Below are 144,179 nucleotides of genomic sequence, written 5' to 3'. Positions count from 1 at the left end.
CACTAAATTCACTATAACACCTCAAGATTGAGAATGCTTTTAGAAAGGAAATTAGAAAACATCAAATAATAACAATTAAACGCAAACCAATGTCCTTTGATTTGATTGTTCTCTAATCGGACGTGTGCTCCATGATATAGCATGTGCTCAATTGTGCTCCATGATGCGGGATTATGTGAATTGTATTCAAGATATGAGTATGAAATTCGGCATGATAATGGTATGGTTGCTAAAAAACATGGATGAAATGTTGCATTACGAGGTTACAGATAATGAGAGTGGATGAATTACTTGAAAAAGAGGGGGGCTTAAATAGAAATTGGAAGGAGAGGGAGAGATTGTGAAAATGCAACACTTGTGCTTAAAGAGTACAAGTGGCAATCCTAAGGGTGCAATGTGGAATGAGATTCCACACTTTTCCTCAAAGATCAACAAGGGAGGACATGTGTCCCCAAGAGGGACAAATGTCAAGAAGGGGCTTGACATGTGTCCTCAAGGACACATGTCCATTTTGGGAGGAGGCCACCCAAAATTGGTTTCAATTTCCTAATATTAAGGAAATTAGGGAGTTACGAGTGTGCACACACATGTGAGGGGAGGTTAGGATAGGATAGGATAGGGTAGGGTTGTTTAGAACCCATGGGTTAGGCTAGGGGTTGGGTTAGAAGGGTAGTTTAGGTTAGGAGACATGTGACCAAAATGAAATATTTTAATTAATTAAATTCAAATAATTTGGAAAAGGAGAATTAATTAATTCAAGGATTAGAAGAAAAGGGGTGGGTTAATTAATTAAGAAATTAATTAATCGATTTGGCTATGGGGCATGGCTTCATTGAATTAATTTAGCCAAAAGGAATGCCTGATTTTAATTGAATAATATGAATTATTTAACTAATACAAGCGACTTAGGAGATTTGATCTGATTGAAATAATTAGTCAAATTTAAGTGTCTACAACAGGCCAAAACTAGTTTTGAAAGATGAGGGATATGGATTTTTGGACTAAGATGTAAGGATTTTGGGTCGATTGGAAGGAGTACTGGCATATTATGCACAAGTTGTATAGCCAAATCCATGTAATGATGGATTTTATTTGATTTGAATGGGTTCTAGGATGTCTTTCTTATGAAGGCCTAACCCTTTGTCTTGATAGTGTATTTTTTGACAATCCTATTGTAGACACTGAAAAATGTCTTTTTCATCATGTAGTAATTATTCGTCGTAATTAATTAAGTAATTATTTGATTATTTAATTAAGCTAGTTATTCATCCAAAACTGACTCATTCATCATTCTTCATCTTATTAATTATTCAATTTCTATTTCTTAATCATTTCATCATTTAACCCTTTCTCAAATATTAATTATTTTATTAATTACGATTAATTCCTTCATTAAATGATCTTTATTATTTTAATAATTCTATTTCTAATGTTTAATAATTTCATTTGAATTATTTAAATTAATTAACTTATTCCTCCAAATTCCCCAAATTTAAATTTCAATTAATTTCATCTAATTCCAAATCATCAAATTCTTATTTCACCAAATCTGAATTTCAGTTAATTTCATGTGCATTTCAGCATTCAAAAGTCCAAATTCAAATCCAAATTCAAATGAAAATCAAATTCAATTCCAAAATCCTACAGCACATGTTGAAATCATAACTGATTGATCAAATCAGTTGACTAACCAGTTAACTCTTCAATCACCCCTTTCACTCCAAATCACCTTTTTCTAACTAATCAATCAATTCACTTATCAAATCCAAATTGAAAATGAAAATCAAATTCAATTCCAAAATTCTACAGCACATGTTGAAATCATAACTGATTGATCAAATCAGTTGACTAACCAGTTAACTTAGTTAACTCTTCAATCACCCCTTTTCACTCAAAATCACCTTTTTCTGACTAATCAATCAATTAAGTCTTCTAATCAATCTATTCAATCAACTAGCTAGTCTATTCAGTCTACTGGTTAATCAATTGAGTTCACTCTTCAATCAACCATGTTAACAGACCAATCTATTGAGTTAACAAATCAATCAAGATGGGTTCATTGATCAATATAAATCAATTGACAATCAATTGACTATCAATTAGGAGTTGAGTTCAAATTCTCAACCCTTTGTGTTGAAAATCTATATAAACAACATCATTTTCTCAATTCAGTCTAGAATCACAGTCTTCAAAAGAATTGTCTATCTTATGCAGGAATTTCAGTGCAATACCTAAGAGCCAATCAACCAATTATGCAGAAGAGCAATGGAAGCCTTGTTACATCAATTGAGGGAGTTTAATTACATTTCATTCGTTATTCAATTGATTTAGCATTATTTCATTTTCATTTAGGAGTTAATTTTAGTTAGATTTAGAGTTGTGTTTCACTCTTTGACATCTGCTTATCTTTTATGCTTAATTTTCCCCTAAGAAACATTGGTGAACCCAACGTGAACTAGGTTTCTGATATGTTTTTCACATAATTTGCAGGTTTGTATGGAACAGGAAAATATGATGCGCGATTGTATTGATAGAAATTCGCATTTGTTCATTTTGATGCGCAGTTGTCATCATATTAGTTCGCAATTGTAGTCATTCTAATTCGCAATTGTTAATTCTCATTCGCAATTGTAGGGATAGGTCAAAATTTAATTTTTATTTGTCGTTTCTGCTTTTCTGATATTTGTGCTGCTAACCCAAAAAAATCTTGCAATTCTGGAAAATATTTTTTTATGTATGAAATGTTCCTAACCCAATGGCAGGAAGGGGACATTCAAAATTTCAGGTGCCAGAAGAAGAAAAGAGAATAGAAGACAACAAAAATCATATCAGAGTCTTGTGAAGGCAAAAAGGAAGATCCAATAAATCGAAGAAGAAGAAGCCATAACCCGATACCACAAGAATATACATATATTCCTTGCTAAATTCGATTTCTTTAACGATATTGAAGTAATGGCCTGAGTCATCTGGAGTGATCTACTTGCAAACTGATTTACCTCTTCTATCTTTTGTATTTTTCATTATGTGTTTAAGTAATTTGCAATTGTTTAGATTTATGTTCGCACTTGTGCAGACATAAATTCGCAATTGTGTTATCATAAATTCGCATTTGTCTTGACAAGAGTTTGCATTTGTAGTTAAATTAGTTCGCAATTGTGTAGTAGGTGATGCACAATTGTTAGGATTCAAAAAACCATTACTGTTATGGTTTTTCATAATTCTTTGTCATAAATATGTTCTGTATTCACAAGACAGAGAAGTCAAAATTGTAATCAAAGAAAAGATTAGGTTGGAAAGCCCACCATGTGCTAACCATTCTCATGTTTTCTTTTAGGGGGCTGGACTTAGATTAGCCAAATCTTTCCTTTTGGTGATTTTAAAAAGAACAAGCAAACAATTTGTTTTCTTATTTTTTCTCATCATTACAATATTGGATAAAAAGAACATCATGTTTTCATGGAGGAACATCTCCATCTAGCTTAGACAATTTTACAATGAAGGTTTAAACAGAATCCTTGTCTTTTGTGTTTGTGAGGTGATAATTATATGCTATCCCCTTCAATGGGTGATCAAAAAGCCAAAACCATCTCTTCTATGCTTTATGTCAATTCTACATTAGGATAACACCTTTAGTAGGCCTGCCCTCCCGAGAAGCCCATAAGGCCGGTGAGAGGGGAACGACCTAAAGTGGTAATAGCTAATGCCAAGTATTGCGAACCACTATAAAATAAACGTGTTTACAATGAAAATTGTAAGCAACGGGTGTTGGAATGGCATAGCAACAATTAAATTCACCGGATCTATGCCCACCTAAATGGAAGCTTGATTAAACACCTTAGAACTTAGAAGCCCAACTGAGTCAGTAACCAGACACTTTATTATTACAGTGCAAGGGTGGGGAAGAATCCACCCCCAAGACACTCACCATATATCTCCTAGGATAACGATTCAATAGAGGAGTGATCCTCTTTAGTTTATATTCTAGACAAAGGCAAAAAAATGAGCGCACCTTAGGGTGTGACAGGGCCGTTTGAGCTGATGGAGTATCAAGATGTGGGTTGTGGTAATATTTGTGACCTTTTGACCTTAGGATAATTTGCTTGTTGTGCAATCGATTGACCAAATTACAACGAAAACAAAATGGGGTTTTTGAAAATAACTCCAACATTCATGGGGATTTGAAAAAAGTTCCTTAAACAAGTATTCTTTCTATATTATTATTCTTTTTTTACGTGTATGTTGTGTCTTTGCTACATGATCAAATATTTCAAAGTGGAACATCAACCAAGTTTTTCATACCAACATCAACCAAAAGTTTCTCAACGCGACAACCAAGAGTAAAAAATTCAAAAGAACAACCAAGTGTTTTCATCCAACAAGTTCAACAAATTTTGCCAACATTCAAGAATATGGAAAGAAATGGTGCTTCATGTGATCATAGGTCCTCACACACATAGGGAATGCATAGTTTAAGTTTTTCATCCATATCTTGCATAAGTCTTCACAATTAGGAGAGTAAAAGTCCTTCTTTCACACCCCTCTTAGGATAGAGTTCTTACATTGTACGTCTTAGTACCCAAATCAGTTTGCATACTCTTCATTCGTCATAGTCCTTTTTTTCGTAGAAGTCTTAAGAACATATCCTTTGCATGGGTCTAAAAGGAGATGATGATTTTCCATTCGAACAACCCAATCTTGGACCAAACAATGATCAATTAGAGATAATTGATGGTTTGGACAACCTTGATTGGGAAGTAAGAATTGATCTCCCACAATATGAAGAAGTAGAAGCCATCATAGACAACAAAATCTGGAAATTTGTCTGCCTTGATCCAAAGCTAGCAAAATAAATCAAGGAACAAAGAGAACAAGAAGAATTTTGACAATTTATCAAAAAACTTATGGCAGATGTTCCTCACCAGTAATCTTTGTAGGGTATCAACATTCATAGATTGCATACATATTTAAGTCATAAGTCTTGCATCCATATCAATCTACCATTTTCATTTAGAAGATCATAGTAAGTCATAGAGTGTCAAGATCACATGACAATAACAAGATTAAAAAAGGCAAAAAAATTAGATGGATCCGAACAATGACCCATACTATAACCCAACTTGGAACATGAACACACCTAGAAGCTCAAGTTCTCAATCGATAAATAGGGCTTTGATACCGACAGATTCCAATAGATTGCCAACAATAGAGGAACTGAAAACAAGGTTAACACAAGAGGAAATAGAGGCAACTCAACAAGACCCTCAAGTCTTAATGTCAATTAATGACATTATCAACAACAATAGAGACAAGTATCTATCTCTCTTAATTCAAAATGGATCAAAGTTGCCTCCTAATTTTGACATCTCCATAATAATTCCTCCAGGAGTGATATTGAACCTAAATGCAACACAGATGTCCAATACATATACAACAACAACTTCTACACAAAGTATTGCTCCAAGCATGCAAATGGCTCCAACTCAATTAAAAACAACACAACCAGCTATAAGTTCTACACCAATATCAGAGGTTTCTTCAACAAGGTTCCAATCAATGCCCATGTTGAATTCACAAGTCATTGGTACTCCACAAGCAACTACATCAATATCAATAAGATTTGCAACTAGTAACCAAGGGATGCAACATGGACATACCAATCCCTTTAGGTCTACTCAAGCTAACGCATCGCCTCAGTTTACCTACTTCACAACACCTAGTAGTGGTTTCCATACAGTGCAAAGTCAAGCATCTTCAACAAAATTGGTATACACCACCTCTTAACCATATGTTACAAACATATGTGCATCAGGCATACCCTTGACACAAACATAAATTTTGGCTCAACAAGTACAAAACTTACAAAACCAAATGGTGAGCATGCAAGCAAGCAAGGACAAGAAAAACTACACATTGGAAGATCTCGGGTCGTAGCCCTATGATAGATCTCTATATATGTCACCCTTTCCTCCACACTTTGAGACACCTAAATTTGATAAATACAAAGGAAAGGGTGATCTAAGAGATCATATAAGAGAATTTTTCACATCTTGCATACAAGTGGCACATGAAGACACATATCTACTAAGACTATTTCCTAAGAGTCTTGGAGGGGCCGCATTAGAATGGTTCTCACATCTACCCCCTAAAATTACTTCATGGGGAGAGCTAGCAGAGTTGTTTATCTCAAACTTCTCTCATAATATAGACAATCCAATGAGCCTGATAGATTTGTGCACCACAAAGCAAAAAGAAACAAAGACTTTTGCTATGTTCTTACAAAGATGGAGGGAATTGTAGAGAAGGTATCCAAGCAATATACCAAAGGCTGAACAAGTGGATATATTCAGTGAGAATCTCCTTCCACCAAGCAAATATCCTTTACAAATGCAATGTTTTGATACATTCAAGGATATCACAGAAAAAGGTCTCAAATGTGAGAAGGGATTGTTGGAACAAGGTATCATAAAAAATGGTAAAGATGCAGGAGCACCCAACAATGCAAGTGTAGATAAACCCAAATTTTGGTAAAGGAACAAGAACATTACAAATGATGGTGTGGTTGATGCAAGAGTGGTCAGTAGAGCTCAACCCACACTATCATTACAGGACCAAACCAAAACGTGAATTAGTCACAAGCAAATAATGCAACTACAACCACTACCAATTAAGTCCAATCTAATGTAATTAGACCTTCGAGAAATATGGCACCAAAGAGAAATTTCACACCTTTGGGGGAACCTATTGAGTCCGCTCTAAAGAATTTGATACAAACAAACATGATCACCTTGCCAGAAGCAAGACCATATCAACCAGGCCCATTCAAACCAACCTGGTGGAATGAAAATGATTTCTGTTATTATCATCATTCTAAGGGACACAAAACATCTAGTTGTTACAAGCTCCAGAATCTCATCCAGGACCTGATAGATTAAGGTGATGTAATAGTAGATATAGATAAAGGATCATCAAACCAGGCACATATCATATACAAAGATCCTTTTATGAAGCATAATCAAGGACAAGCATCTACATCAAAAGGACAAGATAATACAACCAACTACATCAAGGTTGCATACGATTATACAATCGATGCAATTAGTGAAGGTGAGGCAATGGTAGAAGCCATCTCCATCGACCCTAAAAATAAAGACGTTCAAAACAATGAGGTTTGCATGGTGTCAGACAATTCTCCATCAGACAGAAGAAAAGACATCAAATTGACTAGGAACAAGAGGACTCACCAAATCTATACTGGTTCAAGAATGACGAAGCTATTGCAGAATTCCTTCGTGTTAGAGAAGGGTTTCCCTATGGGGATCATAAGGTAGGATTTGCAATTGACTTGGACATAACAACATAATTTGGTGAGGCTAGCTCATCCTCAAATTCAGATGAATTCGATGAGACAAAAATAATGACTAGAGGAAGACTGGATGATCTTCTCATTGATAGAGAACAATCAACACTTCTTATGGAGGAAACTAAAGAATTCAACATTGGACAGTCTGAAAATATAAAAAAGATTCATCTAGCAAAATCTCTAAACCCTGTGAAGAAAGAAAACTTCATCAGCTTCTTCAAGCAAAGACTTATCAACTTTGCATGGTCTTATGCAGATATGCTAGGATTGGACCCCGGGTTGGTCCTGCATCACTTACCTCTCTTACCAGGAGTAAAGCCATACAAGCAAAAATTGAGAAAAATGCATCCTCATATAGCCTTACTAGTCAAGATCAAATTGCAAAAACTATTAGATGTGGGATTCATCGGACCTATCAATTATTTAGAGTGGATTCCCAATTTAGTCCCAATGACTAAACACTCTGGGGGCATCCGGATCTGCATAGATTTCAGAGATCTTAACAAGGCCTATCCTAAAGATGATTTCCCACTCCCAAATATTGATATGATTGTATAATTACAACAGGGAATGAAATTCTATCACTTATGGACGGTTTTTCTGGTTATAATCATGTCAGAATAACACCAGAGGACCAAGCTAAAACAACATTCACTTATCCTTGGGGTACCTACTGCTGGAATGTAATGCCCTTTGGTCTCAAAAATGCAGGATCAACATATCAAAGAGCTATGACCACATTATTTCATGATATGATACATGATTTCATGGAAGACTATGTCAATGATATCCTAGCAAAATCACAAATCAGAGCAAAACATTTAGAGGTCTTGGAAAAAATATTCGACAGATTGGAACAATACAAGGTAAGGTTAAATCCAAAGAAGTGTGTGTTTGGTGTAACAGCTGGAAAGTTGTTAGGGTTCATAGTATCAAATAGAGGGATAGAGGTAGACCCTGCAAAGGTGAAAGCCATCCTATAAATGCCAACACCAACAACACTTAAAAAACTTAGAAGTCTACAAGGTCGGCTTCAATACATTTGATGCTTCATAGCACAGTTGGCATATAAGAGCCATCCATTTCAATACCTTTTAAAGAAAGGTGTTACATTCAAATGGTCAGAACAATGCCAAGAGGCATTTCATGCTTTGAAAGACTATCTATTGACAACACTAGTTTTCATACCACCAGTCCATGGAAGACTATTACTCTTGTATATATCAACTACCAACTCAACTTTGGATGCCCTTTTAGCACAACACGATGATCAAGGGAAGGAACAAGCAGTATACTACATTAGTAGAACCCTTGTAGGTTATGAATTGAATTACACTACTATTGAGTGTGCATGCCTAGATGTGGTCTTTGCCTCCCAAAAGTTAAGATATTACATGATCAGTCACAAGATTCAGCTCATTGCAAAATTTGATCCACTCAGGTACCTTTTAAGCAGACCTACACTGACCGGAAGGTTGGCCAAACGAGTAATGATCCTCAGTGAATTTGACATAGAATATGTTGATAGGAAAATCATCAAAGGGAAAATTATTGGAGACCAATTGGCATAAGCACCAATGATAGACCACCACCCTATGTTGATAGACTTTCCAGATGTGTCTGTCTTTACAGTCACAGTATCTAATAAATGGAAATTATTCTTTGATGGATCACATACAAACCATGAACCAAGGGCGAGAATTATTTTTATCATACCTCAAGGTGATTCCATTCCTAAGTCATTCAGAGTAAGCTTTACATGCACAAACAACATAGCCGATTATGAAGCCTTGGTCATAAGACTTCAGACAACAATGCAATGGAAAATAAAGGACCTACAAGTATATGGTGACTCTCAACTCATTATAAGTCAAGTCAATAATGATTATGAAACCAAAGATGACAAGATAACACCTTATAAGCAGTTGGTAGATGAATTAAAGCCATATTTCACCAACATCACATTTGAGCAAATCCCTAGGGTACAAAACCAAGCTGCGGATGCAATGGCAACTATGGGATCTCTCCTAGACATGCCAAACAATGGAACTCAATTTAAGTTCATAGTGGAACAACTATTGGTACCTTCATATGAGATACCAACTTCAGAATATGTTTATGCAATAGTAGGACCTGAATCTCCTTGGTATCAAGAGATATATGCATATTTACATGATCAATATATACCACCTAACCTTTCATCAAATCAAAGGAAGACTTTCATAAGATAGACCTCTAGGTACACACTCATTGCAGATACACTATACAAAAGAGGTTTGGATACAACTCTACTTAGATGTCTCAATGCCAATGAAGCACAAGTAGCTCTACAACAAGTTCATGATGACATTTGCGGCGCCCATGTCAGTGGCCCAACTCTAGCTAAAAAACTATTGAGAACAGGTTATTACTGGCCGACAATGGAGAAAGATTCATACAAATATGTGCAAAGATGCAAACAATGTCATATCCATGGAGACCTAATCCATGCACCAGCACAAGATCTTCAACCAATAACATCACCATGGCCATTCTCACAATGGGGACTTGATTTAGTAGGGAAGATCAACCCTACTTCATCTAATGGGCATAAGTTCATTCTCACTGCCACGGAATATTTCACTAAATGGGTTGAAGTAATCCCAATGACCTATACTACAAGCAAGCAAATAGCTAAGTTTATTTTGAACTATATTATCTGTTGATATGGAATACCAATGAGCATTGTGACGGATAATGGTAGACCTTTCAAAAATTATGAAGTGGAAAAACTTTGAGAATAGTTCCACATTCAACACCATTTTGCAACACCATATTATCCTCAAAGGAATGGTCAGGCAAAAGCAACGAACAAAACAATCCTAAAAATTCTGAAAAAAGTTGTCAATGAAGCAAGTCGAGATTGGCACATACAACTCAATCCTTCTCTATGGGCTTACAAAATATGTGTATGCACAACAATAGGTGCCACAATGTACTCCTTGGTATATGTAACATAAGTCATTTTTCCTGTTGAAGTAGACTTACCATCACTGAGGATCTCTTTAAAGAATATCATATCTAATGAAGATCACAGAGTTGCAAGGTTGCAAGAGTTGGAACTCTTGGATGAAAAGAGACAGACTACCCTGAATCACTTACAAGGATACCAGAATAGAATGGGCAGAAGCTACAATAAAAGAGTGCGACCACATCACTTTGAAGTAGGAGACATCGTCTTGAAGGAAAACCAGAGAAACTTAGTGGAGTGAGAAAAGCTAGGAAAATTTGAAGCAAACTGGCAAGGCCCTTTTATCATAACGCGAGTAGTTGGAAATGATGCTTATCATTTAACAACAATGGAGGGAGATCCACTCCCCAAACACATGAACAACATAAACCTAAAAAGATATTACATCTAAGGGATGGGTTCATTTAAATTTTCAAGTACTGCATTTGCCTATTTCTTTACTACATTGCATCACATATCTCTATTTCATAATGCATCATAGTTGCATTTCATATTACACAAACATCTAGCTACGTATCATTATTTTTTTCACATATAGCCACATCGATAAACAAAGTGAGTGTCTGAGTCATTCACATGTCTGCACTCATAGGAGCAAAGGTGGTCTCATTTCCTAGATACTGGTACATGAAGTTTTTAGGAGGTATTTGGTCATTCATCTTCAATGTCGCCTTGTGATTGAACTTTATCCATGGTTGAGTAGAGGTTTCACTGTTGAGCCTTGTTAACCGAAATCTACCGATTGCTATATATCACACATTAATCAATACTCTAAGTCATTACAGATACCTATTTGGTCACGTGGCTAGTGAAAAATCAAATATTTTGCTTCAGTGTCACTGTAATTGTCATACCCAAGTAAGTTTCATTACTTACAAGTCAAGGCAAGAAAATAAAACAGAAAAAATATTATGCCAAAATCAATATCAAAATATCATGCAAAAATGTGCAATAGAATCTTGACTAAGGGAACATGCGAGTAACTCCATCAGGGTTATGGATGCCTACTGTCAATGGAGAAATATTGAGAGGTTACAATGTATAACCTCGTCAGAGCCCTAAAATCTTGTTGGCAGCAAGGCTCTATCCGAGATGATTTTGAAGTCAAAATAACTCATGTAGCTAGCCACATAGGATTCTAATGGTCTTTGATGGTTATAAGAGTTGGGATGAACTCAAGTGCACACACATGGGCAAAAGGGGATCAAAGTTTCAAGAATTGATGGAGAATTTTTTCGCGCCTCCATTCATAACTCTTGATTATATAGTGTTTTAAGTCGAATAATCTAAATTCTTCTGAGAACGGGTTGATCTCCTATCTCTGAAATGTTTCACACCTTTAATTTAATCAGTGCATTTCAGAATGACAGACGCATATACTCACCCTTGTTTGAATAGGAACTGCATCTTGCACTAGCATAACTCATATCAAAAATTTGTTGTGTCCATATACATCATCATGATATCATTATAGGTCTGCATACTTAAGGGCATAACTGAAAAAATCCTAAAAATCAAATAAAGTCTTGAAAAAATCCTAAAAAATCAGAAAAAGTCTTGGGAAAACCATAAAAACCATAAAAACATCAAAAAATCAAAATCCAAACAAATCAAAAAACCAAAAATACAAAAACATTTGCAAAACATTAAAAAAAAAAAAGAATAAAAAAAATCGAAAAATGTCCTGAAAAAATCAAAAATCACAAAATCTCTTGAAAAATGCCATAAAAATAAAATAAAAAATCAAACCAAGAAAACATAGACCATCCATCAAACCAAATCAACAATAGACAAACTCTCAAAGTCTGCAATCAAACTGATCTCATGTCTTGTTAATCAATCTATCGATCAAACTCTATCAAACATCAACATGTCTTATACAAGGAAGGGTACACTCGAAACCAGACAGATCGGTCTTATACAGGGTACACACTCTTTGAAACCAAACATTCCTATCAATGATCACACAAATAAAAACAATGACATAGATCAGTATGGCTATTGGATTTTGTCCTATTTAGCCTTATCTTTATCAATTGATGTCAATTGATGTTTCATCTTAACAAAACTTATAAATCAGAAAACATAAAAAATCAAATAAAACATTCAAAAATCAATCCAAAAACCCTAAACATCGAAAAATCAAAAAAGAAACAAAAATTGAAAAATCAACCCGAAACTTGCAATAAAATGTCTCGCAAGAATCAAATACCCTAGTAGATATCTAGCAAACACTTCGCGTGAAGTTCAACAAAGGATATAACTATCTTATCAAACATCTGCGGCCAACCTGATCAAGTCTTATCAATAGTTGTTATCCACATCAACGTGATCATTGTCTTGTCTTAAATAGAATCAGATACACTCGAAACCAGACAGGTTAGTCTTAAACGGGGTCCAAAACTTTTGAGACTAGACATTATCAACCATCACATTAAACAAATCAAAGCAAAGGCACAATCAGTTTAGCTATTGAATTTTATCTAATTTGGTTTTTATCTTTTATCAATTAGCGAAGATCATGTTTCTATGCTACTCAAGGATGTCCAAAAAGTGACTAGAGGAGACATGATGGGCACGATCCTTTACTTTGTTTGTTGTTTTGCGGTGAGAACCAATGAATTTATGAGGAAATTGCTCTAGTGGATGTCTGTGATAGGAGCATTCATCTGGTGAATGCCACACATACCTCGACCCCTAGTGAAATCCCCAGAATGGAGGGTTCATTCCTTGTCTGCTACGTGTTTGTTTCTTGCAATGAGATATCTATACATCCTAGTTCCTTATACCTTGGTGTACTAAGCTTCATTGTTACATAATAAGGCTCAATGATGATAATGTATTGCACTACAAATAAAGGAAAAGAAGACTACTCATCACTATCATTCCTATCACATCATATTGATTTTGATATCATGTTAACACAATTGATTCATCATTTTCTCTTATCTCTTCATCATTTAATCCAAGTCTATCTTTCTTACTAACACTTCTTCTAACTCAAGAGACACAATCAACAATGTATTTTGTCACAACAAAAACATTCATATAGGTTGCAAATCATTTTAAGTTCATTTACCATTAGTTAGGTTGCACTTAAATTCACTTACATTATTGCTCAAAGTTAATTGCATTAGATACATTTAGATAAATACCATATCATTTTAGACTAATTATCATATAAAAGCATTAGTTACACAACCATATCATCACATTGCATAAAATAGAATGCACTAGAATCATAAAAGGCATCACAAACACATCACACATCACATATACACATCATATAGAACCATACATCATAGAAATAACACAAGGCATGTAGAACGTCGCCAAAATGCATATCATATATATCTCAAAAGTGTCAAAATACATCATAACAAATGCAAGATAAAATGTCTCAATTGACACTGCCCATATCTCCAGGTGGATCATGTCTGCTCGATCCTGCCCCAGGATGATCTAATGATGCCCTAGGAGGACCCGTTATGCCTCTGCTACTAGTCTGTCAACTAGTGTCCCTGCTAGACCCACTCTGAGATCTAAAAGCTCGATAACTAGGCTCCCTCTGATCCTCAGGAATGGACCTCTCATATGTCAGTCTATAATAAATAGCCTCCTGAGCAGCACTAAAAAATCTATCTGACTATCTCCGCTCCTTGGTCTCCGAGCCAAACAATTATATGCATCCATAACCACTTGTGCTCTCCGCAGTGCATCATCTCGCTGAAGATGATCTCTATCTGCAATAGCCCTATCCCTCTCTCCCGCAATTTGATCTCTCTCCACCTCTAAATCACCATATGCTCTGCGAAAGTGCTCCCTATCATCCATCCAACGCTGTCGTAATGTGACAACTAGATCCTCTAAGCTCCCAATCCGAGCTCTCGAAACCTGCTCATCCTCATGCTCCTCCTCGTCACCTCCCTCTGCACCTAACACATCTCCAACCTGGAGCATCTCAATTTCCTTCCAACCACCATCCCCACCATCACTCCCCCCACTGATAGATGATCCTGTCTTAGAATCATCACTCTCACTCCCATCTCGGTCAAAGCTACCCAAACACTCGGTGTCTTCGTCGATGTCTACATCACCCTCACTATCCTCTGGCTCTGCCTATGCTACAATCAAGCCAATCTGACCTCCACCTCATCCTCCCCCCTTATCTTGGCCTCCACCATCTCTCCCTCCCCCTCCCTTGACCTCTCCCTCCCTGTGCCCTCCTGTGTCGAATCTGCTCAAGAGAGATAAGAATCGTAGGATATGTCAAAGGTATTGGTAGATGATGTACCCACCAAGCATCATACTGCGGTGTGGCACCAAGATCTGCAACTCCGAAGGACCAACCCCATTGTATCGGCCGAAGAGAATCAAACTCTGCAATAGCAACATGAGGTTGTATACAAGCCCCCCAATCTTTGATCTCTCGACAGATACAAGCAAAATAAGCAGTAACATCAGGAACCCCCTGTACCTCCCAGAATTGTCGAAGTACGCAGCCAAGAAGATGAATATCAATAACCCTGTGAGTGCCAACATCTCTCCTAATCAAATATCTCTACTGTTGGCAATATGGCAAATGCTACACATCATCAACCCAACCGGAGCAATCAAGATATGGTCTCCAAGTGAAATACTATAAAATATCAATCTGGTGTCTCTAGTAAAGGGTGTTCCTTGATGCCCTATGTCTAATACCAGTTATGTATCTATAAGCATAAGGCTCCTCAGCACCAAGATCAACATGAATAACAGGTCAAAAGATAGCTATGTACTCCCAAGCCCATACCTAGAGCAATGTGATCTTGCATCCAATGGACTTCTGTCCAAGATAAACAACTCCATGCATCTAATGGTATAAAGTTGCTAATAAACACGAACCCCAAGCAAATACTCATTTGTGTATGATCATATCATGGATGAGTCTACCCCAACCAACTGGGAATCCATGTGTCCTCCTATCAGGAATAAGAGGACCAACTACAATATTGCATAACATGACAGTCAAATCATCGTAATCCAAAGCATCCCATGGGATATCATATCTACCATGTATCTGCAGATCCTGCTCAGTGCACTCAAATAGATCACATAAACTACAAATACCATCTCCGTGACCAAATGTAACTCTAGCACCAAATATCAAAAGGTGAAGAATACGCCACACATCCTCCAAGGTAACTGATGCCTCTCTTATGGGCAAATGAAAAGAACAAGTCTTTGAGTGTCATCACTCAACCAAAGCAATGATCATGGTCATATTGGTCGTAACCTCTGGAAGATGAAGGATGTGATATAATCCCGAATACCTAATCAAGGTAACATCCTCCTGCAACAACTCATCTCGCTGATCAAGACCATCAGGCCTCATATGTCTACCTATCAACACACGGAAGTTCTCTTACAAGTGAAACATGAGAAAATATCAAATAATTTATTCACATGACAAAAACCATATCAAGTACTTTGGAAAAAATTCATATTCAACATATGCGAACTGATATTTACAATTTTGCATCAACAACATTCAATTATGAACCAATTACATCAATTGTGCATTAAAATTCACAATTGTGGATCCCTTAAAGCAATTGCGCATCAAAATTTACAAATGTGAATTATTAAAAGCAATTGCGCATTCAATAATCAATTGTGCATCATTTAATACAATTGCGCATGAATATGAACAATTGCGCATAAATCTAAATACAATTGTACATAAGATGAAATATTTCTCTCTAACATCGAAAGGAAAATATTGGAAAAAAAAGGCAAAAATAAGCAAAATATTTGAAAGATGTACCATGCCTCAAGTGTCAGGCGGTCTCTGGTATGAACGCACTCGATCGAACAAGTGAAATCTTGCTCTATGGCCCGCCATTACGCTCCAAATTCGACAGAAATCACTGAAATCAAGAAGAGCTCCACAAATTAAATGAATGCAGATGATCAAATTAAAAGGGCTAATTCACTATGTATAGCCAAAATTAGGGTTTTTACCTCTTCAACGACCGCGATCCGACTAAACTTCAACGAACTTGTAGCACGGTCAAACGAACTCGAAATCACATGAAACTTCACACGATTGCTCACTACCATGGTATCAAAAAAATGGTCTCAATTTCATAATTTTGTTACCACTATTTTTCTGAGGGGGCATATTTACGCTATAAAGCGTCACCAGGGAATACTGGGGCAAAAAATTTTGTTTTCTTTGAAACAACATCATCTCGACATTGTGTCAAAGAGGGGCAAATGTAGACACTGAAAAATATCTTTTTCATCATGTACTAATTATTCATCCTAATTAATTAAGTAATTATTTGATTATTTAATGAAGTCAATTATTCTTCTAAAACTGACTCATTCATCATTCTTCACCTTATTAATTATTCAATTTCTATTTCTTAATCATTTCATCATTTAACCCTTTCTCAAATATTAATTAAATATTAATAATTACGATTAATTCCTTGATTAAATAATCTTTATTATTTAATTAATTCTATTTCCACTGTTTAAATAATTTCATTTGAATTATTTAAATTTATTAACTTATTCCTCCAAATTCCCCAAATTCAAATTTCATCTAATTCCAAATCATCAAATTCACATTTTACCATTTTTGAATTTCACTTAATTTCATGTGCATTTTAGCATTCGAAAGTGCAAATTCAAATCCAAATAGAGATTGAAAATCAAATTCAATTCCAAAATGCTACAACACATGTTGAAATCATAACTGATTGATCAAATCAGTTGACTAACAAGTTAACTCTTCAATCACATTTTTCTGACTAATCAATCAATTCACTTATCTCTCCAATCAATTCAATCTTCTAATCCATCTATTCGGTCAACTAGCTAGACTATTCAGTCTACTAGTTAATCAATTGGGTTCACTCTTCAATCAACCTTGTTAACAAACCAATCTATTGAGTTAACAAATCAATCAAGATGAGTTCACTGATCAATCTAAATTAGTTGACTATCAATAAGGACTTGAGTTAAAATCCTCACCCCTTCTATGTTGAAAATATATATAAGCAACATCATTTTCTCAATTCAGTCTAGAATCATAGTCTTCAAAATAATTGTCTATCTTATGCAGGAATTTCAGTGCAATGCCTGAGAGCCAATCAACCAATTAAGGATAAGAGCAATGGAAGCCTTGTTACATCGATTGAGGGAGTTTAATTAGATTTCATTCATTATTCAATTGATTTAGCATTATTTCATTGTCATTTAGGAGTTAATTTTAATTAGATTTAGAGTTGTGATTCACTCTTTGGCATCTGATTATCTTTTATGCTTAATTTACCCCTAAGAAACACCTATTACTAATGGGATACTTGTTATTTATAAACAATATACAAGTCCATTTTGAGGGGGTTATGGCATCATAGGAATTGTTGTTTCTTCGAGGAGACAAGATAAAAAGGATGGAGGAACCAAGGGGATAGAGTTGTCGTAGAAGAGGAGTTGGATAGGGGTGGTGGGAGCTTGGGAGGGATTCGAAGTGATGTTTTGAGCTTGAGATGGAAAGGGAACTTTTTATATTTATTTAGAGGAGGTTTTATGTGGCCATGATTTAGAACAAAGGATTGACATAGTTGGATTAGTTTGGAAGTATAGTGTTGAGAACAAGGATCCACTAGTTTAGCCATGTAAACAAAGAATCAACCCACTTCCAATTACCGTTACATTAAATGGGAATGAAATCAATAGATCCAACCCTAATTATTTTATGGAGGGAAGAATATTGATTGAATTATATTCCTCTTGATTGAGTTGGAAATGAGCTATGAAAATGATGCAAACTGAATGCAAGATCTAGCGTAAAAGATGTAGAATTGACAATAATCAACATGTACAGACGAGCTCATATTATATATACAAACACAATGTACATATATGGAAATGGGAAGAAAAGAGGAACCTACGTCTAGAATCTATCTTGAAAGTAGGTGACAATGTTGCATGGATGCCCTTGTCTAAGAGCTCGAATGTGGACAATAGACGTATTTTCAGGATCAAGATGCTGCTCAAAATATTTCCCTAAAGTTTCATCAAAAAAGTGTTGGATAATGGTGCTTGAGTAACCTTGAAATTCACTTTTTACCTTTGTAAAAGCTACTTCTATGCACCTTTGTCTTCTCTTTGCAAATCTATATATCTTGTCTCCAGATCCTACCACCTGCACGACAAAGGAGGAATGGTGTTGTTTTATAGGGGTTTGCCTGCCTAGTTCAAACCCTAGGTTGGAATTAATCCTTGAATGAAATTAAAAGGAAAGTGATGTAGCCATAACTGGTGAAACCCTCAAGAGAGTCAACTGGCTTATGCAACAAGAGCAACACAACGAAAGCAACAAGAAAACATAACCAGATTACATAAACAGATCATATTAATACCTTAGAACTTCCATCAATCATCCAACAATCATCCAACAATCATCAAAGAACATCTGATAGTTAACCAATTACATGCAGGCTATCAACCAGATACAATCCAATCCGGGACTCTAAGAATCAACTAGATCATAAAATGCAAATCTCGATCCTTATTCTCAATTCTACTTCCTTTGCCCCTACAAATGATTACATGATATCATATGTATACCCACCGGAACATATCTGGGTTGGCCTCATAAGATTACATTTACCAATGCAGGAAAATAAAACGTGTAAATAAGTCAACCCTAAGAATTAAAGAAATCTTTTTGGAAAATAACAACCATGAAGTGCGGTTCAACAGGAAGGTTGGCCACACGCCAAAGGACATCGGACAAGACCCAAGATAGATCCACATGTCAAAGGACATCGAACAAGACCCAAGATAGATCCACATGCCAAAGGACATCAGACAAGACCCAAGATAGATCCAAATGCCAAGAATCGCGTCGATAATGAAGGAAAACCAATTGGTAAGCACAAGAACTGTCCCGAAACCTAGAAATAGTCAACTGAAAGCGATAATTGATTTAAAAAGAACCCAAATGAACTAAAAATATGGAATTAAGCACACAAACCAGCCTAGAAACTGAAAATAAGATCTGCCATGAAAAGAAAGCAACTACTGATGCCAACCGATAAGAACATAAAAAACTACATAAAGAACTAGACAAGAACAAAATTGAAATGAAATATTTTTGGTTGATGCAAGATTTCTCATCGCCCAGGGATGCTCTTGCATCAGACAACCCAGGTAGAAAAAGAAGTTCCATTAGAGGCAACTCACAAACATCTAAAAGGATTTGGAATAAAGACCCCATGCTCATTTCTGATCCAAACATCTTCTTTATCTGCCAACCTCTGCTTTAGCTCCTCCAATGCCTCAACCGGCTTCTCTAACCTCTGATTCTCTTTGTTTCTCTTCCTTTGCTTTAGATTTGCATATTGTCTCTGTTTACTACTCTCTCTCTTTTGCAACTCTTATTTTCTTCTACCACAAGACTTCATCTGGTTTGTCACCATAAGCTCTTTGTCCTCCAATTCCATTTGTCCATCGGGCTTAATTGTCAGATCCTTCTACAAACTCATGTCACCCTCCGGTATAACCTCTATAACTGGTTCTATCAAATCTTTCTTCAAATCACCTTCTAGTATAACCTCTACCACCGGTTTCTTTGTACTGCAACTTTTCTCAGGACTCAGATTCTTCACCTCCTTCTCTTTCTCCTTCAAAGAAATCAATGTGAACTTCTACCCATCCTTCTCAATAGTAACTAGGTTTCTTCTATAGTCATAAATAGCTCCTCTATCATACTGCCAAGGTTTTCCCAACAAGACATGACAAGCACTCATAGACACAACATCACACAAAACTTCATCCCTGAAAGGCCCAATATTAAAATTCACCAAACGCTGCTCCTTTATCTCTATCTTTTGATCATCTTGGAACCAACTTACCTCATAAGGACAAGGATTCTCAAGCCTCTTCAATCCAAGCTTCACAACCGTCTCCTCAGATACCATTTTTCAGTACTTCCACTATCTACAATAACCTTACAACACTTACCACTTGATTTACACATAGTCCGAAAAAGACTCTTCCTCTAAGTAGATCCAGTATCCTTTCTTCTGAACATAAGGGATTCTCCTTGCTCTGGTGCACAGTCAAATCTTTAACCTTCACCTTCCGGTTCCTCATTTGCCACACAACTTCTTGCCATTTCTTGTTTACATTCATAGAATCTATGTCCGATTTGTCCACACTTGTAACATTGGCCAAGAAACTCTCTACCGGTACTGCTACTACCTTTCCTTTGTGTTTTTCACTTTGGTTCTTTACTCCACTTAGGTTTTGACTCATCTTCCTCAACCAATTTCTTTACATTGTCACTCATACAACCTTTGAATTTCTCCTTCCCCCTATTCAGTTATCTTCTTCTCATCTTCTCCTCAGCCTTCAAAGCATACTGGTAAGCTTCTTCAACTGTGGAAACCCTCAACATACTCATCTCATCCTGAATGCTAAATACAAGTCCATTTATATACCTTGCCACCTTTTCTTGTCCATCTCTCTATGTCCAAATCTAATCAACACCTTGTAGCATTCCTCGGTATATTCCTTCACAACCATGTTTCTCTATTTCAGGTTCTGCATCTTCTTGAACAACTCCAATTCATAGTCTCCCAGTATGAACTTGGCCTTCAATCTTGCAACCATCTGTCTCCACTAGGTGATCTTCAATTCACCATTCTCCACTTTGTCTTTTTGCAATCCTTTCCACCATAAGGTAGCATGCCCTTTCAACTTAGTTTGTGCCAACCAGACTCTTTGCGGCTCCTTGACATCCTCAAACTCGAAGTAATCCTCCAACTCTCCGATGCAATCGATCAGATCCTCTAGGTTCACCGTTCCGAAAAAGTTGGAAACTTCAACTTTATGAACTTTATGAACTTGTGCCACTGCTCTCGGGAATCTTTCCTCTCTTTCATCTTCTGGTCCTTCAGCTTCCTCAAGCTCTTCACCAACTTCCTCATATTCATCCTCAGAATCAGGGTTTCTCCACAAACCAGCCAAAGCGTTTTGGATTTTGTTCCTCGCTTCATTTTTTAAGGCTTCCATCATCTACTCTACCCTCCGGGGGTTTGTCCTCCTAGGTGACATCTCCTCTTCCACTCTGATGAACTGCCTCAACTCGCCGATTTGACTGTCAGTTTCAATTGCCTCCCCTCGGCAATCTATTGAGCACACGCGTAACCTGCCTCCAATCAGCAATCTGTCCACCCAAAGTAATGCCTCAATGTTTGCAAACAATTCTTCCACCATCCAGTCCACAACCAACTCTGATACCACTTGATACAACCATAATCGATGAAACCCTCAAGAGAGTCAACCATCTTATGCAGCAAGAGCAACACAACGAAATCAGGAAGAAAACATAACCAGACTACATAAACAAATCATATTAATACCTTAGAACTTCTGGAAATCATCATACAATCATCAAAGAACATCTAGTAGTTAACTAATTACATGTAGGCTATCAGCCAAATACAAGCCAATCTGGAACTCTAAGAATCAACCAAATCACAAAACGTGAATCTCGATCCTTATTCTCAATTCTACTTCCTCTACCCCTACAAATGATTACATAATACCATATTTATACCCATTGGAACATATCCGGGTCAGCCTCATAAGATTATATTTACCAATATAGGAAAATGAAATGTGTAAATAGGTCAGCACTAAGAATTAAAGAAATCTTTCTAGAAAATAACAACCACAAAGTGCGGTTCAATAGGAAGGTCGACCAGACGCTAAAGGACATCGAACAAGACCCAAGATAGATCCACATGCCAAGAATCACACTGGTAATGAAGGAAAACCAACCGGTAAGCACAAGAACTATCCCGGAACCCATAAACAGTCAACCAGAAGCGATAACTGACCAAAAAAGAACCCAAATGAACTGAAAATCTAGAATTAAACACACGAACTAGCCTGGAAACCGAAAATAAGATCTGCCATGAAAAGAAAGCAACTACTAGTGCACACCGATAATAACATATAAAAACTGCATAAAGAACTAGACAAGAACAAAACTGAAAGGAAATATTTTTGGTTGATGCAAGATTGCTCATCGACTGGGGATGCTCCTGCATCAGAATACCATGAAGTATAATATTGAATGTTATACCTCAAGCTTGTTGTGATTGATGATGCAATTCTCTTTGAATGTGATCATGGTGCAAGTGCTTATGAAATAACACAACATGACACGACAAGACATAAATGAATCGATCATAAACACATATTTGGATGAAGATTGTTGCAATCTATTGCCCCATGATGCTTATATTTGAAAAATTCTTGAAGGATATGATGGGATTTAATTTTTCCTTGATGCTTGTAGATGTGAGTGGATGGTAGAATGAATGGATGATGATGATTATGGATATGAAAATGAATTGAAAGGTTGCTCTTATATAGGGTTCTCAAGGTATCTCATAAATTAGGCCAACCTCTAATGGTCATATTGATGTATTAGGATCAAGAATCAATTGGCGAGAACCAAGAACAAACCTATGCAAAATTGAGCCCAAATTAGGGGGATAAGGATGCCCAAACACCCTTGTCCAAGACAAGGACACCCAAATGCCCTTTTCCACCCAAAATAAGGTGAATCAATTGTAAAAATAGGAGCATTTAGTTACAGGATAGGGCTTTAGATCACAATATAGTAAGATGAGCTTAGTTTTATAGTACAAAGGCTATAAATACACATGTAAGAGATCTAGGAGGAAACATAGTAAGTCAAGGGTGCACAAAGTAGTGTACAATTGTAAAGAGTTACAATTTACAATGTTATAGGAGGATGTAAGGGAGGGCAAAGGTTTGTTGTTTCTAACAGGGAGTTCATGGAGAGATTCTTCAAGTTGTGCACATGGATGGAAGAAGGGTTTTTGTCACTTATGACTAAATAATTTGATGGATTTGAGAAATTTGGTAGATTTAAGGGATTAGATGATTGTGGTAACTTTGTATTAGTGACATGACACAATTACACAACTACATTTGTGCATGGGGGATTAGGGTCCTCTACTAATAGTCCTTGGAAGAAGTCATCAAATAATTGTGATGAGGAGGAGTTGTCGGATTAGGAGGGTGTGGATTGAAGGATTTTGGGGATGAGAAATCATAATGAGATGTGGAGGCTTTAAATGATTATTGGCTGGAGAATGAGGATATAGATATTAGAGAGGAAGTGGAGATGATGATGTGTATTATGAATTATGGTAGAGAATGGATTTGGATGGGTGGATGAGTTCACCTTGTCAAAGTTAAGAAAAGAATGAGAACTAAAGGATTGAATGAGGGGAGAGGATGGGGAAATATTGGGTCTAGTGCTAAGAAGGCACCAAATCATTGTAGCCATGTCTTGGATTAAAAGATATATTTGAGGATGGTATTTTCAATAAAGGATCAATGGATGATCATTTATTATTAGTGGTTGAGCTTGTGATATAATTCAAGGTTTTGAGGGAGGGGGATAAGGGCTTTTTATAATATTACAAAAGGAAATATTGTCCAAGGATTGGGGGAGAGTGTCTTTGTACATGAGACTCATTATCATCATAAGAATTATATTCAAGTTGTTCCTCAATGCTAGCCTCATCATAATCACTAGTCAATGGAGATATTGTAGTTTGGATTGGGTTGAGATATGAAAGGAAGATATAAAAATATGATACCTCACATGAGAGATGAAAATGGGTAGAATTTAAAAAGAAGAATTAGGAAAATGGATGGAATGATCATGCCTGGGTGAGGAGTTAGAGATGGCATGGGAGATTGCAAACATATTAAACAACAAAGGCACCAAATTATGTAGGTGTTTAATGATGAAGGTGTTAAATTGGTATGCGAGCTAAATGACAAAGCACATGCAATGAAGTAGAATCTCACAAAAAACTTAAGAAAAAATATGGGATAAATAATCAATACTTTTCTTTTCAATTCCATGTGTGCTGAATAGAAGAGGAAGCAATGTTTGTTGAGAGATTGATCTTAACCTTATTTATTCACTCTTTAAAAGTAGATCAGTGTTGGAGGAATCGAGGAATGCAGGTTTATTGTCAAAATGGTCACATGAATTTAGGATGAAAGTGAAAAATAAATATACAACATGAGGATATGATAAAAAGAGACAATTAAATGGTTTGGAAAGCCTTTGATTTATATATGTGAGTAAGGATTGATCAAGGGATATGATTTATTTTTAATATCAATGGTGGAGGTCACAAGATGTTGAGATTGATGAGAGGATGTCAAATGGAATCACCAGATTGGTGGATTTGGAAGAGGAGAGAATTAAGGAATGACCAAAGGCTAGGATTTTTTTGACCAAATCTAAAATTAAAGAATGAGTCATCTCACACATGTGAGAGGATGCATAGGGAAGAGGGACTGAGGACATGTGTCCCCTTGCAAATATGTGAGGGCATTTTGGAAGGAGAATTTTATACATTTTCCCTTTCATACATGTGTGAGGAAAATTTGGAAATAGAAAAGGGGATACATGTACTCTCATACATGTATGAGGACACCTTGGGAAGAGAAAAATGGGATAGTGACCTCTCACACATGTGATGACACCTTAGAAAGAGTAACGGTGATGTGCAAATATTCTCTCACATATGTGAGAGATCTCATTAGGAAGGGAGATTGAGACATGTGGTGCAGGGGCACTTAGCAATTTTTGTTGAGTTTGTTTCCAGGATGTTAGAATTATGTTTTTAGTTTTTTAATAAGTCCAATAGGCCATTGAGTGTGTGCTCGAATTATTGTAAGGGCCTTAAGAGTCTTTGTTTGGCCAATGTTGGCATATGAGCTCTTAAGGGTGCCAGGTAGAGCACTTAATAGGATAAGTTATTTTTGGGTTAATGTAGGTTGGTTGATTTTTCTTTGAGGTTGTTAAGGTCATATGAATCATTTGAAAGTGACCAAGTTTGGGTTTGATCAAAGTTTCTCACCTATGCAACAATTTGCAAAAGTTGCTCATAGCAACTTTGCAACATTTCATACTCCAACGGTTAGTTGGTTGACACAATTAGTTGTGAGCATTTGTAACTACTCCAAGGCCAATATAAGGCTTGGAAAGACCGATGATAAATAGTTGTTGAAAGTTGTTGAAGATCTGAAGGCAAATAAACAAGTTCTGGTCTCCCATTTGGTGTGTTCTTCTGAGTTTTTGTTGTTCTTTGCAAGTTCGTATGACCTGTACGGATTGAGAATCCCAAAACGGGGTCATGGATTGTTAGACTGGATTCTTACCTTCATTTTTTTTATTTGGAGTCTTGAAGTGTTATAGGTTGTAAATAATCTTCATTTTGTTGCAGGCGGGTTCAAGAGCCCTAAAAACCAGGGGTTTGAGAGTAAAATGGCTTCAACCTAACATTCCATGGTGGATTACCGCTCTAAAACCTTTTGGAATGTTAGGTTTCAATGTATTTTTGGTTTTGAGCAAGGGAAGCCAAATAAGAGATTTGCCACCATACCCTTAGCTTGGCACATTGAGTTGGCAAGCGTTAGGAATCATGGGTAACAGGCCCTAATTGGGTGAGTCTGGTGGGGAAGGAGAAGTATGATAGGTTTGGAATTCTATATGTAAGCACAAACCCCAAACTATCATCTATTCACTCAAGCAATCAAACCGGTGAAGGAGTTTTGATCAATCCCTATTTTTAAGGCCTAGAAAGGGGCAATTAGGCCTAGTTAACCGATGAGGGATAGATATGCTAGTGACAAAACCCACCTCTAGTTTTGAGATATTGTATGTAAACCCCAAAAGGGTGTCTGGAATGTCCAAGAGTTCATAGGGTTGTTCAAGAATTTTAACCAGCGAATGCAAAATACCTCGCTGATTGGGCTACTAGAATCGGTTAAGCGTAAAAGTGCAGACTGTTTGTAAAATATCAAACCGGTAAGTGTCAAAAGTTCTTGAGAAAGGAGTAGGGTTGGGAATCCATCCAAAATCATCCATCCTAATGTGTGTAGTGCGAGGAATGAAGATCCTATGGTAGAGGGGTTGAACTCTTCGGTTTAGTGTGAAAGAGAGTGGGAAAACAAGGTCTCCGAAGCAAGAAAATGGAACACACAAAACAACAAGAGCTTATCCTAGCCTAAGGACCTTGGAAAGGTCAGAGAGGGTAAGTCTTGAAGACCCTTGGAGGGTGTGAGGTGTAGAATCATTGGATGGTTCTTGTGTGGCTTGGAGGAGATACCTAGACAAGGTAGCACAAACTGGTGAGAGACAATCCACTCTACATCAACATGACTTATCACACATGTGTGAGAGGTCACATGAGCTAAATGGAGGGCGAGAATTCAAATGGATGGTCAATATTTCATTATAGTTTTTTATGATAAGTAAAATTAAGATGTGATTAATTGAATTAATACATTTAGGTGTGCAAAAGGGATTCACTTAGCTAATTAATACATTTAAAATGGAAAAGAGAGACTTAAATAAATGGTTTTCACTTACTTGATTCTTATGGTTATGACTATGAAATTGAATTTATTTAGACAAACATAAATTCATTTATTTAAATATAAACAACAAATATTGGATGAATTAATTAAATTAATATTTATTTAATTAATGCTTGAGATAAGGTAAAGTTTGGCATAGCTAGTATGGACAACTTTAGGTGTTTATACTTGCAAGTGCTCTCGCGCTCTATTGGCTCTTACCACGCAAGCAAGAGTGATCTGCCACTACATCAAATGTACATTGACAAAACATGTGATTCGTCATCTTTGACTTGCACATAGTAATGGTGAATTAGATTTGGTGATTATAATATCAAACATACCATATCACTTTTTCTATGTTAGGGTTGCATTACACGTCCATATTGAATATGTAAAATTTAATAGCTACCTCAAGAAAAGTATTATAAGTCACATTTTATAGAGGCAAAATCTCTAACCTTTCTCTCCATCTCTAATTCTTGTTTTTCATAAATTGAATTAACTCGCACTTTGTGCCCATTTTAGTTGTGTGACATAAGCAATCCATTATAGGTGTTTATTTTTATTTTGTAAGTTTTTATATAATACTCACACCAAGTAGCATACATGAAGAATCTAATAATGTTTTGTTACTTTATAATATATCATACATCATTTTTACGAGTGTCTCAATATTTACTTATCACGTTGTTTAAGAATGTCCATATACTTTATGGATTCTCATGATGAATTCACACATATTAAAGTGGGGGTAAAATATGATGGTGAAATTTGCATATTTGTGTAATCTTCCATTTTGTTTATGCCTAAAATATCCTAAATAAATTACATATTAACAAGCGATACACTCTTGTGCTAGGTTTAGTGTGTATCTTGATGCCCATCCATCTCTAATTCTTCCTACTTAAAAATACCCCTCCACAAATTCACCATATATTCCTCTTTTACTACACTCCATTTGCACTCAACACAATACATTCCATCCCTGTCTCAAAATTTACGATTTCATTGCCAAGGTTTATTTTTGTACTACTTGGATTGATACTAGTGGAAATAAACCTCAAATTTAAATTTCAAATTTGAATTCTAATTTTATTTTCTCTTGGAAATGTCTATTGTGAGTTAACTTGACACATGTTTGTGCAACATGTTGTTATGTCTTGATATTTAAATATATTCAACGTGTTGTTAATTCATAGGTTAGGCTTTAGGGAAATAAAAAGAACATCTCTTTAACATATATCAAATTAATGTAGTTATTTTTTGGATTAGATCGTGTAAAGAAATTTTTGCATCAACATTTTAGATCACACTCCATGATCCATCAAGATGATAAAGAGAGCACAAGGAGATAAAAATGTAAGATGCAGACCCAAAATCAGCCTAAATATGAGAGGGGAGGAAAGAGAAGAGGAGAGAGGTTGCATGAAAACCAAAGCACCAAGAAGAAGAAAAAAACAAGACAAATTCAAAGGTGTCCCCGAAAGATAACAAAAGAGAAACTAAAATGATAAAAGAGAAATAATAAAGAATAGAGAAAAATAAGACAAGATACAAATGCTAAACATGATAAAAAAAAAAAATTTAAAATATGAAAATAACCTCCTTATAATATAAGAGGTCAAGAAATCAAGAAAATAAAGTAAAACCAAAATAACAAAATAAAAAGAAAAAACTTAAAAACTGACAAAAAATGAAACATAGAAAGAAGAATAAACTACTAAAAAATGAGCGAGTTCAAAAAATTCTTTACACAATCTAATCTAGAAACAACTACATTAATTCGCTATGGAATGTGGAAACTTGATATCATTAATATATCAAAATTTTAAGGGACTAAAAATACAAATTTATATCATATGTATATGGGCCACCTACATACTATTGTATGTTACATTTAAATCTTCATTTGTAGTTGTAAATATAGTTGATTTATAGGCCCGACCCAGGTGAACTTGAGTCTATGTGTTTGTGTGTGTGTGTGTGTACATACATACATACATGCATACATGCATACATACATACATATACATACATACATACATACATACATACATGTACACATGAGATTGAATAGTTGCATTAATCAATTATACATATCATTATTATCGTATTATAGATACAAAAAGTAAAAATAAAAATCCTCTTATTAATTATCATTTTTTTTTTGAGACAGGGGCAACACCAAACTAAATAGACGAGTAATAAGGCAATCTCATAAGGAATTGAGGAATACTCGGATATGGATGAAGTTTCTACAAATAGGATAGAGTAAGTATAAACTAATAATTGAACTTTGGTGTGCAATGGGTAGGTTGAAGAGGTGTGAAAGGTCAATTAGGGAAAATTTTGGTCTAGTTTTTGCATATATTTGTGTAGTACATGGGGCGTAGTACCCCTGCCCTAATCAATTTCTTATCTTGGTTTATTCTTGGTTAGTGTATCTTAATATTATGATTATAGTCAGATGTTTGATTTAACACATAGCTGTTGATGTGGGTCCCACACTAGTTGTATGCAAGTTGTTTAGTGTTCCTATTTCGTGGTATTAATATCAGACTAACGCTTTCATTAAATTTTATATATGTATGCATGTATGACTCTTGGTTGCAGGAGATTTCAGGTACAACGCCGCATGAGTGCGAGGTTCATCTTCACCTGAATTTGCAGGTTTGAGTGTACCTCTTTAATCCTTAGAGTTGGATTAGGTGGTCGTAAGACCCTAGTTGACCCTAGTCGTGCTCAAGTGAGCATCGTCAGTCGTCGTCGGTAATCCCTTTTTGTTTGGGTTTGCGAGTCGTCTGTTTGGTTGACCTTCTCGATTTGCGTGCTTGGTGTGTATGGTTAAATTGATTAATTAGTCCTTAGTAATTATTTTGATTAAATATGTGTTTGTGCATTGAAGATTAATGGACTTGATTAATCGGGATTTCATTATGCGATTTTCGTTGATATTGGATTGCTCGTTTTAAATTGGGAGTAAGTTCAATTAAATAGCTGATTTTGAATATTAAATGCATTTTGTATATGCTGTCGAAAAAGAAAGTTTTGTATTTAATTGCCATAGATTTAATTGCATTCTGTTGGCTTTTGAAATTAGAAAGGGTAAATTGAATTAAATGAGAAAAAAATCGATTTTTAATTGGAAAGCAATTTAATTGTTGATATAGTTAGAAAAGAATTAATTTTGAGAATTATTTTTAAATAAAAATTTTAATTCCAAAAAATGGAATTTTGGTCAACTCTTCCATATAACCTAAATTTTGGGAAATTTTGGAGGATGGACATTTTTGGAAAATATTTTTGTTGGAGAAAGTTTTTGGTTGGAATTTGGGGGTTTTGGAAGGAAGGAGTTCTTCTAGATCTTGCAGGATTGGGCTCTCCTTCAAGTTCTTCCAGGAATGCATATGGAGGTAGGAATTACCTTCTTTGCCTCCCTTGTTGTTATGGAAATGGTCTGTTGGGTGAATGAAATTGCTTGTTGTCAAAATCCAATCTTTTTACAATTGTTATCAGATTGAAATTTGGAATTGTGGGTTTAGAACCATGCTTTTAGCTTGTGTTCTTCAAGAAAATTACATAGTTAAATCATTGTGTTAAATGGTTCTTTTTGCCATGTCTGGTTTTTTTTTAAATAAAAATAAATAAATTTACTGGGAGCTTTGATATTCCTCAATCTATTTTGGGTGTTGAAACCTATTTGTGTATGAAGAAATGAATACCCATAAAAAATGAGATAATACCAAGGCATATTTCTTTTTAACCTGAACTTGTATTAAATCGAAATTTACAATAACTCGATTTGGCGTTTTTTTCTTAGGAGTTTCGGACTGTGCATTAATTTTAAAAAAATAATAATAAAGAGTTTCATTGGTTGGGGTTTGGAGGGCGGGGAGCGGAGCTCCACCCGCCTCCTCCACCCCTCCCCTGCACCTTGTTCCGCTCGCAGTGGCTGCGGCTCACTGCAATGGCCGCGGCGGCCGCAAGGCACCGTGGAACCTGCGTGCATCGCAGTGGCGCCGCCGCCAAGGTTCTTTGCGGCTGGGGTTTCGCTCGCCCAACCCCCGCGTTGGGAGGTGGGCCCGGCCTTCCCCCCCCCCCCCCCCTCCTCCAATATTAAATGGTTTTTGTTAAATTAGTTTTTAAAAATGTGTTTTTTTTATGTATTTTTTTTAATTCAAAAATAAAATATATAATATTTTTTAATATTATTTAATGGAAATTTTTAATTAAGTTTTTAATTATGAGTAATGTGGCATAAATATATATATGCTGATGATTTTTTTTAATTAGATTATTATCCAAGATTTAATATTAATTGTGTATATTTTGGGTAGATGAAATATTGTTATATTGGAAAATCTTTTGAGTTAAAACATACTTTATTCACGAATATATATTGTTTGAAGATTTCAATGTTATAAGCCATCTGGAGATGTTAGAAATGAATATTTAAACCTTGGACATTATGAATTTAAATGATGTGCTTTTGGAAATTTAATTAAGTACCATTTAGGAAAATTGTTAGTTACTGATATTCTCATTTAGTAAAATGAATGATTAATTTATATTTTTCCTCTGTTTGAGAAATAGACAACGGTACTATTGCAATTTGTGGTATTGTACTCACCTGGTAACGGTGATTTTCCGTCATGCTTTTTGAGAACTTAGATCAATCAGAAGAATTGGATCAACTGTTATGCTTAAATCAATTTGAGAAAATATCGTCTTCTCCGATTATTGCCTATGCGAGTTTAATTTCTGTTTTCGCTTTTGATTATGAAATGGCAAGTCGTGCTTTGTTTGATAGGTCCCTGTCATATGGATTGACTTGGGGTACCTGTTTTCATCCTCGGTTATGAGTTGATTGTTGATTTGTGGTAGTGTCGTATTTGGTCATATCCTTTGTGTGGGTGTCGAATGATGATTCGTGTTTGACCAGTTGGTTGTTCCCTCTTTCTTGAACTCCGTTCGTCTGACCATGTGTATTCCCTGGTTTTGAGTTCGTCTGAGTATAGTTTAGTGTCGTAGGGGAAAGTGGCTTTCGATTGGGGGCCGCGCCCAAAGTGGCTGCTGGGTAACCCGTCGAAAGTAAGTCTAATAAGTGATAACCTAATAGTAGATTTGAATGTAATCTCTAAGTAAGATAATTGTGCCTCACACATGGGACGAGTGCTAACACAGACTCGACATGCTGTGAGAAGGCCTGAAATGGCAAACCATCATCCTTATCTTCACGAGAGGATGTGTGGGTCCACATGAGGCTTGGATGGGCCGGAGGCTCGGATTAGGTTGCCAGGGTAACCCAGTGTAGGGGGCCGGGACCTATGAAGACCTGCCATGGTAACCATACCAAGTTGTGTGATGACACTTGTCCCTACGTTCGCTAGTGTGTTGTCGTTTGTCCTGTTAGGAGTACCTTTGTGGGTCATCCTTTTGTCTCTGCCCTTGTGAGTATCGGTTTCATGTTAGACCTTGGGTGGTGATGGCTCAGTCTTGTGGATGCTCTTCTGGACCTTTGTATTAGCTTTGATTATGTTCAACTGGATCCTTTCTTTTTCAAGGATCGTTTATGTATTGATTGACCGATGTGGTCATGTGTATATTGTTTATTTTCGCCTTGATGGCCGGATTGTAATGGTGTAACCTCTTGTACTCTTAACTTTATTTTTATCAGAGGGGTCTTGCAGTTGAGCAGACCCGGAGATGTAGCCCTTTTAGGGGTGAACTCCGAGATCATTATGGTGTTATGTGATGTTATTCTCTTATGTTTCCTTTATTCAGCTTTATCATGTATGATTAGCTTATGTTAGAATGGATAAGTGGATAAATGGAATTAACTTTAAATGCTTATATGCAGTCCTATCTTGAATGCCATTTTGATCGAATGCTTAAGTGGTTTAGATGAGATTTATTGTAGATGCATGTATGCAATCATCTTTTAAAATGTATTAAATTGGAATATGAAAGAATGTAACTTAGAGTAATGGAATATATTCAGTTGTTGTTAAAGAAATTAAGTATGCTTGAAAAGATCTCATATGTGTATGATGAAATTCTAGTGTGTTAGAATAATAGATGTTTGGCTTGTATTTTTAATGAAAAGCTTGAATGAAGATTATGAATAGATCTTAATGGATGAATCTTTGCTTGTGATTTATATTTCCATCTTTTGAAAGAAATTATCCTGATTAAGAATTATCTCGTTATTAAGGTAATCGGCTTATTGGATTAATTGTGTGAGTTAGTGAATTGTGAGAATTTAAGTAATCTCATTGGGAAACTTCTTAGGTGTTAGTTGTGGTCTTCCGCTATGTAATCTGAATCTTTGATATCTTGTTGTATCTTATGTGGTGTAACTTAAAAAAAAAAATTATTGCACTCTAATCTTGTATTTTGGCTTATCCCTTTGGGGTTTCCTGGCGGGGCATTACATGGGGTCAATTAGTAGGCCATTTATTAAATGATGTTTGTGCAACAAAGGTCTCAATGGAGAAGAGAAAGCTTCAAATTAACTATGCATCTGCTTACAAGGATCCAAACAAAATTTAAATAAAACATTTGGAATAGGAAGATAATAAGACTCCATCACCAGTAGGCTCATGTTATGTTTGCAATAAGGAGAAAGGGAGATATATATATATATATATGAAAATAGAGGGAGAGAAAATGATAGAGAGAGAGATAAGGAAATATATGAAAGTAGAGGGAGAGAAAAATATAGAGAGATAAGGATATAGATTTAGAGAGATAAAGAGACATAGATGGTGATTGGTGATCCGACAACACTGTGTCTCACTTTTTGGTCAAAGTGGGATATTGAAATCAACATTTTTAACTAAATCTTCACTTTCAGACATCTATAGTAGCTAAACCATTAAGAATTTGAAGATGATATGAACTAGTGATTTGTGAGATTTTGTGTGGAGATTATAAATATATATTTACAAAAAATTAGAAATAAATTATGATTTTTTTTACGTAACTTCGAATAATTTATTTTTTATAGTAAACATCATTTTAAAAAAGTGATGTTTATGTTTTAACACATAAATTTTTATAGAAGGAATAAAATTCTAATTTTCAAAATATAGATTTGTATCACCAATATCTAGTGCATGGATGTTTTTCATAATTTTTTGTTGCATATATTTTTAAAATTTGAAGATAGAGTAACTATAGTCTGGTTAAGGCTTATGTCATATCATATAGTTTTTTGTATGTGTTTGAATTAACTTCCTTTTTTGTTGAAATATGGACATCAATGACTAGGGAATAGATATATTTTAGAATTTTTTTTCTCTATTTTCCCACTTTTACATGCATGAAATAAAGATCTTGATGTTCAGTAAAATTCTACATTCACAAGAAATGAAAAATAAATATAGCATTCAAATCAAATATACTCAAGATTCGTCTTCTTGGAAAGCTCATAATAAGGGACACATAATTATAAAACATAAATTTTTGCTAATGTTTTTGTTGAAATGTGGCGACTGATCAGCAAAGTACTGTACACTCAGCACGTATCCTCGTCGGGGTCCGGGGCCGGGTCGGGCCCTGGGCAAGGGTTCGAGGGCGGCAGCCCCCGAGAAAAGCGGGGGTTTGGGGGCGGGAGCCCCCGAGAATTTTTTTTGGGGGATGAAAACCGACTTTGTTTTTGCCCTAAAAATGCATGTTATAAGCGGCTGGGATGCTTAAGGCATTGTAAGGTTGATGTGCTATTTTTGCTGGATAATAAGAAAGATTGGACGGCTGTGTATGGTGGACGTAACCCATTCTGGGTGAACCACGTTAAATCTCTGTGTTATCTGTGTCCTATTTTATTTCTTTATCTTTTGTATTTAAATCTGCATATAATTGTTAGTTCATATTTGCTTCGGATCTGCTTGAAACCCTAACAATTGGTATCAGAGCGAGGTTTTCTGTAAATTGGCAGGACTTTTAGATTTGAGTGGGAGCAATGGAGGATTCCAAATTTAAGGTCGAAAAGTTTAACGGCCAGAATTATCAGCTATGGAAAATGCAGATGGAGGATTACCTGTATCAAAAGGATTTGTGGCAGCCATTGGAAGGAAAGGCAAAGAAAGCGACCACAATGTCAGATGAAGAGTGGGACATTTTAGATAGAAAGGCACTGGGATCCATTCGATTGTGCATTGCGCCGTCTATAGCATTCAATATAACAGAAGCAAAAACGGCTGTAGATTTGATGGCGACATTGGCTAAGCTGTATGAGAAACCCTTGGCTTCGAATAAGGTATTTCTTATGAAGCATTTGTTTAATTTGAAAATGACTGAGGGAGGATCTATAGCAGAGCACTTAAATGAATTTAATACAATTGCCAGTCAATTGTCTTTGGTAAAAATTACCTTTGCAGAAGAGGTTAGGGCTCTCTTGATTTTATGTTCTTTGCCAGAAAGCTGGAATAGCTTGGTTATGGCTGTAAGTAACTCTATCTCTGGTAAAAATACTTTGGTATTTGATGATATTGTTGGTATTATCCTAAGTGAGGAAATGCGAAGGAAAAGCACAGGTGAGTCTCCAACATCATCGGGTAGTGTTTTGAATGTGGAGAATAGAGGAAGATCAAAGGAAAGAGGAAAAGGCCCTTGGAATGAGAAGTCACGAGGGAAGTCAAAGAAATGACGCTCTCAATCTAGAGGAAAGAAAGATTGTTGGTACCACGGAAAGCCTGGTCATCTAAAGAAAGACTGTTGGTCTCAGAAAACAAAGAAGGAGATAAAAATGAAAATGACAGTAAGGAAGCTAATATTGCAAGTAATACTTTACAAGATGCTTTAATCTTATGTTTGGATAATGTTAATGATTCCTGGGTAATAGATTTTGGGGCTTCATTTCATGCTACACCCCATGGAAAATATTTTCTAGATTATGTTCAAGGTGATTTTGGATAGGTATATTTGGGTGATGATGAACCCTGTCAAATTGTTGGAAAATGAAAGATAAAGATCAAGCTGCAGAATGGAAATGACTGGTTTCTGCAGGAGGTAAGACATGTTCCTAATTTAAGAAGAAATTTAATTTCTGCAGGGCAACTAGGTAGTGAAGGTTGCATAGTTACCCTCTCAAATAGTATGTGGAAGGTCGCTAAAGGATCATTAGTAATAGCTAAAGGTGCGAAGGTAGGCACATTATATCTGTGTACAGGTAACACTTACTCTACCCTAGCTGCTACAGATAAAGTTACTGCAGGGACAACAACAATAAATGTTGCAAGAACATATTCGATAATGTGGCACCATAGGCTTGGGCACATGACTAAGAAAGGGATGAAAACCCTTCACTCCAAAAATCTATTGCCAGGACTAAAGAAGATTGATTTAGAGTTATGTGAAAACTGTGTTTATGGTAAACATAAAAGAGTCAGATTTCTCAAGGTTGGGAAAGAGAAGAAGAGTGAGAAGTTAGAGCTTGTGCATTCAGATGTATGGGGACCGGCTCAGGTATCATCTCTTGTTGGCTCTTGTTATTATGTTATTTTTATTGATGACTCAACCAGAAAAACATGGGTATATTTCCTAAAACAAAAATCAGATGTTTTTGAAACTTTTAAGAAATGGAAAGCTTTGGTTGAGAATGAGACAGGAAAAAAGTTGAAGTGTCTCAGATCGAATAATGGAGGTGAGTATTGCAGCAAAGCATTTGGAGATTACTGCTCCTTAATGGGATTTGAAACCAGAAGACAGTTCCAGGAACTCCACAGGAAAATGGTGTGTCAGAGAGAATGAATAGGACTATCATGGAACGCGTGAGGAGCATGAGATTGCATGTTGGATTGCCCTTACATTTTTGGGCAAATGTTATACATACTATTGTCTATTTGATAAATAGAGGACCTTCAACCCCTTTGGATGGTGGTATTCCAGAGGAGGCATGGACTGGTAAAAAGGTAAATTATTCTTTTTCTAAAAACTTTTGGTTGCGAAGCTTTTGTCCATGTTGATAAAGAAAACAGAACCAAGCTTGATGCTAAATCTTAGAAATGTACCTTCATTGGATATGGGATAGATGAATATGGCTATCGGTTATGGGATTTTGAAAATAAGAAAATAATTAGAAGTAGAGATGTTATATTCAATGAGAAGGTTATGTATAAAGAATAGATGCAGGAAAAGAAGCATGAACAGGACAAGCAAGAATATGTGGTGTTGGACGAGATTCCTGAAAATTAAATGCCACGGGTACCTGATGCTCAGCAACAACAGAATGTCCCACAAACTCCTGCAAGTGTTAGACATTCTATGAGGTCAAGTAGACCCCCTGAAATATTTTCTCCTTCTTTGTATTCTATATTATTAACTGATTTTGGTGAACCAGAAGAATATGAAGAAGCAATGCAAGTGGATGCCAAACAACAGTGGAAGCTAGGCATGAAAGAGGAGATGGACTCCTTGATGAAAAATAAGACTTAGGACTTAGTCCCTTTACTTGCAGAAAAAAGAGCCTTGCCTAACAAATGGGTTTATCGACTGAAGGAGGAGGAAGGAGGTCAGAAACGATATAAGGTCAAACTTGTGGTAAAAGGTTTTGCACAGAAAAACGGTATAGATTATGATGAAATATTTTCTCCAGTTGTAAAAATAACTTCAATTAGAACTGTACTTAGTCTTGTGGCTGCAGATGATTTACATCTTGAACAATTAGATGTCAAAACAACTTTTCTCCATGGAGATTTGGAGGAGGAAATTTACATGTTGCAACCACAGGGAAAGGTAAGGAGAACTTGGTGTGTAGGTTGAAGAAAAGTCTATATGGCCTAAAGCAAGACCCCGACAATGGTATTTAAAATTTGATAGTTTCATGGCTGAACACGGTTATCATAGATGTCATTCTGATCATTGTGTATATTTTAAGAGATTTGATAATGGCAGTTATATTATCCTATTGCTTTATGTTGATGACATGCTTGTTGTTGGGTCTAACATGCAACATATAAATGATCTTAAACAAAAATTAGCCAGGTCATTTGCTATGAAGGATTTGGGTGCAGCTAAGCAAATTCTGGGTATGAGGATCACACGGAATAGGAAAAATAGAACCTTGAATTTGTCCCAAAGTGAGTATATAAAGAAGGTGTTGAAAATATTTAACATGCATGATGCAAAAGCAGTTAGTACACCTTTGGCTAGTCATTTCAAATTGACTAAGGAGAGGTGCCCAAAGGCATAGGAAGAGGTTAATAAAATGTCTAACATCCCATATTCATCAGTTGTTGGCAGTCTGATGTATGCAATGGTATGCACAAGGCCAGATATTGCACATGCAGTGGGAGTTGTGAGCAGGTTTATGAGTAATCCGGGTATGGAACATTGGAATGCTATGAAATGGATTCTTCGGTATTTGAAAGGAACTACTACGAAGGCATTATGTTTCAAAGGATCTAATGCTGCTCTGAGTGGATTTGTTGACTCTGATCTGGTGGGTGATATTGATTCACAGAGGAGTACTACAGGGTATGTTTTTACTATAGGGGGAATTGCAGTCAGTTGGATTTCTAGGCTGCAAAAGGTTGTTGCACTTTCAACCACTGAAGCTGAGTATGTTGTTGCTACAGAAGCCAGCAAGGAGATGATTTGATTGCAATGTTTTCTGAAGGAATTGGGTCAGACACAAGAGGATAGCCCATTGTATACTGATAGCCAGAGTGCCATTCATCTTGCGAAGAACTCTGCTTTTCATTCAAGGACAAAGCACATTCAACTCAGGTACCACTTCATCCGGACTATTTTGGAGGAGGGTCAGTTACGGCTTGAGAAGATTCACACAAGTGAGAATCTTGCCGATATGTTCACGAAGGCAGTTCCACAGGAGAAGCTGATTTCTTCATTAGTTTTTGTTGGTCTTCTTGATTGATAATTGTGGAATTTATACCAGTCGAGTCCTAGTGTTTTATCCAGCAGATGTTGCATGTATAGTGGTGTCATGTAGTTGTAGCGTCGTAAATTGTATGCACTTGCTAGGGTGGTACAATTTCACACCTAGTTTAGCACCCGCCTTGGCGCATTTTGCATTTTGCATTGCATTTCCCCTTTAGCACTTAATTAGTCAAATTAATTAGGTCTAAGGTTCTATTTCATCATCTCCCACATCATAAAGTTGGGCCCTTTCATTAAAGTGTGCCCCTTTCATTTTATTCTTCCAATACATCATTTAATCAAAAACCCTAATTAGGTCCTATTTTGAACTTGGGGGTTTGATTTCGGGGGTCAAAACATCTCGAAATCAGCTGTAACTTCGGGATTCTCTCTAAAATCATCATATCCGACGGCCCTGAAAATTTGGTGAAAAGTTGTCGGGACCATGGCGCCCGGAGTGCACATGGTCCCAGACATTTTTCCCGAAATTTTAGGAGCGCAATCCAATCATAAAATAAAGCTTAACCCCAAGAAATTGGCGGGATATTCAATCTCTAGGTCGGCCAAAAGTTGAAATTAAGACCTAGGGTTTCATATATAAGAGCTCTCTTTCTTCATTTGAAAGGATCCGAATTTTGTTTTCAAGGACCTTCTAGGCAGCAAAAGAGCAGATCTTTGAAGACTTCAACAACATTCAACATCCTTCTATCAAGCATTTATCAAATTTCATTCATCCATTTAGGGCTTGGAAGACATTGAAGAACAATAGGAGATTACCGACTGAAGATTAGCTTGTACTCCTCCCTTGAGGGTTGGGTATGATTTCATGTTGTTTTCATGTCTTTGCATAAGCTTCAACATATCCTTTATTCATGCTTTAGATCACTTTGCATCTTGATTTAGAGCATTTACATTATCATTTATGAGCAATTAGGGTTTACTTTCTAGGTTGCTCTAGTTTGCTTACTTGCATCTTAGGACCTTGCACACACACTCGGTCTGCACACACAATACATTTTACAATACAACTTGGCTATTCGTGGAGGTGGAAATCACCGAAGCGGGGGTTTGACTAAGGCAAAACCCTATATAGCCGCCCAAACACCTTTTCAGATATAAGTGCAGGTTTCGGAATTTGGACGACGCCACAAGTTACAGATCCGGAAGAAGCAGACGGAGACCGAACTTCACACCAAATCTCAGAGCAAAAGACCAGGACAGGGGCGTGGGATGCCTTGGTCCTGCCAGGACAGGGGCGCTAGGCGCCCTGGTCCCTAGGACAGGGGCGTTGGGCGCCCTGGTCCTTATGACAGCAGTTTTCAGCATTTTTGACAACTTTGCAAAATAGCAGTTTCCGGAGCAGTTTCAAGGGCAGAATCAGGACAGTGGCGCCCGCGCCCCCGTCCCGAACATTTTCAGTCAGATTTTAACTCCGGGTACGCATTTGCATTCTTGTCTTGTCCTTGTGTTTACAACTTTCCATTGTTTAAGTTCAATTCTGCAATCTTGTTATTAGTTCATACTTGCACTTTGGGGTTAGGAATTGAACTTGCATCATTTTATCTTTCAATTACAACAAAGGAATAGAAATCCTAATAGGTAGCCCGTGGCTCTCTCTTCCACAAAAAGAAGTAGCCAATTGTGTGATACCTCTAGGCTCTTTCGTATTCCACAAATGTGTGATTGAAAGTGAGATTAGGGCATGTTTGCTTAGTGTCACTTTTTCCCCCACACATTTTGGTGAACCCGACGTGAATCTATCATTGCTTCCTCTTGCATTGCATTTGTTAGATCTAGATCTAGATTTAGTGTGTTTTCATTTCATCTTCATTAAAAAGAAAAAAGAAAAAAAAAAAAAAAAAGTGTGTTTCTTTGCATTGTGTGTTTAAAATTTTATGCAATTTCAAAATGTCAGATTTTTATTTGCAAGATGTTCATATTTGTGATGATTATGAGTTAGATGAAGCTTTAGATGAATTTTTGAAACCTAAATATACCAAACCTTCATTTTACCAAAAACTCATAAACATTGTTACTATGCCATTTCGTTGTGATGAGAAAGATAAGTTGAATGATTCCTCTCAAGGGTACATTCCTATCAGCTCTTCCACTAAATCTAGTGACATGGTTGTTTTCAATGATCCCCTCTATGAAGAGATATATCCTTTTGAATCAAAAGATAAACCTTTTAATAGATATGATCATGTTTTGTTGGATGATGCCCTTAATGACCTTGTGGCTCCTAAAAAATGCTCCCTTCATGAGGATCCTTTTGTGCAAGAAGATGACATTATCCCTACATTTCCTAGTGATGGCCTTTCCTTTTCCAACAAAATTCCCACTAGAGATGATGAATTAATGGTAAATGCTTACCCTTCTCCTAAAGTTGGTCTTACCCATAAGCATCCCTTAGAGAAAGAAGATGAAATAATAAGCAATTTCCTTAATTCTCTCTCCCCTATTGAAAATATTTTGAGGAAAGAGGATGAGTTTAACACATCTATTGATGCTCTCCCTCCTAAGGAAGAGGAATTAATAAACAATGTTATCTCCTCTCCCAAAATTGACAATACTTCAAACATTCCTTTCAACAACCTCACTATTTGGGATGAACCATTAGAAGAAGGTATAGATTATTCTCTACCCCTAGCCAAAGGGGATGAAATCAAGATTGGAAACTCCCTTGATAGTTTCTCCCCTTCCTTGAATCTCAATTATTCTCCCTCTAAAAATAAAGCATCTCCCTCTCCTCAACTTGGTTCTACTCATAAGGAAACCCTAGTTCAAAGCAAAATGGTTAACATCTCTTTCAAAGATCTCCCTCTCAAAAGTGAGACTTTAGAGAGTAATGTTGATCCTTCTCCTAGATAGTTTATTCCCCATGTAGATCCTTTGATGATAGAGGATGATATGACCTTTCCTAGTATTACTCTTCCTACTAGAACATCAATGCCTACCCCTTGTCTCTCTCCTAAAATTGATTTAATCTATGATAAGATTTTAGTGCAAGAGAAGACTATCAATAATTCTTCCAACACTTTTGTTCATTCCTCTAAACCATCCTCAATCAATTTGATACATGTGAATAAAACACCTAACAAACCTCTCTTCACTGTCCAAGGTGCTTGTCCTTCTCAAAATTCTCAACCTTTAAATAAGCCTATCTTAGTGGTTCAAGGTGGTTATGCTAATGATTCTTTTTGCACTCCTAAGAAACCGGTTATTACTGTGCAAGGAGGTTATTCCTCTAAGAGCCCTTATGAGTATGCTAAGCAATTGACTAGAGAGAGTTATCATGCGGTTGCCCATACTTATAATACTAGAAACAATAGGCAACCTAATCCTCCTCCAGTTATCCCAACTTCATTTCCTCCTTCCCAACCTATTCTTCCCCAAGCTCCACGTATTTCACAAGTTCTTGGTAAGGAATATGATCTCATAGAACAACTTAAAGCTACCCCTGCTAAGATATCCCTTTAGGATTTGATCCAAACTTCTTCCGCTCATCATGGAATGTTACAAGATGCCTTGAAAGATTTGAATGTTCCTCCACCTAATACATCTAGTAATATAGTGTCTTTGGTTAACTCTATGATGAATCCTAAAGCTCAAATTGTGTTTACTCAAGATGAGTTGCCTACTAGTGAAATTCAACATCAATATGATCCCTTGATGATTGTGGTTATCATAAATGACACTGCTATAAGACGAACACTGGTAGATAATGGCTCTGGCCTTAATGTGTGTAGCATTAATCTATTGCATAAGATGAATGTGGATACATCCCTTATTGAGCCTGACTCTCATCCCATTCGAGGCTTTGATAATGTGGCTAAGTCTTCATTAGGTATTATCACCTTACCCGTCACAGTGGGACCTGTTACTTTGCTTACTCCTATCCATGTTATGTCAGGAAATCTAACATGCAACTTGTTATTAGGGAGGCCTTGGATTCACAATATGCAAGCTGTCCCCTCTACATTGCATAGACAAGTTAAATTCATTTATAACAATAAGACATATACCTTGATAGGTGACACTAATCTCCAAGCTTGTTTGCAAACATCTAAGCCTTCCTCTTCTAGTAATGACTCTTTGAACAAGATACCTATGGATGAATCCTTACCCTCTGATAATCAAAATTCTTTGGATGAGTCTGAAGCCCCTGAAGAAGATCCTTCTCGACTTGAATATACGCATGAAAAGGCTTTTGATCCTGAGAAGGTTCTCGCAGAAGACGATTGGGGATCTCTTGATTTCAATCCCACCTTTGTAGGTGAGTATAGGGTTCCTCCTAGAGAGCTTAAAGTTAAAGAGAAGGAAGACACTAAAAATCAATCAATCTTACCTGAACCTATGAGCAATAATTTTGTGGCCGCTTCTCAAACTTCTTCTCCTCACACCTCTAATTATGAAGAGTTTGATTCTTTGTCTTATGAAAAACCACCTTCTCTTCCTGAAATGGCTGATCGTTATGGTCGTGGTTTTCGCATTTTTGCTAAGCATGGGTATCATGGAAATGGTTGTGGCGCTCATGAACAAGCGATAAAAGTTCCTCTAGAGACTAATTTTCACAATTATGCCTTTGGACTCCGCTATAATCCCTGCAAACGTACCAAAGCATCTAAAAGACCATCTCTCAATGTGAATGCTATATTTAGTAGCGATGATGATCTCACATCAACTAAATCATCTTCTACTTCTGTCAACTCTCATGCCCCTTATAAGGAAATCTTGGCGATGAACAAATCTCTTTATGACTCCCCTCAAATTTCTAAATCCACTTATGAATCTTTATCTCCTATTCATCATCAAGTCCTTTCCTCCAGGGATAAGGCTCTAATAAATTACACTCATTCTTCTTCTAAGATTTCTTGTGACTTGTCTTCTTCAATTTTTATCATTTTATACATGTTTTTGATCTCACTTATAGTTGAGTATTTAGCATGTCATGATCAAATACCTCATTCAGTCTATCATGTCTTTAAATAACATTAATGGCTATTATGTTGCTCATCATTATGTGACATTGGTAGCTCATTTACTGGGGGCTCATTGTCATTCATGATGGTACAATTTCAAGTGCAATCATATTTTTGAAGCAACATAATAGCCTAATTCTCTTGTTCCTATGGGGACAAGAGTGATTTCATACATCTCTTCTTTTTATGGTTAAAATTTCCCTTTGGGGTAATAGTGTGGAAATATTGATCATCTTTTCTTTAGAATCCTCGTTTCCTAGATATGGGAGAAGATGTGTATTCTCTTTCTTATCCTACCCACTTCTTGTGAGGAGAATTTTACATACACTAATGTCTTGCTTGCATGAACTCATGTGAGTATGTAGTACATTTTGTTTATGTCTAAATCTCTCCCTGGAAGATTGTGTAAGTCCTTCTCATTGACCTTATCCTTGGGAGGCAATGATCTTTTCTTATTTTTATCTAAGGATCCACTTTTTCCTATTTTGTGGATGGTGTGAACTTTATTACTTGATGTTATTCCTTGTATGCATTTGTTGTTGTTTGTTCAAGGATTCTCTCTTACAAGAGGTGTAAGTCCTTGACTACAACCTCTTTTGCACTTGGTAAAATACATCCATAACAAATTCACTCTCCCGATTGGGTTAAAGAGAGCGTCATCCTTCATTAAGGATCACTTTCACCTTGCAAAAGAAGGAAGTATTGCATTCTTATTCTCTTCTTTGTCTTATTCTAGAAGATGTTATATTTGTCTAAGACAATTTCTCTCAGGGATAGGTGTCTTTTGTACAAATATCTCTTCTCCTCTAAGGATCTCCTTTACACATACTACAAGATATCCCTCTTCAACTATCTTATCATGGCTTAAAGAGTGCAAAACTCTCTTGCTTGGATCTATGACATTGTTGCATTCTTGGGGTATCTTCTTTTGTGATGAAGGTAGGTATCCTTGTTCTACTTTGTTATGACATAAACATTACACCTTTTGAGCAATGGGTCATTCTCGGAACCAGAGCACAGACTCTTAGAGCGAGATGTCTCCATTTTTCTTTTATGCAAGGTGATTATTCTCGGAACCAGAGCACAAACTCTTAGAGCGAGATGTCACGCTTTTGTACTATACATATACAGGTTGTAGCATACTCGGGCATAGACTCCTATGAGATGCTTCTAACCTCACTTACACACACATGCACGAGGTTGAGTGGAACTAGCGGCATAAGGCTAGACTTTCTCACTCTCCTCCCTTACATGGATCACCTAGACAGACTCTAGGGGCTAGTTTTCCATGTCCTTTTTCCCATGGATCACCTAGATAAGATCTAGGGGCAAGAAGTCCATGTTTTTCTCTCTCATTATTCTTCTCATGGATCACCAATGTGTGTATTCATGCTTTTTCCTTTCTTTTCTTCTCTTTGCATTTTGTTTCTATTTACATCCTTCATCTTGTGTTAGAGAGCTCTCAAAACCTCACACTCTTTGTTGTGTTGGAATTGAGATTTAGTCCTCTTTCTTACCAAATGATTCTCCATTAGTTTTTGATCTCATATCAAATCTTCTTGTGAGCATTTGTCATCAATATTCTTTAACAATTCGAAGTGGTAAACATGATACCCTGTTTCAACTCACTAAAATTAGCAAGCCGAAACAGGGGGGGCATATAGCTACCCTCGAATTTTCATCACCTTCCTTAGTAAGCATTAGGTGATTTTGTGATCTAACATGTGGTTTTGTAGGGTGTGGTTCCTAACTGTGTACTGCAGATACCGCTGGGGGCTTCGTTCGACAGACTTATGGATATATCCTTTTTCAAATAATGTTTACTTTTCTGTACTTTAGCTTGCATATGCACGTAGTGTTCATATGACCGCTAAAGTGGGGGCTAAATGTAGCGTCGTAAATTGTACGCACTTGCTAGGGTGGTACAATTTCACACCTAGTTTAGCACCCGCCTTGGCGCATTTTGCATTTTGCATTGCATTTCCCCTTTAGCACTTAATTAGTCAAATTAATTAGGTCTAAGGTTCTATTTCATCATCTCCCACATCATAAAGTTGGGCCCTTTCATTAAAGTGTGCCCCTTTCATTTTATTCTTCCAATACATCATTTAATCAAAAACCCTAATTAGGTCCTATTTTGAACTTGGGGGCTTGATTTCGAGGGTCAAAACATCTCGAAATCAGCTGTAACTTCGGGATTCTCTCTAAAATCACCATATCCGATGGCCCTGAAAATTTGGTGAAAAGTTGTCGGGACCATGGCGCCCGGAGTGCACATGGTCCTGGACATTTTTCTCGAAATTTTAGGAGCGCGATCCAATCATAAAATAAAGCTTAACCCCAAGAAATTGGCGGGATATTCAATCTCTAGGTCGGCCAAAAGTTGAAATTAAGACCTAGGGTTTCATATATAAGAGCTCTCTTTCTTCATTTGAAAGGATCCAAATTTTGTTTTCAAGGACCTTCTAGGCAGCAAAAGAGCAGATCTTTGAAGACTTCAACAACATTCAACATCCTTCTATCAAGCATTTATCAATTTCATTCATCCATTTAGAGCTTGGAAGACATTGAAGAACAATAGGAGATTACCGACTGAAGATTGGCTTGTACTCCTCCCTTGAGGGTTGGGTATGATTTCATGTTGTTTTCATGTCTTTGCATAAGCTTCAACATATCCTTTATTCATGCTTTAGATCACTTTGCATCTTGATTTAGAGCATTTACATTATCATTTATGAGCAATTAGGGTTTACTTTCTAGGTTGCTCTAGTTTGCTTACTTGCATCTTAGGACCTTGCACACACACTCGGTCTGCACACACAATACATTTTACAATACAACTTGGCTATTCGTGGAGGTGGAAATCACCGAAGCGGGGGTTTGATGAAGGCAAAACCCTATATAGCCGCCCAAACACCTTTTCAAATATAAGTGCAGGTTTCGGAATTCGGACGACGCCGCAAGTTACAGATCCGGAAGAAGCAGACGGAGATCGAACTTCACACCAAATCTCAGAGCAAAAGACCAGGACAGGGGCGTGGGGCACCCTGGTCCTGCCAGGACAGGGGCGTTGGGCGCCCTGGTCCCTAGGACAGGGGCGTTGGGCGCCTTGGTCCTTCTGACAGCAGTTTTCAGCATTTTTGACAACTTTGCAAAATAGCAGTTTCCGGAGCAGTTTCAAGGGCAGAATCAGGACAGTGGCGCCCGCGCCCCCGTCCCGAACATTTTCAGTCAGATTTTAACTCCGGGTACGCATTTGCATTCTTGTCTTGTCCTTGTGTTTACAGCTTTCCATTGTTTAAGTTCAATTCTGCAATCTTGTTATTAGTTCATACTTGCACTTTGGGGTTAGGAATTGAACTTGCATCATTTTATCTTTCAATTACAACAAAGGAATAGAAATCCTAATAGGTAGCCCGTGGCTCTCTCTTCCACAAAAAGAAGTAGCCAATTGTGTGATACCTCTAGGCTCTTTCGTATTCCACAAATGTGTGATTGAAAGTGAGATTAGGGCATGTTTGCTTAGTGTCACTTTTTCCCCCACACAGTAGTATCAGTCTCCAAGTGGGAGATCGTTCGGTGTGGAGCCTGATCAGTCTCCAAGTGGGAGATTGTTGAAATGTGGTGACTGATCAGCAAAGTACTGTACACTCAGTACGTATCCTCACGAGGGTCCGGGGCTGGGCCGGGCCCTGAGCAGGGGCTCGGGGGCGGCAGCCCTCGAGAAAAGTGGGGGTTTGGGGGCAGGAGCCCCCAAGAAAATTTTTTTGGGGGTATTTTTTTTGGCATGAAAACCGACATTGTAATAAAAACCCTAAAAAGGCCGACTTTGTTTTTGCCCTAAAAACGCATGTTATAAGCGGTTGGGATGCTTAAGGCATTGTAAGGTTGATGTGCTATTTTTGTCGGATAATAAGAAAGATTGGACAGCTGTGTATGGTGGACATAACCCATTCTGGGTGAACCACGTTAAATCTCTGTGTTATCTGTGTCCTTTTTTATTTCTTTATCTTTTGTATTTAAATCTGCATATAATTGTTAGTTCATATTTGCTTCGGATCTGCTTGAAACCCTAACAATTTTTGGATTCGATAATGGTTTCATTTTTGCATCAACATTTTGGATCACACTCTGTGATCCATCATTAGGATGTTAGAGAGCTCAAGGAGTGGAATAATGGATTGCTATAGACCCAGGGTGACTAAAAAGATGTGGGATAGGGAGAGGGGAGGGGAGAGGCTATGCATGGCATGATGTGCTTGGATGGAAAAAGGAAGATGAAAATTAAAAGGAAAATTATAAAAAATAGAACCAATTTTCTAATTTTCCTTTTAATTTTCATCTTCCTTTTTCCATTCCATCCAAGCACATCATGCCATGCATAGCCTCTCCCCTCCCCTCTCCCCATCGCACATCTTTTTAGTCACTTTGGGCCCGCAACAATCCACATTCTATTCCTTGAGCTCCCTAACATCATGATGATGGATCACAAAGTATGATTTGAAACGTTGATGCAAAAAATACAAACACATTTGAATCTGGAAACATCAATAAGAAGCATTATGAATTATGAAAAATTAATATCATCAAAACATAACTTCTAAATGAATTCATTTGATCCCCCAAAAGGTAAAGAAAAAGTGATTTTTTGTCAGCATTTTCATAGGTGTAAAGGAGACTCCATTGCATGTATGATTTAAGACTAGAGAGATTCTACCCAAGGGGATTTGATCCGACCCTCTTCTATTAAGACCCTTTAAATGGGACCTCTCAAGGCTTAAATCATCATACTTCCTAAAAAATATGTGATTTTAGGCAAAAATAGGATGTCCCAAAAGTGGGACACATTATTGTCACAAAAGATAGAACGATTGAGAGATAAGGATATATAGAGAGAGGTGGAAAGGAAGAGAGAAACAAAGAGAGAGAAAATAGAGAGAAACTTACAAATAGACAAAAAGAGATGGAGAGAAGGATCTATCGAAATAGAGGGAGATAAAGATATATGGGAAGAGAAAGAGAGAGGAAGAGACATATGGGAAGAGAAAGGGAGAGAGAAGTACATATAGAGAGAGATATAGGGGGATAGGGAGGGAGAGAGGGAGGGAGAGATGGGGAGAGATAGAGAGATGGAGGGAGAAAAAAGGAAAGATATGTGTAGAGGAGGGAGAGAGAGAAAAGGGGAGAGAGAGAAAGAGATTTAGGTAGAGGAGGGGGAGAGAGAGATAGTAGATGAGGGAGAGAGATGCATAGAGAGACAAAGAGAGAAGATGGGGACAGAGGGATAGATAACTCAATATGTATAGGGAGAGAGAGGGAGAGATATATATAGAGGGCAGTATATAGAGATAGAGAGGGACAAGGAAAGAGATAGAGAGATAGAGACAAAGATGCAAAGATAGAGGTAGAAAAAGATATAAATAGAAATAGATAGAGAGGAGTGAGAGGGAGATAGGGATAAATAAAGATAGAGTTATAGAGTAGGAGAGATCGAGTGAATAAGAGAGAAAGGGAGAGAGAAGTGGGAGAAAGGGGGAGGTAATAATATATAATTATTATTTTAATTTATACCACGTACACATATAGTAAGTGTTAATTATAGTAATTTTACATTTATACTTCATAGTTTTTATTATAAAATAGAAAATATATAATAATAAATATAATTATATTATATATAATTCAATTAGTATTATATTAAATATATATTATACAGTAATTATATAATCTATTATATTTATATTTAATAATTTAATATAAAATAATACCTATTAATTAATAAATAAGCATAATAAGTGTTTTCAATAAAAAAATAGTAGAGGTTTATTCGGCAAAACATTTACTCGATAGCGGGCTAGTCAACAAAAAATCCTTGAGAATAATGTAATGGTCGCTCATAAATAATAGAGGTGATGAGTTGGATACATGGTTATCCATGACATCATAAGGTTAGTTGATAAGGAGTGAGAAAGATGCCATCTATATACCATTTTTCTTGTACAACAAACAAAGAAATTTCTTAACATCTTACTTGAAAACACTTTTTATGTTTTTCCTATATAATAAATGAAAAACAGGCCAAATGAAAAGCATGAAAATACAACAAATGAAAAAATAAATCCAAAGGTTCTAAATGTTTTAACAATCTTGCACCTTTTTTAATATATATGAATCAGCCATATCGAAAGTCAGTTGATTAATTTCATATAGGGAACACATTTGGCATAAAAATAATATGGGGGTAATTTGGAGGCTTCAGTCACTTGTACAAATCACTAACTCTACTATACCTAAGTGAGACAAAAGTATAAAAAATTGTATTCGATAAGAGAGAGCTTTGGTCAACTTCGAGGGAGATTTGAGAAATAAACATTGGGTTACTTCCTCCCACCCTTAACTCATATGAGTGAATATGACGATAGATAGGATCCACCTCTCTCCAATTCATTTGAGAATATAATAATTTTAACATCTACAAGATCAAAGAGAGTCTATAGAATAAAAAACCTTTTATGGGTCTAGTTTGTCGTTGTATCCTCATGAATAAAATGTGTTAGTGACTCCTCACTTGTTCGTGTTTGTCTCTCTCTTCTATTGGGTCATGGTTCAAGAATGGATGAGTGAATAATTTTAATGACATGCATGAGACCAAGGAGTACAAGGGACAAAAAATCACAATCCAAGTTATCTTCAAACTTCTTTCGATGTTAGATCTTACTATGGATCTTCACTAGGAGTAACTGTACACGTATAAATTTGACCACTTTCCTAAATGAATATTTAGTATTTATTTTAAACACTCTCCCCTTATTAATTAAATTTTATTTAATTAATTTCTTCATATTCATCTATTTGATTAAATAATTTACTTAATTTATTTAATTAAGTTCACCTAAGCCTTTTCTAACCTTTAATTAAATAAATCACTTTATTTAATTAATTCCCCTTCCTCCCTTTTTAATTAATTTTACATTTAATTAAATTGATCTTTGCAAATAATTAAATCTAATTTATTTATTTAAAACCCCCACTTGCATTCTCCTACATCTCCCACTTGCCTCCTAAATCCCTTCTAGATTCTTCTAATCACTTCCAATTTAGCCTAATCCATCTCCTAATTATTGTCACATTCCTAAGCAAAGAGAAGTCACTTCTCAAAGCATCCAAAGTCTTTGAAAACCATTAAAGGCTTTATGTCTTCAACAAGTTAACACTCAAAGTCTTCCTAACCATTAATGGTTAACTCAACCTTTTTGCATGATTAGAGACTTTCTCTCTAACTCAACCCTCATCTAACCCAAGGGTCTCATCAAGCATTCATGGCTTTAACCTAGGTTATCATATTAACCCTTGCACAAGAGTTTATCCCTTGGGTAAAGGCTTTATCCATTGGTTATACACTAACCTAACCATACCCTTACCTCCTAAGGTAACCTTCATGTCTTCTCAAGCATTTAATGTTTCTTTCATCTCCTCTCAAACAACCTTTTGTTGACAATTGTCACCATTTCATTGGTGAGAATTGTAAACATGGATTGATTAACTTTCAATCCTAGCCCTTGTTGAGACTATTCAATCTCAACCCTCCATTACCCTATTTTCCCTATAAATAGAGTCCATTCCTTCTTCAAAATAATCAAGTCTTTGTGCATCAAACTTATAGTCGCATAACATTAAGCATATTATCTCTCTTTGATAGAATAGCATTTTAGATCATTTTGATAGCATTATAATCCTAGATATATCATGTTAATCTCATATCATGTTAGCTTCATCTTAGTATAATTTTCATACTAGTTTAAGCTTCATATCAATATCTTACATCCTATCATCATCTAGTTTCATATCTAAATCATCACTAGGATCTTGGTTGCATTCCATTTAGATCTTAGAATCATTTAAATCTCGTTCTTTAGGTTGTCATCTTAAAGAATCAAGTGCTCTTCCAAGCTGAGAGCCACCTTGAATCTTGAAGATCCTTGGAGATGGAGGAACATGGAACGATTTTAAAGAGTTTGGATTCATTTAACTTGCTTTGTTTGGATTTCTAACCTCCAATGCAATGTTTCATGTGTGCATTTGAATTGTTTTCTCCTCTTGTAGGTTGATACCACATTACATGCATACATTAAATGTATAAACTTCCAACATATCAAAGCTCAATGATGACAAACAAAAACAGAGCACAAACAAGTGACTAACAGGAATGACAACGACAAAATTAAAGTGATCATTTAGCTGCATATCATTTTAGTCTTGCATTTAGTTGCATATCATTTTAAAATCATTTTAATCTTGCATTTAGTTGCATATCATTAATCTCACATCATCATCATTATCATACATCTCATTTTCAAGATAAATCTCACATCATCATCATCCTACATATCATTTTCAAGATACATCTCATAAATCAAAGTAATCAATGCACATACATCCTCACACTCTCGTCTCATCATAAATCATACATCATCATCAGAATCAAGAACAACATTATCTAAGCACCACATCATCATCATAGAATCATCATATTAATACATATCATCAATCATCATCAATAACACATGTGGATCAGAGCAAATCAGTGCCACATATATTATATCTCTAAAAAATGGTCGCAATGTACAAGGGATATCATGTCTGTCAAAATACAAAAAAATGATCAAAATACAACAAAGACAAGTCTCTCAGGTATGACTATCTCCTGAGGCTGACAGTCTCACAGTAGATGTCCCAGCCCTTGGATCTCCACCAGGTGGATCATGTCGGGCAAGCCCCATAACACCTCTACTCTATGTCCCCATATGATTGCGAGCAGATCGACTGGTTGCATAGCTGGGAGCTTTATGATCTCTAGGGACCACCTCCTCGTATAAACGCCTGTAATACTTGGCCTCCTTGGCCATATACCATATCTCCCTCAGCATGTCTCACATCAGGGCACCACCTGTCGCTCTCTCCAATCTCTCAGCAAGATCCTCTACCCGGCCCCGACACTCTCTCTCTCTCTGTATCCCGCTCTGCCACAATCTGCGTAATCTAGCGTTGTTGTGCTAGCACCTATGCCTGTAGCTCCTGCACTGTGACCTATAGGGCTCTAATTTGTGAATCCTATCGATGGGTGGGTACCCTAATCTAAATGGGTACATGTGTTGTGATACCACCCATACCTGTCCCTATCCGAGGCGCTGGTGAAGGTAAAACATCATATCTCCTCCTCTGGGCGGGTCTCCTAACATCCTCTATACCACCCACCATCGCTAGCACTGCACCTACCCTACCAACCCCACCAACACCAAGAACAAGCCCTCCTCCTCTCCCTCCATCTCCCCCTCATCCTCTATCTATCCACCACCTCCTTTATCTTCTCCTCTCCTCCCACCTCCTCCACCACCTCCTCCACCACCTCCTCCATCATCTCCACCTCCACCTCCTACCTCCTCTCCCTCCTCATCTCTCTATCTGACTCCCCTTTGCCTCTCTGGCTGCTCATCCTCATCATCATCAAAAGCGGGTACATCTCTGTCGGATCAGATATCTGTGCCACTGCATGTGCCACGAAGTACGTTGCAAACTCCTCTATCATCCCAGCATCAACGACCCCAGCTCCATAATCCTAGATCTGGCCTGCTAGTGTCATATACTCCTCTACCACCGCTACACTATCTATAGTGGGTCCCCACTCAGGCACATCCTGTCTCTGGCAAGCATATAAACATGCTCCCTATTGCATCCCCTGTTGTCTCCCATATTGCCGTTGAACACGATTGTGCAAAAATCGCTCAATGATAAAGGGCGTCCACTCGATCAGGTATCTCGACATATAAATATAGGGCATCTCTATCCTGTCCTCAACCCACACCTCACAATCCATATAGGGTCTCCAAATGATTGTATCGATGTCATCCAGTACCCTCTGCCAATGCTCTAGTTTGCCCAGCTTCCGTTGGACAACTATACCTATATAACCATAAGCATATGCTCACCCAACTGGCCTATCCCTGTCTACAAGTGGCCTCACTGTAGGAATGTGCTCCCATGCCCACACTTGTAATAATGTCACCCCCACTGATAAACTGTTGTATCCTAGATACACCACCTGGTGAAGCCCTTTGTAAAGGTGGGCTAACATACAAGACTCCCATGCGAACCTGCGTGACCATATCCTCCAACATCAATCCCCATCCCATGACTAGTCCCTTCGACTTACAATCGGGACACAAAAATCCACCAATGAAACCTATTAGTACCGAGGGCAATAGAGCATAATCAAAATCCAAGAACTCCTGCCAGGGGATCTCATATCCACTGATCTAATCATCCTGGAAGATAGGATAGAGAGCCTCTGTCCCACCCTCCTCAGTCTGCTCGTATGGCAACAAGGCCTCGACTATAAGAATCTGTAGAATGCGATAATAGTCCTCTAGTGTGACTATTATCTCATCCGTAGCCAAGTGGAAAGTGTTTGTGTCACTGTGCCACCTCTCTACCAAAGCTATCAACAAACCCCTGATCAATGATATACCGAGGCATGTTTAGTAAGGATGATAAACCGCATCTCTCAATCACATCTCTATCAGCCTGTGATAAGCGAGGAATCAATGACCATGGTCTTGGAAACTGCTCTCGAGACTGAAGCACGCCAAGCTGTGCCTGTAAAACAACAAATGTCCATCATCAGTTCCCACATCTATCCGATATATCCAATCAAAACAAAATCAACTTGAAACAACAAAACATCTCAAGCACACAAACATCAATCAAAGACCCATATCGCAAGCAACATAACGCAAGAAATCAAAGAACCATATAAAAAATCAAAGACCCATAATGCAAGCATCAAATCAAGACCCATATCGAAAATCAAAGATCCATAACACAAGCAATCAAAGATCCATAACGCAAGCAATCAAAGAACCATATCGAAAATCAAAGATCCATGTCACAAGCATGAAATCAAGACCCATATCGAAAGCAACAATCAAACATCATATCAAAAGCATTATTAAGACCCATATCGAAAATCAAAAGACCCATATCGCAAACATCAAATCAAGAATCATATCGAAAATCAAGAATCAAAACTCATATCGGGCATCAAATTCATATCACAAGGCAAAAATCAAGGATCCACATCAAAATCAAAATTAGGATCCTCATCAAAATAATCAATCAGCTTGGCACTCCATATCAAAAGCAATTTCAACAGAATCTAAATCATCATTATCAAAATCAGACATCATCACAACAGGCAAAACATTGGCTCAAGACCCATCTCAAAACACTCAGCAGGAACCTATCAACCCCTAAGCCATCTACCTAATCTATTCGACCCGCGATGCATTCTTCCAAGCCTTTTTCACCCACTTTGGACCCTACACGCTAAGCTGCTACTTATGCGCTATCCTTTTCCCCCAATGCGCTAGAACCTTTACCCTACGCGCTAACTGATTCCGCCACTGCGCTACCTTGCTAACCGTATGCGCTAATCTACCTGACGTGCTACTCTATCTACCCCATGCACTAACCTATCAACCCTATGTGCTAAAATGATCTATGCGCTAACCTAACCTACTAACGTGCTGTAGAAATCTACTTGGACACTAACCAACATAGGTTTACCCTACGCGCTAACTTGTCTATCGTATGCGCTATGCAAATACATCTACGCGCTAAAACGAAAAATTTTAAACCAAAAAATAAAGAACGTGATCAAAACAAACAAAATCAATACAAAACATGGCAAGTTTTGGATCACTTACAGGTGGGCCATACGCGACGGGCCTCTGGTATCGATGAACGCACTCAAATTGGTGCAAATCATATGGAATTGACATCTTCGTCAGAGCTAAAATGTCACAATCACAAGGAGACAAATGTGCAAATGATAAGAATCAAATCACTTTTTACCTTTTTATAGGGTAAAAGTCAACTAGGTTAATAAGTGAGGCATGCATTTTCCTCACTTTTTCATTTTTTTTATCTTATCAACATCATTTTCGGGAGATGAATCAATTAAAATGCATTCAACATAGTCAGAATATTCAAAATGCAATTAATTTAAAAACGCTCATCAAATCAACAAATTTTTCAAATCCTTGATTCATCTCCCGAGGGGGCATCATCAATATCGTTCATCAAATCTGGGGCATCATATCGACATCTCGACACACGACATCATATCGATCAAATTTTGAGAACATATCCGACAATTTTCTTTAAATCAACATGTGCACACACGTCACTTCAAAGAGGGGCAAAATGTAGACGTATAAATTTGACCACTTTCCTAACTGAATATTTAATATTTGTTTTAACCCCTTTCCCCTTATTAATTAAATTCTATTTAATTAATTTCTTCATATTCATCTATTTGATTAAATAAATTACTTAATTTATTTTATTAAGTTCACCTAAGCCTTTTCTAACCTTTAATTAAATAAATCACTTTATTTAATTAATTCCCCTTCCTCCCCTTATAATTAAATTTACATTTAATTAAATTGATCTTTGCAAATAAATAAATCTAATTTATTTATTTAAAACCCCCACTTGCATTCTCCTACATCTCCCACTTGCCTCTTAAATCCCTTCTAGATTCTTCTAATCACTTACAATTTAGCCTAATCCATCTCCAAATTATTGTCACATTCCTAAGCAAAGAGAAGTCACTTCTCAAAGCCTCCAAAGTCTTTGAAAACCATTAAAGGCTTTATGTCTTCAAAAAGTTAACCCTCAAAATCTTCCTAACCATCAATGGTTAACTCAACCTTCTTGCACGATTAGAGACTTTCTCTCCAACTCAACCCTCATCTAACCCAAGGGTCTCATCAAGCATTCATGGCTTTAACCTTGGTTATCATATTAACCCTTGCACAAGAGTTTATCCCTTGAGTAAAGGCTTTATCCATTAATTATCCACTAACCTAACCATACCCTTACCTCCTAAGGTAACCTCCATGTCTTCTCGAGCATTTAATGCTTCTTTCATCTCCTCTCAAGCAACCTTTTGTTGACAATTGTCACCATTTCATTGGTGAGAATTGTAAACATGGATTGATTAACTTTCAATCCCAGCCCTTGTTGAGATTGTTCAATCTCAACCCTCCATTGCCCTATTTTCCCTATAAATAGAGCACATTCCTTCTTCAAAATAATCAAGTCTTTGTGCATCAAACTTATAGTCTCATAACATTAAGCATATTATCTCTCTTTGATAGAATAGCATTTTAGATCATTTTGATAACATTATAATCTTAGATATATCATGTTAATCTCATATCATATTAGCTTCATCTTAGTATAATTTCCATACTAGTTTAAGCTTCATATTAATATCTTGCATCCTATCATCATCTAGTTTCATATCTAAATCATCACTAGGATTTGGTTTCATTCCATTTAGATCTTAGAATCATTTAAATCTCGTTCTTTAGGTTGTCATCTTAAATAATCAAGTGCTCTTCCAAGCTGAGAGCACCTTGAATCTTGAAGATCCTTGGAGATAGAGGAACTTGAAACGATTTTAAAGAGTTTGGATTCATTTAACTTGCTTTGTTTGGATTTCTAACCTCTAATGCAATGTTTTTGATTACGGGAAAAGCTGGTTTTGAAGGGATCTCGAAACCCTTTATAAAATATTCCTAAAAGATAAAAGCATTAAGTAGCAAGAAAAGACAAACTGCCAAAAAACCAACACAATTATGGGCAAAAATCAACAAAAAAGCCCAACAAAACCAGCCACATCCAACCATAACAGAAAAGAGACAAAAAACAAATTACTTAATGTTTTTTAGGGCATTAGCCAAATTTCCGCTAATCCCTTGCAAATCTTTAATATTATCCCTAAAGTTAGGGATTTGTTTGGAAGAGGCCACAACAACTTTTTTCATGCTTTCCCTTGTTCTTTTTGCTGCACCACCAGGAGCACTTTCCACTGTTCCTACCTCGATAGCATCCTCATCAATATCTAGATCCACGATAGGTTTGGGGGTGCTGGAACCATCGAGGAACTTGGTAATTTCCTCTAAATTCTTAGTCATAGAGGAAAGAATATCCGAAATCATTAGTAGAAAGTTTTTCATAATTGTTTTTCCTTCCTCCAGATTACCAATCTGAGCTTCCAGCTTCTCCACTTTTTCCTCCATTCCTTTATTCCACTATTCCTGGTTTATTTCAACTTTCTTCCCTTTCTCTTCCTGTTGCTTATCAATTTTTTCCAGATTCTTTATTCCTTCATAAACCCACCTGTCAAACCCCATACGAGCCTTGGACTGGTTTTTGAGTTTATCCAGAATTATCCCCTCTCCAGCTTTATCCTAATCCTTGCTCGAATTCTCCTTCTCCTTCTTCTGCTTAGTTTCCTTGTCCTTCTCCTGCTCAATTTCCATTTCCCTTTCCTCATTAATCTTGTCATGTTCCTCCATAGGCTAGCTATTAACAATTCCAATGCTCACATTGTGGGTCGGACTATTTTGATCAGAGACTTCCTCAACTCCTCCTTCCTCTTCACCCACTTCCTCTTCCTTCGAGCTCTCATCTCCTTCAGACTCATCAATCTCCATCTCACTGCCATCTTTTCCAATGTCCTCTGAACCTTTATCCTCTTGAATTTTCTCCATAGTATTTTTTTTACCTTTTTTGCTCTGTATCCCCTCATCCTTGCTAGACCCGCCTTCCTCTAGCTTCCTCTTTCCTTTCCCCAGTGACACCGACAATCTCTTGTTTTCCTAGATAGCCAGAATCTTGCAATGCTCATAAATGAGCAGAATAAGGCCGCAATGAAGCACATGTGAAGAAGGGTTCTTGCTGTGCTTATTCAGAGACGGTGACAAAGACCTAAAGAGGTAATAGGGCAAAGAAATCCTCTTCTCATGTCTAAAATGATTTAAAAGCATAAAATGGTATGTGTGGACCCTGGTAAAAGGACCCTCCACAATAATATATTCCATAATTGCATTAAGCACACAACCCCAGATTTTTTTAATATTGGAAGCATTATAATACTTCCCGTAGCTTTTCCTATTTTCGCTCTCTCCTTCTCTTTACGCGGAAAAAGCTTAATTGCATTATTAGACACTTTTAGGTCTCTAAAGAAGTTAAGACTAGAGTGGAGCATACCTGTAACCGTCGCAATGAGATCCACATCCAGCTTAAACCTAACACCATGAATTTTGAAGGAGCTGTTTATCCAGTTTTCAGTGACTTTGGTTACCGCTAGGTTAACTTTGCCTTTATCATAGTTGACCAAATTTTCCATAAAATTTGTCATGAATCCTTTCTCCAGCTTTGCCCAATCCTTAGGCATCTCCTTCCATGTAGAAATATTATCAGGTTCCTCTCTTCTTAGATCCCCCCCCATTTTAGATTTACAATTTCTCTTCTTCTGCAACTTCGGAGCTTTCTTCCCAAAGACACTCGAATTTTTGAAAATGCATACCCACAAAGTGTGTGGAGAATTAATATTCTTGATTAGGACTCTGCCCTTCTAACATGTCATCATTACCTTTCTAAATATTTGAATATTACTCATTACAACATTCATGATTAATTGTGTGATCCCTCTTTCCCCATGAATTTGTCCTTTCTGGTAAGTTCTTTAATATTAAAATCCATATTAACTTCCCCATTCCATATACACCGAGCTTCGGAATTTATGCCAAGGTTCGCTAACCCATTCACAACCCCATTTTTTTTCTAAAGGCATGTTCTATAATAATAGATTTAAAGCTAGCAATTATTTATGTAGCTTTAAAAATAATATTTTCTATAGTCCATGAAGGCTCAATTTCACCCTTGAGGCATGTAATTATGTTAAGTGAGTCTCCTTCCAACCATAGATTATCATGATTAGGATCTTTTGCAATAATCAAAGTGTTAAAATCTTCTTTAGCAGCTAATCCATGATTAGTTCCATTTAGACATTCAAAAATCCCCCTATAGATTTTATCCACCATCACTTCAGGGTTAGCACTTTTATCCCTAAAAATCATGTTGTTATGCTCCTTCTAAATATTCCATATTACATTAGGGAGAGTAAGTTTCCAAAGCTCAACATTCTTATACTTAGGAGAAGGACAATACCATTGCTGCCAGAACTCTTCCAAAGAGTTCGGGAAAACCCAACTCAACTTCCACCTACTAAAAATAATATTCCAGATTTCCTGACTGAAAATACACTGGTAGAGGATATGACAAGCAAACTCCTCCTCCCTGCAACAAAGAGAACACCTATTAGGAAAAACAAATCCACTCTTATGGAGATTATCAAGAGTTAACACCTTATTTTGGATAAAATTCCAAAAGAAGATATTAATTTTGGGCGTCAACTTCTTTATCCACACTTTAGCCCATAAAGGGATCTCGTCCGGAACTTTGTTGTGGATAGACATTGCCGAAGACACAAAATATTTCCCATCTGAAGTTTCCTTCCAAATCAGACAATCCTCAATGTTGTCCATAAAATTTTTAGAAGAAAGCAAAATCTCTAGAAATTTTAATCCCGGACAAAGCTGGCTGAACTCAATCCACTTCCCATTTCTCCAGTAGTCTCTAATAAAGACTCCATACATACTTTTGAACCAGTCTTTCCATTCCTTAAGGATAGGAATTTCCTCCAATGGTTTATCCATAAGCCATCTATCCTCCCAAAATCTAATAATTCTCCCATTCCCCAATTTCCACATTCTTCCAACTACTGCCCAATCTTTAGCCGTTTGATCTGCATTCCAAATTGCAGATCCTTCAACAAAGAAAGCATTTTCCATAAATTCTCCCTTAGATGGTTGCATGTAAAGGTATTTCTTTTTCCAAATTAAATTCCATTCTCTTTCCTCCCCTTTCATTCTCCAAATTTGTTTAGCTAACAAGGCATTATTCATAGTTATGATATTCCTTAGTCCCAAACCCCCATACACCTTAGGAGTACAAATATTATGCCAAGAAATAAGGGGGATTCTATTTTTATCTTCCACTCCCGACCATAAGATTTTTTTTTAAATTCTTTCAACTGCCTCCGCAAACTTTCTGGGGATTTTAAACAGACTGAGGGCATAGATAGGCAAATTTTGAAGGGTAGCTTTAAGCAACATCACCTTTCCTGCTTGGCTAAGGAGGGCTCCTTTCCACCCCGCCAACTTGGTATTGAATCTATCAACCAGCTTCATCCATAAATTCTTCGAAGGCTTTGGGCATAGAGGGAGACCCAAATAGGTTGAAGGAAACTCAACAATTTTGCATCCAAGGATTCTTTCTATCCTCCTTTGTCTATCCTCAGGGTATTGATAAAGAACAAAGAACTCTTATCCCAATTTTTTTTTTTCACCAGAAGCAGTTTCATAGGAATCCATAACACTCTTCATGTTTCTTGCTTCCCTAATGGTAGCTTCTCCCATTGTGATCGAATCATCAACAAACTGTTCACGAGTATAGGTTATGTTGGAAGATGAAGGTTTAAGGCCTTTGAGTTTCCCTTCTTCCATATTTCTCATAATAAATCTACCCAAACTTCTAGCCAAAATAGTAAACAAGATAGGAGAGATGGGATCCTCCTATCTTAGGCCTCTAGTGCTTTTGAAGAAACTAGAAGGGGATCCATTAATAATAACTATAGAGGTAGAAGTTCCAGTCAACTGAGAACAAAGCTGAATCACCTTTTCCCCAAACCCAAAAGCTTTCATAATTCTGAAAAGGAATTGCCAATTCACTCTGTCATATGCCTTAGACATATCCAACTTAAGAAAAAAGCCCTGTTTTTTAGCAGCAGTTAAAGAATAATTGTTCTCATGAACAAAAATAATAGAATCCAAAATCTATCTACCAAGGACAAAACCATTATGCTAAGCTGAAATAATGCGGGGAAGAATATCCAACATTCTAGAAGTAAGAACCTTAGATATAATCTTGTAAACAAAATTACAAAGGCTAATAGGTCTGAACTTATTAAGCGAATCAGCTCCAGAGATCTTAGGAGTAAGAATGATAAAGGTCGTATTGAGTTCTTTTAGAAGCCTCCTTGAACCAAAGAATTCTTTAACTTTATTATAAATATCATTCTCCACAATATGCCAGAAGTTTTGGAGAAAGAACATAAGGAATCCATCCAGACCAGGAGACTTATCTCCATGAAAGGAAAACATTGCCTTTTTGATTTCCTGACTCGAAGGGATCCGAGGTAGATTTTTGTTATCATCCTCATTAAAAATAGGAGGGATAGCTTCAGCAAGAAGATATTGATTTCTAATATCCAGTACATCCACCCCTCCCAACAGATTGCTAAAAAAAATCATAGCTTCCTTTCTTATTTCATTTTCATCTGATAAAATCCTCGTATTGCAGGATAATCTAGAAATCCTATTTGTCGCCCTATGCTTAAGAGTAGTCAAGTGAAAAAACTGGGTGTTTTTGTCACCTTCCTTCAAATACAATGCTCTTGATCTTTGTCTCCAAAAGGTTTCTTCATTAGAGATAATTTCATGGTATTTAGACAAGAACCCATTGTCAACATTTCTCAAATCCTCAGAAAGCCCTTCCTCTTGGATTTTCTCTTGAACATCTTTTATATCAGTCTTAATTTGAGCTTTAATTTTAAAGATATCTCCAAAAGTCTCTTTGTTCTAGATCTTGACTTTAGCTTTTATAATGTTAAGCTTTTTGGCAACTCTGAATAAGGAAGTTCCCTCAATCTCTGAATTCCACCATTCAACAACACAGACTTCCAGCGACGGGTGGGATAACCATGCTTTTTCAAATCTAAAAGGAAAATTTCACTCAGCAGAAGTTGAATTGGCAGTGAAAGAATAGGATAATGATCAGATCCAATCTTAATAATTGACGCTAAAGAACAGTTATACTTGGAAGGCCAATCAGAAGAAATAAGGGATCTATCCAACCTTACTTGAATAAGATCAGAACCAGTTCTTCGATTGATCCAAGTATAATTTATCCCTTGGAGATCCACATCCATCAAAGCTTGATCATTAATAAAATCCATAAGATATTGTCTACCCTCCAGTTGCAAAGGGAGGTCTCCCATCTTTTCATCCTCTTTTAAAGGAGTATTGAAATCTCCCATGATCATCCAACTTTTTTCAGCAAAACTTAATCTGCCTTCAGCCAGGCTCCTCCAGAATTTAGTTCTTCCAGCTTTAGAATTAAGCGCATAGACATTAGTGATAACCCATTCAAAGTCATCCTTAATAGCTCAAGCAAGACTGAGGTCCTATTGACCCCTGAAGCGATTTACTTACCTATAATAGTGTTCTGATTCCAAAAGACAGTTGTACCTCTTGAGGCACCCTTTGAACTAGTTCCCATCACCCCATTACTTTTGAATATTCTAATCCTTTCCACTTTATCCTTACACATCTTAGTTTCCTGAATAAGTAATACATCCGGTTTATTATCTCTAACAATATTACGCAACACATCTTGCTTATGGGGGCATTCAACCCTCTAATATTCCAAGAGATTATCTTCATACCTTAACCGGGGATAAGGCTGACTCAACAGAGCTCTGTGTTCCATTAGCACGATTCTTCCAGCTTTCCTGTTCCCTCTGATTCTTTAAGGAAGGTCTCCCCTGATTTTTGCTCTGACTTCCAACATCTGCCCCTTTCTTATTCTTGCTTCTAGTTGAGATACCTACATTGGGTCCTCCATTATTTGACTTGCCTTCTTTAGTACCGAAAATCCTAAGATTTCCCTCAATAACCACCATTTCCAAACTTTTAGGAGGAGTTTTACATTGGGAATTTATGATCATATGTCCATTCTGCTTCAGACTTCCATTGGTTAATAACAACAAAGGCTTAGTATCCGAGATATTACAGTCCTGCGCTTCATTAAAGACTTCCTCATTTTCTTTATTATTAGATGAAGTCGAAGCATCATCATAGGAACTCTCATCAACTTTACCTTGGATGATAGGACCAACCTTCTGATCTTCTGATTAAGATTTTTGAACCTTTTCTTCTTTCCCATGCTCTTCCTCCTTGTTGCTTTCTTTATAATTGTTATAACACTCACAAACAAATTTTCCAATGTTACTATTCACACCCTTCTTTTCCTCATTTTCCATCTCGGTCACTTCCTTCTCAGGGACAACCTCTAAAGGTAGTTCATCATTTTTCCCTTTCGTTTGCCATTTCTGCTTCAAGTTGCTATCATTTTTACTAATCTTACTCTTCTTAAGCGGGCAAGATTTCGCCCAATGACCCGACTTTTTACAATAAAAACAAACAAACAGGAGAGTTTCATATTCAATCGCTTGGGTCCATTTCCCTAATTTAGATAGGATCTCAATAGATTGAGGCATATCCGTCATTTGATTAACAGTCACACAAATACGAGCAAAAACCAACCTTGATTTAGCTGCTGTCATCGAGTCGATTGAAAGAAGTTCACCAAATGATCTCGCGATCCCTTTAAAGACTTCCTCATTCTAGAATTCCAGTGGAAGGCCAGGGAGACACGTCCACACAGGCACCGATACAAAAATGGACTCATCCAGTGGGAGGTTAGGAGCCCATTTTTGTAAAGCCAAGGTTGACTTGCCGAACATCCATGGCCCTTCATAGAGCGCTTTATTCATATCTTCTTCATTATTAAAGGCAAAGGAAAAAAAAACCCCAGGCAAAGCCGCCACATCCACTTGACCTTTGAGAATCCATTTCCTCCTTATGAAATTCCTTACAACATCAATGTTAGGTCTAAAACCAACAAACCTTCTCACTAAGGTCATAGCTAAGCCAGACACAGTGAAATCAACTAGCTTATCTAGAACAGAAATAGCAAAACCCCCTGTTGTCGAATCAGAGATATTTTTAACTTCTGAAAGACCAGATTTCACTAGAGGCCTGACTCCAAAAAGAGCAGACCATTTCCTTTTTTTACCTCTATCATGTGGGTCCCCAGTTTTGGAATCTTTCTCTTCCACCGATTTGACTGTCGTCTTGTCCCCCTCGGTACCCTGAGAAGCCTGGGGACCAACATGATTACCAGCTCCACCCACAGAAAGACTGCCATCCCCATGAATTCCACCATCCCCAGATTTGAAAATTGAATTTCCCTCTCGCCACTCTACTTGCCGCTCCTCTCCACCCATCCACTTGTCAAGTAGTGACACCTCTAATGCAATGTTTCATGTGTGTGTTTGAATTGTTTTCTCCTCTTGCAGGTCGATACCACATTCCAGGCATATAGTAACAATTGTGTTAATCCCCGCTTCTTTAAATAGCTTGTACAAGCAACTTTCTAGTTGTTGTCAAATTGAGTACAAATATCCTTTTAAGTTGTGCACTCCATAATAATGTGCCATTTCATCTCCACTACTCCCTTACCACAAAATATGCAAATTTTGTCTTCTAAACTTTCATAAATATATTCCATCTACTAGTTTCACACCTAAGATGATGCGATCTAGTTCTTAGTTATGCAATTAATAGCCTCACTTTTCTTTTAATAACCACCCCTTAATATGTTTTTCACCATTTTTTCAATTCGAGTTAAACATTTTGACATAATATGCTTTCTTCCGCCCAATTTACTTCATCTACATGATAATCCTAAACTTTCCCACATATTTTTAATTTCCTAGTCAATATTAAGACATTCATAAAAATTGATGTTCCACTTAACATTTATTATTCTCTTTTATTCAATTTTTCTTCCTATGACTAAACTCCTCCCACTATTTTGGACCATCGATGGGTAGCAAGGAGTTTTGTAAATGATAGGTCTAGGCGAGTAGAATTCGATGCCTCTTTGAGAGCGACGCAATTTATTTCATCACGATAACCTAAACTGGCTAAAAGAAATTATTTTTATATCTTTTGAAATATATTAGAGGGTTTAGAATTTTTTCTAAAGGTTTAACTCAGACCTCCCTCTGCAACTTCTCCTTTCGTCCATGGCTGGTGTGATGAAGAAACGAAAGGCAGGTGCAGTGAAGAAGGTTCATCCCAACACTCTTAAGAAGAAGAAAATTGCTCAGCACACTGATTCCGTTCCATCACGCAGCAAAAGCAACTTATTTGAAGAGGACGCCGCCGCTTCTGCCTCTCCCTCTCCTTCTGCGTCTGATAAGGAAGAGGAGGGATTTTATGCGAATGGCTTTGACAGTGATATTTCATCAGACGGTGAACCTCTAAGAGACGATTTTATCGAGGGGGACAAGCTCACCGCTCATGATTCGGACCAAGGCAAGCCATTCTAAAACTTAATATTATTATTGTTTTGTTTATTGGCAAGCTCATATTTATTCTTTGAATGCAGAAGAAAGTGAAGAGGAGGAGCTGGACATTGAGAAGAAGTCTCGTATTTTGGATGCTGAAAAGGAAAGAGAGCACGATGAAGCAGATGCTGAATTGAAGCTGAATATTCAGCAAGAGCCCGATGATTTCATACTGCCCACTGCTCAAGTCAGTAAATTTTATTCAGTGCTTGCGTCTTTCCCTGGGCTTATGGTTTAGTGCTCAACATGATCATAAATTTCATTTTTCCGTGTTGATTTTTATCCCATATTCTTTGGTTAGCTATTCTAGCTTCCTTTATATTTTGGTTATTCATCAACTTTAATATAATTTTTCGATCTCTCTGTGTCTCTTGGTTCGATAAATAATTGTGACTCTCTTACCTGTGTTTTCTCTTGTTGCTTGAGATGTAGAATGCATGAATTGAACATTTTCTGTAACAGACACCCACATATATGCTGCATGGCAGACATGTCTGCTTGAGCATTTATTAGTTTGTATACATGTCAAGGTGAAACTGAAAGTTCGGGGAACTAGGCTATGATGGTTCATTTCTTATTTTTTGCCTTTGTTCATATGTTTTATACTGACTTTCAGGAGCTTGAAGAAGAGGGGAAGCGCCCGCCTGATCTCCCAAACCTTAAGAGGAGAATAAAAGAGGGTATGCTTTAATTTTGATTGTTATTGCATTAATTTCTAGATCATAAGGCATCACTTGTTTCATCTATTTGGACTGTGTTTGATAGTGTTCATTAATGATACATGCCAATCCTTTGTATTAGTTGTTAGGGTCCTGTCCAATTTCAAAGCTTTAAGGCAAAAAGGGTCTACTCGGAAGGACTATACTGAGCAGCTTGTTGCAGATTTGTCTCTATATTATGGCTACAATGACTATTTGATCCAGACCTTCCTCGAGGTTTAAGCCTAAATTTTTGGAATTTTGTTGTTATTCTCTATTCCAGTGTTTTGTTTTATTACCATTTTAGCACTTTGTTTGCAGCTTAGTGATTTTCCGAAAAAAATTAAATGAGGTGATATAGTGCTGAATGACTCTAAAATGTGGTTTCCAAACTTCAGATGTTTCCTGTTGCTGAAGCAGTAGAGCTTATTGAAGCAAACGAATCTCCTCCACCTACATGCCTCCGGACTAACACTTTAAAGGTCAGTAGCTGGATTAGCTTATTTACATTTGAATAAAATACTTTTGCTCACCTGAGTTATTGAGCATCTGTTTTTGGATGTTCTTTTCCTGCATTGATTTGCCTAAAACAAACACAGGAAGTATGCATGAAAAGTATATTAATTTGCCTAAAACAAACACAGGAAACCATGCATGAAAGATATACTGATGTGTATAAAACAAACACAGGAAGTAATCAGACAAACTTTAAAAATAGGTACTGCTACAGCAAAGTGGAACACAAAATCTTATTTCATACCAACCTCACTGCTCTACGAGTAAACTTACCAATAAACTTCAAGGAAGGATATCCAACTTTCTCCTCAGATTTTACAACTTCCTGTTTTCTAGAGTCCCCTCAAAGATTGAAGCAAATCCAACTTTCTTTTCATACTTAAAGTCTTTCTGCATTGACAAGTTTGTTCAAAGATTAAAATAAAGATTGTGTTCTCTTCGTTTTCAAGATTAGGAGACTTTTTACTTAAGATCATTCACACTTGCTATGTAGTCTTGTTACTTTTAGCTTTCCATTTTCCATGTTCAACAGTGACATGTCTCTGCCCTTTGTTCCCTGGTCATTCTCATTGTGTTCCTACCTACCTCCATTCTTGTTATCCTATTCTAATTTTATTCCTAGGATCTGGGGGTACTTTTAGACATTTCCTCATTGTGTATCTGAACAGCTTCAAATGGTTGTCATCTATCTAGGATTTGTAACCTATACCATATTTATAGATATTGCTGAGGTAGAAGAATGTTTTAGGATTGTATTGTGGTGGATGGCTTTACTTATCAGGGCAGCCTTGAAGGGAGTTTATGTATTTAGGACTTGGAACTGATACCGACTTTATATATATAGCTGGGGTGGAAGAACATTTCTAGATTGGAATTGTGGTAGATGAATTGACTTGTCATAAACTTCAACATTTACCAATGGCTCATTTGCAACTGTTAACTTTTTGATAGCTTTTGCCTTCTGATTGGGTTCTCTCTTACATGTTTGTGCTCTCTCGTGATAGGCCAACACTGGGGTGAGGAATAAACTAGTTTCAGCTTGGTTTAAATGTCAATCCGGGGTTCGTAAGCTTGTGAAATGTGTCGGGGCTATATGCCACAAAGGGGTCAAAGTCGTGAGATGAGTGGTTATGAATGCAGCTATGAAAATAAACCTACAACAAAGTAAAATAACTCCAGCGACAGGAACTGTCACTTCTTGGTGACAGGAACAACATTAAAGCATTTCGATCTAAGAATTATTGTATTGTTAAACGATTTAACAAATAATACCATAATTCATGATTGAATTACAATCAAATTATTCGCAGAAATAAATCACTCTAGTCAATAACAAGATAACGCTATAGAAACACACAAACTGAAATAAGAAAATGTACATAAGTCACCGAGCTTCCCCAAGGAGTGGGCCCTTGCTCTTGGTTTGCGCGGTGGACAGAACAAGAGCTTTTCTATGCTGTCGTGATCAGAAGATACACTGTTTTTATTATCAAAAAATGATACAGAATTCTGCGTACAATAATCTGTCTTACAGTTGCTAATATATAGCTCAGGGCTATAACAACCGTTATGTAAGGTGGCATAAAATAACATAGTTTATTTTGGCATGTAGCCAACAAAATAATGGCTTACGTGCAACCTTGGCTTCTGGCCACAGATTGAATTTGGTTTTGTTACAACAACATATAAAAATAAAGGACGTGAAGATATGCAGTTTTATCCTCCAGCGATTTACCATACATCTCCACCACGGGTTGATTTCTCCAGCATAACATTGACACACCTGGAACCTTGGTCAACTTTATTTTGCTTTATTTTTTGCTGGACACAAATTAAATATTGTCTTGTTATAACAGACAATTAAAATAGAAGATTTTTGGTTTCGTTTATATAGCTGGCAAATGCATCTCTAATCAGATTTATTTATCAATAATCTCACGGTTGCTTGTGCTTGTTTGGATTTGGTACATGGTCAGCATGTGAAGAGGTAACTGATGACAACAATTCCTGACTTGAAAGTGACAGGAAGTTCTTGTGAAATAGGTGACAGGAAATATGAATGCTCCAAGCTATATTTTTGCCAAGGTGTAAAGTGACAATGCTTACTAATAAAAACAATCAATAATTAATTTTCATCTTTTTATCCCAAAACGATATTAAATATCACTTATACATATTTAATCATATGCAACGTAAAGGATAAAATGATATGAAAATGGAATAGAAATGAAATGGGGAAATGGTTATGAAGGTGTATGAAAAGGCATAAAGTATGGCATAAAATGGAACATGATTGGCTCTCATCATTCCCCACAACTTAGCATATTGCATGTCCTCGTGCAATCATTAAAATTGAGAGGTCTTTGATTTGAATTGATAGCCTTTTGGATTTATAGCATTCGCCTTCTCCTTCACCCTTGACTACATGTTCTTTCAATTTTTCTATCAATTCCTCTTCATAGAAACCTTCATGTATTACTTTCAATTATTTTGCACCATCTCTTCATAAAAAGCTTCATGTTTTTGCTCAATATGCAATCCAACGTTTAATTTTTCCTCCATTCTTCTTTCTTTTTTTAACTTTTCAATTTTTTTTATTCTGCGCAACATCAATTTTTCAAATGCTATATATAGGAGGTATCATGGAAAATTATCTCCACTTCTAGGAGGTATCATGGAAAATTATCTCCACTTCTAGCTATGTGAAATGGGTGAAATGATAAGCAACATGAAGAATGAAATGATAAGGAATATGAACGGCAAAATGATAAGCAATATGAAATGATCATGCATGGTGAACTATGAAGGGATGATTAAGGATAAAGTGAAATAATGGGTGAAAAGATAGGTAATAAGGATGGTATACCTCCTGCAACTTAAAAGGTTGACCGTCCTCAGGAAACCAGGAGAGAAGAGGTATGGATGTTGCACATATGATTAATATAATAAGAAATATTAATAAAGTTAGAGATAAAATAATGAAAAATAAAATTGATTGTTTTACCAACTTGCATGTCCAATTATGCCAAGGTCAGGTAGCCAAAAGCACTCAGCAACCGTGAGCCGCTAGCAAGGAAGGAACCAAAAATTGTGATTGGCAGTGCAACTCCATGAAAGATCACCCTTTGACTGAAGCATTATAGATCAAACTGATGGGAGATGAATCCATTGTCGATAACACCTCAACTGAATGTGTAACACTTGCGATAGGCGATCAAAGTAACGGTGACCACAACAAACTAGAGCATAATTGCACAAGGGAGCGACAGGAGATGCTAGAAACACCCAAAGAGTGAAACTCCATAGAAGCATCTAAGTGTTCCTGAAAAATGAGTAGCTCAGAGGAAGAACACCAATTATTGCATTTTTTTTTAATTTTTAATTTTTTCATTTTTGATAACGACAAGTGACCGCTGGCAAGCCAGTTTTCAATCACCCACTGCTCAGTAGCTCTGTAAAAACAGTTTTCACCACTAAGAATTTATTTCAACTACAATCCACCAGAAACTGGTTTTCAAATTGTAGTTGTCTAACAATGCCTGAAGGTTTTCATTGTTAGAATTTATTGCTTTTTTCTTTTTTTTCTTTTTTCTCTTTATTTTTTCCTTTTTTTTTGTCTTGTGAAAACCTGCATATAATGACCAAAGAAATTAAAATTTCGTATGGATGCTGAAGTGATACCATCCAAATCTAGAGTTCCTTTGGAAGCCCTTTGCATGTAGAACTTGAAATGATGACCAAAAACAAGAAATATACCTTCATCGAGATGGACCATGCATATTCTCATAGCATGACTATGAAAAATCCATGATCCCGTTTAGCTCATGCCACCATGTCTAAAAGCTGACTGTAGAACTGTAGAAGACATGCCAAATCACTTAGTTGAATGTACTTACGAAAGAAGCAATCTTCCAAAGATAAGGCAATGTAGTGAAAGACTAATGGTAGTCTCCCAACAAATCCATATAGCTTTAGATAGGTAGATGAAGCAATTTGTATGATGAAGTGCAATAATCTGCATTAGAATATACTCAAGCTCCTTGTAAGGCCCCCCACATGTCTTCAAGTTATCCTTGGATGTGTGGCTTGTGAAAAATTAGCCAATGAACATAGTACTGCAGGATTCATTGTTACACCAATTTGCATTGTGTCCTCCACATGGTCTAGCAACAAGGATGGTGAAAAAGAGAATTTATGTCCATTAATTTTGAACACTTGGCATAAAAATCCTTTTGTGACCTCCAAGAGTGAAGCACAGAAGAAACTTGCTTGTCACCATCTAGTTAGCAAGGCTAACAAAATGTGTCTTTCGATGTGCTTGTAGAGAAGTATCCTCAATTGGTACTGGTGCAAAGGTGTCGTCATAAGAAACTTGTAACCATGTTCTCAAGACCAAGCATATCAAGTATAGTAAAGAAATATCATCCATCCAATACCTCCATTATAATAATTTTATATATGAGAAAATGAATGGTAGAGTTATATGTATGAATAAATACTTAATAATAATAAAATTGATGAATTACAATGAATGCTTGTGTAAACATGATATAAATTCAATTCAAACTAACACAAGAATGCATACCTTGATTTTGTCCAAAGCTCACACATGTGGTTTTATTAGAAGCACCAATGAAACAATCAATGAAGTCTTTGTCAAGAATCAACCAAGGATTTCCAAAATTCAAGGGATTTCCTCCCCCCCCCACACCCCCAACTTAATTTCATACTACACAAAATTTCATACTACACAAACTCATGAGGGTGGTAGGATAATCCAAGGGATCAAGAAATACAATGACACAGTAAACGACACCTTGAGCATGTTCAATGAATGGTCATTGCAAGATAATCCAATGAATCAAGAATGAAAAAGATATGTATATGTTGAAACCTTGATTCTTGTCAATGAACGGTCACAATATTGTATGTGTAGTATGGTTTTTAATCCATTCAAACTCATAGAGTTGTGCTTAAACAATTATTGGTGGGCCTAAATCAACAAGTATGTGGGTAATGCACATTTTTACTGTAGGCCTCCAAAGATCTATATGTTTGAGTATAAAAGTATTAAAAGATAGATTGTGTAGGCATTCATTCCCCACTCCACACAATTCTTGAATCATTAGAGCACATAGTTGAACTCTGATTGCAATATTAATTTCAGCACACATATAGATGAGTTCAATGATTAAGATAGATTCAAATTGAAATGCTTCTTTATATGTGTGAATATCTTCTAAAAGTTGTGATGTATTATATAAAGAAGATGTAAGAACCTTAAAAGGCCCTCAACTGAGACAACTGACGTTTAACTGAACCTGTTGCGTTTCAAATGTGTTCTTTGCAAATTTGTAACAGCAAATATAATTTTGACAAACTTAAGCACAAAAAAAGCAACTATGGGCATTTGCTGGAAATCAATTTATAACTCAACAATACTGATCAAACCCTTATTACATTTGCTCATTATTTATTGATGCTCAATACATAAACAAACAAAGCTAGAGAAGAACTGATAAATACCAGGACATTCTGTTAAAACCCTTATTTCTTTATTGCTGGTCATACACAGGTTTTTTATGACAGCAAGCTATAATTTATTCCCAATTGACCTGAATCACTTGCATGTTAGCCCGATGGAGAGACCTAGGCAAGGTGTCCCTTCTGCTATTCTTTTATATTTATTTTGGTTCCTCCAATATGAAAATCGTAGCCCTTCAAGTGTTTGGCGCTACTTTCCAGGCAGCCGTACAACCACTGATAAAAAAATCTCTCATGGATGCCTCTGTTTCCCTCTTGCTGCTGCAGCCTAATACTGGAGAAAAGGCGGTGCCTCTCTGATTAATAAGCACAAACTTGGCTCCTGAATGAAACCAACTGGAAGAGCAAGATCAGCTGATATTTCACAACCCCTGATGCTGTTGCACAAGAATCCCACGTTTTCCCGTACCGATACCTCTGATCATTGCAGAAGAATCTTCTGCTGAAACCCTAGGCCAAAACTCCTCTCAGAGCTCCAAAGCAAATTATCCAAAAACTTAGCATAATGAAAGAAGACCTAAAATCTTCTTTAATCATCTCCATTTAGGGTTGGCGCGATTCCCAAGAAAGATGCGATTTGGCCTTTAATAATGTTTTAACTTTTATTATTTATTTTTGACTATTGAAGTGTCAAAAAATAAATCATTTTCCATTTAATATAAAACTGGCCCCATTTGATGAGAAATAGACCCTCACTTAAGTTATAACTTAAAGTGACTTTTAAAACATTAAAACATTAAAGTTTGCCATCTAATATTTAATTAAAAATAATTAAATATTAATATCTCTCTAAGTATTCATCAGAAATGCCTACCGTCTGAACTGGAGACTACCAAACCATAATCTGTCCTTGCCCAACCTATTGGCTATAAATAGCAGGACTGCTAAAAATAGAAAGTATTTCAAACGGAGTCTTGGAGACCTCAAACGAAAACTAGACCTGGAGTGCTCGCTCTGAAGATGGTGAATCAAACTCTGGAGGACCCTCTACCCAACCTCATCAGCCTATGAGGGTCAGTGATAGGCTAATCTACTCAGCTGACAGATGTCAACTAGAAGGGGACATCACAGTCCGCCCCTCGTGAAATTGCTTGTCCTCAAGCAATCTCAACTTCGGATGGTGTAAAATTTCCTCGCTTTCCCAAGTAGCATCCTCTACCGGCAAATCCTTCCATTTCACCAGGTATTCTGTGATAGTTCATCTCCTGAAATTCCTCTCCCTGAACTCAATGATAGCCTCAGGTACGAGTATCAACTTCCCCTCATCATCCAGGGGTGGTAAGACCGTGGAAGGAACAATACGGTGTCCCAACGCTTTTTTGAGACGTGACACATGAAACACATTGTGTACTCTGCTATCTGCTGGTAAATCCAACTCATAAGCCACCTCACCTATACGCCTGGTTACTCTGAAAGGGCCATAATATCGAGGCTTGAGCTTCTCTGCTCCACTCCTCTTGAGAGTAGATTGTCGATAAGGCTGCAACATCAAATACACCATGTCTCCTACCTCAAATGACCTTTCTGTCCTCTTCTGATCAGCATATTGTTTTTGCTGATTTTGTGCCTTGGCTATATTTTCCTTAAGAGTCTTCACAATGTCTTGACTCTCCTGTACCATGTCTCCCGCACTAGGCACCCTACTGTCACTCAGCAATAAGTCAATGAGACTGGGAGGTTCATACCCGTAGAATGCTGTAAATGGAGTCATCTGAATGGACATGTGGTGAGTGGTATTGTAACAGTACTGCACTAGGCACCCTACTGTCACTCAGCAATAAGTCAATGAGACTGGGAGGTTCATACCCGTACAATGCTGTAAATGGAGTCATCTGAATGGACATGTGGTGAGTGGTATTGTAACAGTACTCATAGAGGTAAATCCACTTCACCCACGCCTTTCGCTGCCCTGAAATATAGTTCCTGAGGTATCCCTCCACCCATTTGTTAACTATCTCAGTCTGGCCATCAGTCTGAGGGTGGTAACTGGTGCTCGGTGTAATCTCGGTCCCACATATTCTGAAAAGCTCCTGCCAAAAGTGGCTCAAAAACCGCGTGTCCCTATCACTGACAATAGTTCGAGGCAACCCATGTAATCTGAATACCTCTCTGAAGAATAACTCTGCTACCTGAATAGCTGAATAAGTGGTGGTGATCGGATAGAAGTGAGCATACTTCATCAAACGATCCACAACCACAAATATGCAATCACGTCCCTGCGCTCTTGGTAACCCTGTGATGAAATCCATAGACAAACATTTCCACTTCTTGTCAGGAATTGGAAGTGGCTGAAGTAAACCAGCAGGGTATGTATGCTCCTGTTTATTCTGCTGACAAACAGGGCACTCTCTAACATACTGTAGAACATCCGCCTTGAGCCCTTTCCATGTGAAGCGCTCACGACCCTGTCTGTAGGTTTTGAAAAACCCGGGATGTCTTGCTATCGGTTCATCATGACAAAACCGCAGTACCCTACTCCTCAACTCCGATCCTGGGATCAAGTACACTCTCCCCTTGTAAATGATCAATTCATTTACAACTGTATACCTGCTGTCCACTATTGACCCCTCTATCACACTTGCAGCCCAGCTATCTTTGGCGTACTTTGCCACTATAATATGCCGCCAATCCTCTGCTATTTGGACCATAGAATTCAGGTGGGGATGACGTGACAAGGCATTTGCAACTACATTCTATATGCCTTTGATATAGGAAATATCAAAGTTGTAAGCCTGAAGTTTGCTGACCCACTTTTGTTGCCTGTCATTTAAGTCACGCTGCCCAAGGAAATGTCTCAAATTATTGTGGTCAGTCTTAATGCAGAACTTGCTGCCCACTAAGTACTGTCTAAACTTGGCCAGTGCATGCATTATGGCCAACATTTCCTTATCATAAATGCTGTAAATTCTCTCAGGTCCACGGAGTTTCCTACTCTCATAAGCAATAGGGTGCTTGTCCTGCATAAGCACCGTCCCAATGCCCTCACCAGAGGCATCACATTGTAACTCAAATGACTTCGAGAAGTCAGGTGTAGCAAGTACTGGACATGAAGTCATGAGCTCCTTGAACCTCTCAAAACACTCCTGGGCCTTAGGAGTCCATAAGAAGGCACCCTTTTTCATCAAGTCTGTCAAAGGTGCCGCATGGCGCGAATAACCGTTAACAAAATGGCAGTAGAAACCACATAGGCCCAAGAACCCACGCAACTGAGTGAGGTTCACTGGAGTAGGCCAATCTACAATAGCACAGATCTTCTCGGGATCCATCCGCACTCCCTCTGCACTGATAATATGGCCCAAGTACAATAACTCAGTCATTCCAAGGTCACATTTGGATTCCTTGGCATACAAGGATTCCCTGCTCAGAATGCTCAAAACTGTCTCTAAGTGACTGAGGTGCTCCTCCCAAGTACGACTGTAAACCAGTATATCATCAAAGAACACCAATACTGATTTCCTCAATTGATGTCTGAAGACTTTGTTCATTGTGGACTGGAAAGTAGCAGGAGCATTGGTTAGCCCAAATGGCATAACCACAAACTCAAAATGTCCATAATGACAATGAAAAGCAGTCTTCTCAATATCCTGCTCACGAACACTGATCTGGTGATAGCCTGATCTCAAATCAATCTTTGAAAAATAACAGGCTCCATGTAATTCATCTATGAGCTCATCAATACACGGAATGCGATATTTGTTTTTGATCGTCCACTTATTAAGGACCCTGTAATCAATACACATCCGCAATGTGCCATCCTTCTTCTTCACCAAAACAACTGAAGAAGCAAAGGGGGACTTACTAGGCCGAATATGTCCCATGGCCAGAAGCTCCTGTATGGTTTTCTCTATTTCATCTTTCAGGCGCTTCGGATGTCTATATGGAGTAATCATCACTGGCTTCGCTCCCTCCTCTAGCTCAATGATGTGCTCAAAACCCCTATCTGGTGGCCTCCCTGATGGTATGTCACTGAAAACCTTGCTATGTTTGGTTCTCAGTATCTGAATGTCAGGATGATATTCAACTTTTTGAGCGTCCTGCTGTATGGGCATGATCATACACTCTGCTGCCCACTCAGTCTGATCATGGCGTACAAGCCTCTCCATCCGCCTGAGTGTAATCATTCTGAAATTGTTGTCCTTAATCGCTTTTAGCACATGTGTTTTCTCATTAATGGTGAAAGACATCTCCATCTCCTGCAAGTTAAGTGTAAACTTGCCTAGTTCATGCAACCACTTCATACCAAGGACCAAATCGGTGTCTCCCATCTGAACCTCATAGAAATCAGTCTTGAATTCATAATTGTTTACACGTAATGGGAGTTGTGTAATCATCCTATTACACTTTAAAGTGTAACCATCTGCCACCCTCACACGAATGCCCTCAAACTCCTCTGTTTGGATTCCTCTCTTCTCCACCAACCTGGCATCAATAAAGTTATGTGTGGCTCCGGTATCCAGCAGTGTAATAACTTTCTGACCAGCAAGTACTCCTCTCATTATAAATGACCCTTCCTGTTGAATACTCGTGAGAAGTGCCTCCTTAAGGTGCTCATCACCTTCTGCAACCATTTTGTCAAGTCTCGGAGGCCCCTATGTGTCATCTTCAGCCTCTAAATTCTCATAACCAGCAGGATGACCTTCATGATCAGATTCAGAATCTTCATAATATGCCCACATTAAGGAGGCACTTAATGTGGGCATATTATGGACCTTTGCAATAAAAACAGAGTTTCTTTTGCCTTAAATCATTAAGTGTCTCCTGATCTAAGGGAGGGGCTGCTGGCTTTGGCTTGTAATCATTTCTAAAGTCTGATTTTTCTTTCCCTTTGCTGAAATTCCTATTATCTTTGAAAGATGTTGACCCGTTTGTTCCAAATTTATTTTGAGTGGCTGTCACATCCATACTCTGTGCCTTTTTAATGGCAAGTAGAAGTGTTGGGGGATCAAATGCCTTTACCCAGCCTCTCAAAGGCTCCATGAGTCCCTCTATAAACAAAACTACTAATCGCTGATTTGACATGTTATTTACCATGCATGACAGCTTCAAAAACTCTGAAACATACACCTCCAAGTTCCTTGTTTGTTTCAGTTGTGCTAACTCCCGGAAGTATGACTCAGGGTCTCTCTTATCAAATCTCTCTACTAACAAATCACCGAACTCCTGGTAGGTGGTAATCTCATCATGTTGGAGGGTGATGAGTCCATTATGCCACCACTCATGTGGAGTACCGTCCAAATGTAAGGTTGCAAACTTAATTGCATCCCTTTCAATCATGGGTCTCAGTGTGAAGTATGTATCCAGTTTATGGATCCAAGTTCTAGCTGTAACTGCACCGCTGCCATCATAATAAGGTAAAGTGAGCTTGCTTGTGGCAAACTCAAGATCTCTATGTTGGAAACGAGGCCTCCTCTCTTGCCTGTTTCTCTCTACCTCCCGTTTTTGCCTCATGAACTGATCAAAATTCAGATTCTGCCTCACATCAGGTGGAAGAAGACTCCACTCATCATGTACCGTCATAACATTATCAACAAAGACAGGCTCTGCCTCAGCTCTGGCAACATCCTCAGGTTCTTCTGCCAAGAAATTAGGCCTTGAAGGCCTGTCGACTGTGCGTGTAGCTACCTTGTGAGGTCTAGGAATATTGGCTACACTCCTATTGTCCTCTTGTTCTTGATTGTTTCGGTTTGGAGGATTCATACGCTCCATCATGGTGGTGAGTGCCTGTAAAGCCTGAGCAACCTGTTGCTGCCCCGTAGCCATAGTCCTAAAAAATTCTCGTCTCCTCATCCTCAGCTCTGTGACCTCTGGTTGGGCTGCCTGTATGCCTTTCACCCATGGTATCTGACTGCCTGTTAAGACTCTGTTCTCCTTCACGAAAGGCTCTGCTGCGTGTGTAATACCTGTGTGAACCCGTTTCCTGCGACTGCATGTAATTGCTAAACCCTTATGATGGTAGGATTTAGCTCTGATACCACTGTAAGAACCTTTAAAGGCCCTCAACTGAGACAACTGACGTTTAACTGAACCTGTTGCGTTTCAAGTGTGTTCTTTGCAAATTTGTAACAACAAATATAATTTTGACAAACTTAAGCACAAAAAAAGCGACTATGGGCATTTGCTGGAAATCAATTTATAACTCAACAATACCGATCAAACCCTTATTACATCTGTTCATCATTTATTAATGCTCAATACATAAACAAGCAAAGCTAGAGAAGAACTGATAAATACCAGGACATTCTGTTTAAACCCTTATTTCCTTATTGCTGGTCATACACAGTTTTTTTTATGACAACAAGCTATAATTTATTCCCAATTGACCCAAATCACTTGCATGTTAGCCTGATGGAGAGACCTAGGCAAGGCGTCCCTTCTGCTATTCTTTTATATTTATTTTCGTTCCTCCAATATGAAAATCGTAGCCCTTCAGGTGTTTGGCGCTACTTTCCAGGCAGCCGTACAGCCACTGATAAAAAAATCTCTCATGGATGCCTCTGTTTCCCTCTTGCTGCTACAGCCTAATACTGGAGAAAAGGCGGTGCCTCTCTGATTAATAAGCACAAACTTGGCTCCTGAATGAAACCAACTGGAAGAGCAAGATCAGCTGATATTTCACAACCTCTGATGTTGTTGCATAAGAATCCCACGTTTTCCTGTACCGATATCTCTAATCATTGCAGAAGAATCTTCTGCTGAAACCCTAGGCCAAAACTCCTCTCAGCGCTCCAAAACAAATTATCCAAAAACTTAGCATAATGAAAGAAGACCTAAAATCTTCTTTAATCATCTCCATTTAGGGTTGGCGCGATTCCCAAGAAAGGTGCGATTTGGCCTTTAATAATGTTTTAACTTTTATTATTTATTTTTGACTATTGAAGTGTCAAAAAATAAATCATTTTCCATTTAATATAAAACTGGCCCCATCTGATGAGAAATAGACCCTCACTTAAGTTATAACTTAAAGTGACTTTTAAAACATTAAAACATTAAAGTTTGCCATTTAATATTTAATTAAAAATAATTAAATATTAATATCTCTCTAAGTATTCATTAGAAATGCCTGCCGTTTGAATTGGAGACTGCCAAACCATAATCTGTCCTTGCCCAACCTACTGGCTATAAATAGCAGGACTGCTAAAAATAGAAAGTATCTCAAACAGAGTCCTGGAGACCTCAAACGAAAACCAGACCTGGAGTGCTCGCTCTGAAGATGGTGAATCAAACTCTGGAGGACCCTCTACCCAACCTCATCAGCCTACGAGGGTCAGTGATAGGCTAATCTACTCAGCTGACAGATGTCAACTAGAAGGGGACATCACAGAAGAACTATTTTGCATATATTTTAATTGATCGCTTTGTTCTTGTAATTCATTTAAACTAAAATCACATTCTTTAGTTATATATATTATTATTACAAATTGCAATTGTGATTCACCAATTTCAAGCACATTAATGAAATGTAAAGGGATCCTTGGATTTGCATTATAATATGTAGTTTCAACCACCTTATTATGTACTGTTTTATTAGGCATCATGGTTGCCTTTGGTGGATATGGTGAAGTGGATGGTATATTATATGAATGGTATAATGAAAGTGGTAAGAATTGTTGTGGATATAGAGTGGGTGGGATTAAGTAGGATGGGCATAATGGAGATGATAATGCTGGAGGTGGTAATGGTGGATATTGTGGTTGTTGTGAGCATCCATTTTTCCATTCTAGTTAGTATGGAGATTGTTGATAGTCACCATACATACTTGAGGGAGAAGCATTTACTGAAGAAACATGTTGCCTTTCAAATCCAGTAGAATGATAAGACATGTTAACATCATTAATCATACCTTGATCTTCCCAACTTGATATGTGAAGTTGCCCTTGAGTTACAAAGAATACTTGTGCACTTTCACCTTTGTCATGTCAAGGCTCACTCATAGCTTGTATATCTATCACCACATCCTCTTCATCAACCGAGCATGTGCACTTAGCTTCTTCCTCACAACAATTAGAACAATTGGTTAAATTTTCATGAATTGATTCATTTGCAAAAATCCATTGTCCTTCTAAGAATTCATCAATTATTTGTTCTTGCTCAGACATAGGAAGAACATTTGTAGATGCATGTGACAATGATAATGGAAGATTAGGATAATCTATATTGCATTCATTAGATAGAGGAGAGATAAAAACATTACCTTGGTTCGATGCGATTTCCCCACCAATTTCTTCTTTTGTTTTTAAATTTGAAAGCAGGGGTTTGGGGGCAGCAGCCCCCAGCGGGGTCAAGGGGCAATGCCCCCTTGTGGGGTCCTGGGGCAGCGCCCAGGGCGCGCTTCCTCTTGCGTGGCATTTAGATTCTTCATTTCTGAAGCATTTTTCATCCCAAATTGAAATGTTTGAACTCTCTTGAAAATGCAAGATTTTTAATGTTTTTGTGTTGTTTCTTCAACTTATTGCTTTCTTTTCAATTGACTCATAACAATGGGTGTGGATATATATAAATGATGAACTATCTTCTAAGATCTACCTACAAACAATGCATCTATATGATTTAAAACAGAGCAAAACAAGGTTAATCACCTAGGGAAGGTTGACAATTGCGCGAACTTTCACCTTGGTGCATTGGTCCTAACTCAACTCACCAAGCTAATAGGCCTTTGACACCTCTCCCCGGCAATGGCACCAAAATGATAGGCCAACATTGGGGTGAGGAATAAACTCGCTTCAACTTGGTCTAAATGTCAATCCGAGGATTGTAAGCTTGTGAAAGGTGTCGGGGCTATATGCTACAAAGGGGTGAAAGTCGTGAGATGAGTGGTTATCAATGTAGCTATGAAAATAAACCTACAACAAACCAAAATAACTCCAGTGACAGGAACTGTCACTTCTTGGTGATAGGAACAACATTAAAGCATTTTGATCTAAGAATTATTGTACTGTTAAACGGTTCAACAAATAATACCTAAGTTACCGGTTCAGGTTCAGATTCGGCAAAAAATAAAAATTCTTGGGTACAGGTATGGGTTCGTCCATACATATATTATATATATGTTCAATATATACAATCCATACAAAAATAAAATATACAATGTGACTTTCCATACATAAATGATAAATGATAAATGATAAATCCATAATTGCCAATGCCAATAAATATTCATATATCGCAAATGTAATCAGTAAACTAATAACTAAAGTCTAATATCATATTCATAATTTGCAAAAAAGATAATATTCAAGTTCAAGTTTCAACTGATTCAACTCCTTTTTTATTGTTATTTATTCAAGTTTCAAGTTTCAACTGATTCAACTCTTTTTTTATTGTTTTTTATTCAAGTTTCAAGTTTCAACTGATTCAACTCTTTTTTTATTGTTTTTTATTCAAGTTTTTAATTGTTTTTTTGATCCGTGGGCCTTGTATTTGGGAACCCACGGGCCTGGGTTCACGCGGGTCCTCCTAGGTTCACCTGGGTCCTCTTGGGTTCGATCTGGGTTCCACTCGGGTCCTTCCCAGGTGGATGCACAGGGAACCCGGCCACCTGGGAAGGACCCAGGTGGAACCCAGGTCGAACTCGGGCCGAACCAGGACTGGGCACGAACCAGGACCCGGACCCAGGCCAAAAAGGGAAGAACCGGTAACTTATAATAATACCATAATTCATGATTGAATTACAAGCAAACTGTTTGCAGAAATAAATCACTCCAATCAGTAACAAGATAATGCTACAGAAACACACAAACTGAAATAAGAAAATGTACAGAAATCACTGAGCTTCCCCAAGGAGTGGGCCCTTGCTCCTGGTTTGCGCGGTGGACAGAACAAGAGCTTTTCTACTCTGTCGTGATCAGAAGATACACCGTTTTTATTATCAAAAAATGATACAGAATTCTGCATACAATAATCTGCCTTAGAGTTGCTAATATATAGCTCAGGGCTATAACAACCATCATGTAAGGTGGCATAAGATAACATAGTTTACTTTGGCATGTAGCCAACAAAATAATGGCTTATTTGCAACCTTGGGCGCTGGCCATAGATTGAATTTGGTTTTGTTACAACAACATATAAAAATAAAAGACGTGAAGATTTGCAGTTTTATCCTCCAGCGATTTACCATACATCTCCACCACAGGTTGATTTCTCCAGCATAAAATTGACACACGTGGAACCTTGGTCAACTTTATTTTTCTTTATTTTTTGCTGGACACAAATTAAATATTGTCTTGTTATAACAGACAACTAAAATAGAAGATTTTGTTTTTGTTTATATAGCTGGCAAATGCATCTCTAATCAGATTTATTTATCAATAATCTCACGGTTGCTTGTGCTTGTTTGGATCTGGTACATGGTTAGCATGTGAAGAGGTTACTGATGACAACAATTCCTGACTTGAAAGTGACAGGAAGCTCTTGTGAAACAGGTGACAGGAAATATGCATGCTGCAAGCTATATTTTTGCCAAGGTGTAAAGTGACAATGCTTATTAATAAAAACAATCAATAATTAATTTTCATCTTTTTATTCCAAAACGATATTAAATATCACTTATATATATTTAGTCATATGCAACATAAATGATAAAATGATATGAAAATGGAACAGAAATGTAATGGGGAAATGGTTATGAAGGTGTATGGAAAGGCATAAAGTATGGCATAAAATGTATCATAATTGGCTCTCATCATCTCCCTTTTCTATGCCATAGCAAAATGAACCTACTTTATTTTTGGGTGGGAAGATGCCACATCACGTTTATTTTTATGTTTCCACATGTGAAGTTCTAAATTACTGGTATGTCAGACTGTACATATTTCCTCACAATATAATGCACATATTTAAGTGGTTTGGGTATTTTCAATTTCATTACAACTGAGGTGAAATTTCTAATTGTATTTCTAGTGTGTTTCCAATCATTTTTTCTAGAAACAAGAGAGATAAGTTTCAAAGTTTGATGCATATGGAGTTGAACGTAATGTTAGGGAAGTAGGCTTTTAAAATTTGGGAACAATGGATCAATAAAATATTAAAAGGTCTTGTTTCTTGCCAATACCAAGGCCCTTTTTAAGAGCTGTCTTTTTTCAGAATACAAATGGAGCTCACAAAAGGGCTGTTTATTCAAGATAAATGGTTGTGCTTTGCTTTAACAATTTCCAGGGTTCAAATACAGTATTTAATGGATGGAAGACTTGGAAAGAATTCATTGCAATCGCATACTAGTAAATCTTGGAGAAGAAGAATGACTTATTCACTTTACATGCATGTAGGAGGAAGATGTTACATTACTTTTATTTCTCTTTTTCCACACTTGTGAAGTCCTCATTATTGGTATGCCAGACTGTACAAAAATTTCACACAAAGTGATGCATATATTGAAATGTTTTTGGTGTTCTGGATTTCTCTACAACTGAGATGAAATTCCTAATTGTATTTACAGTTTCTGTACAAAAATTTCACACAAAGTGATGCATATATTGAAATGTTTTTCGGTGTTCTGGATTTCTCTACAACTGAGATGAAGTTCCTATTTCTATTTACAGTGATTTTCAAATCCTTTTCTCTACAAACATGAGAGTTAAGTTTCAAAACTTGATTCATGTAGAGTTGAAGGTAATTCTAGGGAAGTAAGTTTAAAATTTGGGAACAGGAATCAATATAGCTGTCTCCTTTCAGCATGCAAATGGAGTTCACAAATGGGCTGTTTGTCAAAGATAAATGATTGTACTTTGCTTTTTACAAGCTTTCCAGTGTTTAAATTTAGTATTTAATGGATGGAACTTGGAAGAGTTGGAAATAATTTATTGAAATTGCATGCATGTAGATTTTGGAGAAGAAGAATGACTTATATACTATGTAGAAATGTAAAACAAAATGATGAAATTACCTGTTTATACACACTGGAGGAGGGGAAATTACATACACATTGACTAAAGAAACATTAGATGATTGGAAGGGCTCCTAAAATTCAGTTTGACGCTTTAACTCGCGAAGATTCTCTGAAGGGTCAGAATCTTGGAGCACTTCAAGGCTCCATAAATTCTCTTGGAAAGAGACTTGTAGCTTTTTGAGAATTGATAGATTCAATTGCAATCTTACTAATGAAGGTGTGATGTCAGTTGTGAAACATTGGCCGGGCACTTGTCTTGAACATCCCTACAGAATTGCATTATCCTTGTTTGGTGTTGGCTATTTTGGTTTGACAGTGGATGGTTGCTTGGTTTTTTGCCTTTGCCCCTTTTTGAGATTTTTCACTATAAAGTTTTAAACTAAAATGTCATCAATTCTAACTACTTTATAGTAGAATCTTAGATGTTAGGTAAACAGGTCATAGTTTTTAGGCTAAGAAAACATTTGGATAGAATATCAAGACCATCATAATTGGTTCTTATTGTGGATAAGGTCTGGAAACTTGTTTTGAACTTTTGAGTCATGTATGAAAATGCATATTGGCTTGTAATTTTGAAAAGAATGTTCTTGCTATCTTTATATCTATATTGCGTAAATAATATTATAAAAATACATTTCTGCAGACTCGGAGGAGGGATCTTGCTGGAGTTTTAATTAATCGAGGGGTAAACCTTGATATTCTGGGTAAATGGTCCAAGGTAAAATTCTCTTGGATTTTTCTTGGGATTTCAGTACTTGTTTTTCTCATAATTTTGACTAATGTGTACTTCATTGCAGGTTGGATTGATTGTATATGATTCACAAGTGCCTGTAGGTGCTACTCCAGAATACATGGCTGGTCATTACATGGTTTGATGCTACATTCATAACCTAACCATGAAATAAAATATTTTTCAACAGTTTACTAACTTGGAACAAATAATGAGTTCAATTAACATTATTGAAATTTAATGATTTTGTGTGTTTGAGTTTATGCCATTTTATGATACATGATTGCAGCTTCAAAGTGCCAGTTCATTTTTGCCAGTGATTGCATTGGCTCCTCAGGAAAAAGAGCGAGTTGTAGATATGGCGTAAGTAATGTTGTTTCATTTTATTATTTGTGTAAATATTGTTATAATTTGTCACCATTAATTTATTCAGCTGGTTTTCCATGATAGAGAATGAAATGTGAATGTTAGATTTTTGAGTTATTTTTATGAACATGAGAAATTGCTAAAACAACATAGAAAGTTTACCACAGCTGGAATGCTTGTGTTACATTAAGAAAGGAATTAATAGATGATTGAAATTTCAAATCAAGACAACTAAATAATTTGTGTTGTGTTGTGACGTTTTCACACATTGCCCCATTGCAAATGGGGACCCCCACTTTTTCGCTTTTAGGGTAGATGTTTTGCTTAGATTGCTTTGGTTTAGCAATAATTTTCTAGTGTTTGCCTTTGCTAATGAGAGGGTGTAGGATCAAATGTGTTTAAAATGTCAAATTGTTAAGTGTGATCCTAAATTTTGTCTGAGTTTGAGGTTGCAACAAGTTTTAAATTTGATTGTAAATATGTCTAAATGAGTCTAGGTTGGTGATATTTTTGTGCCTAAACGTCAAGAGGTCCTTTAGGAGTTGTTTTCCCGCTTCTAGTAGGTAAATTAAGTCAAACTTGCACTTTATCCTGATGGAATCCCAATTTTCTTACTCAGAATCTAGTTAAATGGTGAATATCCTGATTTATAACGATGAAATTTGACACGTCTGGATACTTAGTGGTGTAAAAATCATCATATTCCTGATGGAATAATATAATTGAGGTCTAGAAGTCAGTCATCCTGATGGAGGACGTTTCTCCCCAAGCTTTTTGTACAAATTTCTGATGACCCATGATTTTCCCCCACTCAAAATCTTGATGGAGGGTGTTTTTTCCCTCAATTGTCCTGACATTTGTCCTGATGGACCACGTTTTTCCACTGGGAGGCCCAAAAATTTGTGTAAGTGTTGGAAATTATCCTGATGACCCACGTTTTTCCCTAGGAATGAGGTATGAACTTTAATGCAGTTGAAATTGCTTATCCAGATGAAGGTCAATTTTCCCCAAGTCAGTTGATGAGCAAATTTGATGGATTTTAGTGTGGATAATTGTCCTAATGAGTGGTAAATTTCTCCAAGTATGTGTTGTGATGATTTTTGATCTAGATAATCATCCAGATGGGGATTGATTTTCCCCAAGAGGTGGATTTTTTGACTTAATGAGCAAAATGAAGAGATTTTATGTATCCAGATGGAAATCGATTTTCCCCAAAAGGCAATTGTGACGACTTATGGTGATTTTTAATATGGATTTTTATCCAAACATGTGGCCTTTTTCGCCAGTTGGCCCAAATTTGATGAGATGGAACAATTTTAAATGCAAATGTGATTGGGATTCAATTGTTTTTACCTTGGCAATAATTATTTAAAGATCAAAACAATTATTTAATGCCAGAAAACTATTATTTAATGACAAATTAATTATCCCAAGGCAAATTGATTTTCCCCAGGCAAGTATAAAGGTAAGTTTTAATGCCACATTGCTTGTGTGGTGAAGTTTCAAGTCCAAAACATGAATAAGTATACACAGCCAGCATTAAAATAATAATATAAGTGGCTGATGTGACAGTTAAGTGGCTGATTGGAGGCAAGTTGAAGGTTCCTGTTGATGTGTTTTTTATGCACATGCGAGCACAAAACAAAATACCCAAAATTATCTTATCCTCTCTTGAACAAAGTTTCTCAAATGGTGAAGATTAGCTTAAGGATCACTTGAGACAACTCCAAGGTTCATAAATGTCAGGTCTTGATGTGTGGATAAGCTCTGTTGGTTGATGTGATTGCTGGTATCACAAGGGGACTTACGTTGAATTGTCGAATGCTTGAATCACTGGAACTTAGATCATTTGATGTTGCAATCTTGTGATGTTTTTTTGTCCTAAACTAGATCGAATTGAAAAAAAAGGCAAAAGATGAAGGGTTGAGAAAGTCTATTCTAAGGCCTAGAATGTAAGAAGATGGGGCGTGGTCTCACCATCAACTTGAACAATTCGACACAAGCTCAATGCAATCTTCTAAAGGCATTTCAAAGATATTCGAATCAATACCATCAAGCATTGATTACCATTCAAGTTAATGCATAAGCAATGGATGTGTAACAATTCGAAGTTAAGCTCATATCATTCCAGTTGACCACACAAGACACTCTTAGAATCAGCAAGAGGCTAGTGGTATGGACTAAAGGATTCCACACAAATGCATTCAACAAATTCTTCCATTCCATCTAATCAACATGAAAACAAAATGAGAAGTAGAACCATGAGGCTTGTTGAAATAACAAATTTCACCACAACTTCAATGAAAAGAGTATCTCATTTACAAGTTATAGCAACAATTCTTCCTTCTCCTAATTTACTCCAACTTCTATTCTATTCATTTCCTACTACTTTTTGCTAACTATTAACCTTTACAAATGAGAGATTTGAGCCTTTTATAGTGTTCTCAATACAATTCAATGACTCAAATTAATTTGAGATCAATGGCCGAGATTTTACAATGAAAACCCTAATTAGGGTTTGCTACAACAAACTCCATTTTGGCCAATGAAATAATTACAACACTTTGGCTTGACCAATAGATGATAAGGGTAGGTGCCTCGAAGTTTGTGCTTTGATGTATGAGTCGGGTACATTGTATCTAGACATGCTGATGTGGAACTCCTTTAATTGGCGAGTGGTGACTGGGATGCTGACTAGGATTCCATCTTTAACTTGCACTTGTGGGCTTGATAGATCACCATAAATGAATATTTCTTGATACTCAACATTATCCAGCTTTTGCGATGATGATGATGATGATGATGATGATGATGATGATGATGCTAATGATGATCTTCTAACTTTGATTAACTCTTCTGAAACTATCCTCTTGAGGGCTTCAATTATGGAGGTGCAAGGTGTGGATCTTAGTTTTGAAGTATTAATGTTGCTTTGGAACGAACTCGTGATGTCACAACTGCTTCTCTTCTTTGGAATTCCTTCTCTGTGACTCCCTGGTGCTTGTGAGAGTTGAGATTCCTCTTGGGCATTCTATGCTTGTAAATGAAGTTTTCTTCCTTGGATGGTGATGTAGATATTACAATCTTTCTCCTTTTGCTTTGCAATCACTATCCTCATCTGCAAAACAAAAACAAACATGATATCAAATACATACTACATAACTTTGATAGTTCTTCTAACTTAATATATCTCTTGATTTTATGTGTTTTACAGGTTTGATAAGAGGATTTAGAGAGAATTTGCCTTCATGAAGGAGTTATTGAAGTTGTTTTTTCGCTCCAACTCTTGTCTTTGAACTTGCTCCTTCATTTGTCTTCATTCTATGGGTTCCAATGTTGAGCCTTCCCACCATTTATTGATGCAAATATGATGAATTGCCCTTAGGGAAGACTACTAGAAGAAATTCGCTCCCCCTGCTCAATTTATGAAGTTCGCTTTCAACTCAAAATCATTATTGCTTTGCATATGAAGTTCACTCTTGGAGGTCATCACATGAAATTCTCTCTCAAACTCATTCTCATGAAGTTCACTCTCCATCTACAAGAACATGAAGTTTGCTCATCTACCTTGAGTTGTGAAGTTTGCTCATCTACCTTGAGTTGTGAAGTTCGCTCATCTACCTCAAGTTGTGAAGTTCGCTCATGTACCTCAAAACATGAAGTTTGCTCATTCCTTCTAGTTCATGGAGTTAACTTCTAACTTGTCTTTCACTATTTAAAATCGTTCTCTCTTGGGCATGCTAAAGTATCAAATTAGCTCTAGGAAATAATCTATTAGCTGCCTTGTATCTTGTCTTGGGCAAATTCGCTCATCTCCTCCAATTTGTGAAATTTGCTCATGTAGGCTAATTCCTAAAGTTCGCTCATGTGCTTGAGTTCATGAAGTTCAACATGTAGTTCGCTCATGTATGCCAAAACATGAAGTTTGCTCATATGTCTTGATTCTTGAAGTTCGCTCATATCTATGCTGATTTGTGAAGTTCGCCCTTAGGTGCTTGAATATGAAATTCACTCATCTCCCTTGAATCTTGAAGTTCGCTCATATGCCTTCATTCTTGAAGTTCGCTCATCTCCCTTGATGACATGAAATTCGCTCTTGTACTCCAATTTGAGAAGTTCGCTCATATACCTTGATTCTTGAAGTTTGCTCATGTCCTCCAGTTCATGAAGTTTGCTCATGTAGCTTGATTCCTGAAGTTCGCTCATTTCCTCCAGTTCATGAAGTTTGCTCATGTACCTTGATTTGTGAAGTTTGTTTCAAATTGAATCAACTCAAGGTAAATGCTTTCAAACCTCCTTTAGTCTTCCGTCATGAATTTCGCTCATCTACCTCAAATCATGAAGTTCGCTCATCTCCCTTCATTCTTGAAGTTTGCTCATGTCATTGAGTTTGTGAAGTTCACTCATGTCATTGAGTTTGTGAAGTTCGCTCATGTAGTTGAGTTCATGAAGTTCGCTCATGTAGCTTCAAACATGAAGTAAACCTCTTGAGGGCTTGGAGATGAAGTTTGCTCCTGAGGTTGAGCTTATGAAGTGGATTTCAAATCAAGACTAAACTCTCCTTTGCTCACTTTCACTTACTCTCTCAACTTCAATACATGGTAACATTCTCAACATGAGGTCTTAGGATGAGTTTTTACTCTGTGGGAGAAGTGCAAGAAGTTCGCTACATAAGGGGTGCACATAAAGTGAAGTTTTCTCATCAAGAGGAGCACTTGAAGTGGCCCTCTAATTAGCAATCCTTCTTCACTCATGATATCTAGACTTTACAAACTTACTCACTTCACACTCATACAAGGCTATCCACTTGACTTCTAGCTTTTTTGACCACCTATACACCTCTAATGCAAAGGCTAATAGCTGAGGACTCTTAACACTATCCTAGAAAGCAGGAAAAAAGTGGGGGTCCCCATTTGCGATGGGGCGATGTGTGAATACCTCACAACAGTTCCCAGCTGGGTGATTTTTGCCAGTGTCATTTTTTGACACCATTGTTGAAGAAAGTTGCAGATTTGAGGAATTGTTTGCCCAATCAGACCTAGGCGTTGCCATTAAAGGAGAGCTACAGAGAGCTTAGTGGCTGATCAAGCCACATTTTTTTGCGAGTTTGGAGGTGGTGCCATTATTGGGGAGCTGATTTTGTTTGGGAGGCTGATTGCCCCACATTTTGGGCATATTGTTAGGCGCCATTGATATTTGGAGGCTGCAATCACACTCAGATCTGAGTTGGACGCCACAGCTGGAGGATGTTGGACACCATTGTTGGCTGGAACTTTCATTTCTAGACTTAATTTTTCATTTCCAGCCACTCCTACACTTAGGCGATTTTGTTTGGGAGCCATTTTTGGTGAGTTTGGAGGCATTTTCTGAGGACTCCATTGTTGTTACAGTCTGAAACTCCATAGTTGCGGGTTGTCTTCAGACTAAAGTTTTATTACCAGCTCAGACTTAGCCATTTTTGACCTTGGAAAGGTAAAACAGTGCAAATGCAAGCATTCTACATGGTTGTGGCTACTTCAAGTCACTAATTTTCACCATTTGCGGGTTGTCTTCAGACTGATTTTTCATTTCCAGCCACATAGTTGTGCCCAGGCGTAGCCATTTCTGAGTTTTGAAGGGTGAAATAATTCAAGTGCAAGCATGTGACATGGCTATGACCACTTCCAGCTATTAATATTGATCATTTTCTGAGTGTCTTCAGACTTTTTGGAGCCATTTTCAGACTTTCAGAGGGTGTATTCAGACTTTAACATCAGAAAATTAGAATTCAATACACCATTTTCCGAGTATTTTCAAACATTGGAGGGCGTATTCAGACTTGGTCCTCAGAAAATCAGACTTTTATTACAACTTTGATATAAAAAACCAGTCATTTTCTGAGTGTTTTCAGATCTCCAAGTGATCTTTCCAGACCTGGGGATACAATTTTGGGCTCCAAATATTTAATTATCTGGGTTTACAGGGGTGTCTTCAGACTTATTGCTTTCAGACTCGAATTAAGTCTGAAAATCAGGTTTTTTGAGGACAAATTTTCCAGATTTTGATCAAATCTCTTGTATTTTCCAGAATTTGTGGTTATCTAATGTTGAATTTTTTATTTTCATGAGTTTACAGGTCTGAAAACTATTTGAAATCAGAACCTTAGTTGATTCTGGAAAATTATTTGTGAGGACAAGGTGAGGAACATTGAAGTGTCCTGATGGGGTTCAAATTTCCACTCCATCAAATGGTGATCCAATTGAACAAAATTTCAAGGACAATGAGTCTCAATGAGTGTCGGATTTCCACTTGAGGGTGGAATTACAAAGGAAGGGACGAATCAATTCAAATGAAGATCTATAACAAAGTTGTCCCTATCAACATCAAATTTCCACCAAGTGAAGAAATGGATAGGGATAATGCAGATGTTTTGAGGACTGATCGGTTTGTATGCGGATGGATTTCCCACCAAGGTTAAAATCAAGTTTATCTTATAGAGATTTGATTCAATGTTTGTTTGTTTTGCAGGAAGGGAAGCACGATGATCAAGGCTTGAGGAGGATGCATATTGCAAGGACAACATCACAAATGCGGATGAGGAAGATCAACACTTCAAAGATTGGAAGAGGATTTGTAGCATGCATTAACCTATGCAAACTAAATTACAACCTTTACAACTTGAAGCAGAAAGAAAGGAAAAACTTGCAGTTTTTTTTTCAACATTAATTAACTGAAAGGAAACTTGAACTTAAAACTAAAAACTAGAGTTCCACAGAAACGTGTTTCCTCCTCCAAGTTTAAGTCCCGTCACTGGAACTTTTTCCCTTTGTCCTTCCATTCCCGAAGCCCGTCCCCGCGTCTGCCTGTCGGCTGTGGAACAATGCTAAAAACTTGAATTGAACAGAGTTCTATGCTATGAGCAAAAATAGTAGATACAAATGAAATCTTTAACGTTTCAAATTAAATGAGTAGAGAGGTCTAGAAGATACATTTTCTAGATGCCAAATTCTGATCTTTCATAACTTTACCAATAGACCATTGAGGAGGGAAAGTATCATCAGGGTGCTTTTTCGCCCAACCACGGACTTACTAGTCCCCCGTGCCATGTCTAGCTGGATTGGTTCGACCCTTCGCAGGGAGGTTACAAAAAGTTGAACTCGTGCCATCTAAGACTGGTGTATAATCCTACACAGCTCCCTAGTCAGTCATACACTATAGGATACACCTAACTAGTATGACCTCTGACTGGGGTGTATATCTAGACTATTGAACTGACTGACGCTCTTGGTATGAGTACCACCTTGGCCAAAGGTTTTCAAATAGATGCAATCACACTTAAGTGTGAAGTCAATATTCCACCCTTCTCGGGTGCAACATAGGGTTCTAGGGCATAGGTTTGGTAAAAGTTTTAAACTTTAAGGTTGACCATTTCTGTTCTCACATAGAGACCTGTTGCCACACATGAGTGTTACGTGAATTTCATTAACAAACGCTAATTCCCTTTTAAGGTTTTCTATTTTATTCCTCTCATAAATCATTGTAAAGTATTAGAAATGTGACTAACCCCTTGCTTAGGAAAGATAAAATGGCTTAAGAGCCGTCAGTTTCTCATGCACTCTTAAAGTTTTGTATGAATATCATGCATGACATGTCTCTGTTGTCACTGCAATATCTAACTACATTTTTTTTTTACTGATATGCTTACTGCATTATGGAGTACTGCTGTTCTCCTCTTGTCCGTTTTTCTTTCCTAAAGGTAAGGTTTAGTTTCAATCTCATGCATTTGGTGATTAATCTCAGTTTGTATAATCAGCCTCACAGCTGTGGTAATTCTACGTTTAGTTAAATTCTGAAACAAAATAATAAAGAAGAGGATTTCTCAGTTATACAAGTTTATCTGGATAGGCATATCCCAAGATTCTGAGCGGTATTATTCTGCTTTTTTTCCTTACCAGCTATATGCTCACCATGATTAACAAGCTATAATCCATGTATATATATAAACAAAACATCATGTTTCAGACTTGAATTTGCCCTTCAGATAAGGCTACGCATGTTCTTTTTTCTTTCTAATTTTTGCTAATAACAAAACATAACTGAACCCTGCTGTAGTTCGAAAAGAACATTTAACAGTTTGCAAGGAGAATTGTTCTAACCAGCAGCAGTAAGACAAGAACAAATACTGCATACCCATAGCATAGAATTTCTTCCTTTCTCAATTGAAAACCAGGGAATGAAATTTTTTTTTAAGGACATTCGAAGTATATAACACATTATACATGTAGCATGAACTGCATACTGTAAATTACTTCTAGTTAACATATTCTTCCTTTACTCAACTTAGAAGAAGGAATGTATGCTCAAGCCTTTCTAGGCTTAGTTTAAGTAACATGACTTGGTAAGTGGAGAGAAGAATCGATGAATGTACTTCAAGCTCCTACGGAGAGATTCCAGCAATCTTTCAAGCCTTTTCTTCCACTGTGGCTGTTAATCTTCTAAGAGAATTTGACTGTATATTTGCAGAGCTGTGAAGAGCTCATATTTTTTTTCAAAACCAAACAAAGCTGAAGAAGTCCTTCATTGTGTTCCCCAAAATAAATTATATACCTCTCACGATATGAGACGGTTAATTAATTTTAACCCCATTTCACTTGCATTTCAACAAATTTCATTACAAATAAACACACCAATTTTCACGCCCTTTTCTTGAGGGAGAAGATAACAGTCATGCCAAAATGGCTTCCTCTATATTCTTCTAGAAGGATCGGTTCTTTATCGGCTTTATTTATTCCAATTTGAATTAATCTCAAATAAAAAATCAAAACGTGCCATGTATTCTGACTTGCCTCCACGATGGTCTCAACAGGCTATCCACTCGCTTATGCCAGCGGTGAAAGTATTTATATTTTCCCCGTTTAAAAACAATACTCGCACAAACAACTTATATCGATACCATCAATAATAAGTGTTAATATATATTAAATAAAAAGAATAAGCTTTCAATGGAAGTCTAAGTTCTTATATATATACTAGTATAAATTTGATGCTAATGAAACTTTTCATTAGACTTGCACAAGTGGCATGGCACCCGCTAATGAATTCGTAAAAGACCATATCGAAAGATTGGTCAAAATATTTAATAACAATATTATACGATAAACTAGGTGTGAATTAATACTTATATTTATATACATATATATTATATGCATATCTCTCTATACAAGCACTTATATGTATGTATTCATTAATGTCTTGGATACATACATATACGTACTTATATATGAGAGTATACGTATATAATATGTATATATATTAATATATACATGTATAAATTATATTAATGCATGAGCGATAAAACAATTAAATTTCATAATTATAATAATAATAAATTAACTTGGAATACCAATCTACAAATAGAGTTGTAAAACCCTAAACTCCTATTCAGACCAAATTAGGGTTACTTGACACAACAGGTTGACGAAAGACATGGTCAACATGAGACAACCTGACTCAACTTAGGGTTAGGGTTTCCAGGTGGCATGAGCCCTCTTTCATTACCTCCCGATTTGATGATACTTTCCCTCCCTTCTCGAAGGACGACGAACTCCTGCACACACTTGGCCAATTCAAATAGTTAGCCTGAAATCTTGTCATAACATTTCAAAAATATTATCAACAAAAGTAAAACATCTTAAATGTCATCATGTTAAATATCAAAACATCAATTTAAAAGTTGCGTGTCATCATTTCATTATACTGGGCACAAATAACATCATTCAATTATAACATGAAACATCTAGGGCACGATTAACATTGCGTAAATATAGCATATAAACAACTAGGGCACAAGTGGAATGTAACAGGATTTCAAGATGAGGATTTCCAAAGTCAAAGATGTGGACTAGAACAAACATGAATAAGACTTCACCTTGATGGTGAACAAATGAAGGAAAACAAGTTCAAGACATGAGCACAAAGGATTTCACATCAAGAAATCAGGAACTACATCAAGAAATTTCATAGTCCTAGAACGTTAAGGAGGAAATAGTCCAAGGAATTCCTTAACATAAGGATGCAAAGTATTAGAAGGAATTCCAAATATCATGAGGGATGTTCAAGGATAAATTGATTAAGTCTACAAGGCAAGCTGAGCTGGCATTCCAATCACCATTCGTTCAATCAAAGGGTACCAAGTCAACATTCATTCAAGGAGGGAACCAGTGACACGTGGCACCACATCAAATATTATTTATCTTACCTACCCTCATCTCTCATTGGTCAATGTAATCGTGGTTGTAACAAACCCTAATTAGGGTTTTTATCTTTCAATCTTGGCCATTGATCTTGAATGGATCTGAGCCATTCATTGTAATGAGCTATCTATACAAGGTTCAATGCTCTCTTTTGTAAAGGGGAATAATAGAAGAACAATTAGCAGTAGAAGAGTAGAAGGCAATTAGGAATTAGGAGTAGAGTAGGAGGAGAAAAGGCAGAAATTGTTGCCAAGGCTTGTAAATGGATACACTACTTTCATTGAAGTTATGGTGAATTGTGGCGTTCTTTTTACATTTTGCATGGTTTCTTGTTCTTTAACCTCACAATTTTGATGAAGTTCATTGATCATGATGGAGAAGTGCAATGGTATTTGATGAATTCCTTATGTGTTTATACTTTTGGTAGTTTGCTGATTATAAGCTACTATGCAAAGTTAGCCTGAACCATATGATTGCTAAGTTCAATTGTGGATGTTTGCTCAAGTTGTGCCAGTATTGGGTATTTGAACGAATGATCCTCAATATGAAAATCTTTCGACTCCTTAGAAGATCGCACTAACTTGGTGTAGTTGTTGCTTGTCTTGGCGAAGCCAAATTATGTTAGGGGGAATTTGTCTATCAAAGCACCATCTATTATCTTCATTGTCCTTAGGATTAGATTAGATTCTCTAAACCCTTTCCTTTTGATCTTTCTTTGTTAGATGAGTTAATCCCACGTTCCAACAATGTCCAAGTATTCAAGCATTCATGTACAACGTAAGTCCTCTTGTGATTCCAGCATCATCACATTAAACCATTGAGCTTATCCATGAGTCAAGACCTGACATTTCATAACCTTGGAGTTCTCATTTGATCACGAAGCATAGCATTTGAGAGCCTTTGTTCAAGAGAGGATAAGATACCTTGGTATTTGTGATGTCCCCATCTAAACAATAAAAAACATGATAATGCCCGCTCTAAAATAAAATTTAATAATACAATTAATTATATAAAAATATAAAAATATATATATAACTAAATAAATGAATAGAATGAACTAAATAAAATCTTAATAATAATAATAAACAAGATTTAATATATAATTTATATTTATTAAATATTAATATAAATTTCATATTTATCAAATATAAATTATCAAATATCAGTAGCTATCTGCATAAAGAATTGGATAGCAATGAAAGAGAGTAATAAAGGCAAAACACATATGGAACATAAACGAAGACATATGGCCAGCCACGTAAGCAATATCCAAAAGTAAATTAGGCCAGAGGGAAGATTATAATCCCTTCGCTCATAATAAAATTCCGCACAAAGAAACAAATGCAGATCGGTGGAGTATTGAAAAGTATTGGGAAGTAAAAGTCTACTGAATAATAAAGTTAAGATGTAACGTACCCATATACGATGATCATACAAGAATATCATCAACCAAGGCAAGAATAATAGACGATGCTGGGTATAAGAAATGCGATAATACCCAGCCAAACATCAGAAATAAATATATCCAACTGTTATATCGATTGGAAAGAGAAGACCATCCATCTTTGAGGGATACATGATATTGTCGAAACATAAATTATATTCATTGATAAGTGGACCAGTTATATTAATCACTGCAAGATTAATTATACAAGTGATTAACATAAGATGGATGCAGCGGATAGCATTAATTATGAAAGGTTATGATTAGTATGTGTTAGGAAGGAAGGTAATCACAAAGAGAGATGAGACATGCCTCATCCACGTGACTTCTCATCCTAAGTGCATGGTATAAGAGGGTATTCACAATCTCTTTATTCATCATCAATTTACTTTCTGATTCTTTTACAACCTTATTGGGTCAAGGGAAGAAAAACGAGAAGAAGATTAATTCAGAACTATCATAAAGTTTACAGACAGCAACTTCCTTGTTATTGGTGGTATGCATGGGATGTGTTTAATAAGTATGTTTAATTAATGAAGTCTGATAATATCTTTATGCAGAATTTGAATAATAATATTAACATAGACTGAAGTAGGCACTATGGTAATACATAATTTCATGAGTGGCAGACCAGATCTGACATGTGTCAGTTCTGTTTACCATTACCAGCCATTAAATATATTAATAACTAATAATGTTTTAGCAGTGATAGTATTAATAATTGATATAATAGGCTATCAGAAAATACATAAACCATAGGTACTATTATTTAATTCATTTATTTGTTTATGTATATTTATATACTCAAATCAGAATAAGGAATAATATAAAGGTTAGAAGTGTAGATATTGATATAATAATAGATATTAATACAATAATTATAATTAATATAATATCTTCTAGAAACTACTCTGGAGAATAACATACAGTATAACACTTTATGAAAATAAATATAAATGTGTGTATATATATATATATATATATGTCTCAATTCAATATCAGGAAAAATATTATGTTATCACTGATTTTTATTCATGTTAAGATAGATTTGTCTCCTACTCAAGTTATTTTTAAGTCAAAGTGTATAGAAGTAGATTAATTATGGTTAAACAGGCCTAAACTTAGTAGGGGACATTACGGTATTTTATTCTGTGTTCTCATGTGCATAAAAAACACATCAACATGTTGCACAACTGAACTATGACTACATGGTATCCAAGTTTTGCATTGATGCTGGTTGATTTGCCCAATCTCCAAAAGGAGACAACAAAGGGAGTCTTTCTCAAGCTTGGATTGTATAAATAGGCAAGGTTATTCAGGTTCAGATTAACAATTACTTTTTTATCTGCAATGCATAATAGTTAATTCATCATCCTTTGTGGCTTCCTTTGATTTCACTTTGAACTGTATGTGCAATGGTCAATTGGTGTTTGATTATCAGATTATATAATAGGAATGTTGTTACTAGTGTTACTGTACTAGTATCATTCAATTGGGCCATGCAAGTTGGTGGATTTTAACATCCAGCGCAAGGCTACTAGGATTTTGAGGTTTCGTATGTGCTGCTAGCACATTCGTACATGATATGAGTTTTGGTAGTCTGACATGTTCATATTTGATCTACTTGTCATATATTCTCTGCTGGCCTGCAACACTTGGAATTATAGAGCTAGGCATAAACTTGGCATCAAAGGGAAGGAAAACTACGTTTATGCAAATACCTATATCTATGACATCAAATGACATAAACTTAAAGTAAATACCTATATCTATCATCTCTTTATCTGTCATCTTTCTTTTGTGCTGACAATAGATAACAGGTAACAAGATGCCTATGCTGTGCTTGAATATTAGAACTGGTACGCTATCAGTTGAATTTCTAAGATAGCAACCCTTTTAAGTTGAATTGTTATGGTCTACAGACTTTGTAAAATGACTTTGGATCTATATGCACATGCACGATTATACAACCTGCTACTTTATAGTATAATTTTGACGCTTCCATAAATATAAATTTAAGTCTGCTTGTTCTAATTCTAATTAATTTCTTTGATTGAGGACAAGTTAAACAGGATGCTTCAGATGTTGGTTCTTTGTAAGAAGCCTTTTTGTTGAGCTGGAAAAAGCTGCATGTATTTTTAGTTTTCTAGTGGTTTAACAATAATTTAATAGGTGCACTCTTGATTCCCAGAGCTGCTCCTGGAGGCAAAACAACATACATCGCTGCTTTAATGAAAAATACAGGTAATTTTCGATTTTTCTTGTGGTGCTCTGTGCCATTTTACTTCAATTTTTTTTATTGCTAAATATGAATACTAGAAACTCTTGGTGATTTCATTTACAAATATCTATGATATGGTTTACGATATGAGAAACACATGGATACTTTATTTAAATAAACATTTTGAGGCTTGTAAATGGAAAGTATATTGGATACAACGTAAGGATATTTTACAATATAAAGCTTGATAGAAGTATAACTACTTGTCAATGCATGTCAAAACTTAGAGTGCAAAACTTGAAAATCAACTTTTATAATCTCATGCTACACAGTTGGTTTTGTAGTAAGGTTTTTAAATCAAGAAGCAGTATATTTTTTGAAACTAATTGCTTTAGAATTGACAAATTGTAAAATTTAGAAAATGAGGTAACACTCAGAAACAATTTCAAATCTTGACGAGCTTGAATAATAATTTTTGAAGACCATTACTCAATATAGTTGGTGTTTTATATGATATATATCAATCAAATACGTAACACTTGATGATTTTTTAATGTAATAATCGCTAGATGGTCCTTCATAATATCTTAACTAAATTTGCACCCATGAGGATATTGAAAATGGTATAAAAGGCCCATAAGGGGCTAACCAGATGTCTTGAAAACCCTAGTTTAACATTTCATGTTGTCAGAAGACAACCATCTCTTTCTGGATTGGTGTTGAAAGCTTATAGTGAACGCTTGCCTTGAAAATCTCTAGTTTGACATTTCATGTTGTCAGAAGACAAACATCTCTTTCGGTATTGGCATTGAAAGATTATGGTGAATGCTTTCAACAAATTAGAGAAAATATGATATTCTAAGAGATATAGCGACTTCTAAATGTTTTAGAGTGGCCAGTCTGGATGAGTTAAATCTCCCAGGGCTCTAAACTAAAAGGGCTCTCATTTAGAAACCTTCCTTCCCTGAGGCTTCTGAAAGAGGACACAACACCTTGTGTGTTCATAGTAATCTACTGGATAAAGCTGAAGAAATGCTCTTGTAGAACAATTTTCCCCTTGTCAAAGATTTGGTAAAGAGGATATGATATTACAAGATCTACAATTTGCAACAGTATAAGGCCTTTGGGAATGCCAAATTTGAATTTCCAACATTGTCTGTAAAACTGGTAGAACAAAAATATCAAAATCAGTAAAGTGGCTAAATGACAGCACACTTGGGAGTTTTATGGTGAGAGATATGTCTTAAACACTGTGTAACAACTGCAAGACTGCAGCAACAAAGCCATGGATTTGCCTTGAAGGGAGCAGGTCAACCTGGTTGTGGACAGGCCTTCAAAAATTAGTAAGAGGATCAGTGAGAAGGAGAATGAAGGCATGAACACTGATGGAAACTTGAGAAGCAAAACCCATTAGTAGGTAAAGGCACATTTTAGTCTTAATATTTTTAAATGCTTAGTTTTCTAAAAGATAAAACTAGTAAAAAATTATATACAAAGATAAAAGTAGACTTAAAAAAATAAAGGCACAAAGATAAAAAATTAAAGGCACATGAGCAACAAATAACTTGAAAACTAAAAAAAAAGCAAAAGTGGCTAGGAGAAAATACAAGAAGATTCATTTCAAACTAAATCTATTTATAGATTTAGTTTGTATAATGTCTCTCCAGTGCGACCTAAATAAAACCAGTAAAGGGGAGCTCGTTCAAAACCATAAAATATTGGTCCTTTATACAAGACGAGTATGTGCAATTCCATTGCAATGCAACCCATCACTATGCTAAGCTTCTGCTAAAACTCTTGTAAGTTGCTGGATAGCTTTAGTGAAATAAATGAAAATTGTGTGAGAGCTTTGCAATTTCTTCAGAGATACAAAAGCTTGAGAATTGCATTTTGAGCCCACAGAGCTGAATAGGCGAGGTTGATTTTTTGGGGCATTGAAACTTGGAGTCCGGCTATGGTAATGAAATTTGAGAGTTATCAACTTTCTTCTAGCCTCTCTAAGTCACTTAGAACAATTCAATTGATTATTTATTTGAGACCCCGTTTTAAACTAGTAGAGTACTGGAGACTAAGTCTATTTTAAGACTGACACAATTGTAAAATAGCAATTAGAGGATGAAAGTCAATCTATCCTACATTATTAAGCATTTAATTTTGTGAAAAAATCCTATATTTTTATAAAATAGTATATTTTAATTTGCCAAATTTTTGCTGAGCAAAGTCAACTTAATAGTCAGACTTCCTGAGCTTAAACCTTGTTACGAACTACCAAGCATATCATAAAAAACCAACCTACTTTGAGGAACACAATTCTGCCAATGACAATTGCACCTCTATCCTTGGGACAAGCAAAAAAGACAAAATATCTGAGAAAGGAAAGCCATTTTTTTCAAAAAGGAATTAACACGGTGGAACATAGTTTGCAAGGAAAAGCAAATATCCATGAATCTGCAGAGGGCTTAAGTAGCTAGGGCAGGCATCAATATTATCATCCATTGAATATTTTTAAATTTTTTTAGCATGAGAACCTAGTTGAAGACCCTGTGAAAACATCCATTGACCAGGCTGTGGACAAAAGGAACAGTTTCTTGTCTATTACAAGGAATGTCAGCAATTGTGTCATAGGAAAAGCATTAGGCTAGTAAACCCAGCTGATACAGTTCATGGACCCATAAGAAGAAGTGGAAAAGCCCTTTTTCTTGAACTCTGGTTCCTTAGTGCTGCATTTTTTATTAGTGATATTTAAACTGTCATGATATTTTCTTATTGCACTGGTTTTATTGTTTTAAACTTTATAATTATTGAATACTTTCATAAAAAAATGCTGTTGTCAATGCCTTTTGATTTATATGCAGGAATGATCTATGCCAATGAATTAAAGAAGGAAAGACTCAAATCTTTAACAGGCAATATTCATCGGATGGGTGTGACAAATACAATCGTCTGCAATTATGATGGCAACGAGGTCTTCATTTAATGCAAATGCAATTCTTTCTTTAATTTCAGAATTCAAATGTTTGCATTTCTTTCCTGTATGAGCAAGTGATAATTTAAAGGAGTTCAGCATTATGTACTACTATTCCCAATGCTTTTCCTAGTATTCCATTCCTTAAAATAATATAAATGATGGATGTATGATGCAATAATGCTACATATATTGATTATGTGCATTTGATTGCAGTTGCCAAAAGTATTGAGTCTAAATTCAATGGACAGGGTGCTTTTGGATGCACCCTGCAGCGGCACTGGTGTGAGTTTCTCTGGAAATTGCTTCTAGTCGACAGCCTTTCTAAACATAGTCATTTCTGAAAGTTACTCTTCTTATTATTTGTGTTTCTTGGTTGTGTGATTTTGTTGAATGTTGTTTACTGTTTGGTTGCAGGTCATACGGAAAGATGAAAGAGTTAAGACTAACAAGAGTGCTGAGGATACTTCCAAATGTTCATTTTTGCAAAAGGTGCATGGTGCATGTATTGAGTATTCAGAACATGCCTTTAATTTTTGGGATATACTTTTGTTGGCACTTATTTTGGTGAATGTTTTGCTGCTTGACGCTGAAATATTGTGTATATCCAGTTAATATATTCTCCACAGAAAGAACATTATATTCAAGTTTTCTAAGATTCAGTAATTTTGTGTTAAATAGGAATCTCAAACTGCCTATAGTTTTTGAAGACCCTGATTTATCTTGCTGCAGTTCATTCTACACATACTTGAACTTTGTCAAATCTAGGAGTATGTTTCACTATTCAACTGTAAGCTATATAATATTCTATCAAATGCTAACCAGACTAGACTAGACTAGACTGTGCTGTCGCTCTCAAGCACGCCAAACCTCCCAAATGTAATATGCCCATATCTGAGCTTTGGGCTTTTAATCATTTTTTTAGCCATAATGACCTTGTTCTCTCTAAAGCAGACAAAGGCAATGCCGTAGTCATCGTGAGCAAGTGTGACCATGTCTTTAAAATGCTCGACCTTCTCTCGGATAGGAGCAGCTACAAAATTTTAGATTCCAACCCCAATTTCAATATTACTAAGAATGTAAAGATTTCCATATTGCATTCTTCCTTCGATGAGGCCACCAAAAAGAAGTTACTCCCATCCAAGGAAGTAACCCCTCGTATATATGCCACTCCTAAAATCCACAAGGCTGGTATCCCTCTCGGTCCAATTGTTGATACCATTGAGTCACCTACTTACAAGCTTGCAGCTCATTTAGCTAAACTTATCCCCCCCCTCACTGGTCATTCTGATTACCACATCAAAAACTCTGCTCTTTTTGTTGATTTCATCCTTAGTTAGCTTTGATGTTGTCTCTCTTTTTACCAAGGTCCCTATCATTGAATCCATTGAGATTATCAAACGTAAGTCTAACTTTGAGATTGGTTCTCTTGTGGAGCTTTGTCTTTGTTCTACCTTTTTTACCTTCCAAGGTGTGGTCTATGAACAAGTGGGGATGGGGTTGCCACGGGATCACCTCTTTCACCTATTGTAGCCAACATCTACATGGACTATTTTGAAGAAGTAGCTCTTCACTACTTCCCCCTCAAACCAAAGTAGTGGAAGTGCTATGTTGATGACACCAATTTTTGTTGGCCCCATGGTCTTAAGAACCTAGAAGACTTCCACCCGCACCTTAACAACATAGCTCCTTGCATCTCTTTTACTGAAGAGTTGGAAAAGGATAACCAACTTCCCTGTCTTAACATTCTTCTTATCAAAAAACGCGATGGTTCCTTAGCTCGCCGTGTCTTTTGTAAAGCAGCCCCACACCGATCTCTATCTTCACTCTTTCTCTCACCACCAGCCTACTTAGAAAGTTGGTATCCTAACAAAAATCTTGCCTCTAGAGCCTTTATGATTTGCGATGATGAGAACATAAACCAAGAGATTGCTCACTTGTCGCGAATTTTTAAATTAAATGGTTACAAAAGTAAACACATTAGTAGGGTGATCAAGCAAGCCAAATCCCGATGCACTCCCAATCATGATGTTGTTTCCTCATCCCTTCCCTTTGTCATCCTTCCGTATGTCGAAGGTCTCTCAAGTAAAATTTCCAAAATCCTCCTCAAAAAGGGTCTTCGTTGTTCCTTTAAGCCCATCTATACCCTTTGGAACCGCATTCCTTCCCTTGAAGACCCTCTTGACCCTTTCCTTAGCCGGGCCTTTCTATAGGTACTATAATTAAAGAACATGATGCTGACTTAAGACATGAACGTGCCCTTAAGTCCGCCCTCACAGAGCACTCTACCAAGACTAAGCACCATATTCCCTTAGAGAACACCAAAATTCTTGCTAAAGAAAACAACTTCAAAAGAAGACTCAAGGAGGCCATTGAGATCTTCAACCACCCAGCCAACCTCAACCGTGACAGTAGTTGGAATTTGAGCCACATGTGGTATCCCTTCTTAAACCACCTCAAACTTGACATCTGCCACCCTGTCTAAACCCACCCTTTGCATTTCTTTTTTTATCCTCTTCTAACCCTTCTATTTATTTTTATTTAATTTTTCTTTTCAATTTCTGACCCTTTTGTAGTTTTATTTGTTCTTTTCTCCTTTGTTATTTGAATTTTCGTTTTTTCTTTTTTTTTTGTCTTATATCATTTATTTATTTGTTAATCTTATTTTTAATTCTATTTTGTTTCTTTTAAATTTTAATTTCATTTTGTTTCCTGTGTTATATTTCTTAGTGTGTTGCTTTTCCTTTCCTTTTTTTTTTCCCCCTCTTTATTTCTTTATTTGTTTGTTCTTGTATACCTTATTTTTTAGTTCTTTATTACATTTTATTTTTTCAATATTAAATTTATTTATAATTTGTCATATCCTATTTAGTTATTTATGTTCTTTTGCCTTCTTTTTAATCTTTTTTGCCTTATTTGCTATGCTGGTATTCTTCTTTATTTGTGTGTGGATATATATATATATACTAAGTTGCAGGGTTAGCCCCCCTAGACCCCTGGTACTAGTCTGGTCCAGTCCTGGTCCGGTCTCCCTGTGGTCCGGACAGGGTCCATGATTCACAGGCCTGGTTCAGACCAGGTCGAACCCAAAAGGACCCAGGTCGGACCCAAGGGTCTGATGGCCCAAAAATGGTGTTTTTTTTGCAAATTTTTTTTATTTTTGAAAACCACCACATAAAAAATTTAAATATAACCCTAAAAGTGAGTTTTAAAACATTAACTTGCTCATTTCACACAAGCAACATGACTACAAGCAAGGGGAAAGTTGAAACAATGATACTTGAATATTAATAAACTAAACTAATAATTGTTGAAATAATAATAATAATAATAAACTAAACTAATAATTGTTGATAGTTGAAACAATGATACTTGAATATTTTGTCATTTTGATATTAGACTTGATGTATATGATGCTGTTATGGTATGATCATGATGCTATGATTACAAGTTTATGTTGGTTTTGTTGTTTATATAATGCTATGTGACATGCTAATCTTAATTCATGCTTATAGGCTGCATATATGTATATGTTTTTGTACTAACGAACCCAAACGAACCCAAACCCCTTTTCAAAATTTTGCCGTACCGGCGTACCGGTTCTTCGAACCCAAACCGGTGCTTGAACCCGAACCGGCAACTTAGTATATATATATATATATAACTTTTCTCTTAAAAGTATTGTCTTTTAGTATTTTCATTTTGGCATTGTTATTTAGTTGTAGTTCTTTTATGATTCATCTTAATTTTATCTCTTGTTTTTTCTTTTTAACCTTTTTTTCATTTTTTACTCATTTTCCTTCCTTCCTTCACCTTGTTCTAGAACCTTCTTCCTCTATCTTTTTAGTCTCCTTGGTCTGTTGCTACTCTCATAATTCTGCTCTCTTGCTTTTCATCTTGATGATGGATCATGCAGTATGATCCGAAACGTTGATGAGAAAAATCTACACAGTTGAATCCAGAAAATTACTAATGATCTTCATGGACTGTGGAAGCTACATGAATTTAATTAAAGAAGCAGACAAATATTTACTCCTCAGGATTCATGCCATGAATGCGATATCCTGTGTTTGGGTTTTTAGTTGGGGTCCATTTGTTATAGTTCTGCTTCTATTGTGGTGTGGCTGTCCATTCTTTTTATAATGCCGCATCTTTTGATTTTCTGTAACAATGCCTTTTATGTTTGTATTTGGTTTCACAAATATGAAATATCACAGTTTTCACTCTCCAACTTGATCATGATGCCTTCTTTGTTTGTTGTGTTTATAAAGGGAGAATCTCAAGATTTATTTACTACCACTTCCAATAGTTATTATGCACTCAGAAAACGGGAAGCTACAAATTACCGTTTTTTGATGCACTCAGAAAACTATCTTTCAAATGCTATTAGCATCTGTCTGGTACAGAGGCAGGATCTCTAGGCTTATTTACTGCCAATTCCAATAGTTATTCTTTACTAAGATTTCAGGGAAGTTATAGCTTACAGCTTTCTGATGCACTCGGAATTTGTTTCAAATGTTGCCAGTATTGTCTGGCAGAAAGTTGGACATTATCATGTCCATGTAGAAAAGGGAGGTTTGAGGATAATGACTCTTTCAGATATATAAAAGAATTCAGAGTAAACCTTTTGTGTCTGGAGTGAGAAAAATTAGAATTGCTACTTGCCAGTGGCCAAATTCACATTTGTTGTGTACTTAGGGACAACCTACTATTAGGATTATGTTATGGCCTAATTTTTGTTTAGATCTGTGGCCTACGTATTAGTAAATGATTATGTTGTTTTTTTATTAATGTTTTCTTTCCACTTGGGTTTAAATAAGAAAAAAATTCCATTCGCTTTGTACACTGTTATGTATTATCAACTACATTTGCTTGTGTAAATCCATATTGTGCGTGTAGGTGTCCCATTGTTTACATTTCAGTATTTTGTTTCCAAGTTTCTGTTCTTCTAAGAATGCTGCAGTGTTCCAACAAACAAAGAAAGGGTATTTCAGATTTTTACAGAAACAAAGATACACTAGTGTAACAGACATGTTAAAAGATAATATGTATTAGTATGACACATTTTTAATTGATTTTCTTCCTTGATTTCATACCAGCTATGCATGAGGATAAAATACAATTTGCTTAAGGTTAAACTTTCCATGTTGGGTATCAAGTCCTTTTCTTGTAAGATGCACAGGAAATGAATATGATAATTGCCTTATTGTATAATTTTTGGATGTTTTGTTTGGATGCTTGAAAGCCATTATTACATTAATTCAAGCAATCTACGATGTGGCTCTGAAAATGTGCAGCTTACTGCAGCCCTCATTTTCTGTTATTTACTCCATTAATGTTCTAGAATTTGAATGCTTGATCATAGAAACAATCATCAATCTAAATAATTTAATAAATATATTTTGATAGGTCCTACAGATAATTTGGCCTTAGGGCAGTATAATTTGTTATCATTGTCATAACAATAACCATTTGAGCAATACTTTTAATAAATGGTGTCTTATAATTGATGGAAAACATTTTTTATATTAATTTTTAAAATACTATTCATTGCCTTATTGGAGAATAGTTTTCACTGAAATGTTAACTGTTGAAATTGTGACGTTTTTAGATCTTTTTCTTTGTTGCCTACAGAAATTAATTTTGGCAGCAATTGACATGGTGGATGCAAATTCAAAAACAGGGGGTTATGTGGTATATTCAACATGCTCAATAATGGTTGCAGAGGTACAAAGATATGGAGATTTGTATAGCATGATGCTTTTAAAAAAAAATAAAGCAGCTGTCCTTTTATAGCAATCTTAAATAGCAAAAAATATTGTGGGCTATGCAATTCAAGTTCAATAATTCCTAGTTTTTAAATTCATTGTTATCTTGACCTGGTTTTGCAGAATGAGGCAGTTGTGGACTATGCACTTCGTAAGCGTGATGTAAGAGTTGTCCCATGCGGTTTGGACTTTGGCCGTTCTGGGTGGGTGCTATTGTTTCAATTCGTTATAGAGATTCTGTCGTGCAACTTTTTTTTGATAAATTTTGGGATTCTATTCAGGGTCCCCAGCCCAAAGTATACCATTTAAACTACTACATACTTAACAATAAACCTGTATAAACAGCTGAAACAGGCTGTGTAATAGGCCAAACTGGCAACATTTACTATGCAACAAAACAGGAACAACAGAAAACCATAACAGGAAACCAGTATAAATAGCCTTCACAGGCTAATGTGGGCCTTACATAACTTAGCTACAAGCCATTCCAACACCAAGCTACACAAAAGAAACCTTTTATAGCATCCACAGACATGGCAACCACCAGTCACATATTCTTGGACACTCCCTACTCTGCCTAGCATGGCTGGAAATACCATCTATCATAAACATTATTCACGCCCACTTTCCCAGACACAGCCACCGAGTGCACGTTCACTTGCCCTGCCATCCTATCCAAATTCCAAACCTTCAAACAACATTAAAAATCTCCTCTGCACCACCCTCTGCAAGATGTCGTTTTCAAATCTTGGAAGTGTAAGGCTGCTCACAACCTCCAACAGGCCCTTATTGTGGGAGACTACCATGTGCTTGATGACCATCCTTAAATCTTGCATGAATTCTGTCCGAGTGCTAACATCTTTGCTGAGTGCTAAAATCTCTTCTCTCATGGCTTTAATAACTTGTGCTACTGATGTCTCCTGGGTTTGATAATTTCATTCTCCTTACAAACCAAAATCTCTACTAGGCACTCACGGATTCTTGAATTCTAGACAGTGATTTTCAACTTATTCTGGAAATCCACAAAGATGTTAGCACAAGATCTCAACTACCTATTATATGCTCTCCTGTCCTTGCTACATTCAACATTGCTATGTAAGGGCATTGAAATGTCTTCTGTAGGTGATGATCTGACAAACCACCCTAGTGTAGCCAGTTGTGCAAGGAACCAGCAGCTTGACCTGCTATAAAACCTAACATCATGTGCGGCCATGAAAACCAAACCCACACGTGCCAAACCTCAATGAAGCCAGCAGGGAGAAACCTGGTCACCAGCAGTATCTGATGCCCAGAAAACAAATGTAGAATAAGAATCCAACCCCATCCTTTCGCCATCAATTAATATGCTTGCCAGAGAGAAACAATCTTCTTAAGAGCTTAGCACATGTAAAACATTCCTTCCATTCCATCTCTTAATACAACACGAATACCACAATAATTACCAATTGCCTCTATGATGAATGCCAAGTAGAATAATCTTTGTCCACTAGCCTTGGTAAATCTTCTCACTTTGTCACCATGCTACCTTTGAAAGAGGAAATATTTGTCAATTTTATGCCATGGTCTGCCAAGCAATTTGCATTTTGATTTTGCTCCTTGCAGCAATGCCTACTAAGTTTCTTTTTCCATAGGAGAACTTCCTGAAGGATAAGAGCACGCTCGCCAATTTGGAAAGGATTGTTTTTTGTTAGCTTTTATTACTAGCTGTGAGTGCATTCCGCAATGATTGCTACAGTATTCAGCCAAAAAAGTCTTTTCTAATCCAGTAAGAATGGCCCTCGCACACTGTCATTATTCTTTTTGTTGCCCAGATTCTGTGAGGCCTAGCTAAGTTACCCTCTGTATCTCTTAGAACCTAGCTAGCACCAGTCTGGGCTGGTTTCCCTTCCTAGGAATTACCAAAATTTAGTTTTCATCCTCCAAGTGGATCTTTCCATTTTTCATTTCTGCTAATATTTTTATGGATAATTAACCCTCAAATGGGAATTCTGTTGTGCAACATTGCAAATTATATCAAATTATTATAGACTCATTCTGTTAAAAATGGTTATTAACCATCTGTCATTAACTTTTCTTAAACAGATTTGTGCGTTACCGTGAGCATCGCTTTCATCCTTCTTTGGAAAAAACTAGGCGTTTCTACCCTCATGTACACAACATGGATGGCTTTTTTGTTGCTAAGGTAAGTGCATGAGGGTTGTAACATTGTGTTTGTTAGATTAGAGTTAAATTTCTCCACTTCTTGCTGGATATTCACAGGTAACATTGTGTTTGTTAGATTAGAGTTAAATCTCTCATCTTCTTGCTGGATATTCACAGGTAACATCGTTTTCTATTTAGTGTTTGCTATATGAGATTCAGATTACTGGTGTGTGGGTTCCAAAAGAATTGATGTATTATAATGAATGATATGCTTTTAAATGAAACACAACATTTGCCACCTTGTGTTGAATGTGCCTCTAGTTGTTTGATCATGGTGTGTGATACTGGTATTCGCCATAATGATGAGTCGGGCAAAGATGAAGTATTAATTGTAGCTGTGAAAAAACATAGTTAAATGACAGTTCTAAATTTCTAATGTGTGTAGCATAAATATGTAATTAGAGTTGTATAATACTCTATAAAAAAGATATAAAAGATTTATGGAAACAAGAACAAGGCTGACATAACTTATTAGTTTTGTGAATACACAAGTGCCTGGTTTTAAGAGAGATTCTGATATGTATATTCTGATAGTGTAACATGTAGAATACTGAAATGGGAGTTAAAAAGTGCTCTCACTGCAATCAAGAATGTAAAAGGGATATCCTTATTATGTTGTGGATACGTTTGATAGGTAATGATATGAGGATTATTTCAACATTTGAATATTGACTCCTGTTAGGATAGGGTCTTTTGTCATAGAATTTTTAAAGCAACTCAATGAATTTTTTCATAATATTGTGAAAGTACTTTTTAAAGGATTAGAGAATGAAGATGGGGAAGAGGCAGTTGAAATTGGCATGAAGAAGGGTGAATCATCCAGATCAGTGATGACAAAGCAATTAAGTGAAATTTGCAGGAGCTAACATAAAAGAAGAGCATAGGAAAAAAATTAAGTTCATTGTCAGCATTTGGAGAATTGTGTCAGGTAGTCTTGAAGAGTTCCGAGTCATAGTTTTGATAGGAGGAAACCTCAGAAACATATTTCATTTTCGAATTAAGCTTCTTTTTATGAATATCAAGATTGCTAAAAAATACTTTGACAGGAGCCCTCTCTGTCTGAGATAATATTTGGCAAGTACTTTAATTGTAATAGGATATATGCTAAAATCATGATAGATATGGTGATCAATGATCATTTTTGTACTCGTGAATAAGTTTTGTTTGGAAGGTGATTTAGATTAAAAACAATTATAGGAATGGTATAGAGGGTCATTATCTTTTCATAAGAACAGGGATGTTATCCCTATTTTTCTAGACACCTCAACCAAAGTCAATTGTGTTAAATAATCAAATACATCATGCCAAATATCCAATAAAAAATCTGAATGGAAGAGTCCATGACTTTTATGAGTCATGTTAAAAATATTATATTCGGACAGTATTTATATAGATTAAAGACATGTTTTGCTAGCTATAATGAAAATTGTAGCCATATATTCTCTTTTGCACAAAGCATATGAAAAATGAAAGATTTAATACATTCTGAAGCAGCAAGTTACAAGTACTGGTTAGTCATAGACAGAAATAACCATAAGTGGCATTGAAGGTAGGTATTGATAAAGACGTGTAAGAGTAGTTATTCATGAAAGACGTGTAAGAGTATTTATTCATGAAAATCATATAGTAATAGTGTAATGTTTGTTTTGTTTTACTTAGGCATATAACAGGTATTCTAGAATCCTCATATAGATCTTTGATGTATATTCATTTTTTAATGTGGCACAGCTTAAAAAAATGAGCAATGGTATCCCAATTCCAAAAGATGGAGCAGGAGCGGAAGATCTAGGTAATATTGAAAATGGAGATGTTGGAAAAGAAGCCGATGATAATGCTACAACTAAGAGTGAAAAATTAGATAATATAACTTCTGGAATCAAGAGAAGTTTTAAGTCATCTGAGATTAAAATGAAGAAATCAGATGTAAGGGACAAACCAAAAGGAAAAAAGAAATATCCACCCAGAGAGGAAATTTCCAAAGTCAGGTAAATGTTCTTACGCAGAAGCAATGCTTTTGTGATGCATTCTATTGTTCTTTACATTATTGAAATTTGCATTAGTGATACTTCGTAGCTAATTTTACTATTTGATGGTAATTCATGTACAGAGAGGAGAAAAGGGAAGCGTTGAGAAAAGCTAAAACAGGCAGGCAGGAAGAAAAATCCTGACAAAAGAGAACGAGTTGAAGACATTGTCTAGTAAACTGTATCGGAGACAGAAGACAAGGCAGTTGAAATACGCAAAAACCAGGGAAGAATGCTTTAATGTTGAGATACAATGTGTTGTATGATTGCCATCTTTGGCAAAAGGGGGTCTAATTTACATCTTTATTAGTGCCATTTTTGTATACTTAAAAAGAACTGTAACTTTACATAATGGGTTGTTGAGCTGTGTTATGATCAAACAGCATCCCAATTACTTGCAGGGTAATTTTTCTGGTCTAGCTGGATAAAGATGTACTCAGGGATTACATGTAGAGGGGTATTGCTATAAATATTCTGAGGCAAAGCAATTTGTCATCATCTATTTTTTGATTTAGGATTTTACCATGGTCGGTGTGTTTAATTTTTGGTTATTTGACTCAAAGCATATATATAATGGCAAGTTGCCGGTTGTCCTTGACATCATTCAATCATTAGATGTATGACTATAGAGACAGTGACAGCTTGAGTTGTTTTAAGTGATTCTGCAGAAAATTGGGCTGTATAAAGCATCATTATGTTAACCATATTTAGATGAGATAAAATATTGACATTAAATGCATACTTAACGGTGGCATTCTGCCAGTGTGTGCTGAAATTTGAACCCAGGGGTCTTTGTATGATTTTTGTGTAACATGCAGACACAGATGGAGCACCTTCCAAGTAGATGACAGTATTTAAATCCCTAAAGTTTCTGCATCTGCAGCCTTGAATTACAGTAAAGCAAGATAATGAATAGTTTTCTTTGCACAAAACTGCATATCATATGAACACTAAAAGAAAGGTAATATCTCAAATACTGAAGCAAATAATGTCACTGATAAATTTGCATAGATGAAGTGTAATAGAACCGACTAGCTAACTTGACCTTATTTAGTTTAATTGAGTAAAAGTTGCCAGTCTTTCATATTTCTTTGGTGATTTGGGTAGTATTCAATATTTTTATCATTTGCTTGCTAATGCGCAATTATAAAAATGGTCATATAGCTCTGCTTTTAAAGAAAAAGAAAAAAAGCTCATCAGATTTAGTGAAGATTACAAAAGTACAATTTTATTGGGATGGAAATGATATTTCCTACAATTTCTGATCACAAAAATTGAAATAAGCTCCTAGGTGACAAATGTTTGCATACCGTTTTGATTGACGTAAGTTGGTGTTGAAGGGGGCATAAACCTTGTACAATAGATAGAATAGTTCAAATAAAAAAAGTTCCCAGAATAAAAGAATTACAGCCAAGTTGCCAAGCAAGAACAAACACAATTGCAATCAAGTTTTCAAGTGGCAGATCAAAACCAAGGATCTAATCTAACAATGCTAGATCTTGGAAGACCTTCATTTCGCCTTTGAATAAATTGTCTAGGCAATGTTATCTTTTTAAGTTCTCGGATTTGGGAAAGGGGGAAGGCACGATAGGAGGGGAGAGGATGAGATCCCTAGAGGATACATCAACAAAGGAACATCTAGCAGGAGATGTAAACAAAGGAACATCTAGCAGGAGATGTAAATTGTTGATCAATCATCTCAGGAGCAAACAATTATGTTAGCTGAAGGAATGACAGGGAAAATGAAAATAGGAGGTTGAGCAACAGAATAAGAAGCTAGGTGAACTTCATTAATAGGAGCTGAAGGAGCTGTAATCGGATACACTAGATTTGCTCCAACCCCAAGTTAAACCCTCTCGGGAATGTTACTCTGTAAGGTTTCTATATATATATATTTATATATATTTTTTTTGGTTGAGGATCTCAGTTTTTAGGCTGTGGTCTATTCTAGAGTAATATTGATTTGCCAATTTTTTATGTCATTTCTTAAGTTTTTCCATGATTTTTAAAAAAGGAGTTATTATTTTCTGTTGTATTATTATGCTTAAAAATTGATACAATTTTTTTGGCCCAAAAAGACAATAAAATTAAAATTTTCAAAATTACCATATAGGCCTAACAACCATGCTTAATGACCATCTCTTGCTATTTTAGGACAAATGTTCAGTTATTTACATAAGCAAGTTGATAGAGATAAAAAGATTGATATGGAGTATTGATTACCATATGTTCATTAAGCGATCGGGTGTGCATATTTTAGAAATGAAACATATCAACTATTGGCATGCATATTAGATTTGCCCATGGTATTATTATACTCTAAACGTCGAGTATTAATTTGAAATTAATTATGATCCATTGCATTTGGGATTGCCCTTTCCCAAGTATTTTTTAAAGTTTTCTAAAGAGTCATGGGGTTGCCGCTACAAATTGGGCTCCATGATGATAGCACATGCTATTTTACAATCAATGTTTTATTTTTTATATATTTACTTTTAGGTTTTGAAGTTTTTGATACAGATAATCTTTTGGCTCTGTGGGTGAGGATGAGAGCGTTTGCGCAAATATATATATATATATATTTTTTATATTTTTTTTTTAGGTTTTGAAGTTTTTGATACAGATAATCTTTTGGCTCTATGAGTGAGGATGAGAGCGTTTGCGCAAATATTTGTTCTTGGGTGCATAAGAATTTCTTTTTTTGTAAGTCCTTTTCTGGAAATGGACTTTGCTCTTCCTACGTTGCTTATGGATTTTGCGTTGTGATTTTGTAAAAGGGTTACACCCACATGAATCAATAAAAGTAGGGGCAATCCTTTGTGCTTCTTGTTTTGTAAACTTTTGTTGATATTTACAACCATTTATAAATTTCAATATATGATCTCTAGCAAATTGAATCAAATCGGTAATAGGACAATCTTGTAGATTAAGATTGCATAAATCAAGATATCCCATCACTCTATTTGAAAGATTGTATCATAATCTTTCAAGATATTTTGTTTTTGCCATTTCAATCTATTTTTCATCCCTCAATTGATATAGAAGTTGTTTGAAATCATTTGAGTATTCTATAAAGTCTTTCAAATCACAACATTTCATCTGCAAAATATTTTTTATAACTATTTCTTTTTTGTTGGCAGTTTCAAGACAAAATTCATTAACCATTTCATCAATTAGGCACTTAAGAGGATCAAGATGTTCTTGCCTATGGGTAGTTTGCCCTGTTTGAGGATCAACAACTACCTGGGTTATGACCTTTTGATAGACTTTTGTATCCTTTTCTGAATTAGATTTATTGGTCCACCAATCTCTAACAATACCCCACAAATAATTGGTAGCAAATTTACAAGTAGTTGCTTGATCAGTTTCTGAAAGAGTTCCTATTATCAGAAATGTATTGGTCCAAGCTTCTATTTTTTGGTGAGGATTTTCATCTTGGTCTATGTCTAAATACCAAGGTTGTATACTGCAACTTGCCGTCCTCATCATCAATCTATCAATAGATTTTTTGGCTCTTTTTTCTTGAATTTGCAAGAGATTTGGAATTACCAGAGTAGTTTTTTCTCTTGATTTTCCAACCAATCTAAAGAGACAGTTAAATCATTCAAAGAATGATCTATGTCATCAAATCTATTGATCATTGTTTTATTTATGACCTTAGAATGTTGTGCATGAGTAATTACGATCTACATATCATCACCTGTCTTATGGAAATTATTTAGAATCTGATTAGACTAACTTTAATTGTTCTAGAGATGTTTTTATATTTTTTCAGATTTTCATGGTTTTCCACAACAATGTTTCCTATTTTCTGTACATTATTATGTAGTATTGTCATTGAATTCTTTAGAGCTAACATATATGTACAAAAATCATCTACATTTTGCTGCAAGTGTTCACAAAACCTTGAAATGTAATTTCTATGCTTGAATTCATTAGATGGCTCCTTTTCTTCTAAAGTACTTGGTTGGAAGGCATACTGAAAGATAGAAACAATACCATGTTCTGTTTTGAAATTACCTCTAATGGGCGACCATCTTCCATTTTTATAATAGGATGTTTCTTGCTCTTTATACCATTCAAGTGTTTCAGCTCTAGGCAATGTATAAACCATGTGACAGAAAGGATGATTCACCTTTAGTTTTCCTTTATTTTGTGCTGAAATTCCCCTTAAAGGATTCGGTCCCTTATTGAGGGGGACATCATCATCTTCTAATTCCACAAATAATTGAGCCTTGTTTATACTAGATGAGGTACTGAAAGATGATCTAGCACTTTGAAATGTTTACTCATGTAAGGAAGTTAAGTAGCGGAAACAACTTCCTACACTAACCTTGAGAGGAGGGTAATGCAAAACTTTTTCAGATCGTTACAACAGTTACAGAAAACAGAAATAGATATAATAGCATTCATACCACAACACAGTGATTTACGTGGGGAAAACCCTTTCGGGAGAAAAACCCCACCCTCCAAAAGCAGCTCAATATTTTATTCAGCAATCAAAAACAGATTACAACATACTTGCAGAGCAAGCTCTTCACATGAGTACCACTAATCAGAGATTCAGAGGCAACTCAATAGCCATGAGACTCTTACACACAACCTCTATCTCACACACCTCATAAATAGGAGATACAATACAAGAAACCGTCAAACGGTATTACAAAACCATGGGCTAAAACCACCCAATAAGGTGTACCCGACCTTATCTCCCTTCTATGACATGTTAAAGCACACATCAACATGTGTTGCTCCCTTTTACAACTCATTTATGTATCCGATACAAATTATTTTTCCTATTTCAGGAGCACAAACTTCCGGAGGCCATAACTTGAGAACCGGGTGTCCGATTGACGAACCGTTTGAAACGCCGGAAAGCTCGCGAAGTGCTCTATCACCTCGTAACCCGCTTCGCCGGTTACGACCACTTTTTAGGGCTTTTCGGAGCCTCTAAAGTCCCCAAAATTAAGTTTAAACATTTTATTGCACCCCTCCAAGACGAAAACTTTAATATCTTCAAAACTAGCTGTGACCTTGCGACGCAACTTTACCGGAATGCTTATCTAGCCAACCAGAAGCTTCAGGGAGAGTTTCGCACCATTTCGTGCTCAAATGAAAACTTACTATAAATAGCAACCTCACATAAATGCAAGGTTGAGACACCATTTTTCCCAACAACTCAAAAGGGTTGTAGCTACTGTTGGTTGACAAAGATCTAGCCAGTATGCTTATGTGGTTCTGAGACACATTGTGAACAAACTTAGTAGCTTCTAGCAATTTAGGAGCTACATGTTGCATCCAGTCAATTTTACATCATGTTGGGATATCAATAGTATTGATATGTCCTGTTTGTAACTGGATGTAACCCTACTTTTATTGATTCCTATGGATGTAACCCTTTTACAAAATCACAACGCAAAATCCATAAGCAATGTAGGAAGAGAAAAGTCCATTTCTAGAAAAGGACTTTCAGAAAAACAAATTCTTATGCACCCAAGAACAAATATTTGCGCAAGCTCTCTCATCCTCACCCATAGAGCCAAAAGATTATCTGTTATATCTATAACAAACCAGGACATAAAGAACTAGATTGTTCTTGTAAAAACAAAGCAGTAAAAACAGTATATTCTGATCCTTCAGTAGCAACATGGTGGGATAGATGAAGAAGATCTTTATCTGCAAGATAATATATATGAACCTATTATTGAAAAAATCGAAGAAGTAGATGAAGAAGATGAAGCTACTTTAGATGACCTTGCTACTACACTACAAGAAACTGAAAAGCAACTAGAAGATGAAGAGCCTGATGAATTGCCCACTATATTGATGAACTAGACAAGATGAGAAAAAAAAGGGGATATCAAGGAAGAGGGTTCAACAACATATATAATTTACCTTTTTAGCAACAAAGGCCTCCTATCATGACTTACCAACCACCATTCCAACAATCAACCCTACAATATCAAGACCTCCAAAGAGAATTTCAAGAATTCAACCCTTTCGAAGAAGAGATTCCCTAGGTATGTGGAAAACCATCAGTATTTACTCATTTAATAGCAGAAAGAGGAGAAAGGAAATTCAATAAAAAATCTATACCTGAGGATCCTATTAGACAAGCTATTTCTCAATTCTCTCAAGAACAACCATGTCTTAGAATGTCTGACTGTGATATTCAATTTTGTCCATCTGTGATTATTGAAGAAGAATTAGATGTACCTAGTACATCCTACTTTGGTCTAAACCATAATCAATTTATTTCTCACATCCAAGAAGAATATGAAAATGGAAATGAACAATTCCCTCCATTTATAGAAGATCCTGCAAATGTTCGAATGGTTATGTTGGTCCTACCAAAACCCAAGCCACAATTAGAGCCACAATATTTTGTACATCTCCTTACAAGAAATTTTTCTCAGTACACAAGCGTGATAATAAATGACAAATAATATAATGCTCAGATTGATACTGGAGCATCTCTATCCTTTTCTAAAGAACAAGTTCTCAACAATTGGGAACAACTGACTCAAAAAATTGTATACACTACTTGTGATGTTCAAGGGAATGAATTCAACTGCGACAAGTACATGCATCAACAAGTAGTAGAATTGGAAGAAAATAAATTCAAATGTGACTTCTTTGCCATGAAACGGATGCCTGTAGATGTGCTATTAGGAAGAAATTTCATTGACATATATACACCTTATGGTTGCACCAAGAAGAGTATCATCACTAGCTCATTTGGGTGCATTTTTCGATGAACATTTCCGACGAACTATGAGATTTCTTTCATTTTTTCGGGTCTTAGGAGGCAATTTGTGTCAATTTTTTTTAAAAAAAAAAAAAAAATCTTGCTTGACGTTCATCGGAATTCCGACGAAACCAACTGTCGTCGGAATCTTGCCTGACGTTTGTTGGACCTTTAGAGGCAATTTGTGTCAATTTTTTTTTTAAAAAAATCTTGCTTGACGTTCGTCGAAATTCTAACGAAACCAACTGTCGTCGGAATCTTGCTCGATGTTTGTCGGAATTTCGACGAAAAATAGAAAAGTGAAAAAGTAAAAAAAAAAAAACCCCTTAGGGTTAGTCAAGTAAATAATATAAAAAATCACGCGGACAATGTTTTCCGTACTTGCGACATCATTTTGCTTGGTTTGTGAAGGTTATAGACTGAAATTTCCATAGCCCGATTTTTTTGCCTGTGAAGAAAACTCATGTCAGATAATATGAGGGAAGAACAAAATAAGGAGACAAATGCTAGATTGTGGTCTAGCTTGAAAAGAAAAGGTGATGGGAAATGTTATTGTCCCTGCAAAAATTGTAAGGGCTTAAAGACTAGAAGAGTTTTAACCACAACAACTGAGAAACATTGTAGGCAACATGGTCACATTGAAGGGGGGCATGATTATCATCCATTGGTAAGTTGTTCACTATATGTGTTTATATTGATTGCATTTGTAAATGTTTATATTGTTTTAACAATTTATATACATAAAAAATCACTTGTTAATGAGATCATGATCATGGTTTATTTATATTGATCATTTTTATATAAGTGGGGTGCCGTAGGGCACATGATATGGACTACCACGACCCGAAGAATGTGGTTTTCCAAGTGGATGAACATGGAGGTGTGAATATCGAAGTTGAAGATAATGATCCAATGGAAGAAGATGATCATGCACCAGAAAACACAGTTGAAGATGATGGTACAAATACATTGATCCATGACACATTTAGTACTGACGCAACTGATCATGATTATCAAGATGACTTTGATGTTGTTCACGATTTACCTATACCTGAGAAGGCATACAAGCCCCTTTACGAAGGCTCCCAAACAACTCTTCTCTTTGCTGTATTGTTGTTGGTGAACTTGAAGGTTATGAATGGTTTATCCAACATAACAATCTCATGTATGTTAAGGTATGTCATTTATGTCATATTTTTTCATCTAATTTTGTTGTTATTTCATCACTAGTAAATAAAAGGTGAAATATGTACCATTAATATTCTTGAATCTTTATATTAACAAATTATTTTTTTCGTTCTAGATTGATAGGTGATTTTTTGTTACCACCATCAAATATTCTACCTCTCTCATATCGAGAATTATTTGCCATTATGAAAGATATTGGAATGGAGTATCAAGCAATAGATGCATGTCCCAATGATCATATTATATATCATAAACAACATGAATTTGCAACATAATGCCTTGAATGTCATATCAATAGATATCGAACAGATCAACTAACAAAAAAGGTGTCTCGCAAGGTTTTTCGTTATATTCCCATTATTCCACGTTTGCAACGATTATTTAGGTGTGAAAGCTTGACACAATTTATGGATTACCATGCACGCAATAGAAGTCAAGATGACATTCTTCGAATGCATGTGGATGGTTCTTCATTTACGGACATAGAGGAAAAATGACCACACTTTAAAGAAGAATCTCGTAATCTCAGGCTTTTATTGGCAGCAGACGGTGTCAATCCATTTGGAGAGTTGAGATCTATTTACTCGGTGTGGCCTGTTTTTGTTATTAACAATAACATTCCTCCATGGATGTCAATAAAGAGGGAGAACATAATGTTGGCAATGATTGTTCCAGGTATTTTTTCATTTGATAGTCATGTACATTAAATTATATATATTACATTCAACTAGGTAAGTACCAAGTTAAAGATATGAATGTATATATCGAGCTTCTTATCGACGCGTTGCTGGAGTTATGGAATGGTGTCACTATGTATGATGTCTCTAGACCAATAGGACAAAGATAATTTCAATTCCATGCAATGCTTGTATGGACAATTCATGATGCCCTAGGGCTAACACATTTTTGTGGTATGTTATAATGTTCAACTTGCGCACTTTAATAATGTTTAATTTTTTAAAGTATAAATCATGCATTTAAAAAAAAATCTATTCAATATATATAATTATAAAAATTAACATATTTAATCCAATTATACATGATCTTGCAGGTCTTCAAACAAAGGCAAAATTTGCATGTCTAGTTTGTGGTCCAAAGATGAAATCTCGTCATTCAACAAGATTAGGAAAGTAGGTGTTTGATGAGTATAGACACTTCCTCCAAAAAAATCATGTATCGAACTACCAAAAAACATCTTTTCAATGGGAAAGAAGAGACTACATCAAAACCACGAAGAATGACACCTCGCCTATGGAAGTTGGAATATAATAGAATTAATCGTTAAGGTAATGTCATTCAATCTAATTGTTTATCTATCATATATGATATGTTTGGAATTAAAATTTTTATATTGTGTTTTGTTTACTCATGCTGTAATTGACTATGATTGTCATTGTTAACTTCTTAAAATTATATGCTTCATGAAGGTCGTCAAGGCATTAATTGCCACCTTCCAAAGGGACTAAAAAGTTATCCTAGACAATTTAGTAGGTTGCCCTACTATGTGCAGCTACAAATTGTGCATTTGTTTGATACTATGCATATTGGAGAGAATGTAACATAGATGTTATGGAAAATATTGGATGGAAGACGTGACAAAGAAAAAATTGTCAAAATTTGTAGTGACATTCAGGAACCCAATCATGCAATGAAAAATGTCATTCAATTAAATAGCGACGGAGATCAAATTAATATAAGTGCCCTTCCTTGGTTATTAACGGAGCAACAAAGCAATGCTATAAAAGAGGTCATACAAAAAATTTGTTTTCCCACAAGATTTGCTGCGAACGTAAACAATCTCATAACAAAGAAAAGTGAATTTGGGCTAGGGATGAAAACACATGATTGACATACCTTCATTAAGGCAATTCATGTTATTGTATATTTTTTATATATTTGTATACTGCATGTACTTTTCATTGTATTATGTTTAGTACTAGTTTTGGAAAAACAATAAAAAGATCATTTTATAATTGTTGCAGTACGTTCTATCTCTATCTCTCCTAGACCACTTCGACAATAATGTCAAGCAAGTTATATATGATCTTGAAAAATACATGAAGTAGTGTTATTTGTTCAATTTGTTGTATATATATTATATTTACCATTTGTTTTACTTGTTTTTGATAAAAAAAGCAGCGTTAACAAGGGCGCCGACCCAATACAAAGAGACCTCAATCCCTCAACGATTAGCATTAACTATTGCTAATTGTTTTTGAAACAAAACAGCGTAAAGAAGGGCGCTGACCCATTACAAAGCCAAAGGCTATCAAAAATAAAGACCAAGCAGGGGTGCAAACCCCAAAAGGACAAAGTCAGACTGGCTAAACCAACCAGTTAAACCATCAACACCCAAACCAAATCAAGAGGGGGGAGAAAACCTTGACTCTTGAGAAAGGAGGGCTTGGGAAAGGTGGTTAGAATTTCCTTTCCATCTACGACAAACCACCGTCCAGGAAACACTATCAGTAGGAACTTTTGCAGAAGAAACAGGCGGGGAAAACCTTGCAGAGTCACTGCCAGATTGCTGTTGCAGAGCGGCAACAGGTTGTTGCAGTGGAGCAACAACAAGAGAAGGAACACCAGGAGCAGAGTGAAAGTGAGAAGTAGGAGCAACAAGAGGAGGATCCAAGGGAAAGGAAGGGGCCGCAACAACAGTAACATCAACCAGGGCTTCATCAGCTATAAGGGGCACCTCATCTTGGGATGAATCAACCGAAACAGAATATGAAGCATTGATCATCAAGTGGTCCTCCGTAGCATCTTTCCACCAAGTAGAAGCACCTTTGCGGCAAGAGAGAGAAAAGTTAGAAGCAAGGTGACCCATTGAGAAACACCTTCGACAGCGAAACGGGAGGCCCTCATAATCCAGCGGTTGAGTCTAAGGCCTGTCCCCAACCATAAGAACCACATCCCTAGGGAGGGCCAGTGATAAGTCAACATCAATTAATAGGTGAGCAAAGGTAGAATGACCCATGGAGAACATGACATCATCAACCTTCAAGAAGCTGCCAATGGAGTTACCGATGGCCTCAAAACAAGAAGGTTCTCAGAAATGGAGGGAAAGATTGGGGAGGCGGACCCAAACCAGACGAACAGAGAGAGATTCTGTAAGGGGGTTGAAGGAAGGAGTCCAAGGCTTAAGGGAGAGAGAGTGATCCTCCCAAGACCAAAGCTTACCCAAAATCAAATCATGATCATGAGTAGAGGCAAAGGAAGCAACAAAAAACCCCTTAGCACAAGGGAAAATCTCAATGCCATAAGAAATATGGGGCTTCCAAGAATCACTCACCCAACGATGAAGGTTCGGGAGGGAAGGCCAAAACCCAGTAAATTTGCAGACCAGAGCACTGCGTTGATAGAAGTCAACATTCTCCATAACCTCACGGCCACAAACCACAACAGGAGAGGTCTTGGCACAAGGAAGAGGACGAACCCCCTAGAAGGCTGGGTAGCAGATTTAGCCACATGGGAAAAGCTACGCATCCCAGCAAAGGGTCTAGGCATAGCAGTCTCACCCGCAGGAAGGTCGTCACTAGCACCAACAGCAGTCGCCAAGGTATCCAAATCCAGAACTGGATCAGAGACACCAGGTTTGGGAGGGACAAAACCACCAACAGGGATCTTGGCATCCAAACCCCCAAAATTAGTACCCAAAGCCGTAGGAAGACCTTCCGCAGCAGCAAAATCACCCAGTGTAGCAGACAGAGCCGCCACGACACCATCACTGGAAGTAGCAGCCACGAGTGGGGGAAACTCAGCATCATTGTGGGAACCACCAGTGACCCACCCAATAGCAGACCAAGGCACCAGTTCTGAAGAGGAGCATGGAGCAGCAGCCGCAACCCCAGCCTGGGTAGAAGCACGACCCAACGCAGAGGGGAGCGAAGAGCCTTTGCCGGTCCACGCAGTAGCAGGCACATTTGAAATGCAGGAGGTGGGAGAGCCATTGGGGAGTGGGTGCGTGAGAGACATTGTAGTTTTTGTTTAAGTCGTTAAGTTCCATTTGTTTTACTTGTTATGTAATATATTGTATATTATTTTGTTAATTCTCGTTAATATATTTGCGTCTTGAATGACTTGTAGATGGTTGTCATCTAAAGAAATCCATAAAGAAGATATAAAATATTGGAAGACAAAAATTCCCTGTCTACTGTGTGAAATGCAAAAGTGTCTACCTTTGACATTTTTCAATGTACAAGAACACTACCTCATACACCAAGTTGAGGAGATTGAATTGTGTGGACCTGTACACACAAGGTCAATGTGGATGTTTGAGAGACACTTGAAATTTTTGAAGGCTTTGGTTTGACAAAGAGCACATCCCAAGGGTTTTATGGTGGAGGGATATATGGTATATCGGACTATGGTGTACATTATTGAATATCTTCCTAAGTTTGCGGCAAAGATCCATGTAGACCGCATTTGGGATCCCAACTCCATTAACAAATTTGAAGGGGAGTACCTGATGGGGAAAGGTAGATTGAGGAAAGTGAGAGGTAATTATTGGATGTTCATGGACATTAATTTGAATACATTTTACATTTGGTTTTTATATATATTGTAGTTAATTAATTCTTAATCTTCAATATACATCATTTGTAAATTTCTACTTATTTTTTCTATAGTTGCTCGAGAGTGGGATGCACTACATTTGTATGTCGCAAACAATCTTGATTGGATGACGGTATGGATTGAACAATGTCAACAATCTGGTCGCGCATTAACATGGGAAGGTGTGGCTTCATTGGTTAAAGAAGCCCATCGTAATGGAGATTCCAATGTTACACCAAGGAAAATTGATTTGGCATATGGTTTAAGAGATAAACAGGTACATATAAATATATTAATCACCCATATTTTTTTTTCAATTGTAATTATGTATATATATATATATATGTTGTTTTTTGCATACATTCGACCAAGAATAAATATGTTTATCAACTGGCGACGCAATAATTTTTACATGTTTGACATATTGCAGGTGAAACACCACAAGGCTATGTGGTGCAATGGTCATAAATTTCACATCTAAAAGTTGGATGACATGAAGAAAAGTTGTGATTCTGGGATAACTGCAATATTTCAAGTGACTAATGTTTCATCTAGAAGCGACATACATCCTCAAGTCTTAGAAAATTGATACTATGGGATTTTCGATGATATACTTAAGTGTGACTTTGGGTCCTTCAAATTAGTTCTTTTCGTCATTCAATGGTACAGGCTACGATTGAATGAAAATGATCTTGACATAACTGTTATTGAACATGATAATGGATTTACAATGGTCAATACAAGGTCGTTTGAGTGAGATGGAAATGAGCCCTATGTTCTTCCAAGCCAATGTGAGCAGGTATTTTACTTAGAGGTTCCACATAAACCGGGTTGGTAATTTGTTGTTAGACATGATCCTATAGGAAGGCCGGTAAAGTATAATGTCATGGAAGAAGAAGATACAAAAGAACTAGAAGATGATGTACATGATGATCAGGATCAATAGTTAGTTGATGATGTGCCCGACGAAGATGTCGAAGAAGAGGAACACAATCATGATGATGTAGGAGTTAATGTTCATGAAGATGATGATGATGATATCAATGATGATGATGATGATGATGATGATGATATGACCAATAATCCTTACAATGTTGATTCTGGATCGGAAGATATAGACAAAGAGTTGGATGAAGAAGAAGATCAATGACATGATTTAAATGTATGATGTATGCGATTAGTATATTATCTATTTGATATCGATTTCTTGATATTTTTTGGTGAAATCTAAATGTTGTGATTATGTGGGAGGGCTTATTTGTAATTATGTGGGAGGACTTGTACTTTGTGATTATCTTTACATGTCAAGTCATTTATACTTTTACATTACAAATATTTGCATCATGTTCTGTTCCCTGCTAAGATATTTATAAAAAATTTAATGGATGAACCCTGTTAATGGTTTGTTATGCAATAACACAATGATTCCTATTATGATGTATGAAGCACCTGATACTATTTTGTATCTATGCTCTTAATCTAATTCAAGGAGATGATGGTTTCCAATCTTGATATTTTAACAAGTATGATATTTGCATGAGCTATTGTAGATAATACCTTAGGGAATGTGTGCTGCATTAAAGGATCATTAAGAAGTGTTGCAGATAATACCAACACTACCCATGTTTACCCTTTCCATGCGTTTCGTGGCATACACACTAAAACACTTTACATACATTTAACCCTCCTATCGAATAGTGAATTTCATAGTTTAGTACATATACTTTCCTAGTTCTTCTACTCCATTAGTGACCCCAAAAGCACCCAAAGCTCAGTATTTTTAATACATATATAGGTTATACTACTTTTTTTGGCCACCTATAGTGCCTCAATCAGTTTTCCTCAAAATTTTAATACATATATAGGTTACACTGTGTTGGTTCCCAAATCAACAAATCGTAAATCCTAGAGAGATAGCCAATAACTCATGACCTGACTCAGGATTGGACTTGGCTAATGAACAAAATTCAACATGGAAGCTGCAATCTTCTACTTTTCAGGGGTTTACCTATAGCACTATGGTCCATATATTGACTCTATGCTAACTGACAATGCATTATTCAGTAGATGCTTTCAATGAAAATATACCAAGGAAAAGCATAACATACTACCAATTTTGGCTTGAACCTTAGTTTTTATCACCCTTGCTTGTATTGAAAGCCGAATCTAATCTACTTTTACTTCTAATACATAAAACTAAAAAACTGAATATTAAAGGTGAAATAAGGATGTAAAGATGACCCTCAAACCTCATGAAAGTATGATCAATGCTTGTTCTAAGGGAAAACAGAGTCAAATCACAGTCCTAGTGACAAACAAAATAACATTATCAACATTAAAGTTCAATGCTAAACACTTAGGGCTTGCTTAAAGTGCTTAGATTAAGAATGCATTCATAACCTCCCCACGCTCTCTCAAAATCTATTGCAGTATTCAAGACAAAATTTGATTCATTTAGCTTGAAATGAAACCCATAAAAGAACACACATTCCCCATTAGAGAAGACAAATTGCATATGTCATTAACACAACAATTCATACAACAAATTATAAAAGGTATGAGCAAGAAGATGAATGTTTCCTTTTATTGATTTTCAAGATAAAACTGATACATTCATGAAAATGTTACAATGGATCACCAAAATTGCAAAAGACTATCTGTTGTTATATTAAAGTTTTCTCTAATGCATACATATCAAAAGTTTTTTTGGAATCATCCTTGCTTCTTGGCCCTGAATTCCCTTTTATAACACAAGGGAGCAAAATAAGCCTCAGGCCAAAGAAGACACATGTCAAAATTCAAAGTTACAAAATTGACCTAAAGCCTAGGTCCTTGATTTCTGTGTACAACCTGCATTGAACGATGGCGGCTGAAAGGCTTCATCCCAAGAGCTTGGTTTGTGGTCCTTCACAAGACGTCCTCATATTTGTACTTCATATTTTCTCTTGTCAGGATTAAAAGTGCAATATGGTATGCAATGGCAGATACCTTGGAGATTGGTCCTTGCCGGCTGAGCGCTCAAATCATTCTCCCAATATAGACATCCTACACAAAACTTTCAGGGGTAGCCAAAATGGAAGGCAACGACTAGTCCTCCTCTTCAGGTTGCTCTTCTTCCAAAGAGTAGTATTTTTTATGCAATGCTTCAATTTCATCAGTTGGCCAATAAAAACCCATCAAGCTATGTAACTTGTTCATAGCTTCCTTTGTTTTGTGGGTGAACACAACTGCAACTCCTAAGGAAAATTTATGATACATTTGTTCAACCTCCATGATTTTATCAATAATATTAAAAAGTATCACTTTGATTTGGGTCTCCCTCCAAAGATGTCAAAACTGTATTTATTGCTTCTTGAAAGCCTTGCTTCCATTCCTCTAGGCTTTTGATCTGACCCTCATCTATCAAAATTGTAGGAATATGCCACTTTTGGAGTCCTTGGAAAGAATCAATCATTCCCATTAGTGCTTTTCTTTCCTCCTCTATGTTGGGCAACTCTTTAATCAGTAAATTATAACTCTTCCAGGTTGCCCCTACAATTAGAGGCGGTTAGGCCACATTCTTTACTGCCAACATGACCTCATTTAAGATTTGACTCCTTGATAGCCACGTAGCTCTAATTAGTTGAAAGAATGAAATAAATTCATCAATTTGACTCAAGAGCTTAGATGTCAAAGAATATGAAGTATGAACTTTGTTTAATTTATCAATGATTTTATTTGAAATCCTCAAAATTGAATCTTTCTTGATTTTAAAATAATTGTTTTTAGCCTCATCTTTGACCCTTTGCATTTCTTTATTCATTTTTTCAAGCTCCCTGGGTCTAATCTCTCCAGAAGAATCAACTAATAACTTCTTTATTTGTTCCTTTAATGCAATGTTCTCAATAAATAATTCATTATACTTTGCATTCAAAGCAACATGCATATCCTTTAATTGTACATGTTTTTGCTTTAGATCCTCTACTGGAAGCTAAGCAAACTAGACTGCATGCTTGGAAATCGCAACAGCCTTTGAAGCAGTAGTATCCTCAAGCATCCTTACAATAGCATCCCCTATTTTTTGTTGCACCCCCTGCAAAACTATGGGCTTCTGAGTTCTAGGAGCCTTTGACCATACAACAAAAGCCTTTGAGCTTATGCTGATCCCAGAGACATGTTCTCCAAACTCTCTTGCAAAATTGGGATCCTTCTGCCATATGATCTGATCTAGCAAAAATATTCTTTCAAAATTCCAATTTGGGACCAAGAGCATTCCACTATTCATCACCTTATCTTTTCCCTCTTGAGGGGTGCAATTAAAGTTATCCTTGTCAAAATTGCTGATTTCTTCATCAGATATACTCTTCAATTTCTATCTTAGCCAAAATGATCTGAACTCAAGGGTGTTAACAAAATTATCATCCACCATAAATTTCTTTGAAGCAACAATCCTTTCATCATCCACTTCCTCTATAGGAATTATCCTTGGGATGATATGTAGGCATTGACAAAACCGATTAATCTAGAGAACCGATATATGTGCTGAGTTTTGTCATTGATGTCTAACACTGACCGATGGAATTGTATCAATGGAAGTGGTGTATCTCAGTAGCAAAGGTGATTACTTGTAAACATATGGAAACAACATTAGAAACTGATGACCAAAGTTCAATTAGCTCAAGGGAAGACAAACTAAGCTAACCGGTCTTTCACTCAAGAAGATCGGTGTTGAGATCAAATCTTCAGGTTGGTCATTCTGATAATGATGAAGTCACAAAAGGTGACTTAGGCAAGAATCTTGAGGTTGTATGGAAACCAGAACCTCATTGGAAAAAAGGGAAAGAGACTTGATGCTAGCACAACAAACTGGCAATCAAAGGATAAACCGGTAATATAGAGCGTAGTGGTATACCGGTACACCGGTAAGGGAGAAGGAAGATAGGTGATCGCCATAAATCTCAAAGCAGTGATCAGTTGTTTAGTTATGGTTGAAAAAGGTGAGTTGGTGAGCTTGTGTCTATGCCAAACTAAGAGTTGGTGAAGTCAACTTCAGTCATCATGCAATTAAGCCATGATTACTTGCGGATTTTCTGGTTCGCATTTATATGACTGAACCCGACCCAGAAGTCACTATTTTTTGGGGATGCGGTGCAAAATTAGTTGAGCAGTTGGCATAATTGTTGCATGGCATGCACAACAAGAGCGAGAATATTTGAATTCTAAATCTATCAAAAATATGTGATTGCATTAATTGAGGAAACACCTAAAGGTGATGGCAAAGAATGTATAAAGTATTTTGAGTTCATTCAAAATATTCTTGATCGTAAAATTTGTAAAGTACAGATCATGTGCAAGGTGATCCAAAAAGTGTAGAGTAGAGTGTGAGGAAGTGCTAAAAGATTTAGCAGATTAGTGAGTGTATGAGGTAGACTGGCAGAGTGCAGAGCCAAGGCTAAGAGGACCAACAAAATGTAGAGCCGAAGGTATAAGAAGATAACTGGTGTTGTGCAGAGCAGACACAACCGGTGTGGATAGAAGTTGATTTACATTGTGATATGGCCAGTCTATCAGTAGCTACTTCAGCAAATCATTTTTCTGTTGCTTTCTAACCATTGCAACTTAAATCCCTTAATCGGGTGGACTTTAATAGGTTCCTTTGTAAAATCCCTTTACCGGGTGACATCTTGATTGATGTTCTTAAGACCTTTAACTAGGATACCTTTAACAGGGTAAAGGCATTAACATGCCTTAAACAAAATCCCGTAATCGAGTGGCACTTAACAGTGTCTTTGTAATCTCCTAACAGGGATGGCTCCTCACAGGGCGTACTCCAAAAGAGTACAAATTTTGTGAGTTCCTACTCACACCGTGGTTTTCTCCCATTTGGGTTTCCACGAGATAAATATTGGTGTCACTGTATATATTTTCGTGCATGCATACTCTTTTGCAGTAATTATGTATATTGATGAATATTAAGTTAGTGCAGATTTGAGTTAAAATATTTAATTGTGAAAAATTGATAAAGTGCTAATTCACCCCTCCCCTCTCAGCACCGGTTGGGACTAGCAATTGGTATTAGAGCACGAGTCCTTAGATTCAAAAGAATCTTAACAACTTAAGGAAAGATCCAAGATGATGCAAAAAGAGTGTCCTAAGTTGTCCAAGGAGAATTACACGATATGGTGTGGTAGAATGAAGCTTTACCTAAGATCCCTAGGAGAACATTACTGGGATCATGTAATCACAAAGTATAATGAACCTTTAGGGGTTCTCACTCCAGATCATATCAAGGAAAGGCAAGACAATACTACTGCTATGGATCTGATTGTTAGCATTCTTTCTGATAATGAATATGCTAAGGTTCAAGATTTGAAAACCGCTTTTCATATGTGGAATAAGCTAAAGACTGTCTATGGAGGAGATCCTCATGTTCAAAAGGCTAAAGTAGACAGCTTGAGAGGAAAATATGATGAGATGAGGATGCACGAAAGATAAAATATAGAGTTGTATAGAAAAATAATAAAGGATGTAGTAAACTCCATTAAAAGTGCTGGAGGAAAGTTTGAAGAGGATGATGTGGTCAACAAAATCCTGAGAACCTTGATACCACAATATGCCATAAGGGTTTCTGAAATCTAGGAACTCAGATCCTTGGGAACAGTTAATGTATTGCTTGACTCACTGATCGGTAAGTTGATTGCTTTTGAACTGATCAACTATGACAACAGTGTACCAAAGATTCATGCTGCTTTCAAAGATTCCATGATGCATGCACCAACAAGGAGAAGAAAAGAAACCAGAAGTAGTTCTACTACAAGAACCGATCACTCTCATGAAAGTGACAATCTTTTATCTGAAGAACATGAACAAGATGAGATTGAATCTCTATTGGCAAGAAGATTGCCAAGAGGAAAAGGAAAGTATAAAGGTAAATTGCCCTTAAAGTGCTTTTCGTGTAATAAGATAGGTCATATTGCTTCCAGATGTCCTGACAATGATAGAGATAGGAAGGATAGTTTCAGAAGCTACAAGGAGAAGAGAAAGAAGGAGTGTTATCTTGCCAAAGAAGGAGTCACTAATGAAGAATCAGAAGGATCTGATGGAGATGGAAATGCATTTGTGGTAGTTAAGGAAGATAACATAGAGGAAGGTGATATGGCACTGATTTCTAGTTCAAACCGGTGTGGAGATTGGGTAATTGACAGTGGTTGCACTCACCACATAACCAGTAACAGAAACAAATTCCTCAGTATGGAGGATTGCAATGGAGGAATTGTGAGATTCAGAAATGATGCTCCTTGTGCAGTAAAAGGTAAGGGATCTATAGCCCTAAATGATAAAACAAATTGTGAAGATGTTTATTTGGTAGAAGGGCTAAAATATAGTCTGTTAAGTGTTGCATAACTTAACAATAAGAGTTACTAATTAGAATTCAATGAAGCAATATGCAAATTAAATGACAAATTAGGAAGTTTGATCGCTTCCGGTAAACAATCTAGAGGCAATCTGTTTCACCTAGACACCACCATAGGTAGTCGTCTAATGAAAAAGGTAGAAGACAGTTGGTTGTGATACAAAAGACTATGTCATGTTAACTTTAATAGATAGCAAAGGTCAGTAAGATGAAGTCTATAAGAGGTATGCCTAATATAATGAAACCTAAAACTGCTATTTGTAAAGAGTGTCAACTAGGAAAGTTGACCGGGTCTAGTTTCAACAGCAAATCTTTTTCACCTGAAAATGTGCTGGACTTAGTTCATATAGACCTGTGTGGTCCTATGAGAACCAAGATTTTCTATGGAGACCGGTATTTTATGTTGTTTGTGGATGACTTCTCAAGAATGATGTGGGCTGCATTCTTGAAGGAAAAATCTGAAGCCTTTCACATGTTTAAAGTCTTTAAGGCTCGGGTAAAGAGAGGAACCGGTAAGAATCTGAAATGTCTGAGATTAGATAGAGGAGGAGAGTTCACCTCTCGAGTTCATGAATTACTGTGAAGAACATGGGATTATGAGACATATGTCTGCACCCAAAACACCTCAACAGAATGGGGTTGCTAAAAGAAGAAACAAAACCCTTATTGATTGTGCGAGGACTCTGATGATACAAAAGGATATTCCACACATTTTCTGGAGAGAAGCAGTGAGCACTGCTATGTACACCTTGAACTAGATACATGTAAAGAAAGGGACAAATAAAACTCCCTATGCATTATGGTGTGGATACTCACATAATGTCTATTATTTCAAAGTATTTGGAAGCATATGCTATATCAGGAGGGATGCGTACTCTGGAAAATTTGATCCCAAGAGTGATGAAGGAACCTTCTTAGGTTACTCCACAAAGAGTAAGGCATATCGGTGTTTGAACAAAAGAACCGATAAGATTGTGGAGAGTGCAAATGTCAGAGTAGATGAGTACTCTGAGAAAAATGAACATGATAGCAAGAGTGAACCAAAGGGCTATAAAGGATTCGAGTACACTGTACCGGTGGAACCTGTTGAAGAGGATCCAGTTGAAGTGCCAAATGAAGAAGTTCGTGAAGTAGAACTTGCACAACTGGTAGAAGAAGCTCCAAGAAATGAATTGGTATTAGCAAAGTATGTCAGAAACAATCACTCTGTTGAAAATATCATTGATGACAAAGATGTAGGAGTACTAACCAAAAGAAGAGCGAGAGAGAATGCCTATCTACTCTCTATAATTGAGCCCAAAACAATAAAGGAGGCTCTAAAAATGATGACTGGATCAAATCCATGGAAGAAGAACTGGAGCAAATTGAGAAAAATGAAACGTGGACTCTAGTGCCCATACCGAAAAACAAAAATGTGATAGGCACTAAATGGGTGTTTAAAAACAAAATGGACGAAACTGGTAAAGTGATAAGAAACAAAGCAAGATTAGTCTACAAAGGCTATTCTCAGGAAGAAGGTTTGGACTATGGAGAAACCTTTGCACTAGTGCTTAGGCTGGAAGGGGTCAGAATTTTGCTGGCCTATGCTGCTTACAAAAATTTCAGTTTACCAAATGGATGTCAAATCGACATTCTTGAACGATGTGTTAGAGGAAGAAGTATACATAGAGAAACCAGAAGGGTTTGCATCTGAAGATGGAAGAAATATGGTATGCAGGTTGTAGAAGGCTTTATATGGACTAAAACAAGCACCAAGAGCTTGGTATGAGAGGCTGCACTCATATCTATTAAGCATAGGGTTCAAGAGAACCAATGATAACAATAACCTATATCTGAAGATTGGAGAAGAAAGAAAACAACTAATTGCTGAAATCTTTGTAGATGACATCATCTTTGGAGGAGATGATGAGATGAGAAGAGGTTTTGCAGAACAAATGAAGGAAGAATTTGAGATGTCCATGATCAGTGAGAAATGTTTTTTCATCAGCCTGCAAGTCTCATAGCTAAAGAATGGCATATTCACAGCCAGACCAAGTACATAAGGGAAATTATGATTTTTTTTGGAATGGAAGATTGCAAACCTGTTGGAACTCCAATGGTTACCAGTTGCAATCTCTCTAAATATGATGAGGCTCATGAAGTGGATGAGACACCTTACCGGTCCATGATTAGTAATTTGCAATATACAGTACACAATAGACTGGACATAGCACAAGCTATTGGCTTGGTGGTGGCAGTCAAGAGAATATTTAGATACCTAAAGGGGAATGATGAGTATGGTCTGTGGTATCCACATAAGGGAGACTTTAGCTTAAGTGTCTTCACTGATTCAAATTGGGCAGGGAACATTGATGACAAAAAGAGCACTAGTGGATGTGCATTCTTTCTTGGAGATAGGATTGTGTCTTGGACAAGCAAGAAACACAATTGCATATCTCAATCCGTAGCCAAGGCTGAATATGTGGCTGCTGTAATCAACTGTACATAGATAGTTTGGATCAAGCAATTATTGGAAGGTATCCAAGAAAAAGTGACTGGACCGGTAGTGATTCATTGTGACAACCCCAGTGCCATTGACATATCCAAGAATCTAGTGATGCATTCCAAGACAAAGCATATAGCTATCAAATATCACTAAGGGAACATGGTCAAGAAAAGGAAGTGACATTGGAGTATATACCAACAAAAGAGCAGGTGGCTGATATCTTCACCAAGCCACTACAGAAGGATACCTTTGAATATCTTAGAGGCAAGTTAGGAGTCCTATCTAGATCGTTAAAGACTTCAACATTTGCATCATCCTAGAATGTATCTCTTGGAGGAGAAGGTGGCAACACATAATTATCAAAATCTTCTTGAACATCTACAAAATTAGATATCTTGGCTTTTCCCTTTTCAATCTTTCTGACCTGCTCAAAAGCCACCTTCTTATCCTTTTGCACACCTCCTTTAGAGGACTCCGCAGATGCTTTCTCAATTGTTTGAGCCTTGGGAGATGGATCAATTGGCTTTTCTTTATATTCCACTTCTTTATCCCTGACTTCTCTTCATTGTAATTCATCCTTGATTATGTCTTCTGCCTTTCTTAGCATGAAAGACATTCTAGCAAAATCATCTCAAAAATACTGGAAGGAACCTAGAAAATTGGGGTCCTCTTGTTTCCTCTCTCTTTCAAATTTGTTCATGAGGTCCCACTTCTTCCTTCTCTTCTCAACCTCACAAGGAAGTGCATTTCTGATTAAGCCTTCCCTTTATACAAAAGAATGAAAAATACCCTTTCTCTTTCAATTTATTTACTTTGATATCATTTATACACCCCTCGGGGTCAAAATGCCTAGCCTGGGCAACTCTTAATCTGTGATTTTTTACCAAAAATTTATGCACCTTTTCTAATGCATCACAACCCACAGTGAATTCATTGAATAACGTTACCCTGGGGAGGAGCTTTCCCTTTCTATCTGTTTAGATTTTATCCTTTTCCATCCACATCATTTACCAAATGAATTCTAGGAAAGCCAACCTTGGGGAGACAAAAATTGGCAGAACATGGGGCCCTTGCTCACATCCATAAATTCTGATAATTGTACAATTTCCATAGAAGAAGAAATCCCCAAAATTGTGGCTAAATGCACCCTCAAGGTATACCAATGCATTTGCCCTGCAACTCCTTATTTTCAATATCTTAATAATTTCTGTAGGCAGCCTTGGCAACACTCACTAGTACATTTGGAGAGGTTTTTTGACGAGCATTTCTGATGAGCTATGGGATTTCTTTTGTTTTGTCGGATTAATTTGTTTTTTTTTTCAAAAATTACCTCGTGTTTTTCGAAATTCCGATGTGTTCAAATTTCACGTCGAAATTCTAACGAAAAATCGACTAACATTTCCGACCGGCTATGGGATTTCTTTTTCTTTGTCGGATTTAAAAAAAAAAAAAAAGTATACCCCATGTTTGTCAGAATTCAAACGTGTTGAAATTTCACGCCGTCATCCCGACGAACACAGATTTTACTTGTTGATCGACATATGTTGGTCCAATGATTTTCATAGCCTCTTGATTTCTTCTCACTCATTGGGATAACATAAGTCGATGACCTCTCTTCCTGCTGATCGGTGTGAGTTATCCCGCTAGTGTCATCGAGCATCAAGATAACTTAAAATGTGTTCAGGCAATGGACATAATTTCCCCGATTTCTTTTCCCTTGGCGTAGCTCCTCCCGATACGTTATGTCTCCTCAGCATAAGCTTTGACCCTTTATTGCTGTAACCTTTTCCGATAAGTTTTACTTTTGGCAGTGTCCAGCGGGATAAGTCTTACTGATAGCATCATCGACTATTGACAATACAAAATTTCTCCATTGCCGCTAGTGTGCGTTCTGCCGATGGAATTCATCGGTGTATTCTATCTCAATCACATGCTTCTACTTATGTGTTACTATCGGGTTGACTTTTGCCGATAGTGCAGATTTCATATTTGATGTCGAAATTCCATCGACATATGTTGGTTTGATGATTTTCACAACCTCTTGATTTCTTCTTACTTATTGAGATAGCATAAGCCGATGACCTCTCTAATCGGTGCGAGTTATCCCGTTAGTCTCATCGGGCATCGAGATAGCTTAAAATTTGTTCAGGCGATGGGCATAATTTCCCCTATGTCTTTTCCCTCAGCGTAGCTCCTCCCGATACGTTATGTCTCCTCAGCATAAGCTTTGACCCTTTATTTCCATAACCTTTTTCGATGTGTTTTACTTTTGCCAGTGTCCAACGGGATAAGTCTTACCGATAGCATCATCGGTTATCGACAATACAAGATTTCTCCATTGCCACTAGTGTGCGTTCTGCCAATGGACTTCATCGGTGTATTGTATCTCGATCACATGCTTCTACTTGTGTGTTACCATCGGGTTGACTTTTGTCGATAGTTCAGATTTCATATTTGACGTCAAAATTCCGATAAACATGAGGTATATAAAAAAAAAAGTAATTATGCGCCATCATTATACGAGGGCTCAGGGTGCAAAAATTGGGAGGAAGCAGGCACAATTGCTGTAGATAGATGCTCGGAAACAACTGTACAAGAGGTTGGTCCTTTCATTCTTGTCATCAAGATTTTTTTCAAGTTCCTTTGCTTTCCTTGCATTCTCTTATTCACTTTATTTCCAGCTATAACCAACTTTAATTCTTGGTAAATGGCCCCATAGAATAGTAGGGCCTTTGCTTTCACTTTGAATGAATGGGAATTTAATTTGAATGAAATGGCCCTACAATTCTATGGCCTTTTCTTTTCGGGTTGGCTAAATCTTTTAAGTTTACTTTTGGTTTTTGCATTTGTCCGAAAAACTTCCATAAAAAGAGGTTCCTAATGCCTCCCTTTATAATAGTAGGGGCACGAGATTGTATTTTGTCTGTATTCCTATAGCAAGAACAAATGGGTATATCCCTTGCCCAGATGGCGAACTATCCAGATCATTTGTATTCCTATAGCAAGAACATGAACAATAAGAAGGGAGGGAGCTCGAGTAGAGGGTAGAGAAGTGGGGAGCCAGGGCATATAGGTGGGTAGTCTCCGTAGCTTCTTCCCCAGCCGTCCCCTCCCTGTGTAGGGATGGAAAAGTCAGATGATTTGGAGCTGCCCATATTGGGGCTTGTTCCCCGCTACATGAATCCTGAGTTATTCTGTTAATAAAATTGCGACCAAATTATTAGCTCAAATTCCCTTGCCGAATAGTAGGGCGTTAACAACTAGTAATCAAATTGTGACCAAATTATTAGCTCGAATTCCCTTGCCGAATAGTAGCGCGTTAGCAACTTGTTCACTTTGTTTAATGGTATGCGCTTTGGCAGAATATGGATCCTCAACCTCCAGAACCTCTCCATTTTGCGACAACCAGTTATAAAGACAAGTCACTTCATAGCTTCTAGAGGGGTCAACAATTCTCTGCGACTGTAAACCCTTCCAACCCTCAAAATAGCTCTTTGTATGGAAGCAACTTTTCTACAATTATTTAGGATTCTATAGGCATTTGCTTGTACAATTTTCCCCACTGAAAGGGTCTCTTCATTTTATCCAGTTAGCAGATAAAATTACCCATCCTGGGATGGCTCTTTATATGGTGTTCGCCAATCCTTAAATCCATGTACCAATTAAATCTTTATGTCAACAAGAGTTTCCCACTTTTTATTGGATGTCTGTTGTTCCACACTTCTAGCATATTCATCAATATCAAGGGCCTTTAACACATGGGGATTTTTTTTGACATGTTCAACTGCCATTTCTTGTATTTCCTCATCCATATCATCTATATCCTGTCTTGCATCTTCACTGTATACTTCCTCAACCATTTTCTTGGCTAGTTCATATGTTTGGATGAATTCTAGTATCATCCAATGGATCCATAACATGGTTCCCAGAAGCCGCTTGCTCGGTCCCTCTAACCCTTAAAAAACCAACAACATTTATAAAGACAAGTCGCTTCATAGCTTCTAGAGGGGTCAACAATTCTCTGCGACTATAAACCCTTCCACCCCTCAAAATAGCCCTTTGTATGGAAGCAACTTTTCTAGGTCCAAGGCCAGCTACAAATTCCATATTTTATTTGTTAGTTGCGTATTTTGTTATGGGTTAATAGAAATTTGGGTATTGTATATAACTTTAAAACAATTGATGGAGTAACTATAACAACTCCATCAATTTAGTAACTTTATAGAACTTCGTGTATAGAATTGATGGAAACATTCCATCAATTCAGTAACTTTATAATTAAATTCATAGATTTAATTTCCTTTTGTTACTACATGATGGGCTCGACCCTCATGGGAGCCATATTTGTCCCCCTATAGCACTCATGTTCATGTATTAAGCAAACTCTGTAATTGATGCATATTTAAATGTTTTATCCTTCAAGTGTTTCATTAATGAACTTCAATAACAATGATCAAATAAACCATTCTTCTCACGTTGAATGGAACCTTTTATACCAATGCATCTATGTTTTCCTACCCTCATGGATCAAGACGACATCAGCTAAACAATCTTCTTTATGTCATAGCATTTCTCCGAATTGCCTTTGGCATGCTTTAGATGTGTCAATATTAACTAGATTGAATATATTTTTAAAGTCTCTTAACACATTCTATGACAAGAAAATGACTCATTTGGATTAAGGAGTAATTTCCTAAACCATTCCTTCATATTCAACAATCCCTTCCCACACCCACATCATAATTCATATCCATGTTAGTTGTAATGAGTGTTTTAAACCAACAATAAATGAATCATAGGATAGAAGAAAACTCGTTATACACAAGGATAAGTATTTCAATCACTGATTCTTAAACATCCATCATGATTAAACATCACATATCATAATCCTTTTTAACAATCACTAGGGCTGTACACAATATTCAATCATATTATAGGATATAAATTATCAATAATTATAAAGAAAGAGAAAGCCAACTATATAAGCTCAATAAGCCACCATACAAAAATTATATTTTATAGAAAATAAAATAAAATATATGTTGACATAGCATATATATTTTATATATAAACTATATGTTGACATAACATATATATAAACTATGTATTTCAAATTTCAACCACGCGCACAAGAGCACGACACAACATACTGCATCGAGATTTTAATTGAATAGTTGCACCGAGAACACTGCATATAGCCCTTGATTGGAGAGTTGCAAGACTTGATTGGATGAGTACTGCAAGCCATTGAGTCGAGGAGGAAGTCTAGGAACCATTTGGCAGGAGGAAAGCCAGAGTGAGAGGTGAGGGCACTTAGAAAGGGAAAATCGACCAAGGGACAATGACTATAAATGATTTTTCCCCAAGTTTAGAAATTACATTCAAAACATTCCACAAATCAGTCATAATAACCAATTGTTAAACCTTCCAAAACCTAACCATAAGTTTTAAATCTTTGAACTCATATTTGTTACAATATTGTTATTAATTAGCTTTCTATTGTAGGAGAAGTAATTTTTTTGGTATAACATATGCTTTTTTTGGCATCAATAATTGTTATTTATATTATTTAATAAAAAAATGAGTACATTTGAACCAAAGAAAAGTGGTTTCATAAAACCATCAGTCATCCCTACCACCCAAAAAAACACTTCTACAAAACCGCCTATTCAGACCAGATGCAGAAACCCCAATGGCATATTAAAAAACCCCATATCCACACACCCAACAATACAAAATTAGTGTCCATGACACCAGCTCAAATTTACAGAGTTGGGGACTAAGTACCAGACACCAAAGACATGAAACAATATTTTATCAAAGCAGGAGCCAGACCAAAAAAACTACAATCCAAACCAAGCACACCAATTAACCCATAAGTGGCTTGTACGCTGGATCATTGTTGAAGTCAGAGAGGGACGTCATTTTCTGTGCCATCCTCTGCCTTGGTCACAGCTCCCGACCCATGTCCGCTTGGCCACCTCGTGCAAATCCTGGAGAATCTCCTCCGTCCTCATCAAATTAGCAAAGAATGCTTCCCACCCACAACGAGCCAGGTCCCTGCAACGAACCTTCAAGCCATCCTCCTACCATCAGATAAAAGGTAATGGTGCACTTGGTACATCCCGGCCTGCAAAGGTCCTAATGCCCACACCCATAATTGCTCGATCACAGATATCGTCCAAATTCAATAGGTAGTCTAAACCAATCAAAGTTCTCAGAGTCCTCTTCACCTTCTCCACCTCTTCCTCAAATTGCAAACCCCAAGCAGAAATCAAAGAGTACACTTCCATGTTAGTCTGATATCAATGACACACATAAACAAAATATTCCCCAAGCAATATTTAACTGCTTCATACAGACGATGGTATTTGAAAAGGAGAAGACCTTTCATCCTCCTATCTGTTATCTTGCCCAAAAATGGCACCAATTTCTTGTCAATCAAGAATGTGAAATTCGCTTCCATTATGCACTAACCAAAACCACCCTACACTTGTAGCTTTGAGCAATAAAACAAAAGTGATGACTGCAAAAAAGCCCAAGGCTTTAAATGCATTAATATCAGTCATCGAAATTAAAGGCTTTAAATGCACCAATTTCTTGTCAGTCAACAATGTGAAATTCACTTCCATTATGCACTGACCAAAACCACCCTACACTTGCAACTTTGAGCAAGAAAACAAAAGTGAGGGCTGCGAAAAAGCCCAGGGCTTTAAATGCATTAACATCGGTCATCGAAATTAAAGGCTTTAAATGCATTAACACATGAAACATCATTCCTCACATCTACCAGACTATGTGCACTATCCTTCCGCATGGGCTGGCATTGAATACACATTCGTATATTAAAAATAATAATAATGGTATATTAGAAATAATAATAGTATACTAGAAATAATAATAGTATATTAGAAATAATGGATTAACATTTTGTGGATTAGACTGAGCAGTAGTTTGGGGCAACAATTAGAGACAACCCAACTTACACCTTCGACCCAAAGAGGATTTATATAGTCATTACAACCCCTCACCAACTATTTTAACCAACTTTCTAATTAGTTGGTTGTTTGGGAAACAAAATGCTACTTTTTGCACCAAAATTGGAAAGTTGCTCATTTTCAGCTTTTGAGCAATTTTGACAACTTTTGCAATTTTCAACCAAATGATCTCCTATCAACTTAGGACTCCTCAAACATGCTAAATATGACATAAAACCATAAATTACATCTATTTAATCACTTTTGGCCACCTCTGGAGGCATTGACTAGTGTGGACCTATTCAAGACGTAGTTGGCCTAGACATGACAAAAAATGGCACAATGGCCTTACAACTTTGATCCAGTACATGGAATGACCTCAAAACTCCACCTTTTCAGGCCTCAAACTAATGATGAACTTATAAATCCACATTTTATCTAAAAACTAATGCCTCAACTGATGATTGATACTAAGAACTGTTAAGATATATCCCTCGTGAATCTAATTGATGGTAAATTGGTTATTATCTGGAGAGTGATATATTAACAGAGCATACAGTTTGGAAATTAAACATAAACAAACTAATTGTTATGAACGGTTGCCTCCATAGGGACATGTCCATACATGGCAACTGCCATGTATGGACATGTCCCTACGTAGGCAACCTTTCCTCTTGTATTTAAACCGGATTCAATGATGGAGACGATCAATAACTCACGACAATCAGTCTTCCAGAATTGCTGTCATTATTATTCGATCCATATTTCACAACATGGTATCAGAGCCAACATATTAAGAGAATAAATTAGACAGCCATATTACTCATAAGCATTTATCGGAAGTAAATAACAAATCAACGCAGAGGCTATATACGCAAAGGATATATCCGACTAAGAAAATATTCAAAATGTCAAGTAATATGAGAGTGGAAGATAGACTCGAAGGAGCCTCCAACTTCATTTCCTGGAAGATACAAATCATTGCCATTCTTGAAGAACTAGAATTAGAGTCTTACATAGAAGAAAATCTAGACATGACAAATGATGAACCAAAGAAATCTACCTGGAAAAGGCGTAATAATAAAGCAAAGAAAATAATTATTGACTCAGTCAAAGATCATATTCTTCCATCTATAGCCAGACTGCCTAAAGCATATGAAGTATTTAAAACCATTAAAAATACATATGAAGTTAACAATGCAAGTAGGAATGTTAACCTTGAAACAACAACTTTTAAACATAAAGATGAATAAAGATTATACAATATCTACATACTTTTCAAGGATATCTGAAGTAAAAGACCAATTACAAACTATTGGAAATGAGGTAGATGATCAAGAAATCTCTCTCATAGCCCTAAGCGGATTACCAATTTCATGGGAATCCTACATTCAATGTATTAGCAGAACACCCCCCTTACCCAAATTTGAACAACTTAAGAATGAGTGCATTCAAGAGGAATCTCGACTAATCTCAAGAGGATTAGGGACAAATAAAGAAGGAGAAATCCAAGCACTTAATACAAATACCTTCAACAAAAATAAAAAGTTCTCCAAATGGAAGAGAGGAAATAAAACCCATCAGAAAAGAGATGTCTAAAATTCAGTGTTACAAATGCGACAAATATGGGCACGCTCACAGGAATTGTCTAGAAAGGAAGAAAACACAAGCTACTCTAACCGAAGTCAAAGGAGAAAACTCACTTTTCTTCTTAGCCCTATCAAGCGAAATAAATACAAATAAAAATACTTGGATCATAGACAGTGGAGCATCAAGGCATATAACTAGATTCAAAAATCATTTTGAAACATTTAACGGGCACTCAAGTGAAGAGGTTACTATTGGAGATAACTCCACATATCCTGTGAAAGGAATTGGGACTTGTACTATCAAACTAAGAAATGGAGTATCTCTACAATTAAAGGATGTTCTGTTTGTACCTAGAATAAAAATAAATCTAGTCTGAATCTCAGGCCTAGCTGATCAAGGATATCGGGTTACCTTCAATGAAGATAAAGTTCTACTCTGGCCTAAAAATACAAATATAAAAAATGCCATATTAGTAGGTTCAAGAGATGGTAGCCTATACAAACTATGCAGTGATCAAAAGGAAGCACTAAATCTTGAATTTTCAAATAATAATGAATTATGGCACAAAAGATTAGGACACCTAAGATATAGTGCTCTATCCAACATAAAGAAGATTACTTCAGGACTGCCCCAACTAAAATTTGAACACACAGGCATTTGCAAAGGATGTGCCTTGGGAAAGAATGTGAAAGTTTC

The 144,179-nt window shown here is 36.6% G+C and overlaps 1 protein-coding gene across 1 annotated transcript; it reads left to right on the top strand.

Moving 5' to 3' along the window:
• The first annotated feature begins 65,513 nt into the window (after positions 1-65,513).
• LOC131077429 (26S rRNA (cytosine-C(5))-methyltransferase NOP2B) lies at positions 65,514-113,146 on the top strand. The gene is made up of 17 exons (XM_058014923.2): positions 65,514-65,925; positions 65,999-66,144; positions 66,574-66,637; positions 66,759-66,892; positions 67,054-67,137; positions 85,240-85,314; positions 85,394-85,465; positions 85,616-85,689; positions 99,560-99,612; positions 102,445-102,554; positions 102,771-102,839; positions 102,972-103,046; positions 108,189-108,281; positions 108,446-108,525; positions 110,405-110,504; positions 112,253-112,509; positions 112,632-113,146. Exons 1-17 carry the CDS (start codon positions 65,634-65,636, stop codon positions 112,690-112,692), a joined length of 1,839 nt encoding a protein of 612 aa, XP_057870906.1. The 5' UTR covers positions 65,514-65,633; the 3' UTR covers positions 112,693-113,146.
• Positions 113,147-144,179: the final 31,033 nt, after the last annotated feature.

This window comes from Cryptomeria japonica, chromosome 3 (assembly GCF_030272615.1).
Source record: "Cryptomeria japonica chromosome 3, Sugi_1.0, whole genome shotgun sequence".
NCBI lineage: Eukaryota > Viridiplantae > Streptophyta > Pinopsida > Cupressales > Cupressaceae > Cryptomeria > Cryptomeria japonica.
The sequence above is the reverse complement of the archived record's forward strand: the minus strand, read 5'-3'. Positions and strand labels throughout refer to the sequence as shown.

Bases quoted from the DNA above. Each gene is read 5' to 3' on its own strand.
- LOC131077429 (XM_058014923.2), top strand. From the start codon at position 65,634: ATGGCTGGTGTGATGAAGAAACGAAAGGCAGGTGCAGTGAAGAAGGTT. The intron at 66,145-66,573 runs GTCAGTAAATTT...ACTGACTTTCAG, and splicing joins TCATACTGCCCACTGCTCAA to GAGCTTGAAGAAGAGGGGAA. The intron at 85,466-85,615 runs GTTTGATGCTAC...ACATGATTGCAG, and splicing joins ACATGGCTGGTCATTACATG to CTTCAAAGTGCCAGTTCATT.